The sequence below is a fragment of the Ostrea edulis genome, chromosome 1, assembly GCF_947568905.1.
Source record: "Ostrea edulis chromosome 1, xbOstEdul1.1, whole genome shotgun sequence".
NCBI lineage: Eukaryota > Metazoa > Mollusca > Bivalvia > Ostreida > Ostreidae > Ostrea > Ostrea edulis.
Genome location: NC_079164.1, coordinates 31,042,729 through 31,186,907, shown reverse-complemented (window position 1 = coordinate 31,186,907; position 144,179 = coordinate 31,042,729). Strand labels below are relative to the sequence as shown.

General features: G+C 35.3%; 4 protein-coding genes and 1 long non-coding RNA gene across 8 annotated transcripts in view; 4 read left to right on the top strand and 1 right to left on the bottom strand.

The window, feature by feature from the left end:
• The first annotated feature begins 7,532 nt into the window (after positions 1-7,532).
• Positions 7,533-51,265, top strand: LOC125663993 (perlucin-like). Its single transcript, XM_048896486.2, has 5 exons — positions 7,533-7,612; positions 49,895-49,989; positions 50,096-50,186; positions 50,866-51,100; positions 51,191-51,265. The coding sequence occupies exons 1-5, from the start codon at positions 7,564-7,566 to the stop codon at positions 51,237-51,239; spliced, it is 519 nt and encodes a 172-aa protein (XP_048752443.2). The 5' UTR covers positions 7,533-7,563; the 3' UTR covers positions 51,240-51,265.
• Positions 39,343-42,141, top strand: LOC125663995 (uncharacterized). Its single transcript, XR_008796695.1, has 3 exons — positions 39,343-39,687; positions 40,564-40,649; positions 40,757-42,141. It is a non-coding gene; the product is annotated as an uncharacterized LOC125663995 (long non-coding RNA).
• A 13,181-nt stretch (positions 51,266-64,446) lies between the features above and the next one.
• On the top strand, positions 64,447-76,324 carry LOC125663994 (perlucin-like). Its single transcript, XM_048896487.2, has 5 exons — positions 64,447-64,505; positions 64,877-64,971; positions 68,629-68,719; positions 72,673-72,892; positions 76,237-76,324. The coding sequence occupies exons 1-5, from the start codon at positions 64,466-64,468 to the stop codon at positions 76,271-76,273; spliced, it is 483 nt and encodes a 160-aa protein (XP_048752444.1). The 5' UTR covers positions 64,447-64,465; the 3' UTR covers positions 76,274-76,324.
• A 1,741-nt stretch (positions 76,325-78,065) lies between these two features.
• Positions 78,066-136,642, bottom strand: LOC125663990 (junctophilin-1-like). Of its 4 annotated transcripts, XM_048896482.2 has the most exons (7): positions 135,703-136,608; positions 135,189-135,623; positions 112,322-112,360; positions 96,505-97,303; positions 90,975-91,093; positions 89,847-90,832; positions 78,066-80,315 (listed from the first exon to the last, which is right to left on the bottom strand). In XM_048896482.2, exons 2-7 carry the CDS (start codon positions 135,571-135,573, stop codon positions 80,229-80,231), a joined length of 2,415 nt encoding a protein of 804 aa, XP_048752439.2. In that variant the 5' UTR covers positions 135,574-135,623; positions 135,703-136,608; the 3' UTR covers positions 78,066-80,228. The 4 variants fall into 4 exon arrangements, with proteins under 4 accessions (XP_048752439.2, XP_055996225.1, XP_048752440.2 ...); XM_056140250.1 differs by lacking the exon at positions 112,322-112,360; XM_048896483.2 differs by lacking the exon at positions 112,322-112,360 and having other exon boundaries at positions 135,189-136,642.
• Positions 136,643-139,546: 2,904 nt separating this feature from the next.
• The window catches only part of LOC125663991 (fez family zinc finger protein erm-like), a 5,213-nt gene continuing 580 nt past the window's right edge, over positions 139,547-144,179 (top strand). The window contains exons 1-2 of the mRNA XM_048896485.2: positions 139,547-139,685; positions 143,322-144,179. The exon at positions 143,322-144,179 is cut by the window's right edge and continues 580 nt beyond it. Of these exons, the coding sequence (XP_048752442.2) occupies positions 139,622-139,685; positions 143,322-144,179 (922 nt within the window). The 5' untranslated portion in view covers positions 139,547-139,621. The remainder of the gene's footprint in view (positions 139,686-143,321) is intronic.

Here is a 144,179-nt window from a genome sequence, read left to right as displayed (position 1 = left end):
TAAAACATCTTGTTTGTGGGAGATAACTGTTGAGGTATTCATGTATTGGTTAGTTTCGAAATATGTATGACATTAAAACAGCGACTGTGGGTTATACACCTATCATGTATAAATGCATCCGTTATTCTATTCAATTTAAATAATAATACAGGTATTAGATCATTATATATAATGATATATACTAGAGCTAGTTGGCAAACTTTCAATGAGAAAAATGGTACTTGTGTTATAGAAAGCAGGCTCACTGCCTAGTTTCTTAAAGTGGGGAGCATATAGGGAGTCGGACAACAAGTTGACTTCACAATTGTCTGGAAATACATGACAAGCCAAAAAAAAAATGATTATGATACATGTATATACACACACACCTCTATATTGAGTTGTTCTGTTCGAACCTCAAATCAAACGTGGGAGGGGCGCAAATGTTTATCCTTTATCAGTACAATATACGGGTTCAATCCATCAATTGAAGCTTCCATTTCAACTACATACATGTATCTAACAATCACTAGTGCTAAAAAAAGCACGGGAGGGGGTGTCAGAGGACTGTGCATGTAAAAATAACAGTAAACAGGGGGGACTGCCTCATGCCTTAACAATTAATATAAAAATAAAAGATATGGTTTACTACATTGTTTATTTCACAATTGGACATAATTTATGGGTTTAACAATGATGCTACAGAAATATGGTAAATATATATATACATGTGTATATATATATATATATATATATATATATATATATATATATATATATATATATATATATATATTCTAAGTCTTATGTTTTTTCAACACTGTTAAAAATATTCGTGAAGAAAATGATAATTTACTTTATGATAATCTGTTTACATACATGTACATCTATAATATTTCATATCTATCATGTTTTCTTATGCATTCATTTATTTCATTTTTTTTTTTTTTTTTTTTTTTTTTTGTTGTTGTTGGTTAAAAGCATAATACTTGATCCACCACTTCATTTCTACTGAGGGAGAGACTTATCATCAATGGAAAATATCAGTGCAGTTCAGTTTGTATTCACAACTATTATGTATTAGCCTGAATTGAATACTGTTTATTTTAAATAACCTTTAAAAAAGAAAATATGTTCGTTTCATGCATGCAAATATTCATTTGAATTACCGTAGCTTTAAATGATACAAGGGAATTTCAAAAGTTGAGGGCGAGTGCAGACGATACTGCTTTTAAAGTTATTATTGTTTCAATAAACATGGAGATTTTCATCAGATGAAAGGCCTGGATGCACTTTGACATTTAGGAGCCAAAACAATTCTTAAGCATGGCTCCTGTTGCAAGATTATTGTATAAGTGAATATGATACGAATTTTATTAAATACACCCTTCTCATTTAAAGTTATGCCAAAAGTATCTATGCATACTTACAAGTTATTATCACTGACAGAATATTGAGCGCCCAATCTAATTAAAATCAGACTTCTTAGAACCGCGCCGTATACTCTGCGATTGTGAGCTTATCCTAGGATCTGATTTTAATTAGATTGACTGAGCGCCAAGTTAACATAATAGTTGAAGATATCTTTCATTATTTACAGATATTATCGATGTAATTATTGCGCGCAATAATCGAATTGATCCGCGCATCAAATCAATTATTGCTCTAAATTAAATTAATGCACACATCAATTCAACCATGGCTCTCATCAATTGAATTAATGCGTGCATCAATTCAATTAATGAGAACAATAATTTATTTGATGCGCGCATTAATTCATTTGATGGGAACAATAATTGATTTTCTGCGTGCACTAATTCAAATGATAAGAGCAATAATGTGGAGGAATTATTGCTTTCTAAATTTAATTTGGAGCGCGGTATATATGATTTTAATGATCTATTCAATTCAATTGAAGATATCTTTAATTATTTACAATGCTTTGTATTAGGACGTAATGCGCGAATCAATTCTCTTAAAGAGAGCAACAATTCAATTAAAGAAATTATTAATTCCATTATGGATATAAATCTTATACGGTACCAATTTTGATGCACCAGATGCGCATTTTGACAAATAATGTCTCTTCAGTGATGCTCAACCGAAATGTTTGAAATCCGAAATAACAATGAAGTTTTAGAGCTATTATAGGGGAAAACAGTGTATAAAAAAGTGGAGTCAAATTCGTTTAAGGAAAAGAGCTATGCGTGAGGGAGATAATCCTTAATTTTGAAATGATTTCTAAATTTTATAACAGCAACTAAATATACATCCGTGTGTTGAATTGAAGGTAACTCTAATTATATACTTGCACTCTCTTAAAGAATTATTGCAAGCATCAATATAATCAATGATATTAATTCAATTGAAGAGAGCGATATTTCAATTATTGCAAGCATTATTTGAATTGATGAGCGCATTATATGAATTAAAGCTCTCTTCAATTGAATAGTAGTGCATTTCAATTCATTTGAAGAGAGCAACAATTCAATACGTGTATTTCCGAGTTGTTCAATAGTTCTTTCCCTTTGCTGAACTCTTGCGCACAATGAGACGCAAAACATATTTTCGTCCACACACGGTGGGTACAAACGCTTATCGTTGCCTTCAAAGATTTGACGCCACTGAGGTTATTTATATGGAGGGATTATTTAAAGCCGAATATGCTAGGCACTAAATATTCCGGAAAGCGCCTTTAATCAAACAATGAATTATCCCCGAGATAAATCGGCGTATTCTTAGACTAAGCTCGAATACGCGCTATTATCATCAATTCAATCAATGCGCCCAATAATTCAGAATTTAGGATATCATTAATTGTTTGAAGATATCTTCAATTGAATTGTTCGAACATCAAACGAATTAATGATATCTTCAAACAATTCAAGATATCTTCAATTATTTGTGTTTATATTCATTGGGCAGCTCCATAACAGAAAGTTGTAACATTATCACCCAACTGTCCTAGTTTTTCCGTTAGCCGTTCTCCCAAGGTCAATTTAGGAGGTTTGACCAATCAATTAAAAATTACATAAACAACACACTGCCATACTTCAGCATCAGTACAGTCCTCAAAATGTCTTTGAAATTTTCATGATTTTTGTTCTTGAGCGGATAAAAAATTAAGTTAGCGGCCATCTTTAGCCACTGTGTTAAGACTGATGTGGATTAAGGTTAACACAACGTTAACACAGATATAACGCAGACTCGCTTTTAATCATGTAAACCGATCCTTTTAGAATATTTCTGAAGGTTGGTCTCGCATACATAAAATTTCTAAGATTTTTTAAGAAGAAAAAAGAAAAAAAAGTTTAAAAAAAGAGAAAAGAAATGTATACTACAATGTCATATTCATTGTAAGACATAAGAAATACTTAATAATTTATTATTAAAAACACAAAAATGATGTAAAAACTGGGTTGTAAATCAAAGTATCCCAATCACGAATGATATTACAGTCATTAACAGCCCAAAGTCACCCAAGTTCAATATCTAGTGTCCCCAATGAGCATCATTGACTGCCTTCCATTGGACGCAATTACGTATCTTAAACGTCGCACTCTAACTGCAGATATTGGGCAAGTTGTTGCTGAGGCTCTAGTTGTCTTTGGCGGATGCGCATATCCAGTCCGTCCCATGCATGTTCGATAAGGTTCAAATCTGGTGATTTTGATGGCGAAGCTAGAACATGGATATCGTGTTTTTGCAGAACATCACGTGTTCGGTGGGCAGTATGTGGTCTGACGTTGTAATGTTGGAATACAGATCCGGGATGCTGCATTATAGGAACCACATGACTTCATCAATCTGTACAGCCGTCAAAGCACCTTGTATCTGAACCAGCATGCTGTCCTGTCTGTGTATGATGAAAAGATAAAGACAACAACGATCAATCTCATAACTCCAATACAGAATAAAAATAAAATTAAGAGTAGGGCAAACACGGACCCCTGGACGTACTAGAGTTGGGATCAAGTACCTAGGAGGAGTAAACATAGGCTGTCTCTCGACTGGTCACAGCATCCGTGAACCCTATATATTGATCAGGTAAACGGATTTATCCGTATAGTCAAAATCGGTGTGTACATAACGACCTAATAATTCGTATGAAACACGTCAGACAGCATTTGACTCAATGACAGACTGTATTAGCAAACTAGATCGTTTTACGACCATAGAATTTGCGAAATGCTGACTTTAAACGATACTGTTGAAACGTTGCTTATCGAATCATTTGAGAGACATCAACATCATACACAGGTGATAATGGAATATTGCTACATGAATATGGGAAGATGGCGATATTGAAGCTGATATTGAAGTTTGTCATAAAGTTGAGTTGTTAGTTTGCCGTTAACATCTATGTTTAATAAAATACATAAGTATGAAGCAGATGTGGAAGACTCTGCAGTGTCTTATATTTCGAGTACACATAGATATATCGAGTCGACAAATAAATGAAATTGATTATTTTTAATCGAAAGGCACACATTTTTTTAGTCATTCATTCAATGAAAATAAGATTTGATGCTTTATATTCCCCATTTATCAGTTTTGTTGACTTTGAAATATGAAGAATATAATAATTGTGTTATGCAATGGTTGCTGTATATCATATATAATGTAATTTAAAGAATAGGCACAACGATAATTACTTCATATTGATATAAGCCATGATCCTAAGAATGAGTGCGAATTGTCTATAAAGATTATTTTTAAATAGGAAAATAAAGAATTTTTCTTATGAAGCCTCTTCACCACATTTCCGATTTCAAATTAAAATATCAAAGCATCCATCTATAGTGCAAATGTCATCACCGATGACAGCATGAATTCTTTAATTTAAACCATTCTGGAAATGATATTAATCATAGCGTAAAACAAGGCTTTTCTTAAAGTTTTGAAGTTGCCTGTCTTGTGCTTCTATTTTGAATTAATTTTGTAGTAACATAGTAAATTTGAATGACTATGCATCAAGCGTATGATTATATGTATATAGAAAACCACATGAGAGAGCTAGTTCTTTATCAATTTTTAAGAGACCGAAAATGTACGTGTTTGTTGCACGTGAAGTTGCTAAGGCTTAATTGTCCCTTTTAAGTTCATGACAGTAATATTATACCAGCATTACTGGAAGATAAACGGATTTCTGCAAGCTATGTATCTAAATGAATATTTTTAAATATTGAAATATTATTGTACAATGATATGTTTTATATCATCATTGTATCAAACAATCAATTTTAGACAGATTCTAATTTTGAAACTTGGTTTTTCATATGTCTATTTTTAACCTGTTGATCTATCACCGAGCAATTTATCAATCGTGTGTCCTTGATTTCATTGATAGCCAATGAAATTGCAGATAAATGATCACGTGATTGTCCTTTTGTTTAACCCGACGCAATTATGACACAAAGAGTTTGTTTGTTCGAGAAGTGAACCCATTTTACCGACCCAGTTTTTATTGACCCTATAGACAGATACATTTTGTGTAAAAGATGTATTGGCGGAACTTTGTAGATGCCACCTTAATTTTTACATGTTCTAAGACTTGGTTTTTACATTAAGGGGAGATCACCCTGCCATTGTTGTTTACTATCATGTTTAAATATTGTTTTGAATGTTAAACTTATACGGTACCAATTTTGATGCACCAGATGCGCATTTCGACAAATAATGTCTCTTCAGTGATGCTCAACCGAAATATTTGAAATCCGAAATAACTATGAAGTTTTAGAGCTAAATATAGCCAAATACAGCGTGCCAAAAAATGGAGCCAAATTCGTCCAAGGATAAGAGCTATGCATGAGGGAGATAATCCTTAATTTTGAAATGAATTTCTAAATTTTGTAACAGCAATTAAATATACATCCGTATTTTCAAGCTAGTAACGAAGTACTTAGCTACTGGGCTGTAGAGACCCTCGGGGACTAACAGTCCACCAGCAGAGGCCTCGACCCAGGGGTCATAATGTTAAACTTATACGGTACCAATTTTGATGCACCAGATGCGCATTTCGACAAATGATGTATTTTATAGATGAAATCAAAACGATTGGGAACAAGTTCTGACAACTTACAAGTCCCTCTCCTAAAATATTACAATATGTCATGCAAGGTAATAATTAACAGGTAAAATGTACAATGATTAAAGGAATCTACAAGTTTCTTCTATAAATTTATGAACAACTGAAAAAATATTTAAATTAGTTTGCAGAGGCAAATTGACATTACCGCATAATAACAATTTTGTATCAATATTAACCAAGTCAAGCATGAAATGGCGATTTAAAAAATTATTTCTAGCTCTGGAGTAATTTTTACAAGCAAAAAGGAGATGATATACATCTTCATTAATATGTCCACATGTACAAAACGGAGAATTTGTAATATTTCGTTTATAAAGATCATAATCAAGTATACAGTTGTATCTTAGCTTTGTATGAATAATGTTGATATATCGTTTTCCAAAGAGTAATATGATGGTGGTCTTGTAATGTCTGTTATTATGTTTTTGCGGAAAGAATTGATTGAGATGGCTTCTCTGGCTTCTACATTTAATAAATTCCACCGTTTTACAGAGTCAGGTACAAATGATTTTTTGAATAACTCTAATTTGCATTTTGGAATATAAAACTGATCTTTGTTTCTAGTATTATAAAGGGATATACTTTCATGTTTATGTGGAATAATTTCATATAAATAATCAGGGGTGCTACCATTGCAAATTTTAAACATGGTGTAAATATGTTACCCGGCGATTCCCGATTTTTTTTATAAGCACGGAAACTCAACAACACCCTACTTTCTTAATATGTCGGATCTGAGAAGATGCATGGCCAATAAAGAAATTTATAAAAGCACTGAAAAGGCCACGACACTGTTGGTTATTTAAAACTCAAATTTTCGACACATCCCGCGTCTTTATCAAGAGACATCTATTACATAAACAAATAACACGAAAAAACGACAAGTATCAATAATCTACATTGGTAACAAGAATGATACACTGTTGTGCTGAGTGAGAAAAATGGTTTCGTTGTAAAGAGTGTTAACTGACGATGGTATATATATATATATATATATATATATATATATATATATGATAAAACAATAAAAACCCTAAACAGTCAACATTCAAAGTGTCGTATCTAAATATGCGTACGAGGTCAAATAACTAAGACTATATAAAGGACTAAATTGACCAATGACACGACGGTTATCGTATTATGAATAGCATAATTGATTGGCTGTACATATAATATTCATTGTAATGAATAGGTCCTGAGTACCTCATTCACCTCTGGTGCATCCGCCAAACTCTTCAAGGGGCAAACGAAATAGTTTTACTAATAAGAATATATATATATCATAATGAGTGAAACTTCACTTCCAAACATGTAGTCGTTTTAGGGAGTAAACCTGTACCCCTTCTAGATACAGTCCTGTCACTTATTTGCCATCACATTGACAATTCTGATATACATGTTGTATATCGTTATATTTTCATGGGACTTGGAACTAGTATAAGAATTTTCTTATCAACATTGTGCACAAGTTCATCTTATCAATGTGACCGACAATGCTGAACTTGAAGTTCTTCCACTCCGTCTTGCTTCTCTCAAGTATAGGTAAGTTAATTCCAAATTAAGTAGATTTTAATCATTACAGGTGCACTCCCCATCTCTAAAAACCACTCTGCTATCTAATCATTTATAATCAATCAACAATTTATTCAATTTTATTAGTTTTCATATCTATCAAAATCCGTCCTGTTCGCATCTGTAATCAATTTTCTTCTCATACCATACTTGTAACAATACTTTAAATTATGACAGCATGGTGTCCATGTTTGAATATCAATCTTGTCAAATAACTCTGACTCATCAGAACGTACTCTTTCTTTTGTTTCCCATATTGTCCTTACTCATTGCAAAACTCATTTAAAACAGATATGTATAAAGTGAAATTGAGGAAATTGGGGTATATTATTAAGGCCAATTCAACTTAATTGATAGATTATCATCCCCGCCCGCCCCTCAAAAATTGGCCCGCCCCGAATTTTTTTATTTTGCGAAACTTGCAATTTCCGGAATATTTTCATGTCCGACTCTGGTATTTACACTTCTTGTTTACATTTCCGGTATACCAACGTGAAAAGCCACGTGACGAAAATAGATCTATATGGTTTTCTTAATTTCTCGCGTTCTTACAGACGTAAATCTTGAAGAAGTTAGGTATATTTCTGTTATATCCTTAAATAAAAGCCTAACCTGGAATTAGTCTATGAAAATACCATAGATTGATATCCATCTGCCATTAAAATGATGCGGATCTGTTGAAATAAAAACTCGTTTGTCTTTAATATTTTTCTCAGAAAATAAAAAAAATAAAATCCTCCCACCCGCCCCATACTTTTTGCTGACCCTGGATGATAATCTACTAATTAAGTTGAATTGGCCTAATCGCTGCCAAATTTAAGTGTACCAAAAATAGCAATGTCTATTCACCATATAAATATTTGTGCAGCAAACTTTTTCATAGATATAAATAAAGTGATAAGTGGTTTTAAAGATACTCTCCATGAAATTTTGAAAATAAGTTCAGATTTATGAAATCGGAGAATGATATCGTACGTTGTTACGGCAAAGTGTTCATTGGTATAAAATTTCAGTGTTCACTAGTCCCGCGCTCCTTGAAAGAATTCAAAATAATCAGTGTGGGTTCTGGCAAAGTTGTATCTTTTTGAATGAAACCGAGAACACAGGAAGATGGGGTGTTACTGAGACATCCTAGTCCTGGTACAAAAGCAGTCAACTTAACAATCTTTCATCAAAAAATGCACTTTCCTATTTCAGTGAATATTGATCTCATTCTGAAATGATTCGGCTCTTCTGTTTATCATAAATTACTTGAAAACCGGCCAGTTTTTATTTTGTATCTCGTGTTCATGCATCTTGATTTGACATTAACAATCAACACGATTGGTATGTAATTTCTGCAAATTGTTTTGCCTCCTTTCAAATTTATTTTGTCTCTGATGAATCTATTGAATATCCCGAACTTCAATGCAATAGAAAAAATATTTCATTAAAGTAAATGTTTAATATTTAAGAAAACTTAAATTGGCAAATAAATTGACTTTGATCAAAGAAAAACATACAGTACACTGTAGAAAATATTACGACCCCTTTTAACAATAACATAGTCAATGAATTTTGCGTTTGAAGCCATAAAAAAATCAACAACGATACGATCTCAGTACAGCCAGAAGTTTGGTCATTTTGAAAGATATAATAGTTGATTCAAAGAACTGGTGTACTGAAAATTTATGGGCGAACAAATTACACTCTGTGATAAAAAGTTTTTTTGATTTTAAAGTATTTCATTTTCTTATTCTTTTAAGATTTCTTTTCCATTTCGATTGAGCATCAGTGAAGAGACATTAATTGTCGAAATGCGCATATGGTACATCAAAATTTGTACCGTATAAGTTTTACATTATGACCACTGGGTCGAGGCCTCTGCTGGTGGACTGTTAGTCCCCGAGGGTCTCTACAGCCCAGTAGCTAAGTACTTCCTTACTAGCTTGAAAATACGGATGTATATTTAATTGCTATGATAAAATTTAGAAATTCATTTCAAAATTAAGGATTATCTCCCTCATGCATAGCTCTTATCCTTAGACGAATTTGACTCCACTTTTGGCACTCTGTTTTTCCCTATAATAGCTCTAGCAAGTTTATCGTTATTTCGGATTTCAGACATTTCGGTTGAGCATCACTGAAGAGATATTAATTGTCGAAATGCGCATCTGGTGAATCAAAATTGGTACCATTTAAGTTTTACATGCATATTTACCTTTAAATATAGTTTTTCCCAGTGATCGTTCGTGATTATTGTTTCTTTTTTTTTTAGTCGCTGAAGGTAAAGATAACGAACAGTGATCAATGAAATGTAAAGATAACGAACAGTGATCAATCTCATAACTCCTACAAGCAATACAAAATAGATAGGTGGGCAAACACGGACCCCTAGACACACCAGAGATGGGATCAGGTGCCTAGGAGGAGTAAGCATCCCCTATCGACCGGTCACACCCGCCGTGAGCCTTATATCCTGTTCAGGTAAACAGAGTTATCAGCAGTCAAAATCAGTGTGCCAAGAACGGCTTAACAATCGGTATGAAAAACGTCAGACAGCATTTGACCCAATGATAGGTTGTATCAATCGAGACTATACCATAGACAATATCATAAATCCTGTAAAGAGTAATGCACCCCCCCCCAAGCACACCAGAGGTGGAGTAAGCATCCCTTTTTACACACCCACCATGATCCCTCTATCTTGATAAGGTAAACAAAGCAATTCGTAGCCAAAGTCAGTATGCAAAGAACGGTCTAAAACTTGTTTTTAACAAGATAGACAGCATTCGGTCTAATTACAAATTGTGTTTGCAAATAAGATAGATATAACGGCTATAAAACATGTGAAATGCTGCCATATATGGTATTTATTGTGTTTATGCATCTCATTCTGCGTACATGTACCAGCAACGTTTAAATTGAGGCAGGCTACTGACAAGTCAGTTGATGTCACAGAGGTTTTAACATTCTCGTTTAAAATTGCGAGCTATCACTGGTTCTGATGTGCTTCATACCAATACACGTATCAACATTTTGTCGCGAGTTACGTCCCTCTGCGGGGTCGACCAAAGGTCAATCGGTGAAAAGCCAAGTTTTTATTCTTTACCATTAAAGGTGAAGATAACGATCAGCGATCAATATCATAAGCAATACAAAGTAGATACCAAACGTAAGAGGTTACTACTGTGTCTTTGAACTCATTACTAAGTTTCCATACAAATCAATGGATTGCCCCTCCCTGGAACATTACTGCAGTTGACTGCAATTGATGGAAAAACAGCAAATGTCAAAGCTACAGATCAGAAAATTAGGCCAACGCACAGAAATGCGATTTTTTTTTCGTGCGAGAGGTCAGACAAAGGACGTAAATTGTGTGAAATGTTAAAAGCCTACGATTTGTGACTACGGATTACTCTGTTTACCCGATCTCCAGATTTAAGATGTAGGCTCCGGGCGGATGCTTCCGGTCAACAGGAAATTCTTACACCTCCAGGCACCTGATCCCATCACTGGTATATCCAGGGTTCCGTGCTTGTCCTTCTCTTAATTTTGTATTCTTTATTTTATTTATGAGATTGACCACTGTTCGTTATCTTCACTTGTTCAGTAAAACATCCAAATACGAAGCAGATTTGGAAAACTATAAAGACCCTAAGTCTTAGGGGGCCTCCGTGACCGAGTGGTTAGAGCATCGTGCTCAAAATCACACGTTCTCTCACCTCTGCTCGGCGCGGGTTCGAATCCCGCTTGCGCCGGTAAGTGAGAAAGTTTCCTAGTTTACTTTCGGAAGGTTGGTGGTCTCTTCCCAGGTACATTGTATCTTGGTTCTCTCTTCCACCAATAAAAACTGGGCGCCACCCGATAACTGAAAAATTGTTGAGTGATGCGAAAAACATCAATCAATCAACCATAAGTCTTAATGCGAGCTCAATGGGATATATGGAATGGACATATGAAAGAAAGTGAATGTTGTTATTATATGAAAGGTGAAGATAACGAACAGTGATCAATTTCATAACTCCTATAAGGGATACAAAATAGAGAGTTGGGCAAACACGGATCCCTGGACACACCAGAGGTGGGATCAGGTGCCTAGGAGGAGTAAGCATCCCCTGTCGACCGGTCACACCCACCGTGAGCCCTGTATCCTGATAATGTTAATTGTCTATATGTAGAATTGAAGGCCACAACAAGATATTTGTTTTTCATATAGAGCCTTTAAATACATTCAAACTAAAAAAAAAAAGGGTAGAAATAAAAATAAAGAATCATAATTTGTACTCAAGTGAATTCCAATAGACTTGTGGAAGACCTGATTTTTCAAAGACTATTTAAATATTGTCAATGAGGAATTCCAGTTGTACGTTTTGATGTTGTTGATGTGCTAACTGTTACTTGAATTTTTTTCGAGGTGGGGGGGGGGGGGGGTTTACACTGAAATATATTTGATCGTGTCTTTAGTTTTCCACGAAAGTTTTGTATAACGTGAACCAAAAGACTTTTCGTTAATTCGGGTATCTTAATCATGAAATACAGAATTGGTTTTTAGCTCAACTAAATTGGAAACTAGAGTAAGATTTCCTGATTTAAGTATGTTCGTCTGATGTTTGTTAGCATGCTTTATTCAATTTTAACTTTTAAAAAATTAATCTAGGCATCCTGAGCATGCTGCAAATAATCCTCGGGCAAGGGGTTCACGTTTCTTCAAATTAATGACATCTTATACAAGGGATGCAAATAAAAATAGATTCAAGCTACCAGATAAACCGAACCTTGCATAAAAGGTTCTTCTTTATACAATAAAGATTCATCTTTGGTCAAATCGTGATCTAATTCGAGGCCAGTTAGATCTCATAATAGTGTTTTAATCTTTTACACTACCAAATATCAAATCTTCTTCCTTAGAACCATGAAGCTTCAATTTCATCAATTCCTTATTAAAGTTACTAGAGTTCAGACCACCGCTGGGATTTTGTGATAAATCACACTGCAGATTATTCAATTTCTGCCCAACCGAAAATGGGACTAATCCTCTGTGATAATGCATTGTAGTGTAAAACAGGGCTTTCATGAAATTTTAGAAGGTGTATCTATTTAGTGCATCTATTATGCATGAACGTTATTTCTAAATGACATAAGTTTCTGAAAGCTATAGATGTAAGAACGAAAACCACATAACAACAGAAAAACCAAAAATAAACACGTTTGTTTCACATGAACTTCACAAGAAAATCGTCTCCGAGTAGTAAGAGAATGTTATCAAATCAAATAGCTTTCATGGTTCTTTTCGTAAATTAGTGCACCTGAATGACATACATGTACCTGTAATCGTTATCAACCTTCTACAGATAAAGATCTTTATATCCTGTCAGCATTATCATAAGATAAAAGGGTTTTTTAGAAACTATATGCATGCAAAAATATGCATGTTATACGAACGTGTTTACATGGGCATATGTATTCATCTCTGGTATTTTCGGTAGATATGTGATAATTAAGATATGCGTTGTACTACTTTTATTTACAAATAAAACAGAATCAAGATAAATATTTTGTAGAAGTATTTCTAAATTAATACGAAATATACATATTGTTTGATCTATATCCTTCAGTTACAGAGAAGTTGATAAAAAAAACAACCCAACCATGTACAAATGGTGAATTGTAGAATATTTGCATCACTGCACAATATATCTGGAATGAATAAGCAAAACTTTTCTAGAGTCCGTCAGTATTTTGTTGACGAAAATTATTTTCATTGATACTGGTTAACAATGATCGTAATTGAAAATAAAATTCATGTTATGATATTTCATTTTTTGTGTTCAAATTGTGGCATCCCAGACTTCTTTTACCATATCATCAAATCTTATATGACTAATGAAAGATTATTACATTAACTCTCTCTCTCTCTCTCTCTCTCTCTCTCTCTCTCTCTCTCTCTCTCTCTCTCTCTCTCTCGTTTAAAATTTCAACTGCACTCTGACATTAGATTTTTTTAATTGTTAAATTCTAATCATACTTCTATTTCATGGAGAAATATGAAGCAGGTCATTTTTTAGCATATTTCAATTAATTGTTAACACATTAGTATTGTGCATGATTTTAATTGTCCGTAGCTACACCTTCCTGTGACGTCATAAGGTTTCGCAAAGTCAATGATTTGACGAGATTTACGCATGACAGGAACATAAATTTTGTTGGAGAATTTTTCAATAATTAGTGTAAAAAAAAAGTCTTAAGTTGTATATGAATAGTCAATTACATGTTTCAAATTATGGAATCCAAGGGTAACAACTCTGCTTTCATCAAATTATTTATCAAGTCTAGTATGTGATATATTTCCTTTATTTTTCATAAACATTTTGTATATTTTCTAAAGAAACAGTTTCATGAAATTGTTATGAATACTATTATATCGTTTTAACCAGTTTTTGTGAAATTTTGATAATACTGTTTAAGGAAAATTGCAATTTACTGACGTCGATAACAGGTGTATGTGTGCTAATTCATAAAAAAAATTAATAATACCGCTATATACTTATTTTTTCATTTTTATTTGTTACTAAGACATATTATTTGAAGAATCAGCAATCAAATATAAGATTGAAACTATAATTCTATAGGGGTGGAATTACCTAACTAAGCTAAACCAAAACAGTATGATCATTACGCAGCTATTTGGGGAACCATATCGTTTCCTACACACATTTTAATATATCTATATTACCACGGCTAATTCTGCCAGAAGTCAATATAAACATTTCTGTCAATTTTAAACACCCCGATTAACCGATCCTAATTAGCTCTATTATTGTATTAAAAACCTTTAAAATTTCAGGCCATTTTATTATTATTATAAGCGTCACTGGGGAGGCATTATTTGTCGAAATGCGCATCTGGTGCATCAAAATTGGTACCGTATAAGTTTTACATTATCCAAACAGTCCCGATCAACAATTTCTTGAACAAATCTAAACTGCAGATTATATTCTATGAAAGACCATCTCGATAAAAAAAAATCCCGATAAAATGAGATTGAACTAGCACTACATCAGATTATTCGTGGTTAATCAATTGTACTTTTATTTTAATCATCACCATATTTGTTTCTTTTTTTTAAAAAATCTATATTACTTTTTTTTTTACCTGAGTTCATGATTTTTTCCCATCACGAACTTAGTACCTTGCTAATTGCGATCCTATTAATCAATTTGCATATAGAGAGAACAAATCGCTTCTGCAGTTCTTGATTGTTCCTACTGTTTCCATAATTGTTCTTTACCTTTAATTCGCTAATTGATAATTTTCATTATCTAACAAACGTATTTTTAAAAACGTGCTTGCATTTCGCATTTTATTCAATGAATTGTATGTATTTCTTATCATCAAAGGGGAAAATTCCATGATTTTTTATTTACAAATTAAGAAAATGGAAAACTTGACTAGTTCGTTGATTGTTTGCAATCTTATCACTAAGCTAAAGAACAATATGCATTAAATTTCTTTGAATCAGATATCACTATTGATACATCTCCTTTATCATGTATATTTTTACAACTCCATTTTCACACCTGTCACGAGAAAATGAGGGCAGTACTAATCAGTGCTCTTAAGTACTAATAACAAAATTATCAGTATTTACCACTACTAAGAACAACTTGCGCAAAATTATCTTCAGAATCATTTCCCCCCAATAATTACAGCACCATATTCTTAATCATTGGTAGATAACATAAAAAGAGACACTCGGTATTTTCCTACCAGTACGGCATGTACACACATTTTTGAAATATGTCATAGAATTAGATTTAAATGGTTCATGTTTTCCTTTTTGGGAGTTGAACTATGTTCAATCTCCCTGGGTCATCACGCACTTTTCTGCGCAGTAATTTGTATTGATTTGTATAGTGGTCGTCAGCGGGGGTTCTGTGTCAGCTGATTTACTCCTAGGTAAATCAACATAAACTTTTATAAACATCCGCCATGAAATAATCCATGTAACTTTTCTGAATTAATCTAATTTTGATAAATGACATGTAAATAAATGCAATGATATTGTATTCAATTCAAAGATTTCGATCAAATTGATACTGATAGACATAGAAAAATAAAAGATAAGGTTGAAAATTGTCGTTTGTAGCGCAGCGTCACCTATAAACATTGATAGGGAAACGAACGACAACTGCACACAAGCCCTATTGACACCGTGGCGCGAAATATCGAATATGGTGCGAAACCTCAGAAAATTTACAAGAAATAACTCTACAACATTGTGTATGTGTATATATTTGTTGTTTTTTTTAACGTGATATAAAAAATGCTTGATGTTACATGTAGATTGAATTAAAACACGTCATTCCCAGTCAACAACTTTCGATTGGGATCGGAATACGAAATAAAATTTCTTATATCCGGTGGCAAAGTGAAACTGCTTCATGCTTCAAGTTATTGAATTACGTAGTAATTGCACGTTACACATTAGAGAACTGTTCCTTTTAATAAAGAAAGTCACAAAATAGATACAAAATGAGTGTACCTTATTCATTACTGTTACCGAGCTTTCGTCGACTATAATCTCGAAATGGCGTGTTTCGCTGCGCTTGATGACGGTAAGGTCCACATTTTCTACGTGAGTAGTGTGGTATTTGTTTATGAATTTTTTGCGCATACATGGTATGTCTCGGCTAGGAATAATGGAAACTTTCTCACCTATGTATGTAAAGACATATTAATCTCTATTTTTAAAAATGTAGAACACTTTTATCAAATGACAATGTTTGAAAACGCTTAGAGCCCCGATGTCAGAATTTCCTTTTCCAACACATCAATATGTCAAATTCATTATCCTTTCTGAATAGTATGTACCATATTTTGTACCAATTATCCATTTTGAATTCCCTATTACAATGGGATTTTGCTGCACTCTGTAATGTTTGAGTGGATGTCATGAGTGTGTGTCAAACAGAAATTTTAAGAGCATGGGATAAGGTGCTGCCATGTATTACTTCACTATCAAAGTTTAACCCAGTTGCCACAATGTTGAATTTATGCTGCAAAAAGGATTGGAAATTGCTCTGGTCAAAACACATTGTTTATTTGTCTACAGATGAAAGAGACATGAGGATTCTCCCTCACAAACTGAAAAAAAAAAATAGTTATGGATCTTGTACATGTATAGTTTATTAATCACTATAGATTTCCAGCATCACAAGTCTGATTCCACTATATGCTTTCCATACTGTCAGGTTCATTCACCCCCTGTTTGAGCCACAGTATAATATCCCAAATACCTTGGTAATAAATAACATTATTTGACTAGTGTTTCATTTTTAGCGGAGTTGCGATGAAGTCGAACTCGGCTTATGATCTGATGAAGTGCCTTTGGGCGGGCAGTCGGGCACGCATCAACATTTCATTTCCGCACCATAGCTCTTGAGCAAATTATAGGATCTCATTCAAACTTAGATGGATTGTCACCCTCAGTAAGATGAGGAAGCCTATCGATTCTGGGGTCACTAGGTCAAAGGTCAAGGTCACTGGCTATAAATAGACTGAAATTTGGAGAAAATTTTGTTTTCCGCACCATAGCTCTTGAACGAAGTATAGGATCTCAATCAAACTTAGATCGATTAAGTAAGACAAGAAGCCTATCGATTCCGGGGTCACAAGGTCAAAGTCACTGTGGCTATAAATAGACTGAAATTTGGAGAAAATTTTCTTTTCTGCACTATAATTTTTTAACAAATTATAGGATCTCAATTAAACTTAGATGGATTATCGCCCTTGATGAGACAAAGAAGCTTATTGATTTTGGTCAAGGGTTAAAGGTCAAGGTCACAAAGGATTTAAGTCGGCTGAAATTTATGTACGCAAAATTTTGCTCCCTGCTTGATAATTCTTGAAAACTTTTCTGCCGGTTCCCTCTATGCCCATTCCTTGCGCAACTCGGTTTGTGCATTTCCGATGCCCGACAATTTTTAATTTGTTTACATTTCATTTATTTTGAGTTATTATACAATTATTTACCATTCCATTGATCCTCTACAGGACTGTAGTATACTCAGGTGACAGTTTAGCATATTGGACTACCTTTTCAAGTAATGAATCCTTAGAATTAGCTATAACTAGGATTAAACTTGAATGTATATATACAGGGGAAAAACTTCTTCATAACTGCAAGGCATTGATAACCATATTGATTTGAATGTTTGGGCCATACTATGTGGTCACATTTTTCATGAGAATATAAAGGGGTGAGATTCTAGAAAACAACAACACGACTTCAGTTACTCGAGGAGCGTTGTGGCCCATGGGCCTTCCATTATCCATGTTTGCTGTTGTAATGCTTTGAAAAACAACAACAGTTGATTTGTATCTAAAATCATGATAATATTCAGTCATTTATCCCCCTACCCTTCCAGTACTATCTTTTCTAACTGAATTTCCACAATGTTCAACTCCCACGAGTACTTTAAGTACTTTGATTAATATTGCTTGTTGCTCTTCCTCGGTTATGTTGAAAAGGATATTACTTTAATCGTCTTCATTTTTTCCCACTTTCGATGTAGAGGTAAAAATCTCTTAATTAAATAATTTTACCTTAAATTTTGATCATGTCGAATACAAGTATACATGTATGTATGTACGTATTTTACTCATAAACAAGCTACAACAAGAACATTTTCCTGAAATATTGTTTTGACTTTGTGACATAACTTTTAACGAGGAACAGAAATTTATGTAATTGTCAATATATATATATATATATATATATATATATATATATATATATATATATATCATGTCAAAAAATGAATGAAGAAATCGGCACAGTTGTTAAATAATTTAATAGAATAAAATCCAAAATGATTAATCAACGATCAGTTCCTGCGGATTTTATTCTTTTAAATTATATATATATATATATATAAAGTCTCTTTTTCGAAATAAAATCTAAAAACAAAAAAAAACAAAAAAAACCTCTAAACACTTTCTAAAGATATTTCGACCGTGTTACCAGTCTTCTTCAGTCGTGTTTGTCCGGAAGACAAAAAGATAAACACAACTGAAGAAGACCGGTAACACGGTCGAAATATTTCTAGAAAGTGTTCAGAGTTTTATATATAATACAATGTTTTTAAACTCGTCACTCTGATAAAAAGTTAATATATATCCATCTGTTTTGTTCATTATTATCGTAGCAACAAAGTAATATGATTTCAATATTTATGCAAAAAATGGTGAAAATTTATATTTAACCTTTAAATGTCTTTCAAATGTCAATAATTCTTCGATATTCGCAGAAAGGAAAATTAATCAAAAATACTCGTTTTTTCATCAAAAGTCAAAACATCCGGAAAAAGTCGCATATTTCTGATATTATATTGTAAGATCACTATCATATTTCTATAAATAACAAAATAAGAAATAGATACACTCTTCAACTCTTCTTAAATTTTAAGTTTTCATCAGGTCTCTTTGAAACACGACTAGTTTCATAGAACTGGCATCATATTGACCATGAATATTTGGAGACATAAAATATCCTAATACGTGTACTTTTAGCTCACCTGAGCTGGAAACTCAACTGAGCTTTTCTGATCGTCTGTTGTCCGTCGTCTGTCCGTCTGTAAACGTTTCACATTTTCGACTTCCTCTCTAGAACCACTGGGCCAATTTCAAATAAACTTGGCCAAGAGCATCCTTGGGTAAAGGTTATTCAAGTTTTTTCAAATGAAGGGCAACGTCCCATTCAAAGGGAGATAATCACAAAAATAGGGTGAGGTCATTTAAAAATCCTCTTCTCAAGAACCGCTGAGCCAGAAGATCTGAAATTTACATGAAAGCTTCCTGACATAGTGAAAATTCAAGTTTGTTAAAATCATGGCCCCGGGGGGTAGGATGGGGCCACAATAGTTTTACATACAAATATATAGAGAAAATCTTTAAAAATCTGCTTCTCAAGAACCACTGGGCCAGAAAAGATAGCTTCTTGACATAGTGCAGATTCAAGTTTGTAAAATCATGGCCCCTGGTGGTGGGTTGTGATCAAAGTTTTACATGCGAATATATAGGGAAAATCTTTAAATATGGCCCAAGGGGACTCAGGTGAGCGATGTGGCCCATGGACCTCTTGTTTATGTATTATGTTGGGACTTTGAATGCTTCATTTGAATGATATAACATTTTCCTATCCACACCAAGACCTCACAAACTGTACATATATTTACCTATCAATCATTTCAGAAAAAAGGGGTTCCTTGGAAAAGGATGGTTGTCTTTTTTAAAATTGGCGGAGGATTCATAATATACATGTATCATGAAAATGTTAACTTCATTCTCAGTCCAACTAATCAAAGGCTGACTGATTTTGAAATATGATGTGCTTGAATTGATTGGATTAAAGATTTTGTTGCATACACATCTATATATTGAAATATTTTCTTTTCTCTAATGTATTCCCTAATGTTGTCAGTGAGTATTTTAATCTTTAAAATCTTTTTTAAATATATTACTCGATAGATTATGACAGGTTCTGGTTTTTGCACTATATTTATGCATATGACTAAGACTATTGCTATTACTTCACATAGCATATCATATAGACAAAAAATATTTTACTCCTGTTTAGATAATTTGAACTGGAGCCCGAAGTAAGATTTTGTGACCGAAGTTTGTTTAGTCTGTCTGTATACTTTACACACTTTCAAATTCTCAAGTTTTACTGGGTCAATTTCATCCAGACCTGACGCATTGTTTTAAAAATCGAACAACTCTATAAAAAAACGAGCCTTACCTGAAAGATGCTTTACATAATGAAGATTGCACTTCTTCAAAGCATGACCCCTAAGACCAGTGCGAAATCACATAGGGGTTAAAAGTTTTTGAAAGAAGAATAGAGAGCATTATAATTTTCTCAAGCCCCACAATGCTAAAATTTTTCAAATATGCAAACAGTGTAGATTATGGCTGTTTAAACCACATACATCCACAACCACTTCCTCTTACATTATGAGAACCACATTATTATACTTTTTCAAATATAGAACAGTACGGATTTAAGTTTGTTTAAACCACAATCCACCCACCTCAAAGCCACAATTTAAAAAATGGGTTACGTACTTATCATCTATAGGTTGAACATTATATTAATCCCGTGTAATAATGTACCACGTCTGCTACATAACGTAAAACAAATTTTCATTGCATTTTGATAAGATTATATTAATCCTGTGTAATAATGCACCACGTCTGCTACATAATGTAAAACAAATTTTGATTGCATTTTCCGACGTGCCAATGGGAAAATATATCTAGATGAGATTTCCGGAACTCTTGTGTGAAAAGGTTCAGTCAACTCCAGACTGGTACCATAACATCCGAATATGTTGACTGTAGCAAAGAGGATGAATTGTTACAAGCACAAAACACAAAGAAGCTAGAGAGGATCAGCCTACCATTTTTCATCATTGTGCAGGAACCAAATTCAGTGGTAGAGAGGAGAAACGGCTATAGGCAATATCGGAGAAAATAAAACATTAGATTAAAAATGGAGAAAGGACATCTCGTGATTCACATCGATGAGTTTCAGAAGGAGCCAGAGTCTACACTGGACACCTCAGATATCTAACAATTTCATTTTGAGGAAGCAACACTTTGGATGACCTCAAGGTGATGTCAGCTCCTGCTAAGACCAAAGGTTCAGAGATCTTTGCTACAAGTACCAAGATGGTTTCGATAGAAAAGATATCTCTACAAAAAAGTGTGCTAATCCCCTGATATTGATGTACAGGTTTGTTGACTTAAATGGAAATATTCAGGAAAGTTATTGTGACGATAGCAAACATGATGCTGGAATAAGGCTTCCTCAGTATATGCAAAATAGAAAAATACAGAACTAGTTACATTGTATTCTTACTTGGTGGAATAGTTGCCTCCTCGGTCTTATTCAGGAGCATCACTATGAAGGTAGCTAATGTAGTTAACGAGTCCTAACTTCTAAATATAATAGTTATGAAACGTTTTATTAGAATTTGAACAGATGGAAGTTTATAACTTTTTGTCCTTTAATTTTTCCTTATGCCTCCTTTCATAATTCGAAATACCATACGGTAAATGTGAATAACGAGATGCCTGTGTCGTTTGTATTGTGAAAAGTAAAACTATCCGGAATATTTCGTTTTGAAATCAATTCATACTGAACACATTCGGTATAAGAATATAAAGCATAATAATTTTGGTAAATCCTGTAAGTTCTGTTTCATTCAAAAATGTATCTCTTTTCGACTAAAATCGCATAATGGCATTTAGCATGTCTATTAATACGCAATTTCCTTTCTTTTTTATGTTCATTCCTTGAATAAGGCCTTCGGAACAATCATATTAAAAATTAGAAGAATTGTAACAAACTGTCAAGGACTAAATGATGTCAGAGAAAGGAAGGATATTTTCCAATACTATAAACAACACTACCAAAAAAAAAAAACTGCAGTAACTTATGTTTAGCTGATTATATTTTACTGTAGAAATGGAACTGGTTATTAAAACTGCATGGGGATATGAAGTTTGTTACAACTCTTTTGCTTCAAATTCCAGAGGAAAAGCTATTTTACATAATAACTTTTACTTCCAAATGAATGAACGAATAGCTGATCAATTTAGTAATCTACTGGCTTCGGACGTTAGAACTGCAAAACAGAAAATATGTTTAATTTACATATATGGCCCTACAAGGATACCACTATGTATGAAAATATGTCAAATGAAAAGGAAAGATAACGAATAGTGATACTTCTTTCAATCTTACGATATTTCAATTGGCAACAGAATTTCACCTCTATGATGAATTCTGTGAAAAGACGGAATATGGTGGATCAAAAGTGTAAGAGGAAGATCAAAATATCTTATAGAACACATGAAACCAAAAATGCGTACCATCTATCCTCTAGTAAAACAGAAGTCAAATAATCATATCACTGAAGAGACATTATTTGTCGAAATGCGCATCTGGTGCATCAAAATTGGTACCGTATAAGTTTTACATTATGACCCCTGGGTCGAGGCCTCTGCTGGTGGACTGTCAGTCCCCGAGGGTATCTACAGCCCAGTAGCTAAGTACTTCGTTACTAGCTTGAAAATACGGATGTATACTTAATTGCTGTTATAAAATTTAGAAATTCATTTCAAAATTAAGGATTATCTCCCTCACGCATAGCTCTTATCCTTAGACGAATTTGACTCCACTTATTTTGGCACGCTGTTTTTGGCTTTAATAGCTCTAAAACTTCATTGTTATTTCGGATTTCAAACATTTCGGTTGAGCATCACTGAAGAGACATTATTTGACGAAATGCGCATCTGGTGCATCAAAATTGGTACCGTATAAGTTTTACATAGGTTACATGAGGAATATGTATTGGTTCCAGTTGACAAAGCTTTCTAAACATTTTTGGTTCCTGTTGACAAAGCTTGACACAAAACTGTCTTTGTTTGTAAGGTTCATTATTACATTTGTATTTTAACCGTACAAGACATTATTTCCATTTTTGGTAATCAAACTTATCTTCCGAGGTCTCTTTTAAAAGATGATTTTTTTTTTCGAAATCACTCTTCAATTTGGCCCACCTTCTCGCCAATGGATCACAATTTTTCAAAATGATACATTTTTTGTATATCACAAGCTGACATCGTGTCAGGTTTCTTTAAGCTTGGAAAGGGATATTTAAAAGAATATCCAAATTCATCTTACAGATTTGTTTTATGTGCAGAAATTTGATGTCTTACAATAAAAAGTAACGAAAACATTAAATGAATTCAAATAAGTAATATGAATATTTTATGTCAACATATGCTGGTGATGAATGTATATTGAATGTATATTGGTAAATTATGGTTCAGAAATATCATTTAAGGCTATAAGCTACAATGTCACATTACTGTAAATTACAATGATTTCAATACAGAATCAACCATTATATTCTAAATACAGAAAGTTTCATGCTTAGAATTGACAAATTAAATTCAAAATTTGATTTTTATGAAATTAAAGGTGCAATAAATTCTCACTTGTAATTGGATTGCCCCATTGACAAACTGTAATGATTTCATTAATTTTTGTAATTCAAAAATATAATTTTAAACTGGAATGTCCGTACCTTCATATTTGGAAAACATAACACAAATGAATTATTCCAATCATTCACTAGTATATAAATGTTCATAAAACATTATATATTCATAAAATGAAATGCTTAGATATCAATTTATAAGCGAATTATTTAAGTCATTCAATACCATATTAATGTCTAAACATGTAACACAATATGTATTTATGAAAAACGTGAAGAAAATTGTTGTCATTCTCATACTTCCTATTGGTAGAATAGATAATAAAACGAAAACACGGGCCTCTGGATATACAAGAGGGAATATCAGGTGTTTAAGAGGATCAAGCATTCCTCCCTGATCCCACCTCTGTTATATCCAGGGATCCGTGTTTGCTCAACTCTTATTTTGTATTGCTTGTAGGAGTTATGAGATTGATCACTGTTCGTTATCTTCGCCTTTCATATATACACGGTCTGCTAATTAAAATGATTCCCTAAGATGGATGAACATTAATCTTCCTACTCTTTCTATTTCTGACATTAGTTATCTGATTTTCTTATCAGGTGTGCATATGTATGTATAGTCCAGAGAGAGAGAGAGAGAGAGAGAGAGAGAGAGAGAGGAGCAATACCTACAACAACACCATTAACCGAAAAGAACAATTTGTTGCATGTTGATTTCACATGTTAATCTCTGAAAACTAAGTGAATGTCATAAGGGAAAACAGTTTTCATGTTTATTTTTGTAAGTAGCACCTGATGGATATCTTCGAATCATTATTGACCTGCTAAAGATAATTATCTTAGTTATAACATAAAAAGATTTTTGGAAACTATATATATGCAATAGATATGCATGTTACATGAACATGTTTACATGGGCATATGTATTCATCTTGGGATTTTTCTGTAGATATGTGCTTGATTTACGTACGATGACAGGTGGAAGTATCATTTTTACTACTCTGATTGACAAAAAATAAATATTTTGTACAAGTTATTTCAAATCCAGAGAGTATATACAAATTGTTTAGTCCATATACTACATGAAAGGTGAAGATAACAAACAGTGATCAATCTCATAACTCTTATAAGCAATACAAAATAGAGAGTTGGGCAAACACGGACACCTGGACACACCAGAGGTATGATCACGTGCCTAGGATGAATAAGCATCCCCTGTCGACCAGTCATATCCGCCATGAGCCCTATATCTTGATCAAGTAAACGGAGTTATCCGTGGTCAAAATCAGTGTGCCAAGAACCGTCTAACAATATGAACAAAACATCCATCTACAAATTATGAACTGTAAAATATTTGTACAATATACCGCATAACGAGATTTTTTGCAATAATCCAATTTTCGCTTTCTTTGCGAGTATTTTTGAACCATGAACAATTAAATTTGCATAACATTGACAGCGAGTGTGTACCATATCTTACAGGTTAAGAATGATTCAGTGAGTAGAAACTCACCACCTTGGATGTAGAATTAATCATCTTAAATGATGGCCAGGTGTTATCACTCTGTACATGCACTTGTTAACTTGTTGAGTGATAACACACGTAATTAACGTTAATGTCTGTTCTGTACAAAATTGAAACTTGCTAATTACTTTGTAACTCTATAAATCGACTGGGAGAATCGCAAAAAAAGAGAACTACACACAAATGAAAGATAGCAGTGTTTGGGAGAATTTTCGCAAAATTTCTGATACGCTATAAAACCGTTATACGGAACTCGGAGTAAACGAGACTGACATATCAGGGATGGAATAATAAAGCAATCTAAGTGCCGTCGGTACTTTCCCGAAGAAAAGAATGCCCATCAGTAATGATTATAAATGATTGTGATGGGAAATAATGCTATCATGATGTTATATCATTGTGTTCCAATTCTTTTGTCTTATACTATTATCATATCATCAAATTATATATGACTAATAAAAGATTATTTCGTTAACTCTCTATCTCGTTTAAAATGTTACAATTGATTATACTTCTATTTCACGCGGTAAAAACCCAATTAATAAACATTTATTGGCACACTAAATTGTTTTATATACAAACTTTTGTATTAATATTTATATTATCTCATTGATGCCTCATTATTTTTAAAAGATGCCCTGTTAGAAACCCCAATTTTTCTTTAACCAATCAGCTTTAATCTGTATCGCCTTCATTACTTTGTATTTGCCCTCTTGACCTAGAGATTAATTTTGCAGCTGCAATCGGCTCTTCCCCTCTACCCCTCAATTTATTTTATTTAGTTTTATACTTATGTGAATTTTCATACACCACTTCTTCACTGTATTTCATGCTTTTCTGTGCTCTTTTGTGTACCACCTTTTTGCTATACTTTTTTATAATTATGATTGGTAAGATTTATTTTTAGTTAATGTAGTTAGTTTTCTTGAAGTTGTATTGGCTGGAATATCTAATGTATGACTTGTCATTATGTCTCTCATTGCATCTAGTAAGATTTTACCAGGTTTGCTTGCCTGTATATCCCAACCAATTATTATTATTCAGATTTTGTTTTAGATATTGTGTTTCTACGTCATTCATTTGATTAAATGACGTTTTCGCTCATATAACGTTGTTCCTCTTTTTTATGATGTATAAGTTACAGCAAAAACTAGCTGCGAATTGCCCTTTTGATAGGAGATGTACTTAGTAAAATTTGTGAATATAAATACTGATTTTATAACGTTTGTCGTGTAATTCAAAATTTTTTTTTATTAAATTTAGTCTTTGGTATGATTTTAATTAGTGAGCTAAAAAAGAAAACAATACGCACATTGCGCAGTTATTTGTGAGGGACCACTATATAGTTTTATGAACCATATCTATTTTGCCACGGCTGATTCTGCCAGAAGTCAAATTAACTGATCCTAATTAGCTTTATTGCTAGATTTAAAACTATGCATATCATTCTATCATCCAAACAGTTCCGATACATAATTTTAATAAAGAAATAATTGTTGAATAACAAAACATGAACAAACTGCTGATTTTATTTTTATTTACAGTTCATCTCAATCAAAATAAATAAATTCCGATAAAATGAAATTCAATTTGTTCATTCATTCGTGGTTAATCAATTATATTTCTATTTGCCGTTATCATTTTACAATATCAAGTATTACTAATTTGTTAATCACCATCATAATACATTCTTCTAAATCCTAAATGAAATTATTTTCAAAATAGAGCTATCAAAATAATTCATTTTTATCAGGAAGGCAATGTCTAGCACATCGTGATCAAATCAAAGAATTTATGAAGAGAAAAACTCACTTTGGCAATTCTTGATTGTTCCTAATATATTCATAGCTGTGCTTTACATTTCATTTGTTAATCGATTGTTGTAACGTATTCCGGTTTTAAATGTGCTTGCATTCCGCATTGCATTAATCTCTGATTGATTTAGGGAAATATTGCATAAATTTTTATCAAGAAATTAAGGAAAGAGAAGATGTGACTACTCCATTGATTGTTTGGTATCGTTCTAATGAAACACAACATGCATTATTACAGGAAAGGTGTTTTATACATACAATTTTTTTTCAAACATGTCCTTTATCGTGGTTATCTTTAACTCCATTTTCAAATTGTCTGTTGCGAGAAAAATGATGGCAGTTGTAATCAGTCAATAGTTCTCAGTACCAGTGACAATAAGCATCTCTATTTACACTAAAATCATCAGTGTGTGTTGTGACAAAATGGATGTACATAATCGACACACGTAGTAATGAGTACTGTGAATCACAACAATACTCAATTTTCTTTCCCGTAGTTATCGTAAAATTGAGATTCAATGAAATATTTCTCTTAAAAAAACCAATCTTTTTCAGTTGTACAATTTTTGTTTTGCCATATTTCTTCGAAATCGGTCATTGGGTTTTTGTTTTATATCGAGATTAGTGATAACCTTAGATTAAATATCACATCATGTCCAGGGGTCCGTGTTTGCCCAACTATCGATTTTGTATTGCTTATAAGAGTTATGGGATTGATCACTGTTATCTTCAAACAAACATGTAATAATGGACCACGTAAGTTACATAGTGGAACACAAGACCTTGGATGTATTTCCTACTTGCATGATTGTTTAAAAATAAATCTAGATGAGATGTCTGGAGTTCTTCTATGAAAGGTTACGTCAACTCCAGACAGGTACCATAACAGCCAAATGTGTTGACCGTAGCCATAAAATCTGAGCTTTTACAAACGTAAAAACACAAAGAAGCTAGCGAGGGTCAGCCTACCATTTTTCAATACTGCGCACAAACCAGCTTCAGTGGTAAAGGGGAGATAACGGCTATAGACAATATCGGTTTCTCGGAGAAAACAAAATGGAGAAAGGACAAATCATGATGCATATCGGCGACTTTCACAAGGAGCCAGTGTCTAAATTAGACATCTCAGATATCTTTCAACTTTATTTGAGGAAACAGCGCTCTGGATGGCTTCACACTGATCAAAGATCAAATGTTCAGAGATCTTCGCTTCAAATGCCAAGATGGGTTCGATTGAAGAGTCCGGTCATCTCTACAAAAATGATATTGGTTTATATGTTTGTTGATTTTATCGGGAATATGCAGGTTATTTATTGGGACAATAGTAAACATGGGATTGGAAAACGGCTACCTCAATATGCGAGTATGCAAACTAACAATATACAAAATCTATTCGTAGTTTTTACTTGGATTGTACCCGCTCACCGTGGCCCTGATTAATCCCGTGTTATGGAGAAACATGTCTATGAAGTTAGCTAATTTTGTTGACGATTCCTAACTTCGGAAAGTAACAGTTATGAAACGATTTATTAGAATTTGAACAGATGAGAATTTATAACTTTTGATATTTCCATTTTCGCTTGTGCTCCCCTTTTATTAATCGAAATACCAGTCAGTAAATGACAATGCTGAGATGAATATGCTCTTTCTAACGACAATAGTAAAACTGTCCGGGATATTCTATTGCTGTGTATTTTGGTTTTAAAATTAATGTATACTAAAGACCTCGGGTATAAAAATATAAAGCATGATAATTTCCGTAAGTACTATCAGTTGTTTGATTCAAAATGTATATATTTGGACTAAAATTGCATAATGGCATTTAGCATGCCTATTGACTCTCATGTTCCTTTCTTTCATTTATTTGTATTATTTCATTCTTTAAAGGAAGACCGTGTTCACGGCGTAAAGCGCCAATGGCAATCAGTAGTCAAAATCATTTGCACTTTCAATCATACCTCAAACTACAACAAATTTAGCAAATTAACAAGGATTAAATGTCAGAAAAAAGGAAAGATGTTTCCCATATTATACTATACACAGTAGTATCAAAGGTAAACAGCAGTCATTTATGTTTAGCTAATCATATTCTACTAAAGAAATGGAGTTGGGTATTACAAAAGAATGGGGACATGAAGTATGTTACAGCTCTTTTGCTTCAAATTTGAGTGGAAAACTATTTTACTTAATAATAACTTTCACTTCCAAATGTATGAGCGAATAGCTGATATTTTTAGTAATATACTTGCTTTAGGAAACAATTGCAAATAAGCAATTAAACGGTCTCCTGTTAACGTCACATATGAGAATCGGTGTACACAGCTTTTCTGTTCATTAACATCATAGCAACAAAATATTGATGTGATTATTCATTTCAATATTTGAAACGAAAATTGATGAAAATTTATATTAAACTTTTCAAGTAAGTTTTCGCTTTCAGAAGAGAAAGTCAGCAAAATTCACATTTTTAATCTCAAGTTAACCCAATACGGAAAAGTGCATTTCTGCATAGAATTATAACATTATAACATTACGATTATAACATCATGCTGGTGGACTGTTAGTCCCCGAGGGTCTCTTACAGCCCAGTAGCTAAGTGCTTTGTTACTAGCTTGAAAATACGGATGTATATTTAAATTTAGAAATTCATTTAAAAATAAAGGATTATCTCCCTCACGCATAGCTCTTATCCTTGGACGAATTTGACTCCACTTTTTTAGCACACGGTTTTTCCCTATAATAGCTCTAAAACTGCATTGTTATTTCGGATTTCAAACATTTCGGTTGAGCATCACTGAAGAGACATTATTTGTTGAAATGCACATCTGGTGCATCAAAATTGGTACCGTATAAGTTTTGCATCATTGTAATTTTTAAGATAAATAAGAGTATTAAAAAGTTGTTTATACTTTTCTACTCCACTCAAATTTGAAAGTCAAATCATGTTCCTTAAATATATTATTCATTTCACTTAATTGGCATCATATTGACAATGGATATTTCAAGACGCAATCCGTCCCGGTACCAGTACTTTAGTTTTATATTTTGATAGGACTTCGAATGATATAACATTTTTCCTATCGACATCAGCACCACACAAACTGTATACATATTTACTTTAAAAACAAAAGTATAAAGCTACCGAAAATTTATTGCATCTCAAAGTCTCTGTTGTATTGTCAAAAATTCTATACAAAGAATCGCTATTCATTAAAATATCTAAAAGTGGATTAGTAAATCCCCCAATCAGCATGCATGTTTTAGGTAGTATCCCACCAAATTTCACCCTGATAAATTGATGATAACAATGTTATTATGCCTCTCTATAAGAAATAAGTGTACGGGATATGTTTTTGATTACTGTAAAAAGTATATTGACAATGATACTTTTTTCTTTACATGTAAATAGAATGCTATATAATCTTCTTTGAAAATGAGTTCAATGATTTGTAGGCCTAATATTGTTCCTTTTAGTCGCGTTTCATATATCTGAAAAGTTTATTCAAAGAATTATTTTTTACTTGATAGCCCTGTTGTCCTTACAATGACATAAACAGTTATTTTAATTTATGTATACTTTCTATAACATAATCGATAGACCAGGTAGTTTGGGATGTGGATCATAGCAATACTCTTCTTTCCTGTAGATATCGTAAAATTGATATTCATTAAAATAAATCTTTAAAAGATCCGTGGTCCTTTTCGGTTGTACAGTTCCTTAATTTCAATTACCTTTCTTTTACCAACTTTCTTTAAAATCTGTCATTCGGTTTTTGTATGAAAGGTGAAGATAACGAACAGTAATCAATCTCATAACTCCCATAAGCAATGCAAAATAGAGAGTTGGGCAAACACGGACCCCTGGACACACCAGAGGTGGGATCAGATGTCTAGGAGTAGTAAGCATCCCCTGTCGACCTGTACACCCGCCGTGAGCCCTATATCTTGATCAAGTATTTAATAGTAATTACTGATGATAAGAGAAAATGATAAAACAGTCTACACATCACACGCATATCATAATCTGATAATATATAATGAAAAGGGTAACTTCACTCTCAGTTCAAGTGATAAAAATATGACTGATTTTAAGATAGATTATTATATACCTCGGATATGTCCAGGGGTCCGTGTTTGTCCAACTTTTTGTATTCCTTATAGGAGTTCTAAGATTGATCATTGTTCGTTTATAAATATCTTCACCTTTCATGATTATTTTCATTGTATTAAAGATTTGGTTGTATATACATCTACATGTACACATTAATGCATTTTGTCCTAATACATTTACTAATGCTGGTGGGTATTTGTTAATCTCTATTATATTTCAAATATATCATTTCATAGATGATCTCGAGTTTTGGTTTTTCCGCACAATTTGTGTGCATGACTAAATATATTTTTATTACTTCGGATAGCATATCATATACAAAAATTCTTATTCCCCTTTGGAAAATTTGAACTGGAAACTAAAGTCAACCTCTCTGACCGATGTTTGTCTATAGTCTGTCAAACTAAAGTCAACCTCTTTGACCGATGTTTGTCTATAGTCTGTCTGTATACGTTACACATTTTTGACTTCTCAAGCTCTACCGGGCCAATTTCAATTAAAGCTGACGCAAATCATTTTTTCAAGTAGAACTCTACCAGAAAGACCAAGCCTTGCGTGAGTGATTCCTTACAACGGAAGAATTGACACCTCTTCAAAGCATTACACCCTAGACCAGTGCTAAATTACACGTATTCAAAACATAACCCCCATCACGGAGGTGTTTAAAGTTTTAAATAGAAAAATAGAGATTATTCTTTGGAAATCTTCCTGTCAAGAACCACAATGCTTTAATTTCTTCGATTAATATGCAGACAGTGTAGATTCGAGTTTGTTTTAAGTTCGTGATTTTCACCTTTTCTTTTCACCATAACCCCCCAAAAGCTGTAAATGTTTGGTTACATGACATTGCAAATTCTTTGATATCTTCCAGACTGGAAATGATATTAATCTCAAGTAAAAATAAAGAACATCCGCTTCTAGTGTCATACAAGACCTTTAATATATTTTCCCACGAGTCTTTCACATGCATCTAATTCACATTAACGCTGTATTGTAATAACGCAAAAATACCGAAAAAACGTAATGAAGATCATAACATCTGAATATCAAATATTCCATGACAGCTCTAGTATTTATCAATTTCTACCAGACCGCATATAATGCATTTATTGCATATCAATTTTATAAAAAAAAATTAGAATCAATTGACTTTGGTAAATTTTAAGATCTAATTTTAAACCTTTATCTGGATACTAGGTCTGGCATTTTTCTGACCTTCTAAACAAAATGGCATTTACAACCTACCTTATGGAATATAACACCCAGACATTTTATACACAGTGTAGATAGTGTAGACACTTTATGCACCTGCCGTGAGTGGGTAAACATCAAACAATCATCCAATCCATATTTCTGATATTGCATTTTGAGTTCACCGTCACTTTTCTATAGCTAACAGGATTAGAAACTTGTCTATGCATTATTCAACCTCACTCAAATTCAAAAGTCAAGTCATCTTCTTCTACTATATGAATCATTTCACCTAATTGTCATCATATTTACAATAAATATTTCAAGACATAGACTGTCTCGATATACTTTTTATCATGATATGTTGGGACTTCAAATGATATTTAAAAAATTCCTATCTGCATCAAGACCTCACAAACATATATATGCATATATTTACATATCAATCTGACCAACAAGGTGAAATAAAAACAAAAATATAAAACTATCGAAAATGAATGCTATTTCAAAATACAGTAAAATATCTCTATCTCGAAGTCCGAGGGACCTCAAAAAAACTTCGAGATATCCAGGGGTTCGAGATATCCAAAATCGATCTTGGATATATTTTTGAAGGAGGATATTTGATGCATAGTATGGGATTTGCATTATAAACAACAACCCCGTTGCCGTTTCTTATAGTTTAATACAAGTTGATAAATTAATATTGTGGAATTTCAAAGACAAACATTTCGTTGTTTTTTTTAAATATATATAAACATCCAACTGAATTGCCATTGTGTTTCAAAATAAAGATGATCGTGCCTGTATGCTTACTTTAAGATGTCCAGGCTCGACTGAGATGCAGTTATTGCATTGTAATGAAAGAACCTATCACGTAAGAAACAAAAAAGAAAAGACAAATTTAAAAAAAAACACTTTTAAATGTTTATTAAATAAATTTTCGTGTTTTCTCTGTACTAGTTTTAATGATGAAGCGTGTGTTATTAAATGCATAATCGTTTTTAAAAGCAGTACTTTCAAGCGTACTTTGCCGATTTTGTGCGTTTATCTAACCCACATGTTAATGATAGAGCGTGTGTCATTCACAACACCATCCCTAGAATCGGGTGTTAGTTCATAATTGGCGGTGAACTTTAGCCGTATTGTTGGAAGGCTTCACTAATCACCTAAGCTGTTGAACCATTCATCGCGACCTGGTTCTACTCGGAAAAGGCGAGTGTGGATTAGCGGTCATTAATTATAATTGACGTAGCTGCGGGTGTGAATGTGTGACTTAATGATGCCAGGTATGGTAAGCAGAGCAGACATTCGACTGCACTTCGAGATAAACCAGGTGAATTTAGAGTATGGGACCTTGAAAATACATAAGCGGGGTGTTCGAGATTACCGTGTTCGAAATATCAGAAGTTTTTAAAAATTATTTATATAGGGAAAACGGCCGGGACCGGCGGTCGACTTCGACTCAAGCGGGGTATTCGAGATAAACCATATTCGAGATACAGATATTTTACTGTACCTAATTTAAAAAGATTTTAGACAAAGAATACTATGCAGCACGCATGTTTCAGATAGTTTCCCACCAAATGAAAGGTGAAGATAACGAACAGTGATCAATCTCATAACTCCTATAAGCAATACAAAATAGGTAGTTGGACAAACGAGGACCTAGACACACCAGAGGTGGGATCAGGTGCCTAGGAGGAGTAATCATCCCCTGTAGACCGGTCACACCCGCCGTGAGCCCTATATCCTGATCAGGTAAATGGAGTTATCCGTATTCAAAATCAGTGTGCCAAGAACGGCCTAACAATCGGTATGATAAAAGTCGGACAGCATTCAATCTCACTCTAATAAATTGATGATAATAAAATATGCTTGTCTATAAGAATTGTACATAGTATCCTGACAATGCAGCTTTCTCTTTACTATACTTGTAAATAAATTGCTAGATAATCTTCTTTGAAATTGAGTTCAAATTAATGAATTGTAGCCCTAATATCGTTCCCTTTAGTCCCGTTTCATCAAACTGAAAATTTCATTCATAGAATTTACTCTTTACTTGGTAGCCCTGTTGTCCTAATAATAAAATAAACAGGATGCTTTATGACAAACTTGATTTACCCTTTCTATAACAATCGATAAACCAGATGGTTTGGAATGGGGATCATAACAATAATCTTCTTTCTCGTAGTTATCGTAAAATTGATATTTATTGGAATAATCTTTCAAAAATCTGTAATCTTGTTCAGTTGTACAGTTCCTTTCTTTTAACCACCTTTCATTTATCAACTTTCTTCAAAATATGTCGTCCTGTAGAGATCAAGGTTAGAATAGGTCCTCAGTACCCCTTGCTTGTTGTAAAAGGCGACTAAATGGCGGTCATTCGGATGAGACCGCAAAAACCGAGGTCCCGTATCGCAGCAGGTGTGGCACAATAAAGACCCCTCCCTGCTCAAAAGCTATAAGCGCCGAGTATGGGCCGGAATTGTGCAGCCCTTCAGTGGTGACGTCTCCATATGAGTGAAATATTCTCGAGAGGGACGTTAAACAATATTCAATCAAGCAATCAATCAAAATATGTCATTCGGTTTTTGTATTTAATGATAATTACTGATGATAAGCGAAAATGTTAAAACAGTCTACACATCACACAAATATCATAATCTGATCTCCATCAAACCTATTAATACCCCCTGCCAACAACAAAGGTTAGTGAAAGAAACAACATCCTCATAACAAATTAGGCACATGAAACAAACTGGCTTAAATATTTTGATACCTTATGAAAAGTGAATATAATGAACAGTGATCAATCTCTTAACTCTTATAAGGAATACAAATAGAGGCTTTGGCACACACGGACCCCTGGATATATCTTGTGCCTAGGACGAGTAAGCATTATATCAAGAAAATGACGTCATAAACTCTTTGTTTGAAACCATTGAGACAAACATATCTTTGATCTTTAGAACTAAACAACAAACTCAATGATACTAAATAACATCAGAATGAAATCCGGTTCCTTTCAAAAGGATTGCAGTCCTTTTCAAAAAGGATAACGTTACTCTCAGTTCATGTAATGAAAATCTGGCTGATTTTGAAATATTTGATTCAGCTGGTTGTATTAAGGATTTTGCTGTATACACATATATGCACATACAATGTATGTCGATTCAATATATCCCAGTGAACTCGAAATAAAAGACACCACGGAGTCGTCCACTTCTGCTTCATACTTAGATGTTTTATTGAAAGAAGATAGTAATGGCAAACTAACTACCCAGCTTTATTAGAAACGGGACAATTTCAACTTCTCCATCGTCAACTTACCATATTTATGTAGCAATATTCCCTTATCACTTGCATATGGTGTTTACATATCTCAACTGATTCAATACGCAAGAGCTTGTTCTGTGTGTGGTCAGCTTTTAAATCGAAGCAAGCTACTGACCAACAAGTTGATGGTGCAGGGGTTCCAACAATCTCGTTTAAAACCAGCATTTTGCAAATTCTATGGTCGTTATAACGATCTAGTTCGTCAATACAACCTATCATTGGGTCAAATGCTGTCTGACGTGTTTCATGTCGATTGTTAGACCGTTCTTGGCACACTTATTTTGACTACGGATAACACCGTTTACCTTATCAAGATATAGGGCTCATGGCGGGTGTGACCGGTCAACAGGGGGTGCTTACTCCTCCTAGGCAACTGATCCCACCTATGATGTATCTGGTGTTTGCCAGACTCTCTATTTTGTATTGCTTATAGGAATCATGAGATTGATCATTGTTCATTATCTTCACCTTTCATGTACATATTTGTATATTTTCTCTTTCTTAATGCATTAGTTAATGTAGTTGGCGAGTATATTTCAGTCTTTAATAAAGCATTTCAAACATGTCACTGAACCTTTCATGATCACTTTACTATGATTCAATGAGTTCAAATTAATGAGTTGTAAACCTTATATAATTGTGTTCGTCATGTTTCATAAAAACTGGAAAATTAAATATTGAATTAAAAGCCCTGTTGTCAAAACAAAATAACTAGTGTGCGTTGTGAGAACATTGATGTACACTTTATATGATATAATCAACAAAGCTAGTTGTGAGGGATGTGGATCACAACAATACTCAGATTAACGGCAAAGTGACAACTCAACTTTATGATGAACAGGTTGATTTCAGCTTCTCGTCGTCAACTGTCACCTGCATAAGGTGTTTATATATCTATGATTGATCACTACGTTTACATAATCAAGATATAAGGCTCACGACGGGTGTGACCGGTCAACAAGGGTTTCTTACTCTTCCTAGGCACCTGATCCTACTATATTCAGGAGTCCGTGTTTGCCCAACTCTCTATTTTGTATTCCTTATACGAGTTATGAAATTGATTACTGTTCGTTATCTTCACCTGTCATTCATTGAAATACATCTTATGCTATTCATCTAAAGCATCTGTAATAATTTTCAGTTGAACTTGATCAAGATATAGGTCTTACAACAGACTTGATCGGTCAACAGGGTATGATAACCCCTCCTAGGATTCTGATCCAACCTCTGGTGTATCCAGGGGTCCATGTTTGTCCAAGTCTCAGTTTTGTATTGCTTACAGGAATTATGAGATTGATCACTGTTTGATATCTTCACCTTTAATAAGAGTTATTTGATCACTGCTCGTTTTCTTAACCTTTTCATCAAACACTTTCATAGTCGTCTTTGTAGGAAGTGCACCTGAATGGCAATCTTGCGATCACTATTGACTTTCTAAGGATTGTGATAGGTTAGCTATTTGTATATGTGCTTCAACCAAGGAACAATATTGTGAAGATATGAGAGTAAATTGAACTTAATAACATACCAAATATCAATTACCTATGTCAAAAGACAAATAACTTATTGTCCGGACAAAAAAATGACCCATAACTATTATTTGACCTTTACATTAAAGGTCGAAGGTTATCAAAAATGGCAGGCAAAACATTGTCTTATCTTGGCATATCAACATGCCAAATATCAAAGGCTTATGTCAGAAGACAAAAAAATTATGGTCTGGACAACAGAAATGCAACGAAAATTCTATTATTTGATCTTTACATAAAAGGTCGAGGTCAACAGTCATCAAAAATGGAATGTGAAGAAGTGTCTTAAGGTAAATCAAATATCAACGGCCTGGCCCCCAATTTTCTATCATTTTACCTTTACATGAAAGATCAAGGTAAAGTTCATAAAAAAAATAATACGTAGTAAATTCTATCATCATGGTTTACCCACATACCATATAGCAAAGGCCTATGTCAAAAGAAAGGTGAAGAAAACGAACAATTATCAATCTGAAAATAATTATGGTCCGGACAGAAAATCTATTATTGGACCTTTACATAAAAAGTCAAGGTCAAAGGTCATCAAGTATATCATGCGACAGAGTCTTATTTTGGTATACCAACATACCAAATATCAAAGGCCTAGGCCATAAAGTTCATTATTTTACCTTTACATAAGAGGTCAAAGTCAACGTTCATCAAAAATGACACACGACACACTGTCTTATCATGGTTTACTCACATTTTAAATGTCAAAGGCCTGTGTCAAAAGACAAAAACGTTTTAATCCGGACAACAAAAATGCCCAAATAATTCTATCATTTCACATTTACATAAAAAGTCATAAAAATGGCACATGACACACTGTTTATCATGGTAAACCCACACACCATATACCAAAGGCCTATGTCAAAAGACAAAAAAATAATTGCCCAACAAAGAAAATGCCCGAAATTTTTATTATTTTACCTTTACATTAGAAGAAGAAAGGAGAAGATGTCACATTAAAACCATAGGCTCCCCACCTCTGGGAAGGAGAGACATAGTAACATAAACACAATATTGGGGAACTATATGCATGCCCAAAATATGAATGTTAGATGTACATGGACGTGTTTACTTTGGCATACATGTATGTATTCATGTGCTTGATAAACGTAAGATATCTGTGGTACTATTTTCATCGACAATAAAAATTGAGATGCATATTTTGTATAAGTTATAGTAATTTCATATAAAATATATGCATTGTTCGGTCCGTATACTACATATGAACAAAACTTCCATGTGCAAATGATGAATTGTTGAATGTTTGTGTTAATACACCATATATCCGGAGTAAACAAGACTGACATATCAGGAATATTTTTTAATATATGGGTCATTTCAGCATATTTCTGAAGAAAAGGATTTCCAGCGATAATGATTATGAATGACTGATGGGAAATAACAGTCATGATACTATATTTTTGTGTTGAAATTCTTTTATCGTATACTCCTTTTGTCATATGAAAGGTGAATATCACGAACAGTGATCAATCTCGTAACTCCTATAAGCAATACAAAATAGATAGTGGAGCAAACACAGACCCCATGACACATCAGAGGTGGGATCAAGTGCCTAGGAGGAGTAAGCATCCCCTGTCGACCGGTCAGAGCCGCCGTGAGCCCTATATATTGATCAGGTAAACAGTTATCCGTAGTAAAAATCAGTGTGCCAAGAGCGATTTTTCATTACCTCTATATCTCGCTTCAAAATGTTACATTTTGATTATTATTCTATTTCAAGGCACAGTTTTTGAACGTTTGAAGGCTGTACAGTTTTTTGAACGTTTTCCAAGTAATTTTGAACACATTTGTCTTAGGTAATATTTTAATGAGTAAGCTTGAAAAGCTATGGGTGAAAAGAATAATTTCGCTCTCAGTTCAAGTAATAAAAGTCTGATTGATTTTGAAATGTATAATTTACTTGATTGTATTAAAGATTGTGTTGCATACGCATCTACATAATGACGTACTTTCCTTTTCCTAATGCATTTGCTAATGTTGTTGGCGAGTATTGTTAATCCTTAAGGTAGCGACGGATAGCAACCACGTGACCAGTAAAAATTGTGTATTTTCACGTGAATTCATTTTCCGGAATTCCTTACTCCGTCATAGAATAGTCGAAAAACAAAAAGCGGTTCCGAAAGTGTTTTGTTGTTGTGACTGACTCGCCTACAGAAAATATGCACATACCACATAAGTATACGTCAATGTCTGTAATAATGGTAGATCAAATGTTTCATCTGTGTGAAACTTTTTGCTAATCGAAATGTTAAACCAACCACCAATCCATGTACATAGATGCGCTACGTAAACAAAGTTGTTGATTGATGCATCGTAATATCCGAGTGCTGCATGCTGAGAGATTAAATACTGTTTATACAGTCATTGAGAGGCTAAACAAAGTTTCTTGCAAGAAGAGGAAGTTGGTGGATGCATTCAACTTGGACAACGAAATCATAGTTTCGTTTGGTGAGTGAAAAAAATGCCATAAATTTGTATTCAAAAGTTCAACTCACATTTCCTCTGCTATTTCACAACGCGATTTATAATAACATCTGTAAGTTTAAACACACGACATACAGTAGATGTATTATTTTGTATGTATATATGTATTCCATATGTGCATAAAATATAACTCCCACCGGTGCATGTGATTGTAAACGAACGGATGTCATGTAAATGTATACCACATTTGTAAACATGGGCTCTCACAACTCTTTTATTAAGAAAATAATAATATCGTTATGAAAATAACTGTTACGAAAATAACATACCTTGAACTACATGTATAAAAGTAATGAAAAACAAATATCTGTATAGACCTACTATCTAGGGGTATGAGGGAACCGGATAAAAAGTGGAAGGGGGGGGGGGGGCATGTGTTGAATTATAATTCCCTAGACTATAGTATACATATACTATTACTTTGAAATTTCAGTGACCTAAGAAATATATCAAACCTGAAGTTTCGTGTTTCACACAAACATGTAGGTTGGCAAAACCTTTTTAAATAATGTAAATTAATCACAAGTCTGCATATGCCCTCTCATAGGCAAATGTATGCACTGTATGTATAAGTAAGATATGTATACTACACGTATGCCCTTCTCTTGACCCACATTTTGTAAATGAAACAGATATGATAAGTCTATGGCAGTTTATGAAAACGTATATACATGTCATCTCATTGCAATTTATAATTTTGAAACATCAGTATTTAAATTTTAACTGAATATGTGTTGAGACACAGTTTTAAAATTCACATTGTCTGACTCAATCTAATTACTCAAAGGTATAATATATACCTAACTGTGCAAATATCAGTTATGATGATCTTTTTTCTAGGCATCAGCCTGAAGACCGAGGGAGGTTAGATAGGACCAGTGCAGGTTGAAGTGGATTTCGAGTCAACAAGTATAACAGCAAGAGAGGTACTATATATTTTTTTTTTGATAAACATTTGTAAAGACAATTCTGAGTATATCAGATATTCATCTGTTTTGCTATATTTAAATATATTTATCTATATTTTGAACAGGTACTCCATTTACAGTGATGATGACATATCCCCTGGACCCCCACAACTCCACAAATTTAAAAATGTTTGATCAAGTTCCAAAGATTAAAGAACTACTGCAAAATTTGGGACTGGATGAAAAACATTAATTCACTTATATGAGCTCAGAGCAGTGGATGTTATACAACATACTTTAAACTAAATTGTGAATTTAATACATGTCATGTACTCATATATTACAAGTACATGCCTTTTGAAAGACAATAATATTGCATAGATGTAAAGGAAATTTCAATGTTGATTATTCTTTCTTAGATATATTAGTAAAAAATGTGCACATGATAGAATATCAATTTTATAACTTCAATCAATGTGTTTGAATTTTCCTTGTAATTCAAAATTTAGTTGAAACATACATCATAGATACATTAATGTATATCAAATTTTTAGAAAAGTTTCATAATGGAACTAATTCACCCCCCCCCCCCTTATACATACAGTGAACATAGACCTTCACCTGGGGAAAACTTCAGTTAGTTAATGCAATATACATGTACATGCATTCTCAGTTATCCAATAGTGAGTTTTTGGTTCCATGTGAAACTACAATGAGAAATCTTAAACTTATGAAAGACACACGTATCTGTGAGGGTAAGATGACTCAGATGGACTTAAATGTAGTGATCCATGGGCAGTCCATAGGTCTCTTTCCATTGATATTAATTATTTATTGAAATATGAAATGGTTATTTAAACATATTTGGTGTATTATACTGTATAGTGATATAAATTTCTATCAAAAAATATGCATAGGTAATAGATTTGGTCCAGTTATTACAAGAAATTGTATGAAAAATAATTAAATATTTAGTCAATCATTGTGAGTGCAAAGAGGTCAACTGCAATAGCACACACTATATATCATTCTTAAATGGCTCATAGAAACTTCTAGTATTGTGAGTTTGAATGCTCAATATGGTAATTTGGGAATGCTTAATCATTTAAGGTCAATAGTTTATCTCTGCTGACTGTATCTCTTAAAATTCATTTCTAGAAGGGAGGGGGTAGGGTTACAAAATCTGACATAGTTTCAGATTAAACCTCATTTGGTATATTTTTTTCTATTCAATATTTTAGATACTACTTGACTTATTGTAAAAATGAAATAAAATCAGAAATTTTATGAGCAGAATTTTGTTGTTGTCAGAAAATGTATGCCTGATAGTATTTGAGAAATGTCATATTTTGGGTAAATTTGGCCAATTGCCAAGTCGAATCATGCCAATGTTTTCCTTAGATGCATTTTGAATTTCTAATCCATGTTGATTTTTTATCTGTTTGTGTTTAATTTAAATAACTATATATGACAAACAATATTTCTGGTGTCAATAAATTTTTTTATTGGCTTTTGTGTTAATTTGCTCAATTTTGGCATTTTTTGCCTTTTGGGGCTGCAAAAGAGGGGATTTCAATCTCGCTTTCCTCGAAAATTAACCTGATTACTTTTGTTGATTTTTTGATATGTTTTAGGATATAGTCAAAATGTTGCAATAAATAAAATTGAAAAAAATTCAATGAGCAGTTTTTTTGGGGCTAGCTATCAATAGCTACCTTAATATATGACTGACGTCATGAGAAAAGGGCCCTTATCTTTCAACGTCACAATTGACAGAAAACGACGTCAAAGTTGGTGAACTTGAAACGTCAAAATCGCGGCAACGTAAAAAAAAAATATATGAGTTTGTTGGTTGTATTTGCTTACATTATTATCTTAAATATATCATTTTATAAATGATGTCCGGTTTTTGTTTTTCCACTAAATGTGCAAAGATTAAGAATATTTCTATTACATTTGATAGCATAGCAGACAGAAAATATCTTATACCCTTTTAGAATATTTGAATTGGAAACTAAGGTGAGCTTTTCTGATCGAAGATTGTCTGTAGTTTGTCCGTATACTTAACACATTTTTTTATTTTTAAGCTCTACTGGACCAATTTCAACCAAATCAGAAGCAAATCATTCTTTTAAAAAATAAAACATATCTTTCAGAAAGACAAAGCCTTGCATGCATAATAATCCATGGACGGTATCCTTATAGAACTAGATTACTTCGCCAATGTCTCTGGTCTTAAAATAAATTCTTCTAAAACTAAAATGGTATGGATTGGTTTTTAAAAAAATTCAGATTAAGTTGTCCATCATTCCAGATGGAAACTTGACTGGAAAAATACAATCTTGATCTTTTAGGGATTAAATTTTCCTTTCTATAGACCTTAATGAAACAGTTGAAATGAACTATAACACAAAATTATCTGAAATTAAGCACCTCATAAATCAATGGAAATTAAGAAATTTAACTCCTATTGGAAGACTAGTTGTGATAAAAACTTTGATTATACCAAAGTTGAACCAATTGGTACTTACTATACCAAACCCTGACTCAGAATATATCAAGAAATTTGAAATAGAAATATTCAGCTACCCATGGGGAAGTAAATTTCATAAAATTAAAAAATAAAATACTATCATTCAAGAATGACAGACTATACAGAATTTACTACAGCTTTAAAATCAAGTTGGATTTAAAGAATTCTTCACTCAAATTCAAAATGGGTATATTTACTTGAGGCAGAGTTGAAAACAAATATTAGTAATATATGGGCAAGAGAGACTGACTATATCCTCACAATATGTAAGACAATAAATAATAATTTCTGGAAAGAAGTGTTTTCCAGTTGGATCAAAAATATAAGCACTGAAACCCCTAACAAAGAGCTAGATCTCTTTGAGCATATTTGGTATAACCCAAATATCAAAATAAATAATTCCATCTTCTTGAAGAGTTATTCTAAAGCTGGTATGATATATGTAATTGATTTTTTTTTATTCTGATGGCAACTTCAAAAGCTTCAAGGCACTTGGTGATTCAGGTATCAAAACAAAGCTCTCTCTCTCTCTCTCTCTCTCTCTCTCTCTCTCTCTCTCTCTCTCTCCACATTTTCCAAATTAAATACCTTTCAAATTATATATACATATGCACTTCTAAATATACACATATGTTTATACTTGCTTGAAATATGTATATAATACATCATCATCTGTTATTAATATGTAAAGCATAACCTTCGAGACCAGTGCGGTTTAATGTTTGAATAGAAAAATAGGGATATTCTTTGAGAATCATCCTCTCAAGAAGCACAATGTTACACATATGATTTCTCCAATTACATAATATGCAAACAGTGTAGATTCAAGTTTGTTTAAATCATAACCCCCTTAAGCCATAATGTCAATTTTTGGTTACATAACAGAGCAAATTGTTTAGTATCTACCAGACTGAAAATGATAATAATCACTAGCATTAACGTGTCACTTCCGCGTCTAGTATTAACCAAGGCCTCTGATTTATTTTCCCAGATGTTTATCTGGTGCATCTCTTTAAAATTAAGGCACTATTGATAAAACACAAAAATACCAAAACGTTTGCAATGGAATTGGAATCAAGACCATAATATATGCAGCTTAAAAATCGCATGACACTTCTAGTTTTTTTTTTTATCAATTTCTGCCATACTGCAAAGGATACATTTATTGCATATCAATTTCATAAAGATTTTAGAATTGGCTTTCGTAAGTTTTAAAAATTTTGAAATTATATTGTGATATGTCTGCAATATTTACGGACCTTCTAAACACAATAGACTCCATATCCTACCTTATGGAATATAACACCCAAGCATTTTATGTACACTATACGCATGTGAATATATGTATTACAAGTAGTTGTATCTGAACACTTGAATTCATCGCAGGTATTGTCTTTAGGTTTGTACACATTAAACATAGTGCATCCCCACTGTTACTTTAATATCAAAATCCATCAATGAAAAAAATTGAGATAACCGAACATTAATCAATATCTTATACCATAAGAATACAAAATAAGCAGTAGGGCAAACGCGGTCCACTCACATGAAATTCCCATTTAAGAAATTTTATAACGGCTGTTTTTGTGGGTTTTTTTTAATTATTATCATCATTTTTATGCAAAAATGAAGTAAATGTAGATTGGGGATCAAACAATTAGCAGTTATACCAGCCGCAGATTATTGATCATTATACAACGCCATGCAGCTTAAGAGGCAAGCTAATACACTGTCAATGTATAAATTATAACGACTGTACCCGGTACTTCAACACAAATACAAGCGTTATGTGTAATTTTGGTGAAGTTTTATATAAAGCTTCTAAACTGAAATCAGGGGCCACAACATCAAAAGGTTTGTCCTCAACATACAAGTATCAATAGACATGTCCTTTATATATCTATTTTGTGCTTTAAAATTCTTGTTATAACTTAGTGAAGTCTTTTTCATTCGTGATATTATTGTAATATATGTTATTTGCAACCTATAAGCAGTAATAAAATTTGGAAATAAACAATACAATACACCCTCTACCAAACCCTAGCTTGTTTCTGTTGTAAATATATATGTAACATAGAAGTGATGATGAATTTACTGAACCCAAACGCTGGATTTTCACTGAAATCTTTCGTTTTGCATGAAAGACACGAAGTTCGGTGTTTATGTGAACATGACATGTCGTTTTGTATGTGGTGTATATATCATCTACATTATTTTAGCGAATACATTTTTAGGATTTAAACCAAAAATAATAATTGTAAACATGTATGGTATGAAGGGGCGAGTTGTCTAAAGAGAGGGAGCGAGCTGTCCTGAGAGGGGGTAAGTTTTGTCCCCTCTCGGGGCGAGTTGTCTTGAGGGTGAGATATCCATAATAAAAGCCTATAAATAGATAAGTCTTTAAGTCTGTTTTACTTATCATAACTACTTACCAATAGATCGGACTTTTTAATCTGTTTTACACATTATAACAGCCTGTCGATAGATCAGGTGTTTTAGTTTTTTCTTTTTCTTTCTTTTTTTTTTTTTTTTTTTTTTTTTTTTTTGCTTTTTCCAATACACTTTATTCCATACAAAAGCCTATTGTTTTATAAGTTTTAATGTTATAACAGACTACAAAGAGATAAGGTGTTTCAATCTTTTATTCATCAGAATAGCATACCGATATTTGGAAAGTCAATAAGTCAAAATTATATCCCTGTAAATGTGTATGTTAAACTACGCAATGCACCATTTGTTCAATGTAAATATAGAAAATGCTCAATGTAATTTGACAATTGCAGTACTTAATAGTATTGCAATGTCAACCCAGTGGTTTGGAATGATTAAGTAAATGTTGTTAAGCTATGCATTATCCGTTAACTGATAGGAATGCGTATTAGAAACTTTTAAGTTGTCAGTGTGTAATTTGTTGCAGTTTAGAAGTATAGGCAAATCCATCAGTTGTGCTATTAACCATTGAAATTGAATTTTCCTGGTTTGTAATCACTGTTTACACCGCTCAAAAAGTGTTGCATGTAACAGGTCAATTCATCATTCGTACATTTGTAGGCTGTAAAGCTTTATTATAAAGATTGGGAGGGTGTGATGCATTAAAAAAAACGTACAGAGCTCCTCTAGCGTGGTTCATAATTGAAGCACACGCTTTCAAGAGTATAATTCATTTTGAAGGTCTGATATATATACTACAGTGCCACTTAACCTTTACTGTCCTGCGACACCTCGAATCACAGGTCTCTGACATACAGTGAATTCTAAAAAAAAATTCTAAAGAACTTTTAGTAAACTTGAAATCGCAAAACTTTTTCCATATCAATAACATCAAAACCTATGACTTTTCAACACTATACACGACCATTCCTCACGACAAATTAAAGGCTAGATATTATGACATCATAGACAGTTGCTTATTCAACAAAAATAGAAAAAGGACATATTCTTGTCTAGTGATCAGTCATCCAAAAATTTACTTTGTTAAACACCACTCTGATTCCACGCACAAGTACTCTGAAGTTGAAATAAAAAATATGCTAGAGTTTCTCATTGACGATATCTTCCCCGTAATTCGTAATCAGGTATTCCAACAGTCTGTTGGAATTCCCATGGACACGAATTGTGATCCTTTTTAACTGACCTGTTTCTATATGAATTCATTCATAAACTTCTACATGAGAAGAACAAAGCTCTTGCTATGGCCTTCAATTCGACATTTTGATATATCGACGACGTTTTGTCAATTAACAATAATAACTTTCATTCATATGTCGATTCGATATACATGTCTCCATGTGAGCTCGAAATAAAAGACACTATCGAGTCGTCCACTTCTGCTTCATACTTAGATATTTTATTGAAAGTAGAAATTAACGGCAAACTTACAACTCAACTGTATGACAAAAGGTATGATTTCAACTTCTCCATCGTCAACTTCCCATATTTATGTAGCAATATCCCATTATCACCTGCATATGGTGTTTATATCTTTCAACTGATTCGATACACAAGAGCTTGTTCTACGTATAGTCAGTTTTTAAATCGAGGCAAGCTACTGAGAAACAAGTTGGTGGTACAGGGGTTTCAACAGTCTCGATTAAAGTCAGCATTTCGCAAGTTCTATGGTCGTTATGGCGATCCGGTTCGTCAAAGTGGAGCCAAATTCGTCCAAGGATAAGAGCTACGCATGAAGGAGATAATCCTTAATTTTGAAATGAATTTCTAAATTTTATAACAGCAATTAAATATACATCCTTGTAATAATAATGTACAATCAATGAAAGAACTTTTTACAAATATTGACAATCATTATATTATACAATATTTGCAAGAATGTGATATTTACAGAAACATTTGAAATCTTTTATAATGCAATTGTTTATATACATGAAATGACCTTTTTGTTTTACCTGTTTATGTATTTTTGATTTTCATGTCCGTCGGATGGGACGTTAAAGGGTGCCCCGTGTGAAGAATCACAGCCCCCTTGACACGCAGAAGATCGTTACCCTGATTTTTGAAAAAGAGCATTATCAGTGGGGGCCGTCAGGGATACTCAAACACTAACAACCAAACATATTTCAATTAGTTAACCGCGATAAAATGGCTAAAATATTGCCAAAACGGCGTAAAACCATAATCATTCAATCAATATTCAATATAATGACAAAGAGCTCAATTCACTGAGTAAAACTCAGCCATATGCGCATTTCGACAAATAATGTCTCTTTAGTGATGCTGAAGCCAAAATTTTGGAAATTCGAAATAAAAATAAACTTGTAAGAGCTAATAGGAAAACTAGAGTGCCAAAAACTGAATGTAACCAATTTTTATGCGCAAGTAACTTATTTTGGTGCATGTATTTATTTTCGTGTGTACTTATTTATGGTGGGCAGTGTCTACTGTGAAATCATTATTGTTCGTGGGGGATTGATGTTCGTGGATTTCGTGGGTCACTCTTACCCATGAATTTACGTGTCCTCGGAAAAAAAATTTAACCTAGAAGATTATCTTTTTCCTATTGAGATCATATCGCTTACCTACGAAAACATGTCTCCTCGAACCAGCAAAATGTTGCTTACCCACGAACATTGGCCCCACGAATTAAAATGATTCCACAGTATTATATAGTACCACTCAATATTTACTTTCCTAGGGCACCTCGAATCTCAACCTTCTTATTGATATCAGCAATAATTGTATATTCGTATGATTATGAAATCGTCATAGGTTACATTTGTATCAAGTACAGAAAATACTGCGAACAAATCCTGGTTATTTTATACATTATTGTCACTAATTAATGAGCAGCCCTTGTCAGTGGTTAGACATCGGAGACGAGAGTAAGCGAATCGGACACTTCGCTAGCGAAGATAAAGTACTCATCACTACCCTTTTTCAAAAACTAACATTACCGAAAACAATCACTTATCTGACTTTGATTTTGCGTGGCTAGAATAGAATAATTGTAGTTGTTATTTTCAATGAAATAAATTCGAAGGCTATCTGAACTGGTGCAGGAACTTTTTCTGGTTTCTTAGTACTTCTGACTACTTTATTTCTCTTCAATTTTCTTGGGGTGGGGGATGGTAGATCACTCTTTTCCATTGCCATTCTTCTATTGAAGATAGTGGTCTTAGGTTTTTCTTTTGATGGTGTAAGACTTGTTTTAGTCAATCCCGCAGGTGAGTTTGAGGCAAGTATCGAGGAATTCTCAGAATTTGAATTTTATTTTTATTGCGTCATAAGCTTTCACCTGCACTTTGCACATTTTGTCTCGTAATAATTTTGAAATACTATGTTTTTCACTTCTCAATGCGTCTAGTTTCTGAACTAAATCGAAATCGACAATTTGTAAACCTTGTAGAGCATTGGATACATACATACGATGAAAGGCCATCTTGAAGGTGCAAGGTGAAGATAACGAACAGTGACCAATCTCATAACTCCTACAAGCAATACAAAATAGATAGTTGGGCAAACACGGACCCCTGGACACACCAGAGGTGGGATCAGGTGCCTAGGAGGAGTAAGCATCCCCTGTTGACCGGTCACACACACCGTGAGCCCCATATCATGTGGAACATATCCCAAAACCTCCCATAGTTGCTTGGAAACTTTAACTATTTTGGACAATATTGTTCGCCGTGACTTTTTATCTGAAATGCAAGAGGATATTCTGCACGATTCGGCTTTTGAGGACTCGGCCATTATTGTTTACATGACGGTTCTGTTTGCTGTGTCGTTGCATTCGATTGGGCGAAAAACAATTCTCGCAAATCAATCAGCGTCTCCTGCGAAAGTTCTGAAAAATATGGCTTAATCTGCCTAGAGAGAGATGAGAGCAAATAAATCAGACACTGGGCTAGAGAGGATGGTGGTTAGAGGCATTTTCAAGTTAAAACTTTAAATACCTCACTCATTAATTGTGTAATCCAACATGCTCTAGGAAATTTTTGTCGGATTAGATGGAATGTCAATTATGAGATTGATCACTGTTCGTTATCTTCACCTTTCATTACACAGTATCTACATACACATCTTAGAATAGATAACATAGAAGAAGTGGGAAAAAAATATCCAAAATTAGGTAGAATTTCACATTTCAGCGAATTATGCAAACGTTGCATTAAACAGTAAAAGGGATATTGTTCGATTATTTCAGCCTCACACTTCGATCAGAGGAATCAATAGATGCAATACAAAATATAATAAAATTAAGCATTTGATATTTCAGGTCTTTATCAGTCTTGTTGTCCAGAGGGTTGGGTCAAGGGAAGGTACTCTTGTTACTATCCAAGTCATGATAGTGCAACCTGGTTAGCTGCATCGGTAGGACTCATTTTCTCTTTCTCTCCCTCTCTCATACTTATCATCATACATCTTGCATATTATTTGTAATTTCTGAAAGGTACCCCTAATGATCGTTTCTTTATAGATAAAATGTCAGTCCATGGCCAGCAATTTAACAGTCATTAATAACCAAGACGAAAACAATTTTGTTGCTGGGATGATTAAAGAATATATTCGTAAGTATATTAATTTAGAATCAAGTACACCATGTACTGTTATAATTAGAGGTTAGTGTGAAAATACGTACCTGTAAAATATCCCTTTTTTATTCAAAAACCATTTGATAGTTTATAAACAGGAAACATATTTATCTCGAGAATTGTCTTTGACTGAAAATGATTATGAGAAAAAATTCAAAATTTCTTTTTCGTGCTACAGGGTATGTTCATTAAAAGGATATGGACACAATTTGAGCTGAAATTCTTTTAAAAATTATTTTTCAATTTTTATTGTTTACAATGCTTAAGTAAAGTATTTCTAAAGGTCAGACAAAATTTGATAATCATTTGTTGAGTTACAAGTGAGATACAGCACTCACAATTCTGTGAAATGTAAACAAGATCCATAACATGTTTTGTTTATATATAGATTGTTTAATAGACAATAACATGTTTAAAACAAAATGACATGTGCCAAACACTAGAAACTATTTAATTCTGCTTTAAACAAAACTTTACTTGTATATTTAATATATGTAAAAAAAAAAAAAAAAAAAAAAAAAAAAAAAAAAATGGCACGAGCCTTGTTTACATATAAAGGGTTTTGTGTTTTACTCTAACCGATATTTACAAACTACGTTTGTTTATTATCACTGGTGAGGTCTGGTGAGAAGTATAACAATTCTTCAAATTATAGACGCTTATAAACACAACTTCTGGCTCGATGGCACAGATGTTAACCAGGAGGGACACTTTATTTGGCACTCTGCCAAACATCCCATTTCTTACAAGAACTGGAATGTCAACGAACCAAGTGGAGGGTCAGAGGACTGTATAGAGATGTTAGTCAAGGAATTTGTTGATCCTCGCCAAATTGGAAAGTGGAATGATAAAATCTGCTCTTACCTTAACCACTATATTTGCGAAAAGAGGTAAATACTAACTCCTATAATACTATGAGAAAAACCATTTCTTAACTTTACAAATAAACAATTAAGACTTCAAACAACTTGTTTTTCCAGTATTGACGATGAAGGACCGGTTCTATCTCAAGGTTCTGTTATTGGTTAAATGAAAATAAACAGTTTTAGATAGATGATTTGCTTTTCATTCCTTTCAATGGGCCTCCGTGGTCGAGTGGTTAGAGCATTGCGCTCAAAATCACACGGCCTCTCACCACTGGTCGGCGCGAGCGGGACTGCTCGCGCCGGTAAGTGAAAAAAGTTTCCCAGTTTACTTTCGGAAGGTCGGTGGTCTCTTCCCATGTACATTGTATCTGAGTTCTCTCTTCCACCAATAAAAACTGGGCATCAACAGATAACTGAAAAGTTGTTGAATGTGGCGGAAAACAGCTAAACAGTCAATCAATTATTCCTTTCAATATAGTGAAGCATTCAAAAAACATTTGTTAATTCATAGCATCTCTACTTATCGATGTGATATATGTGAGCATCCCTGTGTGTGGTGGGAAAGTGTAAAAAGACAGCTTTTATAGTGCTCATATTCTATAATGAATTCTCTTTCTTTTACGTTTAGCTTCTTAAACTAATCAACGCAAAAATTGAGATAAAGGAACAATGATCAATCTCAAAATTCCCATAAAGACTACATATAGTCAGGTAAACACGGATCCCTGGATATACCAGGAGTGGGATCAGGTGTCCAGGAGGAGTAAGCATCCCATGTTGACCGGTCACACCCTCCGTAATTTGCAAACGATTTTAAAACAAGGGAATATAGTTTTCTAGCTAAAATGTTCTTACCTGTTTTTATATTCATATGAAGAAGAGAAGAAAATAATCTTTAGCTATGGCCATATTGGGCATTTAGATATATCGACGACGTATAATCTATGAACAATAATACTTTCATTCATATGTCAATTCGATATATCCCTGTCAACTTGAAATAAAAGACATCATAGTCATCCACATCTGGTTCATACTTAGAGATTTTAGTGAAAGTAGATATTAACGGCAAACTAACAACTCAACTGTATGAAAAACAGAATGATTTCAGCTTCTCCGTAGTCAACATCCCATATTTATGTAGCAATATTCCAATATAATCTCATATGGTGTTTATATCTTTCAACTGATTCGATACGCACGAACTTGTTCTGCGTATAGTCAGTTTTTAAATCGAGGCAAGCTACTGACAAACAAAATGATGGTGTAGGATTTTCAACAGTCTTGTTTAAATTCAGTATTTCGCAAATTCTATGGTTGGTATAACAATCTACATTGCTAATACAACCTATCGTTGGGGCAAATGCTGTTTGACTTGTTTTATACCGATTGTGAGGTCGTTCTTGGCACACTGATTTTGATTACGGAACTCCGTTGATTACGGAACTCCGTTTACCTGATCAAGATATAGGACTCACGGTGGCTGTGACCGTTTAACAGGGAATTACTTACTCTTAATACGCACCCGATCCCACCTCTGGCAAACCCAGGGATCCGTGTTTGCCCAACTCTCTATTTTGTATTGCTTATAGGAGTTATGAGAATGATCACTGCCATATACATCCTCATTGATAATTATTCGGAAGCTTACACTTAATATAGTAAGCATCTATTCTGATCATTTTTTCCTAAGAACAGCAAAAATGTTTTATGACTTCTGTATTTATTTCAATATCTAAACCGAAAATGGTTAAAATTTATATTAAACCTTTAAGATAGCTTATCTTTGAAAATTTCCATTCTCCAATTTTTGCAGAAAGGAAACTTATTTTAAAAAAAATACTCATTTTTCATCAAAGTTAAAACAACTGGAAAAGGTATATTTTCTGATATTGTACTTCAAGTTCGCGTCAATTTTTCTATAAATTTCAGAATTGAAAAGTCATCCACTCCACTCAAATTTGAAATCAAATCAGGTCCCTTTAATGTATGAGTCATTTCACATCAATGGCATCATATTGACAATAAATATTTCAAGACGTAAAGAGTCAGGTATCTTTTATTTTTATATTCTGTTGGGACTTCAAATTAATGCAGCAGTTTCCCTATCTACATCAAGACCACATAAACTCTATGCATATCTACTTGATCAATCTGACCAACAATGTGAAATAACAAAGGAAAGTGTAACTACCTAAAATTTATAGCACCACAAAGTCTCTATTTTGTAAAGAATCTGGACAAAGAATCTGTCTTTTCTTTAAAATATCTAACAATGGATATGCGATTCTTCCCCAATTAGCACACATATTTCGAAAAAGTCTCGCTCTGATAAACTGATAATAACAATGTCATTTTGCACATCTATAAGAATTAAGGGGATTGGGGTATTTTATTGATTACCGTAAATAATATACCGAAAATTTCACTCTGTATTCACTATACATGTAAATAAAATGCTAAATAATCTTCTTTGAAACTGAGTTCAAATTAACGAGTTGCGGTCCTTATATCGTTGTTTTCGTCATGTTTCATAAAAACTGAAAATTTCATCTTTAGTAGGGGATATGTATCACAACAATAATCAACTTTCTTTCAAATAATTATCTCAAAATTAATGTTCATTGAAATACATCTTACCAAAGTTGTATAAAACATCCGTAATTCATTTAGTAAAATAGTTATCTTAATCACCTTTCTTTTGCCACCTTTCTTCAAAATCGGTCATTTAAGGTTTTGTTGTTTTTTATGGGGATACATGATCCTCAGAAAAAATGCTAAAACATCTATCACACAATTATCATAATCTGATCCACATAGCACATATCAATAAGCCTTGCCATTAACAAAGGTTGGTAAGAGAAACATCACCGTCCTAACAAAGGCGCATGCAATAAACCTGCTCAAACATCTCAACATCTTATATATGTATCAAGAAAATGACATAACATAAGCATTCTGCTTAAAACTATTAAGACAAATGGATCTTTGGTTTAAAAATGTTTTGGACGATACTATTTTACGTCAGAAAGAAATTCGGTTCCTTTGAAAGGGATAGCAGTCCTTTTTTAAGATTAGCAGAGGACTTATATCCTATAATGAACAGTATTACATGCAATGAAAGTCTTACTTATTTTAGCATATTATATGCTTCCTTTGATTGTATTAAAGATTTTGTTGCATGCACATCTATATAATGAAATATTTTTTTCATAATGCATTTGCTAATGTTGTTGGCGAGTATTATTTAATCTTTGATATCTCTTAAATACATCATTTCATAGACTTAAAATATTTCTATTACTTTGGACAGCATATCAAGTACATTCCGTTTTCGAAAGCTAAGGGGAGGTTTTCTGATTGAAGTTTGTTTGTAGTCTGTACACTTTACACATTTTCGATTTTTCAAACTCTACTGAGCTACTTGCAACCAAATCTGGAGTATCATTCTTTTAAGAATAGAACAACTCTACCGGGGAGAGAACACATTACGTGAGAGAATCTTTACAAAGCGAGGATTGATACTTATTCAAAGCATGACCCCCCATGACATAGCTTTTTAAAGTTTTGAATAGGAAAAAGAGCATTCTTTGATAACCGTCCTCTCAAAAACCACAATTCTAAAATTTATCCTCTTAATATGCAAACGGTGTAAACTCAAGTTTGTTAAACCATAACCCCCTCAAGTTTTTTGATTAGATAACAGCGCACATTCTTTAGTATCTACCAGACTGAAAATTATGTTAATCCCGAGTAATAATGTAATACCTCCGCTTTTAGTGTAAAAGAGGGCTTTTGATTTATTTTCTCACATATCAGTCGGGTGCATCTATTTTACATTAAAGTTGTATTGATATGACGCAAAAATATCAAAAAGTTTGTAATGGGTTTTGAATAAAGACCCTAATACGAGATATGCAGATCAAAGATCAGAATTGTATGACAGTTCCAGTGTTTGTCAATTTCTATCACACCGGAAATAATGTCTTTATTGGAGATTAATACAATAGAAATCTTAAAATAGATTCACCTACGTAAGATTTGATCTGTCTGAAATTCTTAATGACCTTGAAGACATAATGAAATCCATATGCTACGTTAAAGGATATGAATCTCAAGTATTTTATGCACACTTTACGCATGTAAATATAAGTGTTCATTCATCGCAGGTCTTGTCTTTAGGTTTGTACATATTAAACATAATGCATCCCCATTACTGCTTTACTATAAAAACTAATCAATGAAAAAATGGAGATAAAGGAACAATGACAAATTTCTCAAATATCATAAGGAATACAAAATTGAGAGTAGGGCAAGCGCAGAGTATTGGAAATACCACAGGTGGGATCAGGTGCCTAGGAGGAGTAAGTATCCCCTGTTGAATGGTCACATCCACCGTGATCGCAATGTCTTGATAAGGTAAACGGCTTAATTTGTAGTCAAAATCAGTTTGTAAAAAACGGTTTAACAATTGTTATAAAACACGTCAGACAGTAGTTGACGCAGTGATAACTTGTATTTGTTTTGTTTCTCACTGTGCGTAACAGTTCCACAAAGAGAAAGAACTATTGGGCAACTCGGAAATTGCGTATTTCCACAATGCTGCCTTTCAATAAAAGTGTTGAAACCTCTGTAACAACATGTGTCAATATCCTGTTTCAAAACGAATCAGTTGAGAGAGTTGTGAGACATAAACACCATATGCATGTGATAATGGATATGGCTACACATGTAAATAATATGAACTAGGTGATTTTAAGATAAATAAATATTCTTCTATCTCCGTTATTTTAAAAACGGAATAAATTTTAAGCATGAAAGGTGAAGATAATGAACAGTGATCAACCTCATAACTCATATAAGCAATACAAAATAGATAGTTGGGCAAACACGGACCCCTGGATATACCAGAGGTAGGATCAGCTGCCTAGGAGGAGTAAGTACATTGTTCCCACCTCGATACAATATGTACCATCTTAAGATAGATCGCTTGATTGTGTAATAAAATCCTTCATTTGTATTGACTCATTAGTTAACCACGTGGCAAAGTTCAGATTTGTAAGTCAACGCGTAGTGGTTAAATATCTGGAAAACTATATACCTATTGTTAAACCGTTCTTGGCACACTGATTTTGACTGCGGATAACTCCGTTTACCTGATCAAGATATAAGGCTCAGGACGGGTGTGACCGGTCAACAGGGGATGCTTACTCCTCCTAGGCACCTGATCCCACCTCTGGTGTGTCCAGGGGTTCGTGTTTGCCCAACTATCTATTTTGTATTGCTTATAGGAGTTATGAGATTGATCACTGTTCGTTATCTTCACCTTACATTCAGCACAACGTCTTATAAACCTTAAACAAATCATTCAACTGTGAACTGGCCTGGATTTCTCAAAAAACTCTCAAACGTACGTTCGAGTTTTCCTCTATCTAAGCAGTCAAACTTTGAGTAAAATCTCAGGCTTGAGTCCAAGTTTCGATGTTTTCGAGAAATCCAGGCCTGATCTGTAAACATGCAGTAGTAAACCATATAGCAAATCTCAGCTTCCTTAACCAAAGCAAAATAAAAAAGTGGAATTATATTCGGCGCAAAGTCCCATTAACCTTGTAAAATCATATCAATTGTAACGAAGCGTAATTTTGATTTTTAAAGATACAGTAGTAAATCGTACCAACTTACACCTTCCTGATTTAAAGCATGGTGGAAAAAACTTCGGAAAATTAAATTTGGTACAAAGTCCCAAGACTTCGTAAAATCATTTGAAAATATTCAAATTTCAGGTATATGATAGTTCAATGTATCTAGTTGTGCAGGGAAGTTTTTGTCTTTCAAATTAAAAGGGGTGTGGGTATACCTTTTGGATGGATCAAATACGGGTAGGGACTAATATAGAACTCTATGGAAAAAATATATTTCCATATTTCAACATATGCAACTTGAGAAATCAAGATATAGGGCTCAAAGCGGATATGACCGATCGACAGGGAATGCTTACTCCTCCTAGGCACCTGATTTCACTTCTGGTATATCCAGTGGTCCGTGTTTGCCCAATTCTCTATTTTGTATCCCTTATAGGAGTTATGATATTGAGTTCGTTATCTTCACATTTTCATGAAAGGTAAAGATACATACAATAAATAGTCATCGAACATTCCCCAATGATTAGGAGATGATGCCAACCAAAAACTTCTATCAAGGTCAAATGGTTTACTCATGATAAAACCAGTAAATGAAATGTTTCTGTCTGTTTTACTCATAGGAACTGCCTAGCAATAGATCAGGCCTTTTAGTCTGTCTTTCTCATTACAACAACTTACCAATAGAGCATATTTTGATCTGTTTTACTCATTATAACAGCCTACGGATAGATCAGGTCGTTCAATCTGTTTTACTCTTTATAACAGCCTACCGATAGATCTGGTCTTTCAGTCTGTATTACTCATTAAAAGAACCTGTCGATAGATCAGGTGTTTAATTAGGAGTACTCATTACAACAGATTGGTTTTTCCTCATCTGATCGAAATGTGTCCTTTGTCTGTCGGTGTCGTCTTCGGTGGTAGCGTCGTAAACTTTTCACATTTTCATCTTCTCCAGAACTACTGGGCCGATTTTAACCGAACTTGGTACATCGCATTATTGGGTGAAGGGAATTTAAGTTTATCTAAATGAAGGGCCATGAACCCTTCAAAGGGGAGATATTAATAAGAACCCCGGGGCCAGAAAAGCTGAAATGTACACGACAACTTTCTGATATAGTACAGATTCAAGTTTTCAATTACCCCCTGGGGTTAGGGTGTGGTCACAATAGGAGATCAAATATTTACATGCAAATATATAGGGAAAATCTTTAAAAATCTTCTTTTCAAGAACCATCGGGCCATAAGAGTGGAGATTTAAATGAAATCTTCCCAATTTAACGTATACATTGTATTTAAATTTTGTCAGAGCATGGCCCCTGGAGTAGGGTGGGGCAACATTAGGGGATCAAAGTTTTACATGCTGATAAATGTATATAGAAAAATCTTCTCCTCGAGAACCACTGGGCCAATTTCAATCAAACCTGATACAAATAATAATTAGGTGAAGGGATTCAAGTTTGTTCAAATAAACGACCGTCCCCTTCAAAGAGGAGATAATCACAAAAATGCAAAAATAGGCTGGGTCATTTAAACATCTTCTCAAGTAGCACTGGGCCAGAAAATCTTTAAATTTACATGACAGCTTCCTGACTAAGTGGAGATTCATGTTTGTAGAAATCGGGACCGCTGGGGTTAGGGTGGAGCAACAATATTGGATCAAAGTTTTACATGCGAATATATAATAGGGAACCAAACTTGGCACAAAGCATCCCTACATGAAAGTTATTATGAAAGGCCATAACCGTCTACAAGGGAATATGAAAATTAATGAAATTGTAGTCAAGTTTCACCATTAAGTTTGATAATTAATTAATTCTTTGAGAACTTTTTTTTCAGAACTAAACTGCTTGTATGATAGTATTGCTCAAGCTTGTTTATTGCTAGGAACTGCTGCTCTTGTGAGCGATGTGGTCCATGGGCATTATGCTCAATCTACTTTACTCCTTACAAAAACCTACTCATACATCAAGTGTTATGAGAAGTTTAATCTATTATAACAGCATACCAAGAGATAAGGTCTTTCAATCTGTTTTATTCATCAGAGCAGCATGCCGATATTTGGAAAGTCAATAAGTTATAATAATATCCCTGAAAATCTGCATGTTTAACTATGCAATACACCATTCGTTCAATACAAATGTAGAAATGTTAAATGTGATTTGAAAATTTCAGTACTAATTGTTATTGCAATATCAATCCAGTAGTTTGGAATGACGGTAAATGTTGTAACGCATTGCGTTTTGTTGACTGTTTTTTATTGATTTTAGCTATAGTATGTGTCTTTTGTTTTTATTTTAAAATGTGTTTGTTTTATGACTCTGCGTGTATATATACCATTTGTGCTATGTGTTTTATGACTCTGCGTGTATATATACCATGTGTACTATGTGTTTTATGACTCTGCGTGTATATATACCATGTGTGCTATGTGTTTTATGCTATATAGTCGGTTAGCTCATGACACTCGTTTATTGTAAATAGTTCCGACTTTAAATAAAAATTACTTACTTACTTACTCTAGATAGAAATGCGTATTCGAAACCTTTTTAAGTTGTCAGCGTGTAATTCTTAGCAGGTAAATCCGTCATTTGTCACAGGTCTATCAACCTTTGAAATTGAATCCTCCTAAGTTGTAATCATTGTTAACACAACTCGAAAAATGCTGCATGTTACACTTCAATTCATCATTCGCACATTGTAAGCTGTGGAGGTATCAGAAACGAACTATAACCTTTCCGAGCTCCTTTAGTCTTGAGCTTGGTTCATAATCGAATCATACGCTTTCAAGAGTAGTTTTCATTCTGCAGGTCTGACATATATGTAGTACCACTTAACATTTACTGTCCTGAGACACCTTGAATCCCATCCTTGTGATTGATATCAGCAATAATTATATACTCATGTAGTTATGAAATCGTGAAAGGTTGAACTTGAAAAACTTAGATAAAATTCTATTTGGATGCTGTTTCAATATCCGTTCAGTGTTAACCCTTACTGTTTCTCAGAATATGGAGTAAACTATTCATCTGCGCAGAGCACCTTTACACAATATCAACGATGTGTTAATTAGAATTATTCTAAGAGAATGTGAATAACGTTCTATGCAAGAATTCGTTATTTCATTTAGCATTGGCCCAGTGTTACTATTCATTGAATATCCCTCGTCAGTGGTTGGAATCTTCGCTGACCAAGTGCGTGATTGCCTTGCTCTTATCTCCCGGAGATGAGAGTAAACGAATCAGACACTTCGCTAGCGAAGATGACGTAACCATCACTACCCTTTTCAAAAACTAAGATTACCGAAAAATAATTACTTATCCTACCTTGATATTTGTTTGGTGAGGATAGTATAATTCTAGTTGGCTTTTTCAATGCAACCCGAGATTCATGAGACTGGACTGTTTCAATTGGTACGGTAACTTCCTCTGCTAATTTATTTCTCTTCATTTTTGTGGAGTGGGAGAATAGTATATCACTCTTTTCCATTGTCCCTCTTGTAATTCTCCGACGAAAGATAATGGTTTTGAATTTTATTTAAATGGTGAAGAGATCTTTTAGGCAACCACACAGGTGGGTTTGATACAGGTATCGAGGAACTCTCGGATTTTGACGTGGTTTTTGCTATTATTGAGTCGCATCCTTTGACCAATTTGCCTCGTAATAATTTCATGATATTGTGTTTTTCAGTTTTTCAATGCATCTAGTTTGTGGACTAAATCAGAATCGACTTTCGACAATTGATAAAGCTTCGTAAAGCATTAGCTACATACATGCGATGATAGGCCAGCTTAAGGGTGTGGAACATACCCCAAAAACTCCCATAGTTGTTGGGAAACTTTATATTTTTCGGATAATATTTATCATCTTGACTTTTTATCTATAATACAAGAGCATATTATGCACGTTTCAGGTTTCATTGACGCATCCATTATTGTTTACATGACGTGTCTGGTAGTTATGTCGTTGCATTCAATTGAGCAAAGAACAATTGTAGCAAACCAAAAAGCATCGTAAGAAACCAACGGTCGATCGCTCTACCCTCACCTACCGTGGGTCACAAGGCCGATATTTTTGCATAACTCCTTAAAATGCGTGATCTTACGTGACCTATCGAGGACCAATGGGAATCGCCGTAAATATTCCCGGTACTCAAAGTGTCAGCTGTAATGGCTGCGCCCTTGAAAGTGTATGTGTTTTGTTGTGCCACTACCAAAGATATATAAATGAAAACTCCATATTTGGCACCCAAAATGGCTGATTATTTTAACTAATACTTCACTTTCAAATGTGCCCCCCCCTTTCGGAAATCCTAGATCCGCCTCTGGTATGTTTATTATCATCACTGCTTCATGGCATGTGAATAAAATCAGTCATGCATGATACAATTTAAAAATTAGATGCAAATTTGAATTAAAACATAGTCTTACAATCCCGTTCACATGTCATTTTCTAATTAGCGTAAGTGAGACATCAATTGTGTTTACACGAGAGAGGTATGTAAAGATCGAAGGTCACAATTACTGGGTCAAATTGTGCCGACAACACAACTGGAACAAATCACGGCAGTACTTAATAAGCAAGTAAGTTTAACATACCTATAGAAACCGATAAAATACCAAGTCTGTTAAAAAAAACACATTGCTCCCGTATGATGGAACTACGAACTTGTGCTGAACATGTAGACCTGTACATAGACTCGTACGCAGTACAATAGTAAACGTTTGGTAACACAGGCTTTTTCCTCCCCTGTCTTTATAGACACAAATACACCCTCCGCTTCAATAATGCAGATAAAGCATCTCGCTGAAAGTTTTTTAACTTATCCAACTTAAACGTAGTCAAAATCTTGGCTTCCAAATCATGTTTTTCTATGCTACCGAGGACTGGAAAAATGGGGCTTTTTCATTGGTTGAATATCGCAATAAGGAATGGTAAAGCGACCAGTCGCATATAGAAGCCGAAACACACCTTCCAGCGAAAATACTGGCCTTGTGACCCACGGTAGGTGAACGTAGAGAGACTAACCGTGGATTCCCGACGATGACCAAAAAGGGTATCTCGTGGAAGTTCTCAAAAATATGGCATAATCTGGATGGAATGGAATATATCAAAATCAATATTTTTAAACATTACACCAAAATTTATTAATCCATATTATCCCTACTTATAGATGCAATATATGAGATTCCTATATAGTGGTGGGAAAGTGTTTTATAGAGAAAACATCCATCACAATGAACACACTCGCCGTGAGTCCTATATCTTGATCAGGTAAAGGGAGTAATGAGAAGGTAAAGGTAACAAACAGTGATAAATTTCGTAACTCCCATAAGGAAAGCAAAATAGAGAGTTGTACAAACATCAGACTCTCTACCACAACACCAGACTTACTTCCTTATTAACGAAGAACGGCCTAGCGATTGCTATGAAACCCGTCAGACTGCATTTGACCCAATGATAGGTTGTATTGGCAAAATAGATCATTATAACGACCACAGAATTTGCGAAATATTGACTTTAAACAAGACTGCTGAAATCTCTGTAACATCAACTTTTTTGTCAGTACCTTGTCTCAATTTAAAAACTGATCATACGCAGAACAAGATCCTGCATATCGAATCATTTGAGAGACATAAACACCATATGCAGGTGATGATGGAATATTGCTACATAAATATGGGAAGTTGACGACCGAGAAGTTGGAATCATTCCGTTTGCCATAAAGTTGTTAGTTTGTCGTTAACATCTATTTTCAATAATAAAAAACCCATCTAAGTACGCAGCAGATTTGGAGGAATATGTGGTGTCTTTTATTTCGAGTTCACTGGAATATATCGAATCGACATATGATGAAAATGATCATTGTTATTATATTAAACGTCTTCGATATATCTAAATGTCGATTTGAAGGCCACAGCATGAGATTTTTTCTCATGTAGAAGCTTTTGAATAAATTCCGTTTCATAAGAATATAACAACAGGTCAACTAACAAAGGAGCAAATTCCTCAATGGGAATTCCAACAGACTGTTGTAATGTATCTTTGTTTGTAAGGGTTTATGTGAAGTTTAGGAATCCAGTATAGGTACGTTGACTCATATGTACATGTAGATGTAAAACTTATACGGTACCAATTTTGATGCACCAGATGCGCATTTCGACAGATAATGTCTCTTCAGTGATGCTCAACCTAAATGTTTGAAATCCGAAATAACAATGAAGTTTTAGAGCTATTATAGCCAAAAACAACGTGACAAAAAAAGTGGAGTCAAATTCGTCTAAGGATAAGAGCTATGCATGAGGGAGATAATCCTTAATTTTGAAATGAATTTCTAAATTTTATAACAGCAATTAAATATACATCCGTATTTTCAAGCTAGTAACGAAGTACTTAGCTACTGGGCTGTAGAGACCCTCGGGGACTAACAGTCCACCAGCAGAGGCCTCGACCCAGGGTACATCTGTCCCACTGACTGGGATATTAAATGTGTCTAAAACCGAAGCATAATTTTGACGAATATCATCCTTTGAAAGGGCAGTTCGAGTATAAATACGGTTACCAAAATGTAGAATTAATGCCAAATTAGTTTAAAATACAGTTGTAATGAGTCTCACAAATAAAGACAATGTTGTTACAAGCTTTGTCAGTTGGAACCAAAACATATTCCCCATGTAACATATATAATTCTTTTATCATTTCTGGTTTACTAAAAACAGAAGGATATATGGTAGGTACTTTTGTTTTGATTTGTCTAATACGGAATTTTGATATTCCTCTTATACATTCTGACAATATACAGTATAAAGTAAATATACACTTTTTTATATTTAGCCCATCCATTTAGCAATTCATAGTCAAAATATAATCAAGATATACGGCTTACGGCCAGTCAATGGGGATTCTTACTCCTCCTAGGCATCTTACCCCACCTCTGGTGTGACCAGGAGTCTGTGTTTGCCCTGTTCTTAATTCTATATTCCTTGTAGGAATTATAAGATTGATCACTGTGCGTTTTATCACCTTTTCACCCGTTTATCAGTGCATACTAAAGCAGTTTATGTTGATTTGATAATCAAAAGAAGATGTACAACAACCCGGGAACTTGTATATATCAAAAGTGCAATTTAACGTGATCAAGTTTGTATGTTATCATTTAATTTGACTAATTTGTTTCAATTTTAATGCAAGAACTTAAAGTTATAACTTCTTATGTTCCTCGAAAAAGAGAGAATGTACTTCGTTGGAAAATATTAAATGTGATATGAGGGGAACATAGGACGTATGTTATATAAAGAGGGGATCTGGAATATCTCATTATAGATTAGATTTTTGTACTTTATTATCGATTTTGTACGATTGATATTGATAGAGAGAGAGAGAGAGAGAGAGAGAGAGAGAGAGAGAGAGAGAGAGAGAGAGAGATTTATAAGCAAAATCACTTATTGTAACACGAACAGATTACGGAATCAACGATGAGAAAGTAGTCTTTATTATCGGGGTGGGGGTGAGCAATGCAATAACGCGTATAATGCATGTTCATCTATTTTATATGTAATGTATACATGTATTTCCATTGTAACATATTCAGGTAGTAATTATTTAAATCATCAAACAGAGAATCATGACGTACAGGTAATACTGACTATTCAGACTGTATCTCCCTGATACTACCAGAGTCTATCCATAAGGTTGATTCCCACTACATGGTACATATAATGTGTATTTGTTAGAGATAAGAATCGGAATAATGGCTTGTCTACGAAATGTTATAATTATCAGTCTATCAGGTAAATCATTTGTTTGATTTATTTTCCATATTTTACATGTACAAAATGTAGCTTGAGAACGTGAAATGAAAATACATTTCAGAATAAGATACGATTTAAGATTTACATCATCAATAAAAAAATATTTGTTTGACGTATCGGAATTTTGTGAGACTTCGTGACCTTATTGACGTGTACTCTGCAGTGTTCCAGGATTCCATGACCTAATATGTTTAATAGACATATGACAATACGAAATATGACATCTATTTTTATATAAGTCGTAATAGATTTAAATTTATCTGCAATGCACAGAAGTCTTTATACCGTAAATTAATTATTGTACAATGCACGTGTTATATAGCAAACTAAGAATTTTTATTCATCTAAAGGTTTGGCGTTCTCGTGTTGTCCTGATGGTTGGAGAAAGGGCAAGAACTCGTGTTATTTCATTAGCCCTGGAAATGCTACATGGTCACAAGCATCGGTAATTTGTTTAGAAAACCTTCAGTTAAGGTTGATCACTACACCTTGAAAAAGTTTATCAAATCAGCACGAAATGATTTAATCATGAAATATATGACGATATGTAGTATATGGAAGCGCATGAGGGCCACATTACGAGGGCTGTTCGATATGTAATGTGTATTGTACGATATCTCAAAAGCATTCGACTCAAATAGTGAAGTGAACATTATATCCCTTCAAAGTATTCTCTGCGGTTTGAAATACATAATTTCAATCTCTGAATCCATTTCTGAAATGCGTCACGGTACGCTGATTTAGGCAGACTTATGAGGCACTGACTGATGGCTGAGCCAAGGGCTTGTCGGGACTTGTAACGACGACCAGATAAGAACTTTTTAAGTTTGGAAAAAGAAAAAAGTCGCATGGGGCTAGATCTGAAGAGTATGGTGGGTGTGGCAAGACGGTAATCTCCGACTTCAAAAATTGCTTCACAACCTGAGATGTATGTGATGGACCATTATTATGAAGTAGACGAACATGCCTTAATCCTGACAAGGACGTCGTTTATGATAACATTTCTTAAGCTTTTTTAGTATAACATCTAGGTAATACCGACCTGTAACACTTTTGCCCTTTGGCACCGGAATTTGTACGACTATATCATCACATGAGAAGAATAAGCAATAAAGAACCTTCTTTGTGCTCATGGTTCTTTTGGCAACTACAGGCCTTCTACCGTGTTTAGTTAACCATATTTTGTTTCCAATTTTTCTTACTGGTTCGAACTAGTGAAGACATGTTTCATCACCAGTAACAATGTTTACAAATTGTCTTTGGTTGAATTTGGGAAACATTTTGAGTAATTGCTTAACGGTTTGTACCCGTACCCATTTTTGGTCATCTGTCAATATATGCGGTGTCTATCTGGTAGAAATCTTTCGTACTTTCAAAATACGCTTCAAAATGAAATGCACCCACGAGAGAAATATGCCAGCAGCTTTGGCAATATCACGAATCGTGTATCTGCCATCACTTTCAATTATTTCCCTGACTTTAGCCTTGCCTGTTACAGTCACAGGTCGACCAGATTTTGCTGCATCTTTGAAGGACTCTGTGCCAGTCAGAAATTTCTTTCTCCACCTACGAACTGTCTCATAAGATACCTTATTAGACCCATAAACTTCCCCCAATTCAGTAAAAACCTACACTACCGATTGACTGAGTTTTGTGCGAACTTTTATATAAGCTCTAATTTCTTCAATTTTCTCAACCCGTTTCCCAACCATTTTTACAACAGTGGTCAACGACTAGCTCTATTAAAATGACTATAAGTTTAAAACTATGTGGAGCTGAAGGCTCGTATTTATACCGTTGGAAAGGTATTGAATAAAGCTATTCAAGAGTATCATCATCCAAGAAATCGTGCAAAGCGTTATCGTGCTGTGGTGCAATACACATTACATATCGAACAGCCCTCGTATTTATTTTTTCTCGCAAAATGTCAACTCTGCACCCATCCACCCAGCCACATGCATATGTACACACACACACACACACACACACACACACACAGAATTATGATTACTTTTCACAATAATCGGTAAGAATATGGGTAAAATATAGAAGAGAAACACGAAAACGTTTAGTAAAGCTTTAGCGCCCATGAAAAGCTTTACACTGAGTAACACAACGATGCTACGTAATGAAAGATAGAGGAATGTTAAAGATAAACTCATCTCGACGTCTTCGTGTTTCCTCTCTCTCTTTCTCTCTCTCTCTCTCTCTCTTTCTCTCTCTCTCTCTCTCTCTCTCTCTCTCTCTCTCTCTCTCTCTCTCTCTCTTAAAGAGAAAGCAATGAAATCTTAAATAACCACAACTGCCCGAAGTAAAGAAATATTGTATTGAGAGAGAGATAGAAGACTCCAAAGTGCGATGGTCACGCCAAAGTGCGATAGTCTGTGCCAAACCCCGATGGTGTGACACGCCAAAGTGCGATAGTACACACCCATGCGCCAAAGTGCAATGGTGTGATACGCCGAGGTCGGTTGGTCCGCAAAACTGAATGGATACAGACTGTACCAACGTTTTTTCACCAAACTCTTAATCGAGAATACATAACTTATCTGAATACCAATTAGTTGTTGCATCATTAAAATCGGTCGCGGTAGCTCAGCGGTAGAGCGTTGCTTCATAACCGAGAAGTCGTGACTTCGTGGCCGCGTTAAACCTAAGACGTTATAATAAGTGGCAATTAATTGCTCTTTCGCCAAACGTTCGGTATTTAGAAGTGAGATATGACCTTAAAAACGGAGTTCCGATGTCACGGCAGGCGTTTGCATGATAAAGAATCCTCACCGCTACGACCCTGAGCACTAAGCGTACGTCTAAATATGTGGTACTTTACCTACAGCTGGTGACGTCTCAATAGGAGTGAAAAATTCTCGACGGAACATAAACAATTAATGAATCAATCGATTGTATTATTAAACACAAAATTTTCAAACTCGCATAGAACGTTTTGCGCTATTGCATACCCCCTCCGGAATTTCTAACAAGTGCATTGAAAGTAATAAATGATAATGAATTAAAACAGATCTTTCGACCACAAATGTACATAGCTGTTCTCACAATCCTCCACAGTTTAAATCTTGCGCTTGCTATCGTTCGTGTCAATCTAAATTAATTACCCGAGTAAACCGAAGATGTTAGTGCCAGCAGATACGAAGATCGTGTAAAATCTACGAAGTCTTCCATCTTTGGGGTCGAATACCCGTAGTGTTATGAGAGGTGCGGGCTTTTGGAAAACATTTCCCGTGGATATATTTCACTGTTCCATGGATTTTGACTTCCCTGGTCGCATGCTGCTATGAGATTTGGTTCCGCAGGTTGTGAGATCAATCCCTGGTAAGGACAGATATTTCTTCACTTAGGGCAGTTCTGTTTATCGATGAGTCCATGTTCCTTTTGGTGATATATATATATATATAGAAGTTGATTCGGCACAGTTGTAAATAAATATTGAAAATCAGAATAACACATTCCATAAAAAACAATCATTTACTGCTAGTGCTTTCTCCATGGAAAAAGCGCTAGCAGTAAATGATTGTTTTTTATGGAATGTGTCATTCTGATTTTCAATATTTATATATATGGCTCCACTTCTTTGGCACACTGTTTTTGGCTATATTTAGCTCTAAAACTTCATAGTTATTTCGGATTTCAAACATTTCGGTTGAGCATCACTGAAGAGACATTATCTGTCGAAATGCGCATCTGGTGCATCAAAATTGGTACCGTATAAGTTTTACATTATGACCCCTGGGTCGAGGCCTCTGCTGGTGGACTGTTAGTCCCCGAGGGTCTCTACAGCCCAGTAGCTAAGTACTTCGTTACTAGCTTGAAAATACAGATGTATATTTAATTGCTGTTATAAAATTTAGAAATTCATTTCAAAATTAAGGATTATCTCCCTCATGCATAGCTCTTATCCTTGGACGAATTTGGCTCCACTTTTTTTGGCACGCTGTTTTTGGCTATATTTAGCTCTAAAACTTCATAGTTTTTTCGGATTTCAAACATTTCGGTTGAGCATCACTGAAGAGACATTATCTGTCGAAATGCGCATCTGGTGCATCAAAATTGGTACCGTATAAGTTTTACATATATATATTTTAAGAACATTTGTCGAGCTTTTAATGGTGAACTGGCTGTAATTAACGATGCAGCAGAAAATGCTCTTCTGGGAAGAATCATCACTAATATAAAAGGTATGTCACTATTATCAACAAGCATTTCTTAACACACTACAAGCGTCATTAATTTGCTTTTATTACTGCAGTAATCTGTGATTAATAGCGTGTCTAACATCCATCAGTATTCTGACAATATTTTAGGCAAAGAAAACATTATCTGCTTTTTTCTATTAATGTCGGTGCTGTAGAGTGAGACTTTTCCCCCAGGGACCTCGCTCTAGAGTGAGCCCACTCTCGGAAGCCCTGCTCTCAAGACCATAAACTGAGATTAGACCTAAGTCCAAATTTCAAATCCATCTAACTTTTGAAATAATTTTCATCAACAAATAAAATTTTCAGTATATGTTTGCATTTCAATTGTTGTATACGCCTGCAGTTTTTTCAACATATGTGCTAGATAAATCTCAAGATACAAGTAATCAACATTTTCACTTAAGTCTATTCTCAGTCTATGGTCTTGGGGCCTGGGGGGCTCACTTTACAAAACACAAGATCCCCAGGGGAATTTATCATTCTAGAACCAGACTTTCCAGGGGAAGACCTACTCTCCCACTTGTTGTAGAGTCATATTTCCCCATCGTAGCTCTTCATCCTACTACATATGAATTCTAACGTGATAAACCTTTGTTCTCGATCTTGCTTTTGCAAGTGCTACGATTACTATTTTGGATATGATCGAATATCGACTTAGCACAGTTGTCGGTCTACACGGAACTTTGAGATAATTATGTCGTAATTAGAGAAAATATCTTGTAATAACTATTTAAATCAACTGTGCATATCAAACTTGTTTGCACAAACTATGAATTGTCCTTAAAGGGTTTATTTCAACGTTGAGTTAAGAAATGAAACTGTTTTTCAATTGGTCGAGTTATCAGATTACAAAATGATCAGAAAAGTTAACAAACATATCTGACAAATCGACATAAGATTTCATTTGAAAAAATATATGATATCAACTTACTTTAATCATCATGTTGATTTCTTTATATTATAGAACGGAAGGATGTTAAAATTTTAAAAAAAAAAGATGGGAAAATATATACATGTATAAACAAGGATTTTCCAAAAAGTAGTTAATGCTCTGACAATTTAATATCTTTTTTCATAAATGTACGTTGATATATCCTAACATATTTGGTATGGAATGATATCCATATACCATTCATCCTTCTGTGTTTAGTATACCAGAAGTGATAGAAGAGTTAGATAGGTTACATGAGGAATGTGTTTTGGTTCCAGCTGACAAAGCTATAGTAACAAAATTGTCTTTGTACGGCTCATTATTACAACTGTATTTTAAACGAACTTTCAAAAGATGAACTTTTTCAAAATCATGCTTCAGTTTCAGACACATGCAAGGTGAAGATAACAAACAGTGATCAATCTCATAACTCCTACAAGCAATACAAAATAGATAGTTGGGCAAACACGGACCCCTGGACACACCAGAGGTGGGATCAGGTGCCTGGGAGGAGTAAGCATCCCCTGTTGACCGGTCACACCCGCCGTGAGCCCCATATCCTGATCAGGTAAACGGAGTTATCCGCAGTCAAAATCAGTGTCCCAAGAACGGCTTAACAATCGGTATGAAACACGTCAGACAGCGTTTGACCCAATGCGAAGTTGTATTAATATTCCAGTCAATTTGATGGATGTATATGAGTTGCGGTACTTATACTGGACTCCTAAACTTCACACAAAAAAACTTACAAAGATGCATTGCTGGATCCAGTAAATGTTCTATCAAGCCTCTCTCTTTGTTCTTCATGAAATTATTAACAGCTGTAAAGGAATAACTGCAAACGTACTGTGTCCTAACATATGCCAGAAGTGGTGTAAATCAAAAGTGGATTCTAAAAACAAATATTAAGAACGTTTAGTAAATTTGAAATCGCAAAACTTTTCTCAAATCAACAACATAACTTTTTGATACATTAAACGACCATTCGTCACGATAAAATAAAGACCAGACTTTTTAACATCATTTTAACATTTTATAACATCATTAGCTTCTTGAACAAAAATGGGAAAAGAAAAATATTCGTATCTAGTGATCAGTCATTCAAAAACTTACTTTGTTAAACACCAATCTGATTCCATCCAAAAGTACTCTAGAGTTGAAATTAAAAATATGTTGGAATTCCTCATAAACAATATCTGCGTAGACTTTGGTGATCAGGTCTTCCAACAGTCTTTTGGAATTCCCATGGGTACAAATTGTGCTACTTTGTTAGCTGACCTGTTTTTAAATTTTTATTAGGCAGAATTTATTCAAAAGCTTCTACACGAGAAAAAAAATCTTGCTGTGGCCTTCAATTCTACATTCAGATGTATCGACGACGTTTTATCTATTAACAATGATAATTTTCATTCATATGTCGATTCGATATATCCCAGTAAAATACAACAGATTCTTCCACATCTGCTTCGTACTTAGATATCTTATTGAAAATAGATATTAACGGTAAACTCACAACTCAACTTTATGACAAACGGAATGATTCCAGCTTCTCCATTGTTAAATTCCCATATTTATGTAGCAATATTCCATTATCACCTGCATACAGTGTTTATATATCTCAACTGATTCGATACGCAAGAGCTTGTTCTCCTTATGATCAGTTTGTAAATCGAGACAGGCTACTGACAAATAAGTTGATGTTGCAAGGGTTTCAACAGTCTCGTTTGAAGTCAGCATATCGCAAATTCTATGGTCGTTAAAGCGATCTAGTCTGCCAATACAACCAGTCGTTGGGTCAAAATCTGTCTCATGTATTTCATACCCATTGTTAGGCCGTTCTTGGCATACTGATTATAATTACGGATTACTCCGTTTACCTGATCAAGATATAGGGCTCACGGCGGGTGTGACCAGTCGACAGGAGATGCTTATTCCTCCTAGGCACCTGACCCCTCCTCTGTTATATCCAGGGGTCAGTGCTTGCCCAACTCTCTATTTTGTTTTTCTTAAAGGAGTTATGAAATTGATCACTGTTGGTTATTTTCACCTTTTCATCCAATTGCTAAATAATTTATTTCAAAGCATTAATAATATAGTCTTTTGTGATGATCTATAAACATTCAATAATATTAGTTTGATAATATTTCGGCATTATGACACTGTGCGTTGAACGCGACGCAAAATGCAAAAAAGAAAAATATAATAATTTTTCATCGTCATTTTATATTTGTGCTGTTACTTGGAATTTCCGTATGTTGTTCGGTTATTGGTGTCTGTTTTTGCACTCGGTTTATCGAACATTTAAATTTTTGTTTTTGATTTTAACTATTAATTTTCCTTTTAGATAAATCCAAACAAACAAACGTTTTCTAGTATTTCTATGCTTTCTCTATAACTTCTTTAATATATAGAGTTATACAGTGATTATTAAGTGACAGTGATTATAAAGTTAATGTGTAAGCTAATGTTTTCTTTTTTCTTCAGAAAATTAGAAGAATCAACCGTTGATACAATAGATGAGGTATTATCAAATTTTGTAAACTAATATATTATTACTTATCAAAACCACGTCTACTTTTATCGACGATAGAAGCAAGGTTGAAGGTTATAGTCTTACCCAGTATGCCGTGCAATAACCATGTACTTAACAATTATCCCGAGCTTTGTTTTAAGGCAAAACGTTTACTTTTTTCTTATGCTAGCCTTCCACACATTGGTAAGTCTCAGGTACAGGGAAAGATTTCTTGGGGAGTGAGAGGAGAAAGTAAGGCCCAAAAGTGAGTTTTGTAATCCCTGGGGGAAGACTCACTCTAGATCTGGGGGAAATAGTGACTCTAAGGGGAAGTGTGGCTCTAGAGTGACCCCTTTCTGGGAAATTCTCACTATTAAACGAGGATACCGGGGAGAAGGAGACTCGCTCTACAACACCGGCTTCTAAATATCGTTTTCAAAATAGATCACAATGAAAAGATATTAGGAATCCCTGGATGCATGAATTTTATAGGAGCTTTCAAGAAAGACTTTTGGATAGACGGATCGGATGCTGTGACAGAAGGGATATGGTACTGGGCTTCAACCATGGAAAACTTTGGATACACAAACTGGGGGATCGGCGAGCCTAACAACCAAGGAGAAGTGGAGGATTGTGTGGAATTTTACTTATTAGATTTCGTGTGGAACGATGATCACTGCAACACTCTTAATCACTTTATCTGTGAAAAAGAGTGAGTAGCGATTTACCTGAACTTCTTCACATCTTTAAGGCTCTTGTTTTGTTTGTAATGTTGAGACAAGTGCTCATTCCGTCGTAGAAAATACCATAACGATCAGAACTTTTTCTCTCTCTAGTTTGTTCAAAACGAGGGTAGATGTATAAAAAAAAGATCAATATATTGTACATATGGTATCAGATTGTAACGAATACAAATCTAACATTCTCCAGTTTCTGGGAAATTTCTATCTTTAAAGGGACAGTATAGCTTATTTTACTGCTTTGTATTTATTCTCACCCCTTTATTCCTTTTTGATATTATTCTTTTTAAAAGATGAATGACATTTCTCAATTTTAAAGAGACACTACAGCTCATTTTCCACATTTTAATAAAGTGTTTTTAGTTCACCTGAACCGAAGGTTCAAGTGAGCTATTCTGATCACATTTTGTCCGGCGTCCGTCTGTCTGTCTGTCCGTCTGTCTGTCTGTCCGTCTGTCTGTAAACTTTTCACATTTTCGACTTCTCCAGAACCACTGCGCCAATTTCAACCAAACTTGGCCAAAAGCATCCTTGGGTGAAGGGCTTTCAAGTTTGTTCAAATGAAGGGCCATGTCCCTTTCAAAGGGGAGATAATCACAAAAATGCAAAAATAGGGTGGGGTCATTTAAAAATCTTCTTCTCAAGAACCACTGGGCCAGAAGAGCTGAAATTTACCTGAAAGCTTCCTGACATATTGCAGATTCAAGTTTGTTCAAATCATGGCCCCCGGTGGTAGGATGGGGCTTCAAGGGGGGATCAAAGTTTTACATACAAATATATAGGGAAAAACTTTAAAAATCTTCTCAAGAACCACTAAGCCAGAAAAGCTGAGATTTACATGAAAGCTTCCTGACATAATGCAGATTCAAGTTTGTTCAAATCATGGGCCCCTAGGGTTGGATGGGGCCACAATAGGGGATCAAAGTTTTACATACAAATATATAGGAAAAATCTTTAAAAATCTTCTTCTCAAGAACCACTAAGCCAGAAAAGCTGATTTTTACATGAAAACTTTCTGACATAGTGCAGATTCAAGTTTGTTCAAATCATGGCCCCCGGGGATAAGATGGGGCCCCAAGGGGTGGATCAAAGTTTTACACACAAATATATAGGAAAAATCTTTAAAAATCTTCTTCTCAAGAACCACTAAGCCAGAAAAGCTGAGATTTACATGAAAGCTTCCTGACATAATGCAGATTCAAGTTTGTTCAAATCATGGGCGCCTGGGGTTGGATGGGGCCACAATAGGGGATCAAAGTTTTACATACAAATATATAGGAAAATCTTTAAAAATCTTCTTCTCAAGAACCACTGAGCCAGAAAAGCTGATTTTTACATGAAAACTTTCTGACATAGTGCAGATTCAAGTTTGTTCAAATCATGGCCCCCGGGGATAAGATGGGGCCCCAAGGGGGGATCAAAGTTTTACACACAAATATATAGGAAAAATCTTTAAAAATCTTCTTCTCAAGAATAGCAAAGCTGTGATTAATCATATTTATATGGAAGCATCTTCAGGTAGTGTAAATTCAAGTTTGTTCAAGTCATGCCCCCAGGGGGTAGGGAGGGGCCACAATAGGGGTTCAAAGTTTGACATTGAAATATTTAAAAAAAAATATATGTTCAAAAATCTTCATCTCAAGAAGAGCATAGTAATGATTAGTCATTTTAATGTAAAAGCATTATCAGGTAGTGCAGATTAAAATTTGTGGAATTCATGGTCCCCTGGCGAAGGTTGGGGCCACATAGAAGATCGATTTTTTTTTTTTTTTTTTTTTTTTACATAGGAATATATAAGGAGGAGTGTTTAAGAAATTTTACATAGGAATATATAGGAAAAAATGTAGATAAATTTTCAATTTTTTCTGCTCTTGTTAATTTTGCATCCAAATAAATCTAGTGACATAATTTCATTTTTTTCTTCATTTATAAATTAAGAAGAAGAAAACTCGCCGTCGATTCCTTTTGAACAACTTGGTGAATATCATTAATCTTGGCACCAAAAATCTTTGACTGAAGGGCATTCAATTGTTATAATTACACACTTAATGCACATATTTACAACGTGTATGACCCCCTATTGATTTTCTGGTCACACCTGCCATGTTGGGTTTAAAACATAAACACTCTTTTCTCAGGTGAGCGATGTGGCCCATGGGCCTCTTGTTTAAAACATGTATTGATAAAATGATAAAATTCATATCGATACTGACAATTTTGAACAATTGGGATGCATCAATTTACTCTCAACTGCGCTTTGAAGATCGTTCGGAATTCAAAGGTTTCTTCATTCTGACTCGGACTTTTGAATGCTTATTTACATCATGTGGTTTTGAATGACAGCAAAGGTGTTGTGTAGGAAATTATTTAAATTCCCCTTCAAGGAGGTCCACACTCACCTTTCAAGTATAAGAGTATTCCCTGCTCCTTAAAATAAGTAATTATATCAATCATTATTTCAACAGAAACCCTTCCATGTTCCCATTGACCGATGATTTTACAACTAACACGTGTCGTGTTCAGATAAAAATAGCACTTACTTTTAAAAGTAGTGTCTTCGCAGCTAATCTCAATGGCAGATTTAGGGGGGGGCAGGATCCCCCTCCCTTTTTACGCCACAGATTTTGAATGAAAATCCAAATTTTGCACCAGAGTGGCCGATTACTGTGGCTAATCTTTGACTTTCACACCCCCTTCGGAAATCCTAGATCCGCCACTGAGTTACATGGGTTTCTCCGAACTCTTTGTTTTCCAACGGTCAAACTGATACCATGGTAAATTTTATTTCTCGTATGAGTTTTATCTTCTATTTTTACCTCTTTTCTCACAGAATCTGTCAAAATTCTAGATCTATCAACTACACTTTCTCTCACTGGACGACATGCTGCACTGTTTACTGTCTATGCGCATTCGTCTGAAGACTGAAAGGAGGAGACTCGATATTTTTTGTATAGGCCATCAAAAAGTATTAATTTTTACGTTAAAACGATAATATTTAACTTTAGATAAGTGTTATTTTCGCAAAGTTCATACTTTCAACAATGCAACAAAAATTGAGAAAGCGCTAGGAAAATTGTCATTTCATGATTTTTGCGCAAAATGAGCTGTAGTGTCTCTTTAAAATGATTGCATGTTCGTAAAAAGTTACTTTTGGAGATAACTTATATTTGTCCAGGAAGCAAATATTCAGGAGACATAAATTGAAGACTAATTGTTTTAAACTGGACATAAATAAAATATATTCCAGTTTAGAATAGGAATTCACAGAGTAACGTATTATTGATCATTGCGCATTCAATATGTCATTCGATTTCAGATTGTCCTCTAGTTTGGCAGGAGAACTTATTGGATGATACGTGAATTTTGTAAAAATAATCCTAATAAACACCAATAATTGCGTTCTCTTCCAAAGTCAGTTCTATTTGGGGAAAAAAATTGCGGAATTCTTCATTGTTCTTGCAACAACAAAAACAAAACACCAGAAAAGAAAGGAAAATACACATGTGGATCATTCTACCGAGACTTCAGCGTACCTTTAAAGTTAGCTTTCTTTCCATATGTCAACCTAAAACGAAAAACTGCTAAAAAAAAAAAAAACTCTGTATGGTTATTTTGAAAATTTATGATGTTATCTATCCTCCTTGATTCCAATATCTATATTCACTATTTGTCGTGTCTCTTTTTATATATTGTATCTCTAACTAGTTTTGTACATTAATTTACATACAAATGTATGTTACTATTTTACCTCATGTACCAATAATGGTATGAGAGAATAAGATAAGTTGAGATTCCATACGGGTATAAGGGAAATCGCTGAAATTACTCGCGTATTACGTCATCACTTTTGGTGACGACAAGGTTTCTACACGTTCTCATAAGTTGTGGAGCGGCGTCTACACACTTTTAGCTTTTACGATAAAAATTACCCGAATGAAGTATGGAAAAATTTAATTTTAAACATTATATAGGATCTCTAGTTTCATTTAAACGTATTTTGAACATGCACATGGTGTTTATATCTCTCAACTGATTCGATATGCAAGAGTTTGTTCTGCGTATAGTCAGTTTTTAAATCGAGGCAAGCTACTGATAAACAAGTTGATGGTACAGGGGTTTCAACAGTCTCGATTGAAGTCAGCATTTCGCAAATTCTATGATCGTTATAACGATCTAGTTCATCAATACAACCTATCATTGGGTCAAATGCTGTCTGACGTGTTTCATACCGATTGTTAAGCCGTTCTTGGGACACTGATTTTGACTACGAATAACTCCGTTTACCTGATCAAGATATAGGGCTCATGGCTGGTGTGACCGGTCGACAGGGGATGCTTACTCCTCCTAGGCACCTAATTCCACCTCTGGTGTGTCCAGGGGTCCGTGTTTGCCCAACTATCTATTTTGTATTGCTTATAGGAGTTATGAGATTGATCACTGTTCGTTATCTTCACCTTTCATGCTTATCCATTACATGTAACTGCGCGAAGTCCTCGTACGCATTATTTTACATCATGAAAATCTCAACAGACAACATCCAAAAACGGGTATGTGTAAATATTGTACAGTACCAGTACTCGTTTGAAATATCAACCTATCTAATAAATGAAATTGAACATAATTTGATAATGACTGAAAGGTAGAGATTTCTCACAATAAAAGTTTCCTTAACTTTGCTAAACCGTGCTGGTACATGTAATTAGTATTGTAAAAACTTGTATGAGTAAGTGTTAGCTGGACCAAGATTTGTATAATTCACCGTGATATTCCAGAGTACAACATTAGCGTAATACCATTTTCTTCCTTGAAAATTATTCCATCCATACTAATATTATGCAAAGTATCTGTTAAAGTAAAGGACGGATATTCATTACATGTACACACTGACGGTGTAAGGCTTTTAATTATATATTTGTTATTTAACCATTGACCACAAGGGCCATGTTGTAGAACATTTTATTTCGGTAGTTTTACATTAAATTGCTTCATAAAGAATATCTGGAGGTCAGGTTTCTATCTGTTATAGGTATATTCGAATGGGGGAAACGTGGTGTTTCAAATCTCCCCCCAAGCACCAGTAACTCAATGTGCATGAGATTGTCGGAACAACATACATGTAGGCAAGATAAAATTCAAACAAAAAGATAAAAGGAACTGACATTTTATTGTGATACTAATAACTACAACCAACTCAGCTGGTTTTATGGAAGGTTGCAAGAAAATAGATGTTCCTTCAATTCTCCAAGAGGGTAAAACGAGAAATCGTTTGTAGACAAACTGGCTGCCTTGAGGAAATCCAACACATTCGAGCGCAACCAGGTCGCGCATATCACGTGTACATCACACCCACGTGACTCATGGCGCATTATCGTTATAAGATTTGAAATGAATTACTATATCAAAGAAGGAAAACATTTCACAACAATCTATCACCATTGTGCTTTTAACAACTTTCAAAGGATAAAAATAATGATTACATTAGATATCAACAAAGAGTCAGAGCTCACTCTCTAAGCACTGTTGTTCTACCGTAATCTTTAATTCATAGATAATTTTTTTTTAAAAAAACCATGTGATATAAAATACTACAAGTGATAATTCATAAAATACCTGTGGTTTAAGAAAGGAAAAGAAAGATTTATTCCTAATTTGGTCAATGAAAATCAGATACATCAAAAATGAAATAAAAGGAAAAATATGAAAACAGAAAGGTTTTCCGAATTAGATGTTGTAATTAATCAACGTTATGTTTTTCTTTTTACAAAATTAAACATGAAATAATGAGGAATATAGATGAAAACATCCTTTACAAAATACCTCACGAATGAAATCTTACAGAACCAAAACCCAAACGGTAATAATCATAAACTTGCATTTCACTTTCTCTTAAAAATAAAGGATAGCACACAAAGTAATCATCAATAAAAAGTACTCGCTGACAACAATCTGGTAAGTGCAAGCGTACATTCTACCAAGTATAAAACCGGACACACGTACATAGAAAACATGTACTTTTTTAAAACTTTCATGAATGCCCAATAAAACGATTTACTTCCGAAACCTGATGGTCCATTCTGCAACACTGGAAAAAAAACACTTGACTCCAAATTCTACTGTCAGCTGCTGTTGGTTTAAATTCAAGTCTTCTACGAGCACCTCATCGACACTTGCAATCACTTTCGCAAAAAATCATACAAGAAAATAAATAATTACATATAAATATTCTTCAGTAACAGACAAAACAGCTCTACAGAGCCAACACAAAATATGGGGCACAAAATGACAGGAGAAAACGAAAACAACAGCGTCTTAACGAATTCAATTAGATATCATATTATTAACCAACCCTGTTGTCCGTGCGATTGGTGTAAAGGGAAAGTATAAACTTTCAGAAGCTCATTCAACAGCAATGTGTTCAGCAAAAATTTATAACAAAACCATATTAGGTCATCATTCACACAGTGTATTTCTGGAATGAACAAAGGGGCGATTACAAACTCACGTGTCACACTTTCATATGATTAAATGGAGGTTTAACTATAAATGTAATTGATTAATGAAAAATGACAGCATTCAAGAAAACAGTCCTGAATAAAAAAAATTAGGGAGAAGATGAAATATTTGTACAATTTTACAGACAAAAAAATCACCAAATATATTTGTTAAACAAGTATTTGTAGCATTTAAGTAATGATATTATCATGTAGGTTTAAAACAATAGCGAAAATTTGTTGAAAGTGAAATGAAATACTAAGACTTCGTCATGCTTAGTAGTTATAATAAATATGTAAATAGAAAATCCCAGTCTTTGGATGGTTAAAAATTGGAGATCTTTAGCAATAAAAATCCATATGAAAATCGTCTAGATTCTTCAAGACTCATGAATGGTCACTTCACACAGAGTTCCTAGAACTTCAAAAATCTGTCGTCACGGACATGCCGTTTCTCAATCACAATAATTTTCAGCAAATGGTACGAAACATTTCACAATACTATCGACCAACAAAAGGGAAACAGATGAACAGTTTGACATAAAAGGACACACAACTTTGGGATAAAAACCTGTGTTAACATTTACCATAGTAACATGGTCTTTTAAACAAATATACGGAAAAGCAGGTGAACACAGTCTTTAGTACATACGACCACTGCATTGCATTTTGCACGGTTGAATGGCCGTTCTTGTCAGAGCCTCCACTTCAAACTATTTTCTGAAGATTCCACAGCATGCACATCGAACCCGATCCCGCATAGTGTTGTGCTTAGCACTTTCAAAAAACCGAAATCCTAATTCTGCTTCCCGTGCCATCAAGAGAGAAGGTTGAAAAACATCCCAGCAAGACTGAGATTCAGAGCTATTACTAGGACCAATAACTGGCGTTGTTGGACAAAATCCTACATAAAAAGAAAACGACATAATTCAAGTCTTCAAAGCTCAATATCTGTCATGTACCGGTGTGCTAGAAAACTTTGAATGAAAATCATTATATAGAAATTCATAAACATCCATATTTGATTTTTAGTATCAAAACAAACACAATGTAGAAAAAAAAAACGTCTCACAGCAAATAGAAATACAAAAGGCCAATGGGCCACAATGCTCACCTTTGTTGCTGTTTTTCATAAGATTTTAAACAAAGAATAATTTACACTGTTTAATCCCACGAAAAAAATTGAACCCATATCATGAACCCATCTAAGCCAAACGGGGTCATGACTTAACCCAATCCACACAACATAAGGATATTCCCCGATATTCGTTTATCATGTCAAATCGTATCCCCAATTTTAGCCTCATCCTAACCCTTTGTTCCATATTTCTTTTTTTTAAAAACATTTACAAATGTCTCCTATACATTCTCATGTAAACCTTTGATTCCGTTTTGTGGCCCAAACCTACCTCCAGGGCATTGCTTTAAGGAAATTCGAATTTCTACTAACCGAGGATGCGTGCATGTTAGTATCACTAACCCTGGCTCTGCTGCTCTTGAGAATAATATTTTGAAAGAGTTATGCTTGTGTAAACATTTGATCCCCTATTAAGGACCTATCATATCCCCCAGGCCCGGATTTGAATAAATATGAATCTAAACTACCTTAGGATGCATTCATACTAACCTCAGTAACCATGGCACTGTACTGCTACTCTAGGGGAGATTTTAAGTGTAAGGGGAGAACATTTTTTATATAAAAAAAAAATAAGTTGTATCAGATGGGATTCGAACCGGATGCCGAGAGAAGGTCGCGTGTGATGAACGATAGGCATTAACCTCTGCGCCATTGAGACTCTGCAACTACTTAGATATTTTTGGTATTCTGTGTGTCTGATTAGTATTGTAAAATTAATTATAATTGACTTTGAAGAGTATTATATTCTATTAATTTTGGGTAAAAGTATCTCTTGTTGAGTTAAAATAATTTCGTGTAATATTTTTCACACTTATGAAGACGGTCAGTGATTGGTCAGTATGTGTAATAATAGAACCTGCTATTGGCGGTATTTTTGCACGAGATACAGAACAACAAAGACGTGTCTGATGTTGTGTAAGTTTTTGGTGATATATTTGTCATTTTCAAGTACACAATAATTTGTCAGTGAATATTTTGAGTGCATAGATTCACTATATCGTGTGCAAGGTATTGTAAGAGATTCTTTGCTAAACAATGCTGTTAGGAAGCAGAATTCAATATTTAGCATTTGCTTTAATCAGACATATAGAATTGAGAACTAGTTTGTAGCTTAATGTTTTCTATTTATACTTAATGGGAGAATATAATTAAGTTTACATACATGCACTTCGGTGACACAACGGTGTTTGAGTTATATGTGTGTTTCAGTATATTTACAGTGTTTATTTTATTAATAGGTCTAAATGTAGGTGATCAATGTATTACGTTGACCTTGACCTGTCGTGGTGGCCATTTTTTGGGCCGGATATTGCGTGCCTTGTTTAGGTTTGTGAACTTTGCGTATTTGCAATTGCTATTTGTTCATGTTGCTAATTATGCATGTTTATAATACATGTACTACATATGAATCCTTGCAAAGGAAATATGTTTGTATATATGATTGAGGTCAAGCAAATCTTGTACATTGGTTAAGTCACTAGAACAAATTATAATGTGTTTTTATTTATTTATATTTATAGGAGCACTGTCATTGATTCATTCATTGATTCATCATTGATTGATCACATTACACTACAACTGTGAATAAAAGGTGAAAAGAACTTGTGTGTTACAAATGGCGTCGTGGACAGGATTCACTTCGATTTAGTGTTCGTGTGACAGTGTGCAATACTCGACGAGTCATGGAGCAGCTCATCCAAGGCCTCGTTGACAAAGTTAAGGCCTTAGAAGCCAGGGAGACACAGGAACATCAGGCAAATCTGGATATGAAGAAGGAGTTGCACCAATTTCAGAAAAAATTAAAATCTTACGAGGAGAAGGAGTCTAGAGAGAAACCTGCACCAGTTGTGTATGTGAAAAGTGAGAGGAAATTTCAAAAATTCAGTGGACGTCCTGAGAAAGATACAGATCCGGATGTCAACGACTGGATAACCGAAATGAGGGAACACGTAAGAGCAACAACATCCAAAGACGGTCATGCAGATTTTGTGATGGACCATTTGGCTGGTAGTGCAAAAACAGAAGTCCGCTTACTTCCTATAGAGCAACGGAAAACCGGCGAGGAAATCTTAAACATTTTAGAACAAATTTTCGTCACTAAAGATACTGTTTCACAATTACTACAGAAATTCTACCAACGGGATCAAAAAGACAGTGAAACGCTTGAAAATTACTCGCGTGTACTACTGCAGATGATGGAACGAATCAACAGACGAGTCGACAAGAAAATGCAAATTTTGGACATTAATATAACCGAACGTTTCATAGATGGAATCAAAGACAGAACAGTCGGTCAAGAACTTAGAAAGATCGTAGTTGAAAAAGGACCTATTCCATTTCAAGAATTTCGTTTGCGTATGTTGAAATGGGTAGATGACAACCCCCCGAAAGAGCGGAAAGTGTGTGCTTCAGCATCAGTGTCAACAGAACGCACAGACGCATGGAAGGAACTTTTGCAAAAACAACAACTTATGCTTGAAAAACAACAGGAACAAATTAACGCATTACAAAACACACTAGAGAAGGTGAACGAAAAAAAACCATATTCTAGCCCGAATGGACGAGGACGAGGCAAAGGGAACAACAAGGATATTTTTTGTTATACGTGTACTGGTAAAGGACACTTTGCTCGTGACTGTCCCAGTCGTCCCAATAAGAAGAGCAAACCGAAGAGTGACCCAAATGGAAATCCCCCACAGTAGCGAGCCGTCTAGTGGAGGGTCAGGACAAAGGCTCAACAGACAACATTAAAAATAAAATTCAAAATGCAGTCAGGGACTGTCCGGTGACATCAGTGGAAATAAATGGACATAGTGTTGACTGTTTATTGGATACAGGAGCAGAGGTGTCAACAGTCTCAGAACTATTTTATAATCAGTTTCTACAGAAAACTAGTATAATGGACACTACCAAGTTTTTACGACTTACTGCCGCGAATCAGGAGCAAATTCCGTATTTAGGATATATAGAAGTGACTCTAAAAATACAAGACAGTGTGTTCAGTAACGTGGGCATGTTAGTTGAAACTGTGACAAAAGACCCAAATGCTATTCAAGTGATATTAGGATGTAATGTATTAAAGAACATCAGAACTTCAGAACATTCTTGTTCGTTAATGGATAACCCAGTATGGAATAATGTCATGTCTGTCTTAACTTTAGCCGACAAGGAAAACTCTGTAAAAATTGGACTTGTTAAAGTTGCTGGTACAGAGTGTGTTAGAATTCCCGCTAATTCGATGAAAGTTGTCATGGGATCTACAAGACAAAACAAGCGGAACGAACCCTACACTGCAGTTGTACAGGCTGTCACTGCAGAAAATGGATCTCTGCCGAGAAACGTCATGGTGATAGACACTCTTGGTGTTGTTGACAATGGAAGAATTCCAGTTAGGATAATAAACATTGGGCATGAAGACGTTTGGATTCAACCAAAAAGTCGCATCGGTACGTTACACCTTGTTGATATTTTGAAATCCACAGAGGATGAATATGTTGTTGACATTGAGAAATCTGAAATCAACATCCGTAGAGTTTCAACGTCGCCTTATACAGATTCATTTGATGTTGAAAACATTTTATCTGACTTGGATGTGGGACATGAAACATTCACAACAGAACAAAAGGATAAACTACGTGAACTGTTTGTCAAACATCATGATGTTTTCGCCAAAACTGACGAAGACTTAGGATATACACAAACTGTCACTCATCCTATTACCTTGACAGACGATCAACCAGTAAAAATTCCTCATCGTAGGATACCACCAAATCAGATAGTGGAAGTGAAACAACACATAGAAAACTTACTAAATCAAGGAATAATCCGAAAGAGCATCAGTCCTTACGCATCGCCTGTGGTGATAGTTAGAAAAAAGGACAATAGTATCAGACTCTGTGTTGATTATAGAGCTCTCAATACGAAAACGATAAAGGATGCATACCCTTTACCGAGGATAGAAGAAGCATTAGATGTGTTGAATGGAGCCAAATACTTCAGCAGCATAGATCTAATACAAGGATATCATCAAGTGGCCGTCAAAACTGAGGATATTCCAAAGACAGCATTCCGAGTAGGAACTGGAGGACTGTTTGAGTATGTGAGAATGCCGTTCGGTTTGTGTAACAGTCCGGCAACGTTCCAAAGACTGATGGAAGCGTGTCTCGGTGATGAAAACTTTGATATTCTTGTACTGTATTTAGATGACATTTTGGTATTTTCACGGACTATAGAAGAACACATTCTTAGACTGGACAAAGTGTTTACCAAACTTAAGTTACATGGACTTAAAGTGAAAATGTCAAAGTGTCATTTCTTCCAGAAGGAGGTTAGGTTCTTAGGACATATCGTGTCCGAGAACGGTGTTGCAACCGACCCAGATAAAACAGCAGTAATCCGATCATGGCCCATTCCAGTCACCGAAAAACAACTACGTTCATTCCTTGGACTGGCTAGTTATTATCGTAAGTTTGTACAGGGATTTGCCAGTATCGCATCTCCTCTCCATTCTTTATTGTCTAAACCGAAAAACACCAAACTGAAATCCGAACAATTTCAAGCACTATGGACTGAAGAGTGTACTCGGGCATTCGAAACATTGAAAGAGAGACTTACGTCTGCACCAGTGTTGGGATTTCCTGATTTCACTCGAGAATTCATCTTGGAGACGGACGCTAGTCTTGAAGGTCTTGGAGCCGTTTTGTCGCAAGAGACACCAAATGGTAAAGTAGTGATTGCCTACGCATCAAGATCACTCAGAAAAGCAGAGAAAAACATGGAGAAATATAGTTCTATGAAACTGGAATTATTAGCACTCAAGTGGTCAGTTAGCGAAAAATTTCGGGACTACCTTCTTGGATCGAAATTTATTGTGTATACTGACAATAATCCGTTAAGTTATATCCACAAAGCCAAGCAGCGTGTCGACGCAACTACAATGCGCTGGATCGGAGAATTGGCTCAGTTCAACTTCTCGGTGAAATACCGTTCTGGAAGGGTCAATCGAAATGCGGATGCTCTGAGTCGACGACCTATTTCATCGGAGATAGAAAGTGTTGTGGATACACTAAACAGGATTACGCAGAGTACATCATTGGAGGTGTTAAAGGGAAGCATGAACTATATTGGTGAAGAAGCAGCTAACGTTCAGTTGCGTTCCGTGTGTGCGACAGCTACATTACCTGAATTTATCCCAACAGACATTGCGGCACTTCAGGAACATGATCCGGTCTTAAGTAGAGTGCGTTATTGGATGGATCGAGACGATAAACCGTCAGTTTATGAATTGAAACAGGAGCACAAAAGTGTCAGGAAACTACTTAATCAAAGAGACAGACTATTTTTTGAGAACTCTGTGATATTCAGGAAAATTCAGGATGAAACAGGAGAACAGAATCAGCTTTTGCTTCCGGAAGTTCTAAAACAAAAAGTTCTACAGAGTGTTCACAATCATGCGGGACACCAAGGCATTGAAAAGACATATTCATTGCTAAAGAAAAGATGTTTCTGGCCAAGCATGCTACAAGATGTTCAAAAATGGTGCAAGTCCTGTGAGAGATGTTTGATAGGGAAGGCTCCCCTTCCTGCCATTAACCCCCCAGTCAGCAATCTTATGGCATACAAACCCTTAGAAATTCTCGCTATTGATTTCACAGTGTTGGAAAGGTCGTCAGATGGACGTGAAAACGTGTTAATTATGACGGACATATTTACCAAATTTACGCAAGCTGTAGCTTGCAAGGATCAAAAAGCAACAAATGTGGCAAAAATCCTTGTTAAAGACTGGTTTGTCAAGTTTGGCGTTCCAGCACGTATACATAGCGACCAGGGACGAAACTTTGAAAGTTCTGTTGTCCGAGAACTGTGTAATTTTTATCGTATAGAAAAATCACGCACAACGCCTTATCACCCTGAAGGCAACGGACAATGTGAGCGATTCAATCGCACCATGCATGATCGCTTAAAAACGTTACCACCTGAAAGAAAACAGAGATGGCCGGAGTATCTTCCAGAGTTGGTTTATATATACAACTCCACAGTGCACTCATCTACGGGATACTCTCCACATTTCTTGTTCTTTGGTCGAGAACCTGTCTTACCGGTGGACTTCCTCCTTGGAACCAGGAATTCGTCAAGTAGTGATGCTAACGTACCTGTATCCTTTGATGATTGGTTAGAGAGCCACAAAAAGAGGATGTGTGAAGTCTACGAGTGTTCATCCGCTAACTTGAGGAAATCGGCTGAACAAAGGAACAAACAGAGGAACAAAAAGTCTACAGATTCATTTATTCCGATAGGAACCCGAGTTCTAACGAAGAACAGAGTTCTTGGACGCAACAAGATACAAGACACGTGGTGTTCCACTCCGTATAAAGTTGTGAAATATCTTGGTGATAATGTGTATTCTATTCAACTCGCGGATGGATCTGGTCCAATAAAAAACGTCACTAGGAAGGAAATTTTAGACACCGGTGAAAAAGTGACCGCTAGTAGTGATGATTCCGAGACGGAGGATTCAGATAGTGATTACATTCCAGAACAAATACAAGAAGTGATCCAGGCTGAGGAGTCGTCGAGTCATCGCAAATCAGACGAAGAGTTCGTTGAACCAGAACAGCCGCGCCGGAGTAAACGAACAACGGCTGGAAAACATTCCAATCCGTTTAAATTACCGCAAAGTGTCGTGTCGTCAAACTCTTGTAATCAGATTTCGGTCCAGAATTCAAACTTTAAGGAACTTAGTGATGCTATTGTGAATCTTGGTGTTACATTAAGCGCAACCCTTAGTGATTCTTGGACTAAACAAAGTCAGAATAGAGACATAGTTTAGAGTGTCTTGTGCAGAAAGAAATATTGTATATATTTTTAAAATTTATTTTGATGTCAATGTTTACATATTTTTAGAGTTGAAGTAAATTTTCCCATTGCTGTGGTAAGCAATGATAAAAAGTTGGGAGATTTGTAAGGGGAGAACATTTTTTATATAAAAAAAAAATAAGTTGTATCAGATGGGATTCGAACCGGATGCCGAGAGAAGGTCGCGTGTGATGGACGATAGGCATTAACCTCTGCGCCATTGAGACTCTGCAACTACTTAGATATTTTTGGTATTCTGTGTGTCTGATTAGTATTGTAAAATTAATTATAATTGACTTTGAAGAGTATTATATTCTATTAATTTTGGGTAAAAGTATCTCTTGTTGAGTTAAAATAATTTCGTGTAATATTTTTCACACTTATGAAGACGGTCAGTGATTGGTCAGTATGTGTAATAATAGAACCTGCTATTGGCGGTATTTTTGCACGAGATACAGAACAACAAAGACGTGTCTGATGTTGTGTAAGTTTTTGGTGATATATTTGTCATTTTCAAGTACACAATAATTTGTCAGTGAATATTTTGAGTGCATAGATTCACTATATCGTGTGCAAGGTATTGTAAGAGATTCTTTGCTAAACAATGCTGTTAGAAAGCAGAATTCAATATTTAGCATTTGCTTTAATCAGACATATAGAATTGAGAACTAGTTTGTAGCTTAATGTTTTCTATTTATACTTAATGGGAGAATATAATTAAGTTTACATACATGCACTTCGGTGACACAACGGTGTTTGAGTTATATGTGTGTTTCAGTATATTTACAGTGTTTATTTTATTAATAGGTCTAAATGTAGGTGATCAATGTATTACGTTGACCTTGACCTGTCGTGGTGGCCATTTTTTGGGCCGGATATTGCGTGCCTTGTTTAGGTTTGTGAACTTTGCGTATTTGCAATTGCTATTTGTTCATGTTGCTAATTATGCATGTTTATAATACATGTACTACATATGAATCCTTGCAAAGGAAATATGTTTGTATATATGATTGAGGTCAAGCAAATCTTGTACATTGGTTAAGTCACTAGAACAAATTATAATGTGTTTTTATTTATTTATATTTATAGGAGCACTGTCATTGATTCATTCATTGATTCATCATTGATTGATCACATTACACTACAACTGTGAATAAAAGGTGAAAAGAACTTGTGTGTTACATAAGCTTTTTTGTTTTTACGTCCCAATGTAAAACTTCAAATATAAAACATATTGTGGCCCCACCCTACCCATGGGCCATTAATTGAAATATTCCATCTGCACTACCTCAGGATACCCATCTATTAAAGACGCTTGATACAGATAAACCAAAACACCCATAGGCTGTTATACATTTTTTAACTTAGTTTGGTTGTAATAAGTACAAATATGAAATTCCTTAACAAAATGATGATAAGGGACTTTCAATCTTTTTATGAAGTTTAAATGTTGAAATACGCTGTAGATTATCCCTCCGTTTACTAGTATAACTCGATAAAAAAAAATCCCCAGTTTTGGACTTAATTGAGAAATCATGGGAACAAATTACATTACATACGATAAATAGCTTTCATTTTACTTATAAAAATATAAAGTTAGTTTTCACTTTCATCATTTTTGAAAACAAAGTTTTTAGCAAGTGTTGTCAACATGACTAATCATGACTTAGCTGTTCATAAGAGAATTTAAGGACTTTTTATTATATACATGTATTCCCATGTAAAATTTTGATTTTCCCTCATCCAACCTCCGGGAGCCACAAATTGAACAATCATCCCTCTGTATTACCTGAGAATGATTGCTTATTAATGCGTAATAACCATGGTCCTGTTGATCTTAAGAAAATATATTCTTTCACACGTGTTCCCTATATATTCCAATATAAACTTTGATCCCATATTGTGGTCCCACCTTACCCATTGCGGTCATGATTAGAACAAACTTGAATATGCACTACCTGAGGATGATTGTATATAATAGATATGACTTATTAAGGCCCTGTTTTTGAAAAGAAGATTTTAAAAGATTTTTTTTCCATTACCTCACTTAAAACATTAATCGGAGATCCCTTATTGTGACTTCCCATACCTTTACCCGTGGCCATGATTTGAACACTTTTAAATCTACAGTCTTTAAGGAAGCTTTCACATAAGTTTTGTCTTTTGCCACTATATTTTCACTATTCCTTAATTATCTCTTCTTTGAAAGGGATGTGACCCTTCGTTTGAACTATTTTGAATCTCCATTACTAAAGGATGCATTATGAAAAGATTAGTTGACGTTAGTCCAGTGGTTCTGGAGAAGTCAAAAATGTGTAAAGTTTACAGACAGATGACGGACAATTGCTGATCAGAGAAGCTCACTCGAGATTATAGCTCAGGTGAGCTAACACAAGCATAAAGATCAATCAAACTTCTCGCATTACAATAATAAGTTCTTACTCTAAGGTCTCCAAGAATCACGGTTACATCCCCTTGTCGTCTGCGTTCAGCAAGCTCTTGCAATTTTCGTAACTCCTCCCGTCTTTTCGTGCTCAGTTTGAAGGCCTCTTCTCTCGACATCGGTTTGATTTTATCCTTCTGTTTCATTGCTGCAATGTCTGGAAGACTACCACGATTACCACCAGATCGAGTCAAGCAATTTTGGCTCTCTATTTGGAATTCATTTGGAAGGTTTCCTTTAGATTTTGAAGGAGTTGGCGCTGCGTTTACACCTGTAACTCGCTTTCGTATTCCATTTTCAATGATAAAAGTTTCAGGGTTTCTCACATTTTCACTGCTGTGTGCTGTTTCTTTCAAACCAGATTTAGGACCCTCGTCTTCCTTGACTATACTTGGCATAGTGCTTCTCCTTACTAGATGCTTTTCATTATCAGAGTCTTGTGTTTTGTTGGAAACCTCTAAATGTCGAGGTGGATTATTGACATGGTTTCCTTGCAGATGACTGTCTGGCGTGTGACCTTCTCCCTCGATTTGTTGAGCAGTGTACTGGTCGAAGTGATCATTGAGAATGGTTGAGTTCAAAATCTCACTGTATCCCCGCCCACGCCTTGAACCCGCAAGGAAACTGTATCGCCTAATCTTGAGAGAAGGACTTCGACCGTGAGGTGAATGATTAGGAACGTTATTTTCCGGTGAACTATTCAAACCTCCTACATTAAGGTGGTTCATGTCCGTCGTGTTAAAATTGCGGATCGGGCTTCCATCAGGTGACACTTCGTTCATTGGAAATAATCCTGGATACGGGGCTGAGCCAGGAGGTCGATCAAGGTCATCCATATCCGAATTGTACATCATTAGCCTTGATCGATTGTGAGGGTTGTGATTCGGTACGAGTTTATCATGGCCATAGTCATATTGATCATTACTGAAATCGCCGTTGCCATTTGCATTTTGCTCCAATAGCTTTTTCTTCAATATATCAGTACCTAAAAAAGCAAAAATAATCAATGTTCTCTTCACTTAGTACTATCATTCATGAGCGCAGCAGTTTTATTTGATTTCGATTTCTTGTCGTTTTCATTATAGCGATAAAAACCTTTATATGAACATCAAAACATCTATTGATACCTGGTTGGTGAAATTCTGGGGCGTATTCTTTGGCTTTGATCCGCGCGTGATCCGAGTCTTGTTCCGATTTGATGGCGGATTGTTCTGCTTGTTCAGATTTGGCGCGTGCGTTGGCCATTCTGAAAAACAGCAATGGTAAAGATTTCCTTGACATAAAACATAAAAAGATGATTCACAATATGTTTGACAGAGTACAGACTGCTGGGTGTAATTTTTGTTTAATACAGTGTTGATTTTCTGCATGTTTGCTTATGACCCGCGGTTTGTTCATAACGTCTGATTGTTTTACCAGAGGCTGCAGGATTGGTGCATTGCGTGTTAAGTGAACTCAGGCTGGTTCTACGTGAGAATTGCTTCACAAAAGTATAATGAAAACATTGTTTAATGCATATAGATAAGTACAATACAAAAAAACCTAGTTATGATTAATACAACTGCTCAAAACTGCTGTAAATTGAGAGAGAAAAAAGATATTTTATGTCGTTTTAAAGTTTGATAACCATGTCCCCTGAGATCATAGGCGACTTCGTGTTAGAGTTACGCCGCTTTGATTATCCCACACCGATCACTTGCGAACTGAAGCAGTAAAGTGCAAACCCGGAGTCACAGCAGTTAAAAATACTTATCTTGTTATTCGATGTGACTAAAACGTCAAATTTGTGCCTGCACAACACACTATCCAATATGGGCGCCATTGTTACAACGCTAGGATTTATCCTAGTAATCTTCTCCATAACGTAAAACATATGGCGTTGTCTTGGCTCGAGATTCATATCGAAGAAATATGCGAGATTACAGTGTATGTGGTGCAGTGAGGCTTACTATGTTTGACTACTCAGTATAGCCGATGCTGACTAGAATATTCCTTGTTCAAGAATGCTTGAATTGCGTTTGGTTTTGGGGGTGGATGTTTTTGTTTCTTTGTTTGTTTTTGGTGGTGGTGCGGTACATGTAATGGTATTGGTGTAGGTGATGCCCAAAATTTTCTTTTTTGCTTTCATATTCCTTAATGTCTCAAATTTTATTCTGAACAAAAACGTTGCTTTATAACCAAAGGTATTTTCATCAAATATATTTACAGCGATCAATCTATAATAAACTATCTAAGTAGGGCAGCACATGATCATGACGATGTTTTCTGTGTGTACCAACACTAAATCTGGCATACTTATTCCTGTGTGAATCAAGATATCATGAAGATATCTACATAAATTTCTGTAGACTGTTTTTGATGCATTTTTCGATATTTACAGTAGAATGCTTTGTTGTCGATTACCGTGTCATGTATGCATATACTAACTCTGCACTGTCGTAAAACGTACCATTCTTCCATAAAGAATCAAGGAACTGTTTATAAGTGTAGAATTCGACGTTATAATTATGTGAAAGTTCCACAAACCGTATCTGTAGAGAATATTGTTTGTAGTGCGACACCTGTGTTCAGAATTTTGAGGAGGTAGGTTGAATAGAAGAAAACTGCCTACTATTTCTCTGAAGATCTCAATACCCATCCCCTCCTACGAAAATTAGTTACCCGATGTACATCCTATACTTGTATTCAAGCATGTAGCATCGTTTTTCAAAGGGAAGAGGGCCAGTCGAAAGAGAAGTTGACTTCTTGACTTTACATGTGATAATAACTTTACATGGACGTCGTCAAAAATGATTCTAATTGCCTCTGTGTGGTTCCTGCCAAATTAAGAATCAACCTGATTAATTATAGGTAGTTGGATCACAGTTACACGTGCTGGGAATAATGCTTACATAGTTGCTGACCTTTAGATCGATCAATGGCGTGTCTTATAATGGAATAAATATGTCGGTATAAAACGAGAACAGATGTAGACGTACATATTATTCGATAACAATTATACATGTATATGTTGTAGATTAAACAATCAAACTGATCGATTCTGATTAATTAAAATGATGTGTAACACGTATGTAGGTTATTTACTACTAAATATAAGCAATGCTAATTATCTATAAGCAAACGAAAGTGCACTTAACATGTGAGATTTGAACCAACTGTTCGACACATGATTCAATATTCAGTGGAAGGAATGGCACTCATACTGAAATGATATCGTTCAAAATATATGTGGTTCAAAAACATGCGACTATGGGTTTTTCCAGCGTTTCCTCCTTTTTTAAATATTTACTGGATATATAAATATCAATGAATTCGCGATTCATCTTCGCTCATGTGAAGTCCGCTAGCTGTTAATCGGTAACATGATTAACTGCGGAGCTATCGGTATCTGAGTATGTGCGGAATGAATTCTTGTTATCCCACGAGTCGCACAGGACAAAGACTAATGATCTTAATCACTATCTAAATCTGACTCAGTCACTCAATTTAAATTCGCAGTTGTATCCTCCTTTTTTTCTTTCAATCCGAGCGTTTTGACTATGGTAGATGGTTAAATTGAAGTGGTCGCTCCAACAACTAGCAAATGATGTCGACAGCAATGGACTCGCCAATAATCATGTCGACAGCGAAGGAGTACTTAAAATAAATTGTTCAAAGTTCAAACGGTCATGGTCTAAAGTATATGCTAAATGACCATTAAATGCTGCAGCCCCCAATGCACGGTTAGCGAACATTTCACGTATTTATAGCATGGAACCACTAGACCCTCTATATAGCTTGTGATTCAAGGTTATTTTTTATAAGAAATTTACACATTTTTGTTGTTTATTAGAATACGTGGTTCTGTTTGACCTCCAAACACAAATACAATCCTCTTTGCGACAATATTACCAACAGACTGTCATAAACTCGAGCAAGATACATCGACTTCGTGCATTACTTCATATATATATCTTCTGTTATTGATTGCAGACGACACACGACAGATGCCGGAGAAAGAGAAGAAAAACATGGAGGGAAAGGCATCAGAAATGGATTACTCTCGTCTGATGCCAACTTAAACTGGAACAGGGTGTCGACTTTATATTCACAATCAGTTCAATAACAGAGGCGAGGAATGCGGTTTTAATACCAGTTCTATGTAATGATTAAAATGATGTAGCTATGACATACGACGAAAAATGATTAGAATCCACAAACTCACACAATCTAAATTGAAATTTGGTTTTATGATTTGAAAACTCTGAATTGATATATGATTCCACGCCCCACATACTCCCACACTCTAAAACGCATACAGTTGGTTTACATCCCTCACACGCCCACAGAGTATAGTGAACTATGATCTTGCACCGCATACACTCGCACTGTCTAAGTTGAAATACATCTACATGTAGAACTTCATATCCCACATACACATAATTGAAATACTATACACGATTTCTAAACCCAGATATATTCACAAACTCTTAAACCTAAACACTAATCCATTTAATAAATTTTCCTTTTTTGTGAGAATATGACAAATAGTCTAAACTGTAATATGATTTTAAATTCAAATATCCACACTCTCTGAATCTAAGTAAATGCCATTCTATATCCAGGTACTCCTACGGTCTGAATTGAAAAATGTAAAGAACCATACACTCCGATATCCTTTCAACGGCCGAATATTTTGAGGAATGTTCATCTGAGAAGGGAGAGTTAGAAAAAATCATTTAGAACTTATGAAACACTGTATCAATACACACTGTACATCAAGAGAGAAGATGTTTAATATTCTACAGAATCAGCATCTCGGTCCTCTGGTGCCTGAAGGCGATAGAGCAGGGGTCATACCACAAGAAGTTTGCTTGCTCCGACAAGAAGTTTGTGCGCGAAATACTTTTTTTTTAAATTTTCATTGTGTATTTTCACCTTACTTCCTTCCTTTTCTTTTGTCACCTCCTATCGAGTTTCGTCTGGATTGTGTGCCTGCCTATTAAGCGGAACCTGTACCGGCCAGAATTTGAAGGGTATGGAAATCCGGAAGAATGTTTTGCTTGACACTTATTTGGGGATTTATAGAATTAAACAGATTAAAAGCAGAATTTTGTGATTTTAACAACCAATAGGATACAACTTCCTCTTACGATCCATTTCAAATATGTTATTATATCCTCCCATTGGGATCCAGCGCAGGGGGGTTACAGTCTCTATTTTTGGCCATTGCGCATTTTTACGCCAAGTCCGTGGGAAGGATTGAGTAGCCATGCATGGATCGCTGATATACACACTCTCAACCAATACTAAATACATGTATTTATCTTATTTTAAACCCCACACTTTTCGAATTGTAATGTGATTTAATTTCCCTGAATTCGTCATGATCTCGATTTCATGACTGGGGACATATGATACTTGTGTTTGTGTGTCTGTCTGTTTTCTTCTGTCTGTCTATATTTTGTCTATGTGTGTCTTTCTATTTGTGTCGGTCTGTCTTTCTGTCCGTCTCTCTCGGTCTGTGTCAACCTTCCTTTTTCTCTTCTATCTGTCTGTCCCTCTGTATGTACACGTAGATTAAAAGATTTAACTTTATTTGAATTTGGTTCCATATATAATTCAACATCCTAGCAGACAAAGATTTAATAATATACCCAATATTTGGGCGATAAGACTTTGTGCTTACAGAGAAATCCCGTGGAGTAAGACTGGGTGCCCACCCCCATCCCTCGTGATGGCATCCTGTTTCATCTCACAGTAACTTTGCCGAATTACATTGTGTTATTTGAGTACCAAGCAACTGTATTTTGGTTTAAGTATACAGCTCGTGAGGATATTCTAACCTTTTAAAAAGCATTCTTGATCAGATATTGAATTCCTAGTTTTAGAAGTTAATATCGTAAAACTGATCGATAATAGTCTTGTTTTACAATGTATTTGTCATAAACGCCGAAATGTGGGTCAGCTGCTGTCAAGTCCGATTAGGTGGTTCATCTGATCATGAAATTATATTGGGAAAAATTACCTAAACGTAACTTAGAGCATCTTGCTATCATATTTCCAGTTGATAAATAAAATTCATTTCTCTTGTAACTGTCGCTTTAGATTTCGTCTTCATCATTTTTTGTACAAATGCTATTCTTTGTTGGTATGTGAAAGTTTTGGTTGGTTTTAAAGTGTTCAACGTCCCTCTCGAGAATTTTTCACTCATATGAAGACGTCACCATAGCAGGTGAAGGACTGTAAAATTTAGGCCTATGCTCGGCGCTTACGACCTTTGACCAGGGGGAATCTTTTTAGTGCAACACCTGCTGTGACACGGGGCCCCAGTTTTTGCGGTCTCATCCGAAGGATCGCCCCATTTAGAAACCTCTTAGACAAGCAAGGGGTACTGAGGATCTATTCTAACCCGGGTCATCACGGGACGGTATGTGAAAGGACATTTAAAGCTGCATAATGATTTGATTGCAGCAACGATATACACAAATTTGTGTTGAAGCGATTGCTTGCTTTTTGTGTGACTTTTTATCTTTGAAAATTCACTTTTACCTTAAGTGTGTTAGCTTCCACCTGTTTTAATCCATTAGCAAAACGTTTAACACTAGCTTGTCCAGCTTCTTATGTCCTTAAGATGACATACTTTACCTTCTCATGACGTCATATATAAATGCTCACCTAGTAAGTGCAATATCCGCTTTTTGTAAGGCAATTTGAGCTCCTCTCTGCGCCGATACAACCGCATTTTCAACTCGCTCTTTTAGTTTTGAGGTCCGTATTAAAAATAACTTATGCTTCTTTCCTGAAGATATTAACACATTGTTCTTGTACTTTCCTTCCTCACGGGTGCCGTCCTTAAACGTAGTCACACCATAGCCGTATTTCTTATTGTTAAACCACTCGCCTTCATATTTTAATCCGTCGGATCTTTGGCTTACTCCAAATCCCGATCTCTTGTCATTTTTCCACTCTCCCATATAGGATTCCGTAACGTTGACGTCAGTGATGTCATCTTGACTAACAAAACTAAGATTGCTATCCGTATACATAGAGGCGTTGGTGAGCCCTGACTGTGTGGAATCCACACTAGCATGACTAAGACTACTGATTGTACTTCGAACTGACCCTGTTCCGGGCCGTTTGGGCGACGAATCGTTGATGTCACCTGTACTTTTTTGTTTCCTGATTTTGATCTTGCTGAAAACAGATTTCTTGAGACTAGAACGTTTATCTAATATCGAACGCCTTCGTGTTGGAGGTGTTTCGTCACTTTTTGCTTTTAAGACGAATCCACCTCGACTTTCGTCTAGTTTTTTGTCTCTACTTTTTACGACGAGTTCGTCCTCGTTTTCGCTGCGAAGGGAGGTAAGCGAAGCACGCACCTTGGGGCGGTAATGGGAAGCAAGTCCGTATGGAACACTTTGTCTCACCCCGTAGCCATGCCGCATGCCCCGAAGCCATTGTCCTTGATACGTACCTGAAATGTTGGGAAAATATAATGAACTTAAACTGCATCAAGTATTCATTATTTGTGATATGACATTTGTATACAATACAAATTTATGTTGCAATCGAACTCAGGATACCACAAAGACACCATTCTGTCGACCTAGAAATCATGTTCTTTTCTGCTCTCTATGTCATTTGAATTTTGTAGCGCGTGTACTCGATCTACATTAGATTGTGAATAAAGTAACCCACTTTCATTAATATCCGTTTTAAATGACATTTAAATTCACCAATATCAACTTTTGCCATTTTATTGTTTTCATTTCTCAAAGAAGGCACTGTGACGGAAAAGTGACTCTGCAACTAAAATTCTTATCACAAAATATAAAATGAGGAATGTATTGTTATAAAGTTGTATGTGTGTATCATGAAAATTTGAAAACAATAGAGGCATACGACTATTTACAAATCGCCGCATGCCTCTACTGTTTTCATTCTCCCATAATGCAAACAACCTAGTCATTCTTCCTTATATGAAAATGGAATGCAAACGCAGACAGTGTAAAATTTGTAAATTGTTGGGATCTACCGTATCAATTTCAATTATATCGGGAACATAAAATACTAGAATATCAATATAACCTTGACGTTCACAAATTGCTTCAACACGTGTAGAAAGTTTTATGAAACGATGGAAAACTAACAATATGTCAGAAAAAGTTGAGAAAATCAATAAAAAAACAGGCTAATGTATTTAAGCGTAAGCCAGAAAGACGCTTTGCTGTCTATATCTCATTGTGTATTTCACTTGTCGAATCAGACACATGGCGATCGATTGGATGTTTCCATTTTTTATTACATTATCGTTATTACGCATTCATAAGAGAATATATTGAACTCTACTTGAATCTGCAGTTGACTTGGGTTAATTTGATGGCAATAACATTAAGAAATTAATATTCTGGCAATTCCGTATTGTCTAACACTGACAATATGGAAGACACGGAGTGTTTTCCAATGTTCCATGTGATTGAACAAATCCATTCTTTTTTATGTTTGTAGAGCTCTTTTCAAAACCAGTTTTTCGTCATTTTGAAGAGAATGTCACCACGTTTGGTGGGTTTTTTATTATTATTATTATTTATTGTGTGTTGTTTTACGTCTCATTCGATAATTTTTCACTCATATAGTGACGTCACCAGAACTAAGTAAAGTGTCACACATGTTGACCTATGCATGATGCTCAGGGACGTAGCTGTGAGAACTTTTCATCGCGACAACGTCTACCAAGACAAAGAACCTGCGTTTTTAAAGTCATATTTGAAAGACGTCACTTTCACCTCGAGTGCTTGAGTCTTGAATATGAATACACATCTAACCTATAGCCAACACGGTTGGTTAACACTTCTAATGCCGGGCGATGAACAAAGGAACAATAACTACCTTTTCACAATCACTTCCTCCCTAGGAGCCGAGGGGAGGGGCCAAAACATAAAAAGAAAACAAGAGCCGAGGGGAGGGGCCAAAACATAAAAAGAAAACAATCTTGCAAAAATCTTGATTAACAGACAAAATGTGTGCATAATTATGACAAACTAGGCTTACGAAATTCATGACCCCTAGGTCAGTGGTTAAAGAAGGCTCTGAGGCCCATACTATGTCTATAAAAAGTATCCCCCACAATTGTGAAATTAATGTGCCCTTGATCATGAGTTCCGGCGTCCGTTTGGTTCTCTATGGCTTATACAAGTATAGTGAAAACGCATTAAACTGGACACCAAACAACTAAACTAAAAGTGTTCCATTGGAGTCATCCATGTCTATCCCTCCATCTTATTTTGTTTCGGACAGCAACTTCGTAACGGAGAGACATTAGAAGTTCGTCTTCGGCACAAAGGTTGCTTATGACTTGAAAATGTGTATATATATATCTGTCTAAAGTCAAGGTTTCCACTCTCCAGTGAAAATAGTTGAAACTATTGGAGCAAATACCACTGTAATAGAGAGACATTAGAGGCTGATATTGGTCACGGACGTAGTTTATGAACTGTGAAGTATCACGACCCTAATCCAGTGTTATTTGACCAATTTCAAAGTCACCAATAAAACGATTTTATGTCAGGCCATGAATTGGTAATGGAGAGATGTTAGAAATTTATACTTGCCACAAATGTTGCTAATGAGCAGACAATATGTGTTGGTTCTGAGGAAAGGACATTTTGCTAATCTCCATAAAGCTCAGTGGTAAAGCGTTCACTTCGTAACCGGGAGGTCATGAGTTCGAATCCCGATCGTGCCATGACCGTGTCAAACCTAAGACTAGTAATTACTCTTTCGCCAAACGCTCAGTATTTAGTAGTGAGAATCATGGGTGTGTCGCGACAGGCTTCTGTACGTTAAAGAACCTTCACTGCTAAGGTAGTGATAAGCATAGAACTTGGCACTTCTCAATCTGAGTGAAAAAATCTCAAAAGGACGTTAAACAAAACAAAAATAGTTCGAAGCACAAGTCCTAAATCCAGAGAAATTATATACTCATATATAATGTCCCATGACTCCCAAACACGGTCATTAAGTCAAGGCTACCGGTTAAAAAGTTGAAAACCCTTCTGTGGGCCACAACGGTATACAGTGGATAGATATGGTAAGTTCATTCCAGGAGCAGACACTAACGATGTCCAGACAGTGTATAACAACACTGGATTAATGTTAATAAGACAAAGTGAAGGCAACTGCTAAATATGCTACAAGTATTTGTTTCAAGCCATAATTCTATAATCGAGGGAAAACTACAACTCTCATGAAAACATGCACCAGAAAACTTGAAATAGACATCATAAACGACTTCATATGAAACAGACAAAAGACCTGGATTCAAGTCAACAACTTTGCAATAAAAAAAATAAGAAGAAAAAATAGAAAAAAATTAAAGTAGGAGCACACGAACAGTGAATTTATTTTCGTTTTCTCGCTACACAACTGCCAACTCTTCTTTTGATACAATTTCTGAGAGAAAGGGTAAAAAAAAATGTTCCTGTTTTATTTTGGTTGAAACTGGTATAAAACACTTGTCTGACACTGCAGTTAACTGTTACATAAATTTCTCTAGAAATCATTCAGACTTTCCTGTATTTTTATCCAGCCATGACAAAACCTTGGCATCCGCTTGTAGAGAGCAATTGCACAAAATCTATTTGTTTCAAGGCGTCTATATGTTTGCCTTTTAGTTCTGGCAGCAACTACAATATCATCTCAAATCAAGAAATGAACTTAGTAAGGATAATGTACAAGATGTCTGAGACCAGATTCTTCAGTTAGTAATATTTTCCTACTTCTTACGATAAAGTGAAACATTCTAATGAATAACGACAATTCGGATTTATTTCTCTCAACAGTATGGGGGTTATGTATCGAATATGTGTCCAATCAGAAGACATTCATCATTGTAGATCATTAACATGACGTATTCGAGTTCTTTTAATATTAACTTCAAACAGATACTTATAAATACCTATTATACCTTTGTAGTGTTTCAAAGCAGATCTATGCATTGCTATTGAAACATAAATGGCGATTTCCACATTCACGGTTTATCATAAAGATGAACAATGCGGAATTCTAAGCAAAATGAGCACCCACGTGTACTAGAATTAATGGAAAAAAATCATAGCCTCAATCATTAAGCAGTATTAAGATGTAGTATATTAGAATGGACCGATAAAACTTGAGCGCGTCGTACAACTCTGCCTTGATTTGGATGGGTCAAACTAAATTCTTACTGTTTTAGGTCATGTAGATTAACGTATAAATTCTCATCCCGTCCGCCCCTCTCAAAATGTCCCATCCCGGTTTTCATTATCATTATTATCTTAGTTTTTGTATCTTTTTTAAAGGTCCAGAAAATATATCTTCCATAAAAAACGGGCTCGGTATACCAAAAACTTAGGACATTTCAACGGCAATCGGAATACAATCGTTCCAATCGAAACTCCTCGAATGTCTCGCGCACTCGACATAGATCTCGGATGTAATACGATGGCATCCATGAGCGAATTTGATGCATTGTCAATTGTGAAGTCACAGCAATGCATCAAATTCGCTCATGGATGCCATCGTATTACATCCGAGATCTATGTCGAGTGCGCGAGACATTCGAGGAGTTCCGATTGCAATCGTTCTTTTCGATAACCAGTTACGATAATAACCGAGTTGTTACGATTCATTTCAATGACATTTTGGTGCATGTTGCGTCATGGTAACCGACGTGATATAAGAGTATGCAAAGATGTGATATATCACAGCGTGACCGTTGAGACCCTTACCATCTTTAGACGTTTGATCCGCCTATTCATTTAACGCGTGAAAAATATAACGCAGTGGACGTAAATAGTGTATTGCGACGTCATATTTACAGCAACAAAACTCCCAGAAGATCTGGCTAGTACACATGTAGATATGTGATACTCTGTACTAGTTACCTTCATAACGAAAGCTAACCATGAACACGATGATAGTTTGCATGTTCAATTTGTTGACAGCAGACAATCAGGGCCGTAAATTAACCTTCAATTTGGAGGAGGCAGGAAATTAGGCGGGGGTCTGGGGCACATTTTGTGCACACTGAACACGTTTCGTGCAAAATCCTTGATTCTAGGGCTTTCTAAGATGTTACTTGACTAACTCATTCTAAAAGAAAGATTTGGAATGCTTTTTAAGGGAGGTATCATGTTCTTAGTTATTGGAAACAACATAAATTCTAATGAACTTTAAATTTTAATTTTTTTGGCTCAAAAGTTGGAGGAGGCAGCTGCCTCCTCCGCCTCCATGTAATTTACGGCCCTGACAATGTTAAGTTTCCGTCAATCATGGAAAGAGACGAATATTCAAAAGCAAATGATTATATTTAGATATAGATTGACGGATAGTAGGATGTTTGAATACACACATGAAATTAACACGCCATAACAATTTACTTGTGAATTCCATTCAATTTTATGATGTTTCCGGTAAGTTCGTATTTATTCGGAGATGACTAGCGAAAAATCGGTGTATCATGACGTCATATTGATTGATATGTTGTATATTGTTTAACTCGAGAATATTTCACTTGAATGGAGACGTCACCACTGTCGGTGAAGGGCTGCAAAATTTAGGCCTATGCTGGGCGCTTACGGTCTTTGAGCAGGGACGGATCTTTATCGTGCCATAGCTGCTGTGACACGGGGCCTCGGTTTTTACGGTCTCATCCGAAGGACCGTCCCATTTAGTCGCCTCTTGCGACAAGCAAGGGGTACCGAGGATCTATTCTAACCCGGATCCGCACGGGATTCATGACGTCATATATTTCGAAGCGCTTTATCATCGGTAGTAGAGATTACTAATACCTGCAATACACCATCCGTGATTCGATAAAAAAAAGAAAAAAGAAGATTCAAAGCAGGAGAAACTTGCATAATTCACGGGATGTCATTAAAACTAATTTTATGTGAGGAAAACGCAATAGTTCCGCGGTGTCGGCGACATTTTTCCAGAGCACTATGGGTAATCTTCATCATGTTTCAGCTGATGAAGAGCAAATCCCGTGATTCACGTGTGTAATTATTGGAGCTAGCTACAGTATGCAGTCGCTTCGCTCGCTATCACATGTAGTTGTGAAGGACTGGTGCGGTGTACTGTGCGGTCACTTATGTTGACCTAGCTAAAACTGATTTAACGAAGATGTCATCGAATGTGAACGTATGCGGCACTGTGTCCTGTGTTTGGAACTTTATTGAATCGATGCCGAATTGCACTGCTAACCGACTGAAGTGACCGATGCATTGTGGTACATTGATGATAATCACGACTCGTTGGCAAATCGGGCACCTCCTGTTCCTGCGCACCTTGCATATTGAAAAATTATTATCGTCCAGGAAAGCGCAAAAGAAAATAAGTAGACTGATCAGTGTCACTTGAATATGTACTTCAGAATCACTCAACAACTATCATGATGTTGTATGAAAAAGATTTTTCTTTCCTCAAATAGAACAATGTCAAAAAAAGGCAGAGATAGAACAAAATGGTGTAAAAAAAAAATGCGAATAGATATTTTGAAGGAAAAAAATAAAATCCATTCATTCTCACCTTTTCTTTTTTCATACGAGGATGATAATCTAAAAGTTTATCTTAGATGTAGCTGTATTCATTGGGGTTTTTTCCCCCCTTAACTAAATTATCCTATGAGGATGTAATTAAGAGACTAGGCAAAGTATTGCAATTTTGAAAAAATATATATATGAACATGACTTCGAGCAAACAAGTCACATACAGCAGCACTGCGACTCATGGATGACATTTACTCCTTTCATTGTATAACGGTTAATCTGATAGGACGAAATCTGTCATCGGTATCGTTCATAACAAATAGTGCTCAAAAGCTGTAAGTATTATTTAGCTACAGTTGTATGATAGAGACGTGGTACTGCTATAATTTCATTGTCATAATCATGTACATTTTATCACAATTTACCAAATACAAAGAAGGTATACAATAGAAATACACAGCTTTATATTCAACAGTAATCAATATTTACCTTTTTCAGGCCAAGTCTACCATAAAACCTGTACATATCGTTTTTTAGCATTTCCCTGTGACCTGAGTAAGATTTTTTCCACGTATGGAAAACGTAGAGAACAGCTTAAAATGTACATATGTAAATATATCAGTGATAAAAGTGTAATTTTGGAACACGTGATAATTCGTACATAAACGACAACAGCGAATTATCACATACTCTAGTGTGCATTGTATATATCAGCCTCATAACCTGCCAAAACCAGCCATTTGTTCCTTAAATATATCATACTTTTATATCTAGTCTTTCTTAGCTTCTACTTTTCAAAATATACTAAGGTTGTTTCTATTTTATACCATCAAAGTTGAACAAAATTTAATATTGATACATGTATATCGTTTTTTGGAAGAAAAAAAACCCATTAATGGGGTACCAGGAGCAAATTAAAATAAAATTTCTCAGTTCTTTTAATTGATGAGCATTTTGTTTCAACGTAAATCGTGTTTCTTGATCGAGACTTGGTACTCCTCGAACGGTTGTAAATTTTCTAGCACTTGGAAATTTTATACAATCGATATTTCAGAAATATACTAAAATCACTAGGAATGAATTGACATTTTAGAATTGGACAGAAATTAAGTCGGATTTTGTACAAATGCTATGGAATTATACATTTATTGTTAATTGAAAATAGCGACTAAAATAAACATGAAATTCGTCATCCTTGCGCTGAGGCGTAAGGAATTCAATAAAGGCGAGGATAAAACAATAATTTTGATTGGAAATTTATTTCGTCTAGTAATCAGAAATGTCTTATCGCGGTTTTCTAAGACTTTATCAGTTAAGCTACATCATAACAAAAGCAGGATTTCTTGTATGTCTATTCCTATGCCCTATAAGTAATTTAATGACTCGATGGAATGACAAATTTACTGGATAAATGAAGGTAGAACGCGGGAGATGGATATTCGATAAATCGCTGAATTATGACCATGCACCACGGGAGAGATATACTTTTGTCACGTGTTTCATCATATCAGATGAAGTTGATTGTTAGCAACAAAATGCTGCAGTTCTAGCATTCCAGTACAAGTCCTATTGCGTCATTAGCAACAGGAACACAAGGCTTCGATCCAACCCACTCCAGATGCTTAACCTTGAAAAAAGGACTCCTGGTTTCGTTTTATGAATGAGTTTACATCATGATAGAATTGCGTGTATGACGGTGCTCTTTTTCTCTGAAAATTACGAAAACTTTCTAATTGCTTTCGAAATTTAATTCAGGCTTTCTTGGCTACTGCATTGATGAAATGAATACAGGGAAGCTGAATAGAATATTCCCATGATAAAAAAATTTATATACCCCAATCATTATCTATCAACGTATAATATGATTCAAGAAATTTAAAATGTGGATAGATACCTGTACATTATCATGTTATAAAAGAAACAAATTGGATTCTAATTTATTGTCATTTGCTAACCTCAGAATTTTTATGTGAAGGGAGAAAGAAACAGAGAGAGAGAGAGAGCAGTAGCAGATATAAGGGGGCGCACCCCCCCCCCCCCCCCCGTTCAAATTTAGGGTAAATCATGGTCTCTTGTTTAGGAAAAAAACGATAAAAGAAACAATCATATTTTTCACTTTCAGAGAAATTTATGGCAATATCTTTAGATTTACTGTTAGTTTTATTGGGAGAACTTATATTTCATTACAAAAAAACTTCAAATTTGTGTCATTTTATTTATTTCCCCTTATTAAAATGACAGAAAATAATACAAATGAGTAGATATCTGAAGCCCTATAAAATCCAGTGGCTTGGACCCCTGATCCCCACAAAGGCGCTTCGTTCTGGACCCATTGGGGGCCTTAAGGCAGCCCCCATACTCCCCCTGTCTCATGAAGTTGCGCCCTCCCCCCTAACTTAAGTGTATTATTTCCAATAGGACGACCTCACGAGAGAGAGAGAGAGAGAGAGAGAGAGAGAGAGAGAGAGAGAGAGAGCACTTTCTGAAGATGTGAAAATACTTTTCCAATAAAGAACGACCCATGCTCTCGAGCAATAAGTAAAAGTTATCTTTGATATTTTAATTAATATGCTTTTTTACCCATAGCAATTACACGCTGCATAAGACTTACTGAAATGCATAATCATTCGCATACATATAGATACATGTACATTCGCTTGGCCAAAATTTTAGAAATGGTTTTACGAATGAAAAGCTACATTTCATAGCATCACTTAATTCTTCACATTGGATTTAAGTTGATAAAATTGTACCGGAGCATTCCATTGACATCAGATAAAATTGTTCCAAAGCATTCCATTGACTTTTTTTTCAAACTGTTTATTGCAAGATTGCATAAAAGAAAACTGAAAGATAAAGACAACGAGCAGAGGTCTGGGTTGAACTCGGAATCACCTTTTTAAAAAGAATGAGAGAATGGTTTAAAGATTCTATTAGGATTTAAACTATTTTGATCTTTATAATTATTAATGAGTTTTAAGACAATAACATTGCTTCAGAGGTTTTCAACTTTTGCAAGATTCGCAGAAAAAAATCACGTTCGTTAAAAAACCCTGTAATTACCTTGCCAGTGTCAGAGAAATAGGGTTAATGAGAACAAGTTGTAAGATTTGTTGGTTCGCTGCATGTAACTGGAGAGAAACTTAATAATAAACGGTGGTAGGGCGAGAGAGAGAGAGAGAGAGAGAGAGAGAGAGAGAGAGAGAGAGAGAGAGAGAGAGAGATCTATAAATCATGGGTATACAGCATGAGACTTCCTGTTCAAAGGCCTTTTGTGCTTAAAATGCTAACTGACGCACTGATGATGAAAAAGTAACACGTGATATTGTTTCACGACCGTAATTGAACAAATATTGGCATACAAATGTCAACTGCAGTACAGTCAATGCTACTATCCATGCTGTACTTTGTACTAATCTATTTGTAATCACGTAGAGTTGCAGATTAAGATTAAAAACCAATTCCAAATCATCAACGCATAATCATGTGAAATTGGAGAAAACTATTTTTATAAAGAATCTATGCAAGTAAATGTTATGTATATAAAAAATAGTATTATGTAAGAAGCACTGAATTACATAAACAAATCACATGACACCATTTAATGAAACAAGGCATGTGCAAACGGAAATAACGTTTCAAAAATTAAAAAGAAAAAACTCCACACACATCAATTTCATTCTGTGGATTGTTTTAAAATTTTGTCTTTTTATAGTCTATCTGTGGTTTACTAGAAAAATGTGAAACAGAATCACAGACAATATTAAAAGCATATCAACGTTGTTTTTGTGATGAATAAAAGTAGATAAAATATGTCGAACCATGGTCACGTGACTCACCAGATATGTAAACTTTACCAGGTTTTGTTGGTGATCCTGGATAAGTTGGCATGAAAAGACAAGAATTAATCATAGAAACAGATTAAGCAAAGCAAACCTTCTTATCGAAAAAATACAGCTTTAAAACAAACATAATCTTTATTGTGTACCTAATCCGAAAAATCATGCGAAAAGGATACAACGAGAAAGAAAGATTATTGTGGTGAATATGTGTTAACTTGAAATAGAACTGATTTCAGCCTTTAAACCCAAACCTATCAAAGAACTCACAAAAATATAAAATAAACTTATTATACAATTGAAAAACATTATTGATAGGTGTACACCTTCTATTCTGTTTACATTAACATCAGGTCACGAAACACTGATTTACTAATCAAAGATTTTTATATTCATTATTCAATAATCGAAGAAATTTATTTCAGGCCTGTGTTCGGCAGACCTATTTATAACACACCAATGGGTTGTTTTTATGGGTGAGTGCTAAATACGGACCTATACATAGCCGCATTAGTTACCACTCTAGTTTTATGTAGATAGAGCAGAATCATCAACGAAAGAAATCCAAAGTATGCAATCCTAATTATAGAAATACCAATGCATTGGACTGTTTTATTCAACACCTCAAATGAATTTCCTTAAGACAGCTATATAATTGTGGAACTACGGGTTAAACAGAATGTGCACCGCTTGATAAGAAACACGAAGCCTTACGATTAAATCTCACCAGCTTTCAAAGAATCAAATGACCCAAACTTCCTTTAATTGTCATACTTTCTAGTCATCGGACCCTCTTACATTTTAAGCGGTAGCATTTTTTGCATGTGATTTGGTATATGAGCGGTAACGTTTGTGTGATTTGGTATATGAGCGGTAACGTTTGTGTGATTTGGTATATGACCGGTAACGTTTGTGTGATTTGGTATATGAGCGGTAACGTTTATGTGATTTGGTATATGAGCAGTAATGTTTGTGTGATTTGGTATATAAGCGGTAACGTTGATGTGATTTGGTATATGAGGAGTAACGTTTATGTGATTAGGTATATGGGTAACATTTATGTGATTTAGTATATGAGCGGTAACGTTTATGTGATTTGGTATATGAGTGGTAACATTTATGTGATTGGGTATATGGGTAACATTTATGTGAATTGGTATATGAGCGGTAACGTTTATGTGATTTGGTATATGAGCGGTAACGTTTATGTGATTTGGTATATGAGCGGTAACGTTTACGTGATTGGGTATGTGGGTAACGTTTATGTGATTTGGTATATGAACGGTAACGTTTATGTGATTTGATATATGAGGAGTAACGTTTATGTGATTTGGTATATGAGCAGTAATGTTTGTGTGATTTGGTATATGAGGAGTAACGTTTATGTGATTTGATATATGAGCGGTAACGTTTATGTGATTTGGTATATGAGGAGTAACGTTTATGTGATTTGGTATATGAGCAGTAACGTTTATGTGATTTGGTATCTGAGTAACGTTTATGTGATTGGTATATGAACGGTAACGTTTATGTGATTTGGTATATGAGCGGTAACGTTTATGTGATTTGGTATATGGGTAACGTTTATGTGATTTGCTATATGAGCGGTAACGTTTACGTGATTGGGTATGTGGGTATATGAGCGGTAACGTTTATGTGATTTGGTATATGAGGAGTAACGTTTATGTGATTTGGTATATGAGGAGTAACGTTTGGAATTTACGTCCCAAGCGTGTGAACAAAGTTTAGGATTCTGACTTTGTGATAAATTAGTTGTATAGATGTGCAATAAGATTTCAGATGTTGAAAATGACGTATATTGTCCAGGTGAGTGACAATGTTTAGTTTTTTAAGGCAAGTTCAATTCCAAGTAACTACTGTATATGCATATTGTGGAAGTCCTAGAATTAGGCTGGCTGTTTACGCCAATTTTTTTTTTTTTTCGTTATTTCGGGACAAAAAGACAAAAGAATGAAAAGACAAGAGAACAACAGTTAGCATTCGGTTGTCTTTTCGCCCCGACATAACGAAAACAGGACCGAACAAAAGCGATAAAAACAACTTTAACGACCTAACTCTGCCATCTTTATGTTCCCTCTTATCTCGCCTTGCCTCGCTAATTTGTCGTATTTTCACCTCTAAACATTTTACGGTATCAGGTATTCAATTGCAAATTAATCAAAGTCTACAATAAACTCGGAAATGTTTTTGGGGAAACTTTAACACACAAAACTTTATGTCGACTTCTAACGGCAGAAAGGGGCAAATAAGTAACTATTTTGGGGCACCAGGTGCCCAAAAGACCCTTACTGAACTTTATGAGTCTGGTTGATAGAACTGTAAGTCGGAAGATGGTACCCAAACTAGGATATACATGTATAACACTTAGGTGAGTGGTACATTGAGTCTTTGGACGGAATCCGGTGCAAAAAAGTCAATATAGCTACGGTTTCTGAACGCCAGACCGCAACATACACCTATATTCATGTTTACGAGATTTCAATGCTGTGGGACCATCAGTAGTTTTAGAGCTAAAGGGAAATACACGTACCTTCTCTAGGCAACAGGGTGCTACATAGACCAGTGTTTCACTTTGCTAGACTAAATGACAGTTGTAGTCTAAGTTGATGATAAGGTACCGAGTAGACCCCAACCATGTCATATATATATATATATATATATATATATATATATATATATATATATAGTTATAGTTATATCGATTTGTAGGAAGAATACAAAAATAACAAGAGGTACTGTGAGTGAGCAATGCTCACTAAGAATACCTCCTGCTTACCCCAATCTCCCAAAGGGTGTTGGTATGTTGGTAATAGGTATAAACTACCTCTTTTCTGATTGTAAAAACAAATGGCATGACAAACCTTGGGTATTCTCGTTTGTAGGGAGAAATGGATTATCTAGGAACACAGCATCTCCTTGCGATGAAAAAAGCCGTTAAAGAATTTAAATGGAAACCATATTGCTACTTCGATGTCCAGTGCGCGTGACCTTTGACCTTTTGACCCCAAAATCGATAGGGAATATCTTCATCCCATGGGTAGTCCATATGTATGATATGGTGACGGTAGGTGGAAAGGATAACGCTTTAGAGCCCGGAAACCATATTGCTACTTCGATGTCCAGTGCGCTTGACCTTTGACCTTTTGACCCCAAAATCGATAGGGAACATCTTCATCCCATGGGTAGTCCATATATATGATATGGTGACGGTAAGTGGAAAGGATAATGCTTTAGAGCCCGGAAACCATTGCGTCTACAGACGGACGGACGGACGGACAGACAGACGGACAACCCGATTCCAGTATACCCCCCCCCCCCCCCCACACACACACACACACAACTTGTTGCAGGGGGTATAAAAAGTATTTAAGAGCTGAGGTTGCAAATTTACGGGGCGAAAATGCGACTTTTAATATGTCGCAAATCAGCAGAGCGAAAAGATGACAAAACATTTGCAGATAACTGGAGCGAAAAGACGACTTTTAATATGTCGGAAATAAGTAGGACGAAAAGTTGCAGATTACTGGAGCGAAAAGACGACCAGAAAATCGCAAATTATTGTGGCGAAAAGAATGCAAAACTGGGTAGTTGAATTGTAAGTTGAATTTGTCGTTGTTTCGCCTAAATTCTGTCGTATTTTTGTTCTGTCGTGTTTTCGTTATTCGGAAGTGGTTGTATCGTCTTTTCGTTCTGCCGCGGTTTTCAATCCAAAATAGGACACAAAACAAACAAGCCACTGGCACAAACAAGCCACTGTAAAGGTTAATGAAACAGACAAGAATTATACCTGAAAAGATACAACTGACCTATATCTTCCAGATGAGTGACCGAGTTCTGTAGATTGTATGTTCTACAGTGATGAAACTTGTTTGCATACCAATGTGTGGATACAATAAAACTTGCATTACATGCTACAGCAGACTTAAATAATCTATATAAGTGACCAAGTTAATTCCTAGTAACAAATATATATTCTACAGTGATAGATCTTTCATGGAATACAGTAGCCTCTGAGGATATTCACCATCAGACTTCTTCACATGTTGCAGTTGACCTTTCTCTTGTGACAAGTACAATTTCAAATAACAAGATGAAATGTGATGATAGCCTTCAATGAATATTCATCAAAATTGGTACCGTATAAGTTTTACATGCAAACACCAGGGGTTTAATGACAGCTTGTAATTTCACCTTGTATTTATATTACATATTGTGACATTTCTAAAAATAAAAATTATTGTTTTTCGTACGGATTTTTCATAGTTCTCGACAGATTTCTAGTATCTGTCAATATACTTTAACTCTGACAGTTTATTACTGTGAGTTACAATGTACAAAACGCCAAAATCCAAGTTAATCCGCCAGCATCAGTGCTACAATGTATGTGAATCGGCTTCCTCCGCACTTAATGCTTGTTTTCTTTACGGAAAACTCAAAACTATACATGATATTGTTGTACATAAGCTGTTAAAGTGCAGTTTCTCTCTCTCTCTCTCTCTCTCTCTCTCTCTCTCTCTCTCTCTCTCTCTCTCTCTCCTGATCCACATCATATACATTTCCGGTGGTTAATATCTTTGGAAACTGTTTGAAAAATAGCTGCTCTAGCTCTCGTTTACAAAAAAGAGTTCTTCACGGACGCATGCATCATCAAACTGTCTGTGATGGATTCGGATATTTTTTGTTACAAATGGAACAAGTAAATCAAGCCACTGTCTGTAACAACCTCCATTTAGAAGATGTTTTACTTCACCCCTCATTCCCCATGCATTGGCAATAAAAGTTTCATTCAGTTATTTAGCAATCATATAAGAATATCACAACACTTGTTAAATATTTTGCAGTTGATTGCCATGATCTAAATCCAATATATACCACATTAAATAATTCCATCGGGCCGAAGAGCATATCCTCCTTAACAAAAGGAGTGTCTTTGTTCCTTAAGTTAACGAGGGTTTACCACTTTCATTCATGGGTTTAGTAAATGAACACGACTTTAGTTAAAATTGCAGTAAATGTTGCGTAGTAGTTTGCAATGAGACAAGAGCTTCGTTAGTAAAACTTTGGTATTTGTTAATCAAGCGGATAATAAGCATATGAACTAACCTAAGGCGAATTGCTGTTCAGAAGAGCCGAGATTGACTTCTGAAAGGAACAAAAAAGACATTTTAGCATAGCTTTTATTTTAGAAAGAATCACATAAAATCATATCTAGAATTTACTGTAAAGAACTTGTCCGTGAAAATTTCACACTGCTTTACAGAGCGAGAACGATTTTCATTGGTTGTCTTTGTTTTCTTTGTATTAGACGTTTTGGTGTAATGTCAATACAGCACATGTATGACTTTCTGTTAAAGAAATGATATTCCGTTGCAAGTTGAACATTTAGGAAAACCAATGAAAATCGGTATACAATCATAAATATTGATATTTTCGTGAAATAGACCTGAACTAAACGTACGGACAAAGTAATCAAATTTGTTGTTCTAGCGTTTCATATCTTAAAATATAATCCCTTTCAAAGATCTCCTTGTTGTAACTTTAAACACACCCAAACGTTTTAGTTCGCCATGATAAAGTGCACAGCATATGTCAATTCTATAAAATGTGATCTACACAGCTTATGCAACCAAGGATACGAAAGCCATGCCAGCTTCTGAGCTATAAACCCTCCAAATACAAGTATGTTGTCATTCCTCAAGAATATGATCAATGTAATTTGATGTCTGCGCCAAATTGAAGATGGCGAAAGATTGGATGTAATGGATTGGGATAGTCTGTAATATTACATTGATATGTTCGACATGCATAAATTGAAGTAAATAAGAACACAGTGCAGCTATTAGTATTGTGAGAAGTTAGTACGACTAACAGGGTTTTGATGCTAGCCATTTCGCCGTATATTGAGAGACATGTCACCTTCAGTGATATATCAGGATGTCGCAAAACGCAAAGTTCGGATGTCGCAAAATCGCAATGTTGCCGTTGATTATATAACACCCTCATTAACACATCTTATTTTTGAAACACTGTAAACAGAAAAACCATTGTGTATATGTTTATGGTTTCCTTTAAGTTGAACTGGTTTGATTTCGTCTACAGTGTTGCAAACCAATTTCCAACCCCCAACATCATGTCAGCATTGCGTGTTGAAAGCTTTTACATGAGAAGAAAAAAATCTTGTTATGGCCTTCAATTCGACATTTAGATACATGAGGGTGTTTTCTCTACTAACAGTAATGACTTTCATTCATATGTCGATTCGATATATCCCAGTTAGCTCGAAATAAAAGACACCAAAGTCTTCCATTCGAAAATTTTTATTAAACATGGACGTCAACGGCAAACTAATATCTCAGCTTTATAACAAATTGGACCACTACAGCTTTTCCATTGTCAACTTCCCATATTTACATGTAAACTGTATGTAGCAATATTCCAACTTCCCATATTTACATGTACACTGTATGTAGCAATATTCCATTATCACTTGCATATGGTGTTTGCCTCAAAACTGATTCGATCCGCGAAAGCATGTTGTGCTTATTATAAATTTTTAATTGAGGTAGGACACTAACAAATAAGTTTATATTACAGATGTTTCAACAGTTTCGTTTAAAGTCAGCATTTCGTACATTCTATATGGTCGTTATAATTATCTAATCTTCAAATCCAACCTGTCATTACGCTGAATGCTGTCTGACGTGTTTCATAACAAATGTTAAGTCGTTCTTTACATTCTGATTTTGACTACGGATTAGTCCGTTTACCTAATCAAGCTATGGGGCTCACGGCGGGTGTGACCGGTCGACAGGGGATGCTTACTCCTCTTAGGCATCAGTGGCCATTTTCACAAAAAATATTACGACTAAAATTTAAAAAAAAAAAATGTATTTTCCTTATACTCCATTGAGTGCAAATATGCCCTGAGTAAGAATGCCAAGTTTTTCACCTATGCATATACTTAAGGTTTGCTCATTCAGAAATATATGAATGAAGAATTCTAAAGGAATGTTAATGTTCGAAAATTTTCATCTTAATTGTAAGATTTTTTGTGAATCCCAACTCTGGTGTCTCAAGGAGTCTGTGTTTGTCCAGCTCTCAATTTTGCATTCTTTTTACGATTCATGAGATCGATCACTGTTCTTTACCTTTACCTTTTCATACACAATGTTTGTCTTTATTCGATGCACACAAAACAGCAATCAACCGGCTCAACACCAATGTTGTAGCTTTTAATAAATAAAAATGATACCTATACAATTCCAAAATTTCTCTGAAACGGAGAGGTTTTTCTAGACAGAAAGTTTAAAACAATACCTAAAATTTCATCATTGTAGAGCATTTCTACGTGATGGTATAGACATTTTTATTTGAGCAAAATGGCAGTGTTCAAACGAGTTCGATTGCTGTTGGTCTTGAAACCTCTATATCATGTTTTTGATATTTGGGTATTGTTTGGACATAAATTTCAATTATCATAAGCTACAACATTGGAATCAAAATAGTTAGTCGTTGGTTTTGTATTGATGAAATGAAAACAAGTGATAATACTGACATATTGAAGAGGGTTTAGATATCGTATTTGGTTTAGGCGGAACCCTGAGAATATGTATGACTTTTATAGTGGACAGACGAAGTACTGAAAGTGAAAACGATATACGATCTGTGCTGTGAAAATTATCAATTAATGCATATATTAAAACACATTCTCTTCATCTGGTTCCACTAACAACAAGGTTATCTTTACACAACTGCAATCAGCAAATCTGATTCTGAGAGTTCGCACGACTTAGTGTTTCAGAGCACGCGTTCATTGGCAGATAATATACAAAGTCCAGACAGACAATGAGCAGACGTTAGATAAACTAGATGAAGATAAACCAAAGGGTCAGATAATGGTCATTGGTCATACTGATCTTATAGAAAAGTAACCTCTGAGAGATTAAAATTTGGGTATACTACACATTTCAAAGAACCTAATCAGAAGGGTTGTTTTGCAGAATTTCCACTCATGATCTTGATTTGTTTTCTTTTGAAAGATCAATGACACACGTCAAAATGAATTTTAGGTCATGAAGAATAACGGAATGGGTAATTGAATACCTATATTCATGGAGAACAATTTGTCATTTTGCTATCCAAATTTTACAAATACTTAACAGTTGACACTATTCAGCTATACTAATGTTTCTTAAAACGGTAAAAATCAAACACATTCCTTTATAAGTCTTCCCACGGCTCTAATAAGTATCCCCATGTTCCTAATAACGACTACGAGAATGTAGCTAACCATGGCATAATGACACCAGTGTTCTATTTTTCTCTGTATTTTTACAGGTCATGACAAAATATCGATTTCTGTTGTGTACGGCGACAGAATCTTTATCATACCAAAGTCATATGATATTCCGGCACTCGTAGCAAAGCGAACAGCTCCGGCGTTTAGAGATACTGTCGTTGCGTGCCTTGTCTTACAAGAGCGCGCTAAGCATTAGTCTTGTCTAGCATTTATTGTGACAGATTATTGACTATCCTCTCATTTATGTTCTGTTAGATAGATATCATGCAAAGAGTACATACAACTTAAATGTTTTTGTGCAATAATGGCAGAGAAGCGGCGGCCCTTGGTGTAATACTTGATCTCAAGTTATACGTATTCGCTTTGTTAACATCAGCATTTTAAATCATGTGAATACATTTCAAGTAACTGCTATTTTATTTGAATTACAGTATAATGCTTCATACCTATGAATAGTTTAGCATTAAATGCTCAATACTGTCACGTTGTATCAGGGCATATATTATAATAAACTCTACACACAGATTGGACAGGATAAATCTTTTTCTATCGATGTACACCGTCTCAGCGCTAACACTTGCGAAATTTTCTGATGGAATACAAAATAATGAATAGAGTAACGAGTAGCAGTATACGTTCATCTGACTCTTACCCCCGCGTGTCACAACTCAAAAACGGGATACGAGTCAGAGGAGTCTAGGAATAGGTCGGAACGGTTCTAGTTGTCCAACTTCGTGTCCTAACGAGAGACAACACATGGTGAACTATAACGCTTGGCATCGTGTAGCATATTGTCTGTCGCCTCACCTGAGTACAATTAGCAATGCCAACGGACGGCCGCTTGCAACATTTTTCTCTTGACCTTGTACATCACTCTTGTTCGCAGTAATTGCTTTGACGGCAACCCTATTTCGTGTACACTGCATTTGCTACGAAACTATAGAAAATGCTGACTCTTATTTACCGGAGAATATGTAGGAATATTTATTCACCAGGTGGAGTCGAGCATTTGGTAACGTAAACGAACCCATTATTCTGCAGGTCAGTTCCCTCGTTACACCTTTATATGAGTGCGTACACAAGCAGACACGAAGCAAAATGCGGTGCTATTTGAGATAACAAAAAAAATGTTTCATGAGATAGCAAGGAATAATTTAACCTGGTTTAAGAATATAAGATTTTGTCTTTAAACAAGTTTAGGTGTGAGATTTAAGTCCTTATGATATTGTTTTGGTCACGAACAGTTTTGATGTATTCTACTAGGAACTCGATGTTCTACTACCCAATAGCGTCTATCACTTTTGAAAACTACTCATAAAGAAAAGAAAGATTTTGTTTCAAGACAAAATGGACAGGTTAATTGGTTCTTCAGAAAATGTCGTATTACCGCTAGCTAAAAGAATGCTAGTTCGGTCAATTTTTCACTGGCCTATTCGCTGCATGGGCGTGTTAAGAGCGGTGAAAAAAATCCCTGAAGTGAAGAAACCAACAGCGAACAACACACGACTTTCAGTTCATTCATTAGTGAATTTAAGCAAGTTGGCATAAAACAGATGGGTTTAGTGGTGCGATGCATCATTTTACAGACAAACAATATCGCATGCATCTGTTGCCGAAGAAGTTTCAATTTACCTCCTTAGCTCAAAAGTATAACAACGCAGTCTCTTGATGAACAACAATGTGCGTATCATAGCACATGCTGCGTAAATCGAATGCATTATATTGTAAATTCAGTGTAAATTGGGTCTAAACCTCTAGACTGTCTAACAAAATTCTAGGAAATCAATATTTTTATCGCATTTCCCATGATGTTACTGTCATATATTCACAGAGTGGTGGTAAATATAAAATTTACATACATGTAATTGACATATTGTAAATTAGCAAATAGAACACTGTAGTTTCAACATTGTTCGTTGAACATGTCCGCAAGTAGCACACATACAAAATATTTATTATATGCCATGAAATTTGGTTTAAAAAATCGCAATATACAGTATGACAAATACTATACATGCGATTGCCATAATGTAAATACATGTATAATGCATGTTCGTGGTTTTTGGTTTTTTGGGGGGGTTTTGGGTTGGGTTTTTTTTTAACAGTATTTTATTATGAATAACATAGTAAGGATTAGGCAGCAGGCAATGCCTATATAAGCCTTCTCCTTTTTCTTTTATTGTTATGATAAAAATTCAAGATACATGGTGGTTGTCAAATTGTAAAATACTGAATTCCAAGTATGACAAACACGTGAAGCCGTCATATTTCACTTTTACAATTATCTCCAGTAACTTATTGATACAAAGTAACACTGGGCGCAAACTTTGACGTCATTGATAGACACTCCTACTGCATGTAAATGCATCAAGGTGTACAGAACGCTAGCGCAACAGAACGACGCGTTGGAAACCATTACAATAGTACTTTGCATAGATGTACACGTATGGTGGCTGATTTGTGCCACTTTACAATTTGTCGACAAAACGATAATTAGCGACTTTTCGCCTCGAACTAACGAAAAGTCGAAAAGACGACAAACAAAACCCACAAATTAGCGAGTTAATTCTAGCAATTCAACATGAAATATGCTGAGTTTTCTATAATTGTTAATTACATTTACAAAAAGGAAACACATAAAATCAAATTATAGTTCTTATGCACTTGTATTCTACTGAAGACATCTTTCTTTTTGTAAATATTATATCATCAATCAATCGAACTTTACATGGAGAAAATATGAGATTTGTATGTAAAAATAACGGGGAAAGTAGATTGTAAAAAGGGGAGAGACAAGGGCCCTGCCCACCCCAACCTCCAATTCAACATGTCTGCTATAACATTTACAAAAACAGGATTTCTTCAGTAGAATACTTACAAAAAAGGATGTCTTCAGTAGAATACAAGTACATATAAAAACTATAATTTAATTTTAGATGTTTCCTATTTGTAAATGTAATTAATAATTATCGAAAACACAGCAAATTTCATATTGAATTCCTAGAAAATCAGATAGCAAAATGACGGGAAAATCTGTATTTTGGGGTCTTCTCGTTATTTCGAGGCGAAAAGTCGCTAATTATCGTTTTGTCGACTTCTCGTTTTGTCGTCTTTTCGCCTCGAAAAGACGACAAAACGCCAAGCGAAAAGACGACAAATTAGGTCGCTAATTTGCAGGTTTTAACTGTCGTCTTTTCGACTTTTCTTTTGTCGTCTTTTCTATTTTTCGTTATTTCGGGGCGAAAGGTCGCTAATCATCGTTTTGTCGTCTTTTCGCCTCGAAATAACGAAAAGACGACAAATTGTAAAGTGGCACAAATCAGCCACCATACAGATGAAATATCTTATGACTATAAACTTCAATGGATAATTTTGGAAGTCATTTTGACAGATGAATTATATTGAGGTTTGTAGAACAAGTTGACAAATATTTTCGTTGCAAACACTTTTCAACGGTCATAATGCCTCAATACATGTAATTATCTATCTACGTTTATAGTTGTTGTTTTTTTTTAAATCAAAAGAAGCAATGCTTAAAATTCACTTCATGAGAATCGCGCAACATACTATGTTGCCCAACAATGTACATGCATGTATATAAAAAAAAAAATTAAATACTGATAGTAATTGGAATTCTCACGTGATCACTTATAAATGAATACATGCGCAGAGACAGGGTTGTAACATTACTATCAATCCCAAGGTAGATAATACGTAAGGTACTGAAAATTGAACTTTCTACTCTTAGTCCTGTTTGATGAATGTCGTACACGTGTATGGAGTGTGTGCAGTTGTTCTGCTTTTTAAAAAATAACGGTCTATTTTGGGGCTGTTTAAACTTATTCATATATTCAGAACGTGATAATTCGTGTATCCAAAAACTGTCAGAATCGATATATATATATATATATATATATATATATATTTCCTCCAACGTACAAATAGTGCGTGATTTATTTACCCATAGAAATAAAAAAAAAAAAAAAAACCCACATCTAACCCCTTTCCATGGGTGAGTTTAACTGAAACCCCAAGGATTTCATCATATTTGATATTGAAGAAGTTCAGGAATGATCGCATGCAAATGCTCTAAAAGTACACAACATATTGTACAACATCACACATTGCCTGTATGAGTACGATAGTGATAATCTGCTATACACTTTTTATATTGTAAAACTCATAGATTACACAAATGCCACAGCTCTCTCTCTCTCTAATGATGAACTAAACAATATTCATCCAAGACGCGTCCGTTTTATCTATGGACTTTTTTTCCCTGCCTCCACAATAAGACAAGTGTTTTGCTTGATTTTATAATTCTAAGTTTAAGAACACAGACATCATCAGAGTCCACGGGATTTTGATTTGAAGGCCTGCTTATTCATTGTCACTGCATTGAAACCCTAATCATGATCACATTGATTGTATTTGGCAGACATAAGCTAATATTTTTAGTAAATAAATTAGTCCACGATAGTAAAATTTAAAAAAAATGGATTTTTTTTCATTCATCAGATATAGATTCCTAGTCATGGTTCATACACAAATGTGTTATCGAAAGAAAAATGCTCTTTATTTTTTTCTTTTGAAAATAATATTTTTTGTTACAAGAGTTTGTAAACCTAATAATAAACAAATGCTGGCACAGACGTCTTAACTGCATGAGGTGTGGAAAATATCAATAATGCACCATGTGCAAAATGAATTTACTCATCCCAAAGAAATGTTTCACATGCTTCGCTTTGTTGATTATTTCATGCCAGTGAAAGTGTCATGATGTGCAAATAATGTGGTATGCCCGTTCCGTTAAAAACACCATATTCTGACGATGGTACAGCACTACGATTCGATCGCACATTCATTCGTACAAACCATTTTTCAGAGAAACTGCAAATATTTCATTTTTCTCTCTATCAATGACAAGTTTTACGAATCTGTTCATGTTTAGTGCGAACTGGATCCACCTTTGTTGACTTTAACCACTTGAACAAGTAAACGCTTTTAGAAGGGTAACTTAGTTTAATTATGAAATGAGAGACATTAAGGCAGGGTCCCACGATAGTGACATAATTAAGAGCCCTTATGATTTAGTGCCCCATAATTCTTTTTACGGCGTAAAAACGTATACACCTTGTGATCTAGATGATATAATAAAGGTATTACATATTCTGTTGCGATCAGTGCAAATTGCTTCTGTGTGTATTGCTAAATGTAGAAAGCATTGTCTTGCATGAGTCATCTTCAGCACATCAGCTAACGCATTGTTAGTCTCTTAATTAACTCTTCAGCAAGTATGCAACGAAAACTATCGAAAACATAAGCGTTTTCGGCATTTTTTGCATTTTTCTTTGAAAAACTAAGAGTAACAAGTCTTATTTTCATATGAACATTACGGAAGTCTTAAAGAGACATCTCCTTTTTTTAAGTATAAAACGTACTCCGTTACCTTAGATTTGCAATTAGTGCACATATACTACATGTACCATGCATTCCATATCCTCCGACTACTTATCGTATTCCAATGAATTAACGACCTATGTGTTTGGATTGGAAATAAATCAGCTGGATTGGTAAAATAAACTATTCATTTTACAAGTGACACATGGGCCTTAACTGTCAACTGACTATACCTCACTATCACACAACAAGCGTCTAATTAGGGGTGTTGTTTGTTGAGTGTATCTGTTAGTTCTGAACTGGATGCTGTCGAGGTTTAGTTCAGAAAAATAAATATGATAATCAAATATTTCTGATTTCATATTGGTTCAAATGACTTCTATTCAAAGTCATGACACAGTCAATGCCTTTTTTTTTTTTAAATCACCAGGTAGTTAGATCTTGACAAGATCTTCGTCATTGTCTGGTCATTAGCAACTCCTATTGCTAAGTATGACCTTCAGTTGTATTTCTATCACACAGTGAAATATTTTGAACTTTTTAACACAGTGACCTTGACTTTCGGTTAATGACACTGGTTTGGGGTCAAGACACATTGATCGCCTCTGAACAACTTGTTTGACATAGATTGTTTTTACATGTGTTGACATTATAACAATATTGGAATTTTAAGACACAAAAGTTTATGAACTTTAAATGTCTCTCCATCATAACGTAGTTTGAATCTTGATATTGATCCGTAGCTCTCTGGGAGCCATCTGAATGACATTAGCTTAGGGTTATAACATATTGTCTAATCATAAATAACTTTTGTGAGAAGTATGAAAATATAAAGGTGCTACCTAATATGGCTACGTCCGCGTCACCTTCAATCATTTAAGGCTGTAAATTCTCAGTTCGCAGTTAATGAATGTTTGAAGGTATGTTTGGACTCAAGTATAATAGGACAATACTGTAAAAGTAATTATTTATGCGTGGGGGGAGTTTACACAAATTATGCGATCACGTAATAAGCGCGTACATTTCCCACACGTGTATAGTTATAAATATATGATGTATTATATTCAGTTATCGCATATTTTTACCTCACGCGTAATGTTGGACGTGGAAAAACGCGTACTTAACCCCCAGCGTAAATAACCACATTTACAGTATGCTGGGATTTTTTTAGAATTAGAATTTTGAGACGAGACAAAGCAAAATTACAGTGATATAAGATCTTTTAAAACCGTGCGCAGATTAAGCTGCGCTGTAAATAGAAGGTTTTATAAGGGGCATCGTCGGAAACCCACGGTGGGTCGCACTCCGTTTACCTCCCGTAGAACAAAACGCTGATATTTTCGCTGGAATGTGTGACTTCTATATGCGATTGGTGAATGGGATTGTAAGACCATATTTTAATTTAAAGTTGCATCTAATTTTTAGATTTTATCATGCATGACTGATTTTATTCATTTGTTATGTTGCAGGGATGATAATAAAAATACCAGTGGCGGATCCAGGATTTTCGAAGGGGGGAGGCATATGAAATTGAAGTATTAGCCAACATAATCTGCCATTTTGGGTGCCAAATCTGGAGTTTTCATCAATATATCTTTGATAGTGGCACACAACAATACACACACACTTTCATAGGCGCCGCCATTACTGCTGACACTTTGAGTTCTGGAAATAATTACGGCGATTTCCATAGGTCCTTGATAGGTCAGGTAAGGTCATGCATTTTAATGAGTTATGCGAAAATATCGGCGTTATGTCCCACGGGAGGTAAACGGGGTGCGACCGACCGTGGGTCTCCGACGATGTATAAAGGGCGGATCTATAGCTTTATGGTATGTTCTAACGTAAGAGAGCAACACATCTGCAACTAGTCCAGAAGATGTTCAGGAATAAAAAGGGATAGTCAAGTTATGCATATTTTAGCATATGTGCCTTTTAGCCCCGCCTTGGAATCTGATTCCCTGACCGAATAGGTTACAAGTCTCGCAATATTACTACGCACTCTGTTTATCTGGTACATGTTCTGAACTATGAAATTGATAAATTACATTTTCCGTGTTAGACTGATTATCCCTGTTATATGGACTAAATCCCTGACCGCTGTGCCATGACCAATGTTCAAGGTAGATTTGACTCAGTTTGTCCTCTGCATTTTCAAGAGTAATGAAGATTTTCAAAGATGGCATCATTCTTTAAGATTTGGTTTCATCCTTTAGACCCCTAAATGCAGTGACTATGGAATTCACAGTTTTTGTTTACCTAACCTGAAAACTGCAACCATATTAATTTTTGTGAAACATGGTCAAGTAGTTTCTGAGAAGTTCTAAACATTCGCATATTAGGTAATGATGCACGACGACGAACGGGCACGGATACCAATAGGTCATCTAAGTGATTCTTCACGTGACCTGAAAAGTTGAAATCACAAATAATGCTTCGTAGATTTCATCACTTACATGTTAGCATTCATAGATTGTGTGTTTTATTTCCAGTTAGAAATATTACTTTGGAGAGCAGTTGTTACTCACATGTGCCAAGTTTAAATATATATGTATGTTATAGACTCGTTCCATTGGATTTATCATACTGCTGGGATATAAGAGACTTCCGCATTTAAGTTTTCATCTGCGACTCAATCTTGGACTGGTCATTACAGAATTTAAAGCGTTGAGGGTTTCTAAAAATATCTGACTATCTTTCATCTTTTTGTCTGTTGTTACAGTACAAATTTATGCAGATGACAGAAAAACCAAATTCACGTGTCCAATTGAAAGCTTTTTTCAATACTTAATATAATGGATCCCCTTGTCTTTCATATTTTTCCAATCATAAACTTTGGATTAGTGTAAAGTCACAAAAATTGTCCAAAGTTTGCAACATCGACAGAGTTTAGCGGACTATTACTCTCTTTTTCCTTAACTTGAATTTTGAGAAATACAAGGTTTCCAGTCCAAGGTAACGGATTGTCGATTTGTGTATGTGAATTTCGAATCCGTAGTAGCATATCGGTAATCCATATACACGATAATCCTAGTGCATTACCGATCATTAATCAGAGGGAACAAATTACAAATTCATGTGTACATATTGCTAATCCAATGAACTCACTCTGAGCACGTGGGTTACAGTCTGTAACAGATTGGTAACCCGAGTGCACGAATTGACAATCAGAAAAAACGGATTGGTGGTCTGAGAGAACACATTCACTGTTTCATGAAACGCACTGACTACCTGATGGAAACGCATTGGAAATTTGAAGAAACCGATTGAAAGTCTGGGAGAGTGAATTTGCCGTCTGGGAAACGGATTGACAATCTAAGAGAATGGTTTAGCAATCTAAATTTGAGCGAACAGATTTTTCAGTTCGAGGGATTTGTTGGTGCATCCCCTTATGGGCATCAACATGAGGACGCGTGTTATGAACGTTTGCATAATTGCAAAAGTTAGACGATGCTGTGTCTCGACATAAAGTGCACGACAGCTGCCAGTTTTCACTGAACTGAATTTTCGTCTCATTATAGCCAACGTTATAAAAGATATATATCTTAAAGATAAACATTTTTTTCTCTGGTATACAGATTATATGAATTTACAATGAACGATCGGTATAGTTTTACCATTCTTAATCAATTATCTACACCGGAAGTCCTACGAAACTGTCGGGAGAATTTGAGTAATTTTAATCTACCGAAAAATTATTATCAAAAATCATCACTTATGAAGCAAATGATAGACTGTCCATTTGAACACATGAAAATCACCATAATACAGGATGCTTGCAGAAAGATAAGACTACATCGTAAAAAAAAAAAAAGAATTTCAGCATCACGAAGGCATAAAAACACAGCCACGTGGCGCAGGTTGGAGTCCTGAAGGAGAAGAGTTAAGATAAATCAGTAGTAAAGTTAACCGCATGTGGGATTCCACAATCCGTAAACTTTGAAATCTAAGCCGTGATAGAATCCCGAAATTCTTATGTATCTCGGATCGTCTCAGTGTAGCTTGTACCATAGATCTATCAAACACGCCATCTCCACAGAAAACTGTGTGATATTTTCCTTAAACACAAAAATCTGAATGTGTATTTAAATGACCGATATCTAGTTAATACAATTTATTCCTAAGAAAATAATGACAAAGTTGCACGCTGAAGCTTGAACTCTTAAATGGTACTCAGGGATCAGTCTAGGTTTCCCTCAAAATAAAATTCATCTTTCAACTCCCACCTTAACCTTAACCAAGGACACTAAATAAGGATGTCTGCATTTTATTAGAGATACATTTTAGTAACATAAACAAACTTGAAGGTTGGCGTAGAAAGTACAATGTATCCTCACTGACGTTATGGTGGGTTGCGTGGGTAAGAGTCAACAATCTATCATCAAGACAATCATTACATTTGCCCTTGAAGTGGATGAAGATTAAGAAGATTACTGAAATCTACACTCAATTCAGTGGCTCTGTGAGGGCCCCCTAGTTGTGTTGGGAACAAGGAGCGCCTTCGAACGGTGTGTGCTTGTTACTTCGTCCACCAATGAGGGCTATCTTAGTAAAGCAATGACCGCTACGCAGCAATGAGCGCCCTCTGTATTGTGTGTTGTTACCTCGTCTTTCATAGAAGGTTCAGAATCAATGCTCTAATCAGAACATGATTTTAACATTTTGCTGGATTCCAAAAGACATTCATAATTTTGATAGAAGTAATGTAAATCAGCTTCTATTCATGTGCGAGAAACATCCGCAACATTTATGAGCACCAATTTCCCGCAAATATTTGTCACTGAGAACCAATTGTTGGTTCACTTGATAACAGTATTCATCGCGACAGCAAAAGCTAAAAGGAAAAGGTGAAGATAACTAACAGTGATCAATCTCATAAAGAATATACATAACCAAGAGTAGGGCAAACACGGACCCCTGGGCACACCAGAGGTGGAATCAGACAAACACGGACCCCTGGGCATACCAGAGGTGGAATCAGACAAACACGGACCCCTGGGCATACCAGAGGTGGAATCAGACAAACACGGACCCCTGGGCACACCAGAGGTGGAATCAGACAAACACGGACCCCTGGGCATACCAGAGGTGGAATCAGACAAACACGGACCCCTGGGCATACCAGAGGTGGAATCAGACAAACACGGACCCCTGGGCACACCAGAGGTGGAATCAGACAAACACGGACCCCTGGGCACACCAGAGGTGGAATCAGACAAACACGGACCCCTGGGCACACCAGAGGTGGAATCAGACAAACACGGACCCCTGGGCATACCAGAGGTGGAATCAGACAAACACGGACCCCTGGGCACACCAGAGGTGGAATCAGACAAACACGGACCCCTGGGCACACCAGAGGTGGAATCAGACAAACACGGACCCCTGGGCATACCAGAGGTGGAATCACGTGCCTAAGAGTCGTTCAATTAGCCATTCACAAAATTACGATCACTGACATTTCCAGTCGCATACTAAATCTCAAGTCCTACTAGTGTCTCATTTTTCCATCATATTCCAATTTGGTATAACTGAAAATATATATTTTTCCAAAACACTTATCATTTCAACAGAGGCTAAATGTTGTCATGGGTTAGTTGATTTCTAATCTGAAAAACTAATATAAAATTTGCTGTATGTATCAAAATCCTTAATGTAGATGAAATGGACATAAATGACTAATTTTCCAAAATCTCGACATTCGTTCTGTCGGGAAATTGTGTGTTCATTCACGAGGCTTTGTATGCATGGCTCTAACGACTGGTTTGCCCTTTTTTAACCTCCTGTTGCAGTAATACGAGATGATCATCGGTTCTAACCAGTTGACTGTACCGATTTTTCAATAGTTGTAACTGCTATTGCAGTCATAATACTCCAGGTTTCCAATATCTAGATTTCTCAACTAGGATATCGCCAATCTTTGGCAACTTGTGAGATTTTTCATCTAGAAAAATCATCGAGCTATTTCTGTGCATTGTCTCCAATATTTTTATCATCTTTTTTCTATTTATAAAGTATGTGTATGCTCTTGGGTAAATCGTTTGACATTGATGGATTTTTTAAACCAAGATTCTTTTCCTCTTGAATTAAGCTCACGGGGGGTATAACCGTGGTGATCTTGCACATTCACTCAGTCTCTATATTAAGATTCCAGCAACCACGTGGACAGTTTCCAATAGCAAGCTACAAGGTTGTAGCATTGTCTATGCACAATTTGTACAGCATCAAACAAAACGACAGAATTTCAGAAAAGTTAAAACCACGCAGAAATTCTACTCAAATAACCTAAAACCACGCAGAAATTCTACTTAAATAACCTCAGTGGTTTGGAGGGAAAATGCAAATATTGATAAACTGCAATAATTCATTCACAACACGTAAATCAATAAAAGTAATTTTGAATTGGCATCTGTATCAACCCAGAAACCCGGAAATTGCAACATTTGATGACGGAATGAGTGTGGTAACAAAAACAAAATCCCGAACTAAAGCGACTGTATGTGAATTTAAAACAAATCTTTGGATAGAATTGGGGTCGAGCATGACCTCGTGTAAATGTATCGTTTCAAAATCGCACATACCCTCAAGGAAGGCAAATGTAAACAATGTTCGATACAATTATAACAGGATGCACGATCTATGTTGTCGGTCTCGTGTCCTACAGAGAGAACGGCGACAATGACTTCATAATCAATAAATATATCGATCATAACAATCCTGATGTGACGTCCTAATATTCTAGGTCACGCATAGGACTGATTACCTAGTGGGGTAGTAATTATAATACTGTCCCTGGTGAGCCATACTTATAAGTTCACGTACATTTATTTCTACTCGAACTACTAACAAAGGTATATACAAGAACAGCGATGCTCCAACAAATTGTACATGTATATACATGTAGGAGAAATATTCGATGGGATGCCTGATTAACCTGTCAACAAGATAAATTTTTAATTACTTTACGAGCAATACAGTCAATTTAATATATATTATTAAATAACATTACAGCTGAATATTGTCATTATCTAGAACGAACCTGTGAACTTACACTGAATGAATACTTGTTTTATGTAACATCGTTTCTTGTATCAATATTTCATTGTCTTACATTTAAAGCACTAGTAACTAAACTTTTGACACACAGAAAAGTGAGTGTTGCGGTTCTTATTTTTGTGTCAAGGTCATTTCAATGTCACACTTTTCAAATGAAAAAAAAAATAGAAATTATTAAAAATTGACTATATACTGTTAGTTTTGTCAGTTACGACTTAATTCTTTAGTTTTGAAATCTTTTACTTTTGATTTTGTTCAGTATTTTCATTTTTTTTCAAACGAAGGAATAAAGTGATATTTTATTACGCTGCTGATCTACCGAAAATATAGTTCCCTATACTTCAAGTTCCCTAGATCCCATTTTAGCGTTATATGCTACAATTGTAAGTATATTGTTACAATTCTAGGAAATTAAGAGTAGTGTGGCTTCATGAACTATATGGTTCATAGCTATAGAAAAAACATACACTTATGTCGCATATCATCTATTTACATTATATATTCATTTCTGTTGGAATTCCCATCTGTTGATACTATATTTGTCTGTATTAATACGCGCATTGTTTACAACTACATCGCATTCATGCGGAAATGGTTACCATTAAAATTTGTTAAGATTTCAAGGGCAAAAACATTAGAAATGTAAATGATAGGATATAAATCCAACAGACATATTGCCAGAACAGTGAAACACTCACTGCATCACCGTAATCACTTCAATTTACAGAAGATGAACTACATGGGAACATGATAATGATCATGGCTAACCGGAAATAACACCACGCCTTGACGACAGAGGTCGCCCTAATGATTGAATATTGTTTAACGTCCCTCTCGAGAATATTTCACTCATATGGAGACGTCACCACTGTCGGTGAAGGGCTGCAAACTTTAGGCCTATGATCGGCGCTTATGGCCATTGAGCAGGGAGGGATCTTTATCGTGCCACACCGCCCTAATGAATACAGGTCAGCGTGGTAATGAATCTTTGGAGTTTTATAAAAGACGAAGAGAAAATAAAATACTAGTATTCATTTGTATTTGGGTAGTACGAATTACCTTATATGTAGTATAGATTATGTCGCATATGCATGTACCCTTGTGGGTGAAACAGATGTTGAACATACTGTAGGGGTGGGGTGTTAAGAATGCAATACCTCTTGCGTTATCATTTTTCCATATGTATGTTGCAATATGAGTCTTTCTCAACATATTATTTTTCCCCTTTTATATTAGATCTTATTTGAGGAAAGGTCAAGCCGGAAATCCTCCTTCCTCCCATCAGTCACCTCTCTTGTCTTCCAGGACAAGAACAAACGGTTCTTGAATAGAAGTGCGCATCTCCTCGAGCAAAACCACCAATGCGTCGCAAAACATCACGGTGTCTGTGAACTCAAATATTGCAATAAATCCTGCTATGTCGTGTTTTGATATTGAATGATTTTCCTAGAGGAAAAATACCGATTCTTGCAATTCTAGATCTGTTGTGTGTAATGAATCAACTTCTGGGCAGATTTAGGTCTTTGCGCCATGTACGATCTTAATTTGCGACCGGAAACTATCTATAAAACATCAATATTACATTTTATGTAGCAGTATATCGTTCATATTCCCATGGAAATGCACATATGTATCGCCGTCTGTTAGCCGCCTCTCTCTGACGGCTCGTAAGGTGTTTTAAACGTTCGTGTGTCCTTTACCTCCATCATTTACTCTTGGGAATGAAAGAACGGTTTCGGAGATCACATAAGATATTTCGTCAAGACTGTTTGTTTGTGCCAAGATCGATACATGCATACATGGTAAACATCGGCAATTATTTGATTTACTCCGTGTTTTAGACAATTTTGCTGCACTGGGATCGATAGTTTATAGTAGGGATCGATTTTCAAATACTCAAGTTTGTTACGGAGAACTAGGATCGCTACAAGGTCATAACAAGCTGGTACTGAACAAAAATCCATATATAAACTGCCTGATGTAGATACCGTGGATAACTTCTATAGATTAAACTCATTGTTTTGAACACAAAAGATAAGCTACTGAGAACACCGCTTCAGTATTGACTTAAAATGCCCGTATGAAATATTTACCAAGTATTGAATGAGAATCCCTTGCAGTGTAGAGGACCGCTTCCTGGTATTTTTTCATACATTTGTGACCATTTAGTTCTCTATTCACCCAGCGGGGTGGTTTCTATATGTACATCGCTGAAGGCTAAATATGGATCACTCTTTCCACAATTCTTTACACAAGTCTAATTGATTTATTGAGAATTTGCACTCTTGCCGAAAAACTGCATTCTTCCTGTGTGCAAAATTGTACATACAAAGAGTAAATATTGACAGACTCAGCAACTTTTGCCGGAAACGAGGGTTTTGATCTTGTTTTTGTTAGACATTCCAGAGAGGGCTTCAGATAAACGCAACTCGTCTTCAGCTCATGCAACGAACATAAAATAATCTCTGCTGCAGAAAAAAAACCACATTACGGTCAAAGGGCCTGTACAGAAGATAAAAACATTTTCAGTAAGAAAGATGGCCGGAGGATTATCAAAATTCTATTCAAGCTTATGCGGTTTAAATAGCAGCATCATGGGCCACAATGCTAAAAATTCTAACTCTTGATCCCAAATGGTGACATGACATGAAATCTAACCTACAATTAGCAGATCAATATAAACATATTTGTTATTTAGTAATACTTAAAAATGTTTCAATAATGGTTTGAAAAATTCCAGCGTTTGTGTTCTTAGTATTGTTTTTAAGTATGGCGCAATCGTGACATGTGGGAGATCATTTGAATACACTCAAAATGTTTTTTTAAATTAATGATTCTTTAACTTCTTACACATGATGGAGGCGATCAGGGTAAGTATCTGCAGGGATGCCACACATGGTCCATTTCCAAGAAACAATTGACCCAGGTATGGTTCAGTCTTGTGTGCAAGAATCATTACTGTAAGCACACGGGGATACAATTTTTAATTAATCTGAATCTACATGAGGATGCTTTCATTGGACATACTGTAGTCTTGCTGTTCCAGAGAATTTAGAATGGTTTCCCTGTTCAGAGCCTCGTTGTGAGCACATGGGCCATCATTTGAACATTGAACATTTGTTCTATGATAGTGCTTCTGCCCAAGGTTTATAATTCTAGATCTAGTGGTTTTATAGAGGAAGATATTTAACTAAGCCCATCTCATTTTTACTATTTCCTAATTATCTCCCCTTGAAAAGGATATGACCCTTTACTTGGATGAACTGGAAAACCCTTTACCTAAAAATGCTTTGTGCGACGCTTGGTTGAAATTTTTAAGTTGTTCTTAAGAAGAAGATTTTGTAAAACGTAACATCCAGTTTTAATCATTCTCAGTCATAGAGTGTGACCCTTCATTTCAATAAATTTAAATCCCCTTCACCTAAGGATAATTTGTTCGAATCAAGTTTGGTTAATTGGTCAAGTGATTTTTAAACTTATTTTTAAATGTAGCATCTAATTTTTTTTTTCTTAATTAATAAAAATCTCATATTTGAAGAGGATGTGACCCTTCATTTGAGAAATTCTTATCCCCTTTTACCCAAGGATATAGTCTTTGTGACAAATTTGTTTGAAAATGACCCTGTTGTTTTTTCAGAAGATTTTTTAAAATATAACACCCAATTTTTCATAATTATAATCTCCCCTTTAAAGAGTGTGTGATCTTTCTTTTGAACAATAAACCTTAATTCCCTTCACTAAAGAATGCTTAGTGCCAAGTTTGGTTGAAATTGACCCAATGGTTCTTGAGAAAAGGCTTTCTTTCTTTCTTTTTTTAAAAACAAAAAAAACAACGTAATACCTAATTCCCCATCATATTCCCTTTAAAGAGGGTATTGCCCATTATCTAAACAACTTTGGATCCCCTTCACCCAATGATGCTTTGCGACACCTTTGATTGAAATAGGCCAAGAATTTTCTAAGTTGATTATGCGAAAAGTTAATGACGATGACGCCAACGGACAACGACCAAAAGAACCCTCGGCTCAGGCGAGCTAAAATTTGAAAAAGTAATTATTAAAAGATGACTGTTGAAAAGGCCACTGAAGATGGCGATGCGTGTGCCTGTGTACATTGAATGGTAATGTCATTTAAATATTTTAGATTTGTTTGAATTATAAACAAACAACACCTGTGTCGGGCTGGCATCTTTCCTACATGTAGATTAAATACAGAGTCAACATTCTTATTTTCAAATCGAAAACTAATATAATTAGTCTTATTTTGATTTTTCAATTAATGCACTTGACCCCAATATATACTGTACGCTAAATGAAACTTGACAGCAGATGCCATGTGTTAAAACTTGTAATTTTTGTGTATCTGGAAAAAATTTCCCTTGGCAATCAAGGAAATTTGAATAGTTCTGCATAATCGAGAATTTGCGTTATATATTCTATGGCATTATACGTTGTCGCCTAATTATCTATTCCCCGTTGATAATTTAAGGAATAAACAAGACAACTGTCTTGTTAAAGGAATCTCAATGCAAGATGGCGTACACACAGACAAGGGAGAAAATACACGAGCATGATTCGATAAAACGTGCGTGTTATGTCCGATTCTGATTTGGAAAACAAACAAACGACTGCACATGGCCTTTGATGTGTGGCAATGTAAATTACACATTCAGGTTAATCCAATTTTACCTATCTAGTCTCATTAGATCAACTCCCAGTGAACGGTCATGTAAAAAAAAAACAAAAAAACGATCCACTTAGTATCTGTAACAAGAGTTGTCATTTGTTCTGACTTTTCTCCCTTAAGCATGGGAATCGTGATTCAATCAAAGATTTCGGGAAAATTTTCTAGTTACTTGACTGTCAACACATCTAGTGTGACACGAGGGATTTGGGGAGACAGGAAAATACATCAGAATTGTGAAAAACAAAATAAACCTGATGCCGGGAATGAAAACGAAAGCAACATTGGTCAAGCAAAAACGAACTGAATTCATTCGCTAAAAGCAAACACTAACTGAATTTTCGATTCAATCGTAATGGCTATAGTATTGGATGTTTTTGTTCCTGGGAAGACTTTTTTTGGTCTTAAGGACATTCAAGACACAAATAAAGAGTATTAACTGGGTTTTTTAAAGGTTTACACAGGTATGGATGCACTGACATATGCACGATGGGTTCCTCATTTTATGAACGACCAGTGTTACTTTAACTCTTAATAATCTTATCATGCTTTGATGTGGATCCAATAATAAACTGAGAGCAAGCCCGAAATGTCCTTCTCCATTATAATTACAACAAACTAATAAAAGACGGGTAGATTCGAGTTCAAAGACACAACAAAAGCTTATATTCAGTTAAATTATCAATCATGTATTTGAAAGTTGATATTGTATCCCTTTTGCTTCAATAGCGATAGTCTGTTCTTAAATGCAAGGTCTTCTCAATCGAATTACTTTGTTTTATCATTACTTTTTAACTATCATTATTTTTGACTGATTTTCTCGTTCAATTTGTTGCGAAGAATTCCATTGGAAACGTTCATTAAAAACTATAAAAACAGTGCACTTAAAATTAACCCTGTCTCTAAGCATATTTCTTTATATTTTCCGACAGGATTCCCGCGTATGTCTACGATGAGAAATGACATTGTTTCACAGAGGACCTAGTTTTGCTTGATTCCAAAAATCGATTTAAGGATGCATCAACAACAAAAAAGCACGATTTAACATTACTGATCTACATTGTCGCCAAAAGGCATTTCCCCACATGAAGTCAATAACAGTTCTACGTGTACTACACCATTTTCTTCTTCCGCGGCCAAGGATTTTTTTTTCCAATACTCTCCTTGCCAGTTTCTAGTTTATCGCGCCTATCGATCTCAACAATTAGTGATCATCTTCTTGAGAAAAGTCTCAGCTTAATTCGAAACAGATGTTACGAAGGTTAAATAATATTGACAACGATTTTAGCGTTGCTCATTCGACAGATGAAAAATAATCTAGGTAATCCATTCTCAAGTTGTTTCGAGCGAAAATGGCCTTTTTCTGTTCTAACAAGATTTCGCCATGTATTAAAATTTATCACCACCATTTGAATATATTTGAATGGGGTTATTGTCGACGGATATTTCAACATTGTATGATATGTGTTCAATTTGCTTTCATTGCCGTGAAATATCCGTAGCCTGATGGTTGATATGGTGTTTATCTACACTTTAAATGTCAAAACATCTGCCAGTGTATTTTTATTGAAAATATGACAATTATCTTACAAAGGTCGATGGACATTATTCTGTTCATATATCTATAGTTGCAATCAATTGTATGTTAAATTATGGAGAGAGAGACAGAGACAGACAGAGCAATATTATATTTAGAGTATAAATCCCGTTATCCAGTGTCGATATCACATCTCCACATTGCTCTGATCATCTTGCCTCACCTGCCAAGTTTTGTTGTCATGGAAACCAGAAGTAAAGAAATACCAGATTTTTTCTGCAGCAAAAATCAGAGGAATACGTTGCGCTGTGCAGACAGCACATTGTGTACAAGGCATTTTCATGTATACATGTAGATATATTCTAAAACGATGAACTCGTCTATCATGCCATACTCTTTCTGCACTGTTCTCTTTGATAAGATCGGTGGTTAAGTCTGACGCGTTTGATAAAAGTATCCGCAAATTTTCTGTCGAATATAGGGTTGTATAGAGTGTTTAAATTGGCTTTGAGTTTAGTTTAGGCATGGTGTGAAATCCACTCGTCGGCTTGGTCTAAGAATGGGTATCCCCTCCAAAAATAAAAGATGATGATGATGATGATGGTGGTGGTGGTGGTGATGATGATGATGATGATGATGATGATGATGATGATGATGATACAGCGATGAGTTTTCGGTGACATTAAGATTGAGGTTACCATTGATATACATCTAGACATGCTTACCCCTCCTCATCACGTGTGTGAACAATGCACGAAAGCATTAATGGGTAGTGTACAAAATTTCGAAACTGAAGGGTGTAGGAAAACAGCAGTCGAGTGCAGTGCAAATAACAAAAAACCAAAGAAGAGTAGATCAAGGTCGGATATAACCGGCCATATTGCAATCAGTACAGCCATGTTGCCATTTCAACATGGCGTCGTATACTTCAGATGTACGTGTGACAAATAAAAACACAAAGTGTGGTAAAAGTGGTGATTTCATAAGAAAATTACCTCCATCTGCGTATGTTTCGCATCCATATCCATCTTGGAGCCCTGTGGTCCATGTACCTTCGTAACGTGCACCGGAAGTCAAACTTTGTCGGACACCATAGCGACCTTTAAACCCTTGGGTCCACTCTCCTTTATAAATCCACCGCCCTTTGGTCTCTACGCCAAGTCCATGGCGTTTTCCTTGAAACCATTGCCCTTTATAATTATTTCCACTTGGCCATGTGTAAACGCCAGAAATTTCGAAACCGTACTGCCAAGCGCCAGAATACTCCCCTTGTCCCTTCGGCCCCGTGCACACTCCGTGGCCGTGTGCTTTTCCATCCTCCCAACCCCCGCAATATGTCCCTCCGTCCTCAAAATCGAAACGCCCTCCGCCAGTTGTCATTTGGATCCACGGGACATGTGTCCAAGAGGACCACTAACTCCAGTATTACCCTACACACGAATGGATCAGAGTTATCGGCATCTTCGAAAAAACAAGCAAAGTACCCATTTGTCATTCATGCATACTCACGTGGTATTCGTATTTTTCCAATATCACATTTCTATTCAGAGCGTTTGAAGTAAATCCGTCGATTATAATAATGTAAACAATAAAAACATTCACAATTATTTCAATCCTCAAGCAGCATATTCTAAAATCCGAACGGTGAAAATTTTCCGTTTACTAAATTAGCGCACTTATATACACATTGAGAAGAATATATACACAACAGCTATCTTCTAAGATCGCGTGTACTTGAATGATCCTCCGTAAAGCATGGCCGTTATCGGTAATAGAGTTAATTTTGGTAGCACTTTGGTCACTTTTCCCCAATCTACATCACTTAATTCGAGCAGTGGTGGTCGCTATCTTCCACGCGCCATCTTAAAAGCACTGATAATTTGTGTTCGAAACTGTCTTACGGTCTTAATCATAATCAAATCGGGGGGAAAGACACTGCGAGGCGAGTCAAAAACAGCTTCGGTAGGGCGAATAAATTATGCGAAAGATGTCGGCCATTGCATTCGCTCGCTCTTCAGAAGATCGGAGAAGCGATTTGCCTAATAAGGTCGCCTATGTGTTATTGGGCGAACAAGTTTGACTCGAGTTTCCCTCATCGCCGGGCAATGTGAAAACACAAGACCTACGACTAGGAACACGTGTGTAGATGAGTTCTCTTATTATAAACAAGACACTCGATCTCTGACGAATATTTACCTATATCTATCCGACTGAAGCGCACGATGTTACACAATTTTCTCTCTCTGAATGAGTGAATGTTACTCCTCTCTGCTCCGAATCATACCTCCGGCATATCAGATGTGAAAATGGATAGCGCAAAAAATCACACTATGCAGAATAAAATCGTATACTCATAGTTAAGCAGCTTCACGACAAATGAATAATTAATACTTTGTAGCGCAGTATTCTGTTGGGTTGTGTATATATGAAATCAATATATTTTACAATCAGCTGCTGTAGCCATTTCGATACTTCTCGCGGTTTTTCCTTCAGCTGCTTGTGTTTGGTGCATAGCAGTAGCATTGAAGTCATCTAGCAGAGCGACAGGTGGAATTTTTATTGACTTATTGACATAATAGGATTTCAGCAATTGTAGAATATTTGACAAACAAAATTGTAGCTATTGATTTTTGTGGTCTACAATGCTAAAATCCAGAGCAACCAGGGTCGTCCAAATGTTTTAAGCAAATAAAATCGTTGATCTGCACTCTCCAGGTATTGAACAATTTGTTTTTCTTGCAAATTAGATCCGTAAGTGTGAGTAAAATTTCCGAGAGAAAAATTAAAATGACATAGCCCAAATAAATCTTTCCACGTTGATTCCGATATTTCATGATATGATGTAACATCAAGCGACAGGAAATTTATATCATGAAAGGTGAAGATAACGAACAGTGATCAATATCATAACGTCATAAAATGAATAAAAGAGCAACATGACGTTTGGTCACTTTTATAATTTGATGAGGAACAATGACGTGCAAATTTATTCTAAATTTATGATGGGAACATTTTGGCACTGACAATTTAATATGTGTTTTAAAGGAGAGAGAGAGAGAGAGAGAGAGAGAGAGAGAGAGAGAGAGAGAGAGAGAGAGAGAGAGAGAGAGAGTCACAGGAGGAGTTGACACGATAAAGAGCCCCCACTGTTCAGGCCCTGAACACCATGCAGATGTCGAAATTTACAGGGGGTGGTGTCGTCTCGATAGGAGTGAAAAATCATCGAAGGCAAAACAAACATAAAAACATCTTCTGGACTTCGGACATTAAATAACCTACCTAAGTACAAAGTAATGATGAGCAGGGATGTTTACATAACAGTTGTGAAACTCACTTTCATTGAGCCAGGGGTTTGAATCCCAGGGCTTGACTATATGGATCGTACAGGATATACAATGTATGATAAAAAACACACATAATCTTTGAAAGAGCTTCCAATATTCTTGAACATCTAGAACAAAGACTGACTGTTGGATGAATCTGTATTGAAATTATGAAATTTATGAGCCCTGGGTCAAGGGTTCAGTTGCTAGGGTGGAGCTCTTTGGCTCATGCATTAATTTTTTCAAAAATATTTCCCTGAACATATAGCAAACAAATGATTCGCAGAGTAACGTCCCCTGCACGAAAGGTTTTCGTGATAAATGTAAATAATCACGTCTGCCTGTCAGTTCATCTTCTCTCCTGTTATCCTTCTTTGAATGAAGAATACATATAGAAGTGCATACATTTTGAACAAATGCTGATTACGAACAGATGGTTGCCTAACATCGCTTAACCAGTAACTAGATGTGTCCATATGACACGAATGCCCCGCTGACACTCAAGTTTGAAATATTTGAAAGTCCAAGGATGTAATACTAGCATTGGGTGCAAATGAAACCCCCCCAAAAAAATCATATCAATGCTTTTGTTTTCTTGAATCATTTGTGAAAAAAATTGAATTACGTCAGTTTAAAGGATATAGAAGTGCAAGGTGGACCTTTTAATGAATTATTTTAAGACACTAATTACTTTTAAATTACTAAGGAAAGTGAAACTTGATCTGTAAGTTATTTGTGTAAAGGTACACACTTATCAAAATTCTGCTTATGCATCTAAAAGAAAATCAGGGGGAACGCAGAGAACTTTTAATAATTAGATTCTAAGTCTAAGGTGGTAATAACTTTGTTAATCGATATGATCTGTAAGTCATCAATATAAAGAGATATACCAACTATTAACTTATTATATTCAAGTATAGCAAACAAACATGTCGGAATCATGGACAGAAAGGCCGTGGTAATGCGATATGTCCCAGACATTTCATGGGGGTGGGGGGGGGGGGGGGGTGGGTGTTACCTCCTTGTATTGAAAAAACACAATGACACCCTCTCCTACAAAGCACGATAGAGATAAACTTTGGGGTGAATTACTTATCTTTGTAATTTTTATCAAAGGCTAACCAATGTGTATGAATACATTTCACCTGATCTACAATTATCAATTATGAGTATAACACGTGCTCATTATTAAAATGTAATTAAAATGTAAATGTAAGAAATGTCTTCGAATTTCGTATATATGTTTGGACCCTCTTCACGTATAAGAGAGAGAGAGAGAGAGAGAGAGAGAGAGAGAGAGAGAGAGAGAGAGAGAGAGAGAGAGAGAGAGAGAGAGAGAGAGAGAGAACAGGGGCGGATCCAGGAATCGCTGTTGGAGGCGGAAGCTCCTGGATTTTACAGTTTTGATTTGGCTTGAAATATGTCTCATATGTAGTCCTTTTTACAATTTTTTGTCATTTTTTGATAGGGTGAAATTAATGAAATGATGCAAATTTTAAGGATTTTGGGGGACAAAAAATTAAGTTCTCCCAATAAAAGTAATTTGATATATCAAAATATTTTGTCATTTATTTCTCCGAAAGTGGAAGAAATTATTGCTTCTTTTATCGTTTACATTTTTCAAAACAAGATGCCACGTACTATTATCTTAAATTTGAAAATTTTAGTGGGGGCGCTCGCCGGCTGCGCCCCCCATTAAATCCGCCACTGGAGAATTCCCTTGTATTGAAAAAACACATTGACACCCTCTCCTACAAAGCACGATAGAGATATATTTTGGGGTGAATTACTTATCTTTGTAATTTTTATCACAGTAGAATTTTCTTTAACAGAGTAAAAAAAAAAAAAACTCGGAAGGGCAGAGAAAGTCTACCGACACCCTTGAATGTGAAGAACAAAAAAAAAAACTTTCAAAATTTACCGTGACATTACTAAATCTCCAAATTCCAAGAGCGACAACTCAAAAATGTCTACCTAAAATTGTATGCTGAAACTGCCCCGCAAAGGCACAGCAAGGTGCCCTAGCAACTAGCGTCATCGCACGCGCCACATCTCCAAGGATGCAGACGAACGTCATATAAACAACGGTTCGATCCATAGACAAAATGCCCAAATGTTTGTTGCATTCCGTTCGAAACTACAGATCTCGAAAATACATGAGAAATTCAGGTTTGATCATTTCATTATTAGTCTACACTGTAACTTTTCAGGTTCAAAGTTCACAAAATGCAGATCATGCATGCTTGTTTCAGTATCACCATCTTTGTAGGCGTATAAGAAAACGTATATTTTGGTTTCTACAGCTTAGTTTACTGTTACTAAACTAGTATTTTTCTTCATTAATTTGTTTTTTGCTATTTTTTTCAAATAATCCCGGCTTGCAAACTTGTTTCAATAGAGAACATATATGCGTGTGCCATCTTTGATATGTATACAGCAGGTGCTCTGTACATGGCGACGCGTAGGAGCATTTCAGAACGTAAAAATAATCAAACCACGCCATCATAATCGTCGTCATGTCGTAAATTTTTAGTTTATCGAGTGGCAATAGATGATAATCGGAAACAGTCACTACCCATTTCTTGTTTGTTGTTGTTGACTTCTTTGGTTTGACGTAGTCGCATGAATTGTAAACATTGAAGTCATGACCCCCACCCCACCCACCCCCACCACCCCCACCCCGTTTTCTGATGGTTGCAAAGCGCTATCAAAATACTGGTATCAACGACATGACAAAACATGTCCTTAGTCAGGGATTTCCCGAGGGGGTGTTATTCCGAAAAATCTTAATTAACTGGAGTCTCTAATACTACATTCTGACAACTCCAGAGATCACATTTTCAGAGTGAATAATTATGAAAACGTCTACTAGTAGATCTACTAGGGCAAGGCCTAAACATCTACGGGCCTCAGACACCACTTTGCTTTGAATAAAAATGCTGTGAATCCCATATTTTGGCCCATTGCAAATTTTAAATTTAAGCAGTATTTCAATAAAATTGGATTATACTAGCCAATTCGAAATTGGTGTGAAATCTAGCTATCACCCCATGACTGGATATACAGTATTAAATATGCATTATGCATTCGTCCACTAATTTTTTAACTTTATATTTCATAGAAAACCATAATGTGATTACGTTTTTCACAAAATTCGTCTCAGCCACAAGGTGCAAAATTCATCTATTGATGATTTAAATAAATCATATGATTTTTATGACCATTTTTGTTTTGAAGTAACTTCAAGAGTCCCATCAGGCCACAGCACTCATTCAATGAAAATAAAGATGCATATTCCTGAGGTTGGAGTCGGTGGCGGATTTTTAAATGTTAGATCCGCTAATTAATATATGTATTAAGTTTTCGGTGGGCCCTTCCTGTATGAATCAGTTTTCTAGTTAGTTTTACCTAGAAAAGGGTGACCTTCCATTGATATGATAGTTAGTGTTAATTTAAGATATATCATGTCAAGTCTTTCATCACTATGGATATTTTTTGGGGGGATTGGGGGGATTTGTGTTTCAAGAATACATATAATGTTTTATACTGCTGTTGAATATTGGAATTTAGCTTAGATATGCAGAACAGGATAATTACTAAGAATTTTCCAGCCCTTCAAGGCTTGGGGCTAGTGATACGTTTAACTAAATACCTAGGTGACTGATCAGGCCTGTGGACCTCTTGTTCATATCTTAGTCCTTTAATTTCAAGATTTTGTTTACAATGTCTCGCTTTAAGTTAAATGGGGATTACTGGTATCATTTTGGGTCCATCCATTCGTTTGTCCATCTATCTTGCTTAGTAACCCCTTGGCTTCCGAATGAAATCTTCAATATGATGAGCTTTGAACATAAAGGGTTTTCATAACTTAAGATATCCAACCCACCTTAGAACCAATCAATCGACATACTCCAGTATCACTAAATCTTGGTTTCATTTTAAGTATGTGATTGCAAGGCATCACGTGGTTTATTCATGTAGTATCTAAATAGAGACTATTTTCTTTATGATGCAATTATTTACCATGGGGATTCCACAATAATAATTTTCTGACGAAATTTCCTCATTAAAGCTTATATTCAAATCATTGGGAATAATATTACTTCTTCATGAATAAAAGTGTAAGAAAGATAAATTTAAATAGAGGCTGATACGGTAGAAAAATACAGTAACCTCCTACAGTGTAAAAGTGGTGAGGACGCTCGCCTCGTAACCGGGAGACCCGGGTTCGATCCCGGCGCCGTGTCATACCTAATACGTTGACTCGGGTAGTGACTGTTCCTTCGTCAATCGCCCGACATTAAAAGTGAAAATTACAAGTCTTGCATCGTCGGAAACCCACGGTTGATTACGCTTCGTTCCTATCTCCATCACCCGTGGATCCATTCATTCCTACCCGCTCGTTCTCATGAATAATTAATGAGGCAATTTGATTGGGCGCTCATAGTACACCCTGAGCAAATTTGTCCAATTAACAAGACGCTTTCGGCCCATTTTCGATATACAGTTGTTGTGACAGTTAAGTTAAGTTAATGCTACCTTTAAAAACAGATTCTGAAGAGTTCCGTTACTTTGATTGGGCGATATTCTTAAATATTTATTCTTGAGAACAAACGAGTAGGAATGAATGGACCCACAGGTGATGGAGAGAGGAACGAAGCGTAATCAACCGTGGGTTTCCGACGATGCGAGTCTTTCGGATATGACCTTAGAAACGAAGACCCTGTGTCATGGTGGACGTTGACACAATGAAGAACCCACACTGCTATGGACTGAGATCATGTTGAGGGCGAAAGGTGTGGCACTTCTAAATAAACAATTTTATAAAGTTAAAAAAATCAACTAAGAATACAAAGTCTTAAGAATAGTGTATCCCATGGTATTTAGGGTTGAATACCTTAAGATTGACCATATGTTTAAGGTCAAGGCTACCCTTTCAGAATTGGTAAGAATTACATCACAGACACTATATATAATAAATTAATTACACAATGATACTTTACATGAAGAGTTGCAATGACATAAGACTAACCAGGGGCAGATCCAGGAATCGCAGTTACGGGGGCGCCACTTTATGAGGCAGGGGGTCTGGGGCCCACCTTGAGGCCCCCAGTGGGTCCTGGTGGGGGCTCAGGGAGCGAAACCCCCGAAAGCTCCTGGATTTTACAGATTTCATAGACCTTGAAATATGTCTCCTATTTATAGTCATTTTTACAATTTTCTATCATCATAATATAAGATGAAATTAATAAAATGACGCAAATTCTAAGGCTTTTGGGGGGAAAATTCAGTTCTCCCAATGAAGTAATTCAAGAAATCAAAAGATTCTGTCATTTATTTCTCCGGGAGTGGAAGAAATCGTTGCTTCTTTTTTTTTTTTTTTTTTTTTTTTTTTTTTTTTTATCGTTTAGTACATTTTTCTAAACAAGATACCACGATTTATCTTAAATTTTAAAAATTTACCCCCCCCCCCTTAAATCCGCCACTGCTAACCCTTTTATTTTGACGTCAACTGGTCGAGGTCAAAGGATCATATATGATCAATATGAAATGGTTTACGGATGCTACCTCAATTACTATTTGAGCTCTAGCAATGAAACGCCACATGCAGAGTCTGTCACACAAGAATGACTGTTTGTCATTCTTAGGTTCACCTGCTTACATAAGGTACCATATTGTTTTAGCTATAAAACCTTGCAAGGTTCTTCATAATATGTCCCCGTATCTAAAGTACAAATCAAATAGATATAACTTATAAGTTTATAGCAAGGAGCATACATTCACTAAATTTACTTGTTCCTTCAGAATTCGACCCAAATGTTATGACAACACGATCTGGACTGGAGATCAGGAAGGTTTCGGTCACGCCTGTGTTTGTTGGATCAACAAAACTTAAACATGTGGACGAAACAGCAGAAAGAAAGCAAAAACCCAGTAACAAGAATTGCTTCCAGAAACAGAAATCTATCAACCATCTTCCGTTTGTTACAAGATTCTATCTAGGATATAAGGTACCCGACTTGGATCTGTGTGGGAATGAATCCAAGGAATCAGACTGTAGAGAAAATGATGACATGCATATATCGTTCAGTTCATTGAATAAATCCACATCAGATCTCCTCTCTGAAAGTGATGAAGACTGTTTCGAATCGAGTACTGACGATGAGTTTTGTGATGATATCATTGCAAAAAGCAAGGATTCTAGTTACCAAAGCATAAATTTCGCGGAGTCCATAACTAAATTTGATGAAGTCCTGAACGTATTTGAATCATTGCCCAATCAACAACCAGTAGGAGTAAGGAGTCGGGAGGCGATGTACGATTATGAAGTGACTTCGTTAGAGACTCCAAATGATGGTGAAAAGATCTTGAAATATCCGTCTTCTACACAATCGGTTATGGCTGGGATCTCTGCTCTGAGTCTGTCGCGTTCCGCCTCCAATATGTCCACAAACCCATCACCAGCTATAACGACCTTCACTGCCCCCACTATCACCAAAATACGCCCAGATGACATATTTACGGTCAACCCTTCATATTCTAAATTACCGCACTTCCAGTGTGACGTTTGCGAAAAGGGATTCTGCGATTCAGCCAACTACAAAGCTCATCTGAAAACACACACCACTCAGCAGAAGAACAAATGTGACATTTGTGGAAAGG

Bases quoted from the DNA above. Each gene is read 5' to 3' on its own strand.
- LOC125663993 (XM_048896486.2), top strand. From the start codon at position 7,564: ATGCTGAACTTGAAGTTCTTCCACTCCGTCTTGCTTCTCTCAAGTATA. The intron at 49,990-50,095 runs GTAGGACTCATT...GTTTCTTTATAG, and splicing joins CAACCTGGTTAGCTGCATCG to ATAAAATGTCAGTCCATGGC. The intron at 51,101-51,190 runs GTAAATACTAAC...TTGTTTTTCCAG, and splicing joins CACTATATTTGCGAAAAGAG to TATTGACGATGAAGGACCGG.
- LOC125663994 (XM_048896487.2), top strand. From the start codon at position 64,466: ATGGCTTGTCTACGAAATGTTATAATTATCAGTCTATCAG. The intron at 64,506-64,876 runs GTAAATCATTTG...ATTCATCTAAAG, and splicing joins TATAATTATCAGTCTATCAG to GTTTGGCGTTCTCGTGTTGT. The intron at 72,893-76,236 runs GTGAGTAGCGAT...ATTCGATTTCAG, and splicing joins CACTTTATCTGTGAAAAAGA to ATTGTCCTCTAGTTTGGCAG.
- LOC125663990 (XM_048896482.2), bottom strand. From the start codon at position 135,573: ATGACAACTGGCGGAGGGCGTTTCGATTTTGAGGACGGAGGGACATAT. The intron at 90,833-90,974 runs GTATCAATAGAT...TTGCTTTTTTAG, and splicing joins CCCAGAATTTCACCAACCAG to GTACTGATATATTGAAGAAA. The intron at 80,316-89,846 runs GTAAGAACTTAT...CTTTTTATGTAG, and splicing joins TGATTCTTGGAGACCTTAGA to GATTTTGTCCAACAACGCCA.